Source organism: Ovis aries, chromosome 12, assembly GCF_016772045.2.
Source record: "Ovis aries strain OAR_USU_Benz2616 breed Rambouillet chromosome 12, ARS-UI_Ramb_v3.0, whole genome shotgun sequence".
Taxonomy (NCBI): Eukaryota; Metazoa; Chordata; class Mammalia; order Artiodactyla; family Bovidae; genus Ovis; species Ovis aries.
This window is the reverse complement of record NC_056065.1, coordinates 53,604,567-53,748,745: the sequence shown is the minus strand read 5'-3', so window position 1 is coordinate 53,748,745 and position 144,179 is coordinate 53,604,567. Positions and strand designations below refer to the sequence as shown.

Here is a 144,179-nt window from a genome sequence, read left to right as displayed (position 1 = left end):
TCATGGCTTTCCAGCCCAAGGAGAACAAACTTCTCCCAATTCCCTGGTTCATTTGATCCTTGTTCCCCAGGGTCCTGTGAGTTTCTGCTGACAAACAGAAACCAGCTTCCATCAGCTACACCCCATTAAAGCTGGTAGGAATGTTTCCTGCCTGATGTTCCAGTGACTTTCTGATGAGTGTTCTTTCTCCTTCAGTGAAGCTAGCCTGCATGGGGAGACAACACAGTGAGGCACCTCCTGTGAATAAAGAGTATGTAAATCAGACCCTTTTCCCTCATTTTCCCACGTGTGACTTTGAATCAGTCAAGGGTGACCCTCTCTCCATGGCTTTTGTTCCTCTCAGGCTCACACTCACCTTCTCTCAGAGAGGCAGGAAGGAGGAAATTGCATGAAGAAAAGAATGAATGGAGAGGACATTCCGGTGGTACAGTGGATAAGAATTTGCCTACCAATGCAGAGGACATGGGTTCTGTCCCTGGGCCAGGAGGATTCCACATGCCTGGAAGATACTAAGACCAAGTACCGCAACTACAGCGCCCTCATGCTACAGTTACTGCAAGCTGTACACTCTAGGGCCCCCAAGCCACAAGAGTGAAGCCCCAGGCACCCTAGAGTCTATGCTCTGCAATAAGAGAAGCCATTACATTGGGAAACCCAAGCACTCCAACTAGAGAGTAGCCCTCGAGCTCTGCAAGTAGAGAAAGTCCACGTGCAGCAAAGGTACATCACAGCAAAGAAGGAAATAAATAATTAAACAAAAAAATTTAAAAATGAAGAAGCCCCAGAGGAGGTGATGCTGGGCCAAAACTTCACACTCACCGAGCTTTCAGGGAATTTCATGACACTGGAAGGATGAAGGATCCAATGTGGGAGGCTGATCCAAACTTAGGATGACAATTTACAAAGCATAAAAGAGATGCTCAGATCCTGTTGTCAGCTATGCCATGGGAAGAAAGCAGTCACTGCTCACACTTCTCTAGAGAAGTTTCTCACAAAGAAACAAAACTTTGCATTTCTCTACATTTTAAATTACAGTGTGCTAAGTAAATATTGAAGAAGGCAATGGCACCCCACTCCAGTACTCTTGCCTGGAAAATCCCATGGACAGAGGAGCCTGGTAGGCTGCAGTCCATGGGGCCGCTAAGAGTCGGACACGACTGAGCGACTTCACTTTCACTTTTCACTTTCTTGCATCGGAGAAGTAAATGGCAAGCCACTCCAGTGTTCTTGCCCGGAGAATCCCAGGGACTGGGGAGCCTGGTGGGGTCGCCCAGAGTCAGACACGACTGAAGCGACTTAGCAGCAGCAGCAAGTAAATATTAATTTACTAGTTTTCATTCCTCTGCACATTTATAATCACAGCAAGAAAGTTCTCAATTTTTTTTAAAGATTGGAGAATAATCATAATTTTTTGTACTGATTATTAACATAGTATTGTAGCTTCTGTTTGCATATTCATTTTTATCATTGTGGGGAGGAATAATTCCTTTAACCTCCCTACATTCTTTGATTGGTCTAGTAATGAAGTTGACATAAGACAGATTAAAATGAGAAAATAAAAGAAGTTTAAATGAAAATGTTTGCAAATCTGATAAGCACAGTAAGTCCCCAGCATAAGCCAAGAAATTGAAACTTAGGTATGATCTCAGGACATGAATAGGGAGATGGGCCCTGGGCTTCAAAGAAAAGGGTGATTTTTAGAAGAGCAGGCACTTGATAATTATAAGTTTATCCTGCCATACAGGGGGCTTCTCAGGTGGCTCAGTGGTAAAGAATCTGCCTGCCAATGCAGGAGATGTGGCTTCAATCCCTGGGTTGGGAAGATCCCCTGGAAAAGGAAATGGCAACCCATTCCAGTATTCTTGCCTGGAAAGTCCCATGAATAGAGGAGCCTGGTGATCTACAGTCCTTGGGGGGTCACAAAAGCGTCAGACACAACTTAGTGACTGCTGCTAAGTCGCTTCAGTCGTTCAGACTCTGTGCGACCCCATAGACAGTAGCCCACCAGGCTCCCCCATCCCTGGGATTCTCTAGGCAAGAATACTGGAGTGTGTTGCCATTTCCTTCTCCAATGCATGAAAGTGAAAAGTGAAAGTGAAGTCGCTCAGTCGTGTCAGACTCTTAGCGACCCCATGGACTGCAGCCTACCAGGCTCCTCCATCCATGGGATTTTCCAGGCAAGAGTACTGGAGTGGGGTGCCATTGCCTTCTTCAACTTAGTGACTAAATAACCACAATAGCAATCTGCCATACAGATGTCATTCAGATGAAGTTGTCTCTTGGTAATAGCTCTCTCAGGCTCCCTTTCTAAGTTCTTTCAGGTAGTTCAGAGAAAGAGAGTTCTGTGTTTCAATTGGTAGTGTCTTGATTGCCTACAGCTCAAAAAAAAAGAAAAAATGCATACCAACATGGCACATTTTGGGGGCGGTGTTTTAATACCTCCACCCTCCTTCACTACTATGGTATAGGTACATGTATGCCTGTATTAATTTTGCTTTTCAGTTGATATATTTTTTGTCTATGGGTTCAATAGAATGTAAGAACTGTTCATAGAGGTAACATGAGAGTAGTATCAAGTCACATCGATTGGATGTTTCCCTGACACCCAGAGTATTAGTTGGCACACCCTAGGCACTAAGTAAATACATTTATATACTTTTCTAATTGTGTAATAAATGATAAATGCAATTGTAGGTATTTAAAATACACAATGATGATGATGGGATAGACAAAAACGTTGTGAAATGATTATCAAGATCAGGAGACTTAAGACATCTATCTGAGACTTCCTTGGTGGTCTAGTGAAGAATCCACCTTGCAATGCAGGGGACCCAGGTTTGATTCCTGGTTAGGGAACTAAGATCCCATGTGCCCTGGGGCAACTAATCCTCTGAGCCACAGCTGCTGAAGCCCACAAGCTCCGGAGCCTGTATGCCAAAACTAGGGTGTCCCACAGGCTGCAGTGAAGATCCTGCATGCTGAAACTAAGACCCGAGGGAGCCAAATAAATAAATAGTATATAAAAGAAGAATTAAATAAATGAGAAAACCTTTAAAAAAAGACATCTATTGCTTTATAGTTAACTGTTGTGTGTGTGTGGGTTGTGAGAATGCTTAAAATCTACTTACAGCAAATTTCAACTATACAATATTGTATTATGAACTATAGTCACCATGTGTGTCTTAGATCCTTGAAGAGATGTCTGAATACCCATATTCACTGCAGCATTATTCACAATAGTCAAGATATGGAAACAATCTAAATGTCGTTTGGTGGATGAATGAATAAATAAAAGTATATGTATATGTATGTAACAGTGTATTACTAGGCCATGAAAAGAAGGAAATCCTGCCATTTGTGAAAACATGAATGAACTTGCAAGACATTATGCTAACCAAAGTAAGCCAGAGAGAAAAAGACAAATGTTTTATGGAATCATTTGTATTTAGAATCCAAAAATCAAAACAAAACAAATGAAAAAAATGATTTCACAGAAACAGAGAGTAGGATGGTAGTTGCCAAACACTGGGCCAGGGAGAATGGAGAGAAGAAGTTGAAGGGTATAAAATTTCAGTTATAAAAAAAATAAAGAAGGGTTTTGAAATGAATTAGGTAAAGAGGAGTGAGGGGCAATATCAGATGTTGAGTGTTAGGGGCGTCTACTCTAGGTGTGTACCAGAGACTCAAAGTCTGGAGGCTGTGATGAGTGAGGACACTAGACTGAAAAATTTCCAAAGAATATTTATCCCTTGCCTTGGACTCAACCAAGATAGGAACGCTGCATCATATCTCACACAACTTGATCCTCGTCTTTGCATCCAGAATGGATGCTCTTCACTCTCTCTCTCCAGATTGTCCATTGGTGACTCTGTGCCCTTGGGCTGGGGGTGGAGGCAGACACTGGAGCCTAATGCAGGCCAGGGCAAGCAAATCCAGTCTCCTGGGAATTCACACTTCCAAACTCTGGTCCTCAGTGCCCCCAATGGCCTCAGAAAGAAGTCCTCAGACTTTAAGGGATACAGCCCTGTGAGGGTCAGAAGACATGGTCTCCTGTTCAGCTGTCTCCAATCGCTGTTTTCCAATACCACCAGGAGAGAGTCCCAGACATCCTCCCCAATCACCATGTATCTGTATGCCTATCCCTCAGGATTAATTGCCTGGACCCAGGGTAATGATGTCATCAAGCCTTTTCTGAGGAGAAAGAGCAACAACTCCTTGCTTATAGCAAGATGGTAAAAGTGGAACCAGAGCCTGTTGAGAACTGGAGGGAAAAAGGAAGGCTGATTCAGACATCTGGACTTTTAAAAAAGCACAAAGTGCAAGGCATTTCAAGGCAAGACGAGATCTGAGTCTGGAGAGTAAAAGACTTACTGGACCTGGAAAACTTTGTCAGCTCCAGCACTGGAACAGGAGAGCCACAGAGGAGAGGGCCTCGGCAGGGGACTGGTTCCAAGGGTCTCCCAAGAGTTATCACCTCTAGGAAGAGCAGAAGAGTCAGGGTCCTCCTCTGTAACCCGGGTGGAGTTGCCTCCAGCATTCCTGGGTGCCAAATGGATCCAGAGGAGCGGTGGTGAACTCTGCACCTTGGGGTTAGTCATAAACTTCAAGTAACCCAGAGGAATTTGAGAAGAATCCCTTGATTCCTACTGATCCCAGTGGAAGGGTGCCCCAACATTGTAGCCACGCTTCAGATTCTAGGAGAGGAGATGGTGGTGGGCTGAAGAAAGAGGGCTCTGAGCCCGCTCATGCTAGAAGAAGAAACTGAATGCACAGAAAGAAACATTCTAAACGCCAGAGCAGGGAGCCAGAGGCAGGTTTGGAATCTCACTTGGGATCCTGTGACTGGAACATCAGAACAGGACAATCTCCTGATGGGCTCAAGGGGCTGCCCTGACCAGGGCAGCAAACAAGATCATGAAGAGAGGCAACCAGGACAGGGCAGAATTGCCAAACCCAGGCTCCTCACCAGACTCTGGGAGTCCTACTGGCCCAGAACTGGGGGCAGGGAAGGGAAGAACAGCACCTCTGTACACATGGGCTCTCTTCTCCTTGACACAGAGTGTGTCTCTTGAGCAAGCAGTCTCTGTGTGGAGATGGACAGAGGATGTTACACTCTACTCAGGGGAAAGGGAGAGGGCTGGTCTTTTACAATTTCTAGGATACTTCAACACTTGGAGTGCTCCTACTTTCTTGGCTATCACAGAAGCCAGAATTCCATACAAATATCCTCAGCTTGGACTCTGATATTTCCTCGTTTCCACTGACATCATATTAAGTCTGTCAGTCAGTCCACCTGAACACTTAGGTTGTCTGACAACTTGGGGGTGCGTTCTGAACATTTCACCTGAAGGAATCTACCATGTGGAAGTTGGCAAGTTCCTCTCCCAAGCCCAGTCCTGAATCCACTTGCTTAAAAATGGGAAAAGAGCAATGAGCTTTACATTTCCTGTGAGGTTTACTTGAGGTAGTGGGCAAAAAGTGCTGGCACCTTTGCTCACCCAGTTTGTGTTCAGTAAACAGAGATGTTTACGATTATCCTTGTTACTAATTCACTCTATCGAAGGTCATTAATAAAGGCTTTTGGTGGCCTGGGAGTTAAAATGTCTAATAAGTATAATCCAATTTAACCTTACTTTATGCAAAAACCATTTATATCTGTGGTAGAAATATGGTGAAAGGAATCCTCCTGAAGGATACCAAGGGGAGAACACTCTTCAGCACTCCTAGTCCTGGATTTCTCTGATGCTTCAGTGGACAAGTATCTGTCTGTCAAGGCAGGGGACACAGGTTTGATCCCTGGACTGGGAAGATTCCACATGCTGCCAGATAACTAAGCCTGTGTACCACAACACTGAAAACTTCACACCCTAGAGCCTATGCTCTGAAATAAGAGAAGCTGCTGTAACAAGAGGCCAGAACACAGCAATGAAGAGAATTCCTGTTTGTTGCAACTAGAGAAAGCCTATGCAGCAACGAAGATTCAGCACAGCCAAAAATAAATAAATTAAGTAAGTAGTAAAATAAAACTCTTAGCTTTCTTTGGCTGTTTTATAACTGAATTACTTGGACATCTCAGTGAATGGAGGAAAGAAAGGCATGGAGATTTCTTAGGGGTAGAGGGAGGGTCTTTCTCTGCATTGTGAAACTTAAAAAAAAAAATTTCTAATTTCTGTGGGATGCAGTCCAGGGTGGGAATCATCCCTGAGCATGGCAGAGCCTTAATACACATATGGAGAGAGAGCCTCTGAGTTCTGTAGGGAAAGGTGTTGATATTTGTGAACAATGAATACTGTGAGGAGAACAGAATTTTATTTTGTAATTAATGGCATTACTTTGGCCAGAATTTTTTTAACTTTTCTAATTTTGAGGAAATAGAATTATCAAAACATATTGGAAAGGGGCCAATAGGATTATGGTTTCACTGCCAAGCACCCAGGAAAAAGGCTGGAGCAAACTGCCATCTGGGAGTATCTACTGTGTGTGCTGACCTGTGTGCTAAATCCCATCAGTCATATCTGACCCTTTGTGACTCTGTAGCCTGCCAGGCTCCCCTGTCCATGGGATTTTCCAGGCAACAATACTGGAGTGGATTGTCATGCCTTCCTCCAGAGGATTTTCCCATCCCAGGGATCGAACCCGAGTCTCTTTCGTCTCCTACACTGGCAGGTGGGTTCTTTACCACTTGTGACACCTGGGAAGAACCTAAAAAAATGTATACTGGTAGCAGCAACCATGATGAGGGCAGGGTTAGGTGCAAGTTATCTATGTTCACTTTCTCCACTGGGTCCAAGTTCCCAAAGAACCCACAGTGCCCACCACCAGTGCCTCTCAGTCTTAGAAATGTATGGCTTCCCAGCTCTCCTTCCATTCACATTCTTTCATGCCAATTTACTGTGTTGATCCCATCTTTCTGGAAGGAGACACCCTCAAAGATGATCTTGTTTCCTTTTTAATTTATTTTTTGTGGTCTTCAGTCACTAGTCATATCTGACTCTTTGCGGCCCCATGGACTACAGCATGCCAGGCTTCCCTGTCCCTCACCATTGCCTGGAGTTTGGTCAGACTCATGTCCATTGAATCTGTGATGCCATCCAACCATCTCATCTGCTGTTTCTTTCTTCTCCTTCTGCCTTCAATCTTTCCCAGCATCAGGGTCTTTTCCAATGAGTCAGTTGTTTGTATTAGGTGGCCAAAGTATTGGAGCCTCAGCTTCGGCATCAGTCCTTCCAATGAGTATCCAGGGTTGATTTCTTTAAGATTGACTGGTTTGATCTCTTTGCTGTCAAAGGGACTCTCAAGAGTTTTCTCCAGCACCACAGTTTGAAAGCATCAATTCTTCATCACTCTGCTTTCTTTATGGTCCAGCTCTCACATCTGTACATGACTACTAGAAAGACCAGAGCCTTGACTATACAGATCTTTGTCAGAAAAGTGAGGGAGGTCTTTGCTTTTTAATACACTGTCTTGGTTTGTCATAGCTTTTCTGCCAAGAAGCAATCATCTTCTAATTTCATGGCTACAGTCACCATCTGCAGTGATTTTTAGAACCCAAGAAGAGGAAATTTGTCAATGCTTCCACCTTTTAAATCCCCCTTTTACTTGCCATGAAGTGATAGGATTGAATGCCATGATCTTAGTTTTTTTAATATTGTGTTTTAAGCTGACTTTTTCACTTGCCTCTTTCACCCTTATCAAGAGGCTTTTTAGTCTGTCTTCATGTTCTGCTGTTAGAGTGGTATCATCTGCATACTTGAGGTGGTTGATATTTCTTCCAGTAACCTTGATTTCAGCTTGTAACTCACCCAGCCTGACATTTCAAATCATGTGCTCTGCATATAAGTTAAATAAGCAGGGTAACAATAAACAGCCTTGTGGTACTCCTTTCTCAATTTTAACCATCAGTTGTTCCATATAAGATTCAAACTGTTGCTTCTTGACCTTCATACATGTTTCTCAGGAGACAGGTAAGGTGGTCTGGTATTTCTATCTCTTTAAGAGTTTTCCACAGTTTGTTGTGATCTACAGAGTCAAAGGCTTTAGCATAGTCAATGAAATCGTGGTAGATTTTTTTTTCCTGAAATTCCCTTGCTTTCTCCATGATCCAGGGAATGCTGGAAATTTGATCTTTGGTTCCTCTGCCTTTTCTAAAACCAGCTTGAACATCTGGAAGTTCTCAATTCATGTAATGCTGAAGCCTAGCTTGGAAGACTTTGAGCATAATTTTACTAGCATGGGAGATGAGTGCAATTGTCTGATACTTTGAACATTCTTTAGTACTGCCCTTCTTGGGAATTGGGATTAAGATTGACCTTTTTCAGTCCTGTGATCCCTGCTGGTTTTCCAAATTTACTGGCATATTAAGTGCAACACTTTAATAGCATAATTTTTTAGGCTTTAAAATCACTCTGCTTGAATTACATCACCTCCACTAGCTTTATTGGCAGGAATGCTTCCTAAGTCTCACTTAACTTTACTATACAAGGTCTGGTTCTGAGTGAGTGACCACACCACTGTTATTTTCTAGGTCATTAAGATCTTTCTTGTTCAGTTCTTCTGTGTATTCTTGCCATCTCTTCTTGATCTCTTCTGCTTCTGTTATGTCTTTATCATTTCTGTCCTTTATTGTGATGATCTTTGGATGAAATGTTCCTTTGATATTTCCAACTTTCTTGAAGAGATCTCTAGTCTTTCCCCTTCTGTCTTTTTCCTCTCTTTCTTTGTATTGGTCTTGAAGAAGGCTTTCTTGCCTTTCCTTGGTATTCTCTGGACCTCAGCATTTAGTTGGGTGTACCTTTCCCTTTCTCCCTTACATTTTGCTTCTTTTCTTTCTTCAGCTATTTATAAAGTCTCCTCAGACAACCAACCTGCCTCTTGCAGTTCTTTTTCTTTGGGATGGTTTCCACCACTGCTTCCTGTTCAGTGTTCTTCAAGAACCTCTGTCCATAGTTCTTCAGGCATTCTGTTCACTAGATCTAATCCTTTGAATCTATACGTCATCTCCACTCTATATTCATAGTGAATTTGATTTAAGTCAATACCTGACTGTCCTAGTGGTTTCCCCCACTTTCTTTATTTTAAGCCTGAAGTTTGCAATAGGGAGCTGATGATCGGAGCCACAGTCACTTCTGGGTCTTATTTTTTGCTGACTGATTTCAGCTTCTCCATCTTTGGCTACAAAGAATGTAATAAATCTGAATTTGGTATTGATCACTTGGTGATGTCCATGCATAAAGTTGTCTCTTGTGTTGTTGAAAAAGGGGGTTCGGTATGACTGGTGGATTCTCTGGGCAGAATTCTATTAACCTTTGTCTTGCCTCATTTTGTACTCCAAGGCCAAACTTGCCTTTTACTCCAGGCATCCCTTGACTTCCTATTTTTGCATTCCAAACCCTTATGATGGAAAGGACATCTTTTCTTGTTATTAGTTCTAGAAGGTCTTGTAGGTCTTCATAGAACTGGACAACTTCACCTTATTTGGCACCAGTAGTTGGGGCATAGACTTACTGTGATGTTGAATGGTTTGCCTTTGAAATGAATCAAGAACACTCTGTTGTTTTTGAGGTTGCACCCAAGTACTGCATTTTGGACTCTTGATTGAGGGCTACTCCATTTCTTCTATGGGATTCTTGCCCACAGTAGTAGCTATAATGGCCATTCTGAATTAAATTAAATTCACCCAGTTCCATCCATTTTAGCTCACTGATTCCTAAGATAGTCATCTCCATCTTGACCTTGATTCATGGACTTAACATTCCAGGTTCCTATGCAATACTGTTCTTTAGAGCATCAAATTTTACTTTTTTCACCAAATATCCATAGCTGAGCATCGTTTCCACTTTGGCCCAGATGCTTCATTCTTTCTGAAGCTATTAGTAGTTGTCCTCTGCTCTTTCCCAGTAGCATATTGGACATCTCTGACTTAGGAGGTTCATGTTTCAGTGTCATATATTTTTGCCTTTTTATGCAGTTCATGAGGTTCTCATAGCAAGTATACTGGGGTGGTTTGCCATTCCCTCCTCCAGTGGATCATGTTTAGTCAGAATTCTCCACTATGATCCATCTGTCTTGGGTGGCCCTACAAGGCATGGCTTATAGTTTCATTGAGTTATGCAAGCCTTTTTGCCACGATAAGGCAGTGATTCATAAAAAGGTTTTAATTGCTAAACCCCACCAAAAATATTTTATTCTTCTTGTTCTCCAAGAGGAAAACCACCACCAACAACAAAAACACAGATAAACAATATTTTACACTGTGTCATTCACAGGGACCCTTTAGGAATGCAGCCCCCGCCCCCCACGCAGACCCCTGCCTCATTACCCAGTCCCTACCCTTACTCTTTATTGTGATTTAGAGCCAGCTCTTTCAGAGAAGCCTTGGCTTAAGCCCAGAGAACCAAGCACATGCCCAATTGCATTTCCCTTGCTCGTTTTAATGAGCTTATGATCTGTTATTTCTGATGTAAAGCCAAAGTGACAACTTGACACAGAGAGGAATTTATGTTGTTTCCTTTGGGAATGACACTACCATGTTTTTGAAGCTGCTCTAATAGTAGGGCATTTTGTTTATATCGATCTGTCAAAGCATTCCCAAACAATACAGAGATGCTTTCAAACTTCATTTTCGCTTTCCAATAGCAGGAGCAAATAATGGCTTTCCTGTCTCACACCCATGGCTATAACAGAACCCATTTATTCTTATTGTTTAGTGCTAGGTTGTGTCCAACTCTTTCGCGACCTCATGGGCTATAGCCCACCAGGCTCCTCTGTCCATGGGATTTCCCAGGAAAGAATACTAGAGTGAGTTGCCATTTCCTTCCCCAGGGATCTTCCCAATCCTGGCAGAAACTGAGTCTTCTGCTTGACAGGCAGATTCTTTACCACTCAGACACCTGGGAATCCCCCAGAAGTGACCTACTAGTGAAAATCAATGTTCCAGGAGTGAATCCATGATTGAGTCTTTGATTCCGCCCCCCCCCATTCCCTCCTGAATGAATATCTGATTAAATCAACTCATCTGGTTATATGTGAAGATCTGATCAGGATTTTCCTGGAGGACAGTCCAAAATCTAATCAGGCATCACTTTCTGATTGGATGGTAACAGTTGGACAGGGAAATGATGTAATCAGAAAGGCTTATAAAAACTTGAGGCATCAAAGAAGAGGTGCAGAAGTTTCTTTCTCTGGAGTCACTGCCTGGGATCTATCTGAGCACACTGTCAACCACAGCAGAGCTGGTAAGTTACAGACCTCAGCAAAGGACACCCTCATCTTATCTATGGTCAGCAGGTTTCCACTGGTGGTGTGCAGCTATGGATGTCAAGGAGAGTTTCCTTTTTCTTTCTTTCCAGATGTGTAAATGTAAGGCTTTTGCCTCTAAGTGTAATTTTGCCTTAATCCCAAACATCTGAATTTGTGCTTTGGTTTATGTCATTCAAAAATATCTTAACAAGATTTTATTTTTCAAAGAAAACATCTAAACTTTTGAAATTTTATTTCTCAACATTGAAAATAGTTTGTACAAGTAGCATTCATATAAGGAGTATCTGTTTCATCCCAGCATGTTAACTGTGGGAACTGAGGGTAAAGGCTGTGTTGGGCTACATGAAGCTATTATTCCCATAGTTTTAGGCTATAAGTGATGATTTTGATGATTCTTGCCCATAAAAAGATGGAGCTTAACATTCAGCTCATGGTGCAAGTTTCCCATGAGCAAAGTAGTGGATGGAAATGGAAGGATTAGTGGGTTGTGTTTCTTCCTCCTTGGTCCTTCTGAGATGCTTGTTCTGGTGCCTGTAGGGGCAGAACTATGGTTTTCTGCCCACTGAGCCCAGAGTGAAATTGTACAAAAACTGAGGTTCTTCCATCACTGCCAGAGCAGTGACGTTGACTGTAAGTTCCTCTGAAGGGTGGGGAGACAGATGAAGGGGTTTTTATGCTTACCTGAGAAAAATGCCTTGTTCCCTGCAAGTTCTCACAGGATTCCTTTAGGAGCAGATTCAGGATGAGTGTCCAGAACCCCCTGAGACTCCTGAACCTGGCAGGGAAGAGCCTACTAACCAATGAGGCCTTGGCCATTTCTGCTCTGGAGTATCTGCCCATCGAGCTCTTCCCCCAACTCTTCATGGAAGCATTCTGTGGAAGACACAGAAAGACCTTAAAGGCCTTGGTGCAAGCTTGGCCCTTTGTCCGCTTGCCTCTGGGGGGCCTGATGCAGACACCTCATCTGGGAATCTTACAAGCAGTGCTGGATGGCCTTGATGTCCTGCTCGCACAGAAGGATCAGCCCAAGTGAGTCTGATGCAGGTAACCTTGGTAGGATATGGGCAGTCCTGAAGAGACAGCCGAAGTCAAAAGTGAAGTGGGTGAAAGTCACATGATTGAGTGACTTTCACTCATGTCTGACTCCGTGAACCCCATGGACTGTAGTCCTTGGAATTCTCCAGGCCAGAATACTGGAGTGGGTAGCCTTTTCCTTCTCCAGGGGATCTACCCAACCTAGGGATCAAACCCAGGTCTCCCGCATTGCAAGCAAATTCTTTACCAGCTGATCCACAAAGGAAGTCCAAGAATACTGGAATGGGTAGCCTGTCTCTTCACCAGTGGATCTTCCTGACCCAGGAATAGAACTAGGGTCTCCTACATTTCAGGTAGACTCTTTACCAACTGAGTTATCAGGGAAGTCAGGAGAGTAGATAGCAAATCAATGGGCCAGTGGCCTCTGATGATGCCAATGAAGAAATACAGAGATTTGGCCATTGCTGAGCTCACTTTGAGAAATACCAGGTAACACTAGTGGTAAAGAACTTGCTTGCCAATGCAGGAGACATAGGAGACATGGGTTCAATCCCTGTGTCAGGAAGATCCCCTGGAGGAGGGCACAGCAACCCACTTCAGTATTCTTGCCTGGAAAATTCCATGAATAAAGGACTACCTGGGTTACAACCCACGGGATCACAAAAGAGTTAGACATGACTGAAAGGACTAAGCACATGTCTTTCAGCAGTGCATCAGTGTCCAAAATGCAAGGGAATCTGAAAGTATGTCCCAGCCCCCTCCCAGGGATGCATAAGGGCACTAGAAGTACAAAGCTAGGAGAAATGAAAGGGGAAAAGGAGATGAAGGAAGGTGAGGCAGAGACAGAAAAAGAGGGCAAGGCAGCAGGTGATGTCAGGAATATGAAGTAAAAGATCAGGTGGGAAGTCAGAGTGTTGCCTAAATTTTGTGTGGATCTTAAACCATCCTTGCCAATCTGCTGTTTCCCCACAGGAGGTGCAAATTGCAGGTGCTGGATTTAAGGAATTCTGGCCAGGACTTCTGGAGAATGTGGTCTGGATCCAAGATCCATGTGTCTTCAAGCTCATCAATGGCACTAGGGGCTGTGGACAGTTTGAGGGCCGAGAAGCCCTTGGCTCCTTTCGAGGTGTTCATAGAACTTCACCTCAAGGAAAGGAGCATGGATGGATTCCTCGCCTACCTCCTAAAGTGGGTAGAGGAGAGAAAAGCTTCCATACACCTGTGCTGTAAGAAACTAAGCATTCTTTCATTTCCCATGGAAAATATTATGAAGGTCCTGAGCATGGTGCAACTGGACTGTATCCAGGAGGTACATGTGAATTGCACCTGGTATTTGCCCACCCTGGCCATGTTTGCTCCTCTCCTGGGCCAGATAAACAAAGTGCAGAGACTCTTCATCTCCCACATCCACCTGCCATCTCCCAAGGAGCAGGTCAAGCAGCACGTTGTGAAAATTACATCTCAGTTCCTGAGGCTGCACCACCTCCGGGATCTTCATCTGGAATCCCCCTTCTACCTTGAAGGCTGCCTGGACCAGATGCTCAGGTGAGAGTGCATGGCTGGCAAAGTAACAGTAAACAACACTAGGATATCAAAAGCACTATCCTCTTTGCTGTTCTATCCTGAACTGTGGTATTACACAATCATCCAAATCAAGGTAGGGGTCCAAACTGGGGCAGAAGTCCTGGAAAGGGACATCTTGTGAGGAAGCTATAGACTAGGGGTTAGAATATAGTGGAGTGGGTATTCGATTTCCTTTTTAGTTAGTGTTATCTTTCCTAGATGACTTAGGAAAATAGGTAAGGGAATGTGGCATAAAAGATGGACAACTCAACCAGGCCTGAGCATTTATAAACCGAAGCTGTATGCCCTCCAGTTCTGTGACCACTATAAGCCTATTTTAAATACCCTATCAACACACAGAAATCCCTTGCATTCCTATACACTAAAATGAGAAAATAGAAAGAGAAATTAAGGAAATAATCCCATTCACCATTGCAATGAAAAGAATAAAATACTTAGGAATATATCTACTTAAAGAAACAAAAGACGTCCTCCTCCTGCCCCCAATCCCTCCCAGCATCAGAGTCTTTTCCAATGAGTCAACTCTTCCCTCAAGGTGGCCAAAGTATTAGAGTTTCAGCGTTAGCATCATTCCTTCCAAAGAAATCCCAGGGCTGATCTCCTTTAGAATGGACTGGTTGGATCTCCTTGCAATCCAAGGGACTCTCAAGAGTCTTCTCCAACACCACAGTCCAAAAGCATCGATTCTTCAGCGCACAGCTTTCTTTATAATCCAGCTCTCACATCCATACATGACCACTGGGAAAACCATAGCCTTGACTAGATAGACCTTTGTTGGCAAAGTAATGTCTTTGCTTTTCAACATACTATCTAGGTTGGTCATAACTTTTCTTCCAAGGAGTAATTGTCTTTTAATTTCATGTCTTCCTCATAAGGAAGCAAAGTAAGCTTTACTCTGCTTGAGTAATGAGGAGAGAGAGCTTTTAAGATTCTATGTACTTTAAGGGATGGGATGGGGAGGGAGGTGGGAGGGAGGGTCAGGATGGGAATACATGTACACCTATGGCTGATTCTTGTGAATGTATGGCAAAAACCACCACAATATTGTAAAGTAGCCTCCAATTAAAATAAATTTAAAAAATAAAAGAAAATTCCTTAAAATGTCAACCTATAAAAAATTAATAGCTTGATCTTTTTCATGAATAAAAATATCTGCTAATAAGGAAAAAAAAAAAAAGATTCTATGTACTTGACCCAGTCACAAAGAGAAGGTGAAATGACTGACTGCAATGAGATTGGTCATTCTGGGTATTAATCCTTATTGGATAATTTGACCAAACTTGGGCTTGGGCAGATCACTTGTCTCTCAACTTGCAGTCAAATTCCACCTCTAAGACCTAATTCCTCTCTTTCTCCCCAGGTGCCTGATGACCCCCTTGGACACCCTTACGATAACTCGCTGCCTCCTTACAGATTCAGACCTGACCCATCTGTCCCAGAGCCCGAAAGTTAGTCAACTAAAAGGCCTGAATCTGAGTGGTGTCACGATGACCTACTCTAGTCCTGAGCTCCTCCCAGCTCTGCTGGAGAAAGTTTCAGCCACCCTCCAGGAGCTGTACCTAGAGCAATGTGGGATCAGTGACTTCCACCTGGAATTCCTTCTGCCAGCCCTGAGCCTCTGCATCCAGCTCACATCCTTTAGTCTGTGTGGAAACTTCCTCTCCATGGCCACAATGGAGAAGATGCTGCGACACACTTCCGGACTGCCCAGTTTAAGTGGAGAGCTGTACACTGTCCCTCAGGAGAGTTTCAGCTCTCAGGGGATCATCCAAACAAGTAGACTTGCCCAGTGTCGGACTGAACTGCTGGAAATTCTGAAGGACTTGGGACGTCCCAGGACCATCTGGATTTGCTTCACCCCCTGTCCACACTGTGGAGATAACACATTCTGTCATCCTGAGCCCATCATATACAGCAATAACACTCTTGCCTAGTTGGGTGCATCGATGAAAAGCTTTCTTCTGAGTACTTGGGAACTGAAATCTAGGACAAAGTACATTGTGAAGGGAAAACAGACCCTTGATGTCAGACATCTTCTCAATGTGAATGTGAAAAGAAAATGTGATCTTGAAGGCAGCAAGATTGCAGGGGGAAATGTAGTCTCTGTGGTAATGGTATATTTGTGGATATGTGTCCTGTAGAGTCAGAAATAGGAACCTGAATTTCTTTAGGTGGACTTGAGGTTGAGACTCACATGTTGAAGCTATCCCTGGGTAGATGGTTATAAAGAAATTGTCAGAAATAAAGAGACTCTCATTGTAAGGCTACTGCTGCTGCTCTACATGATGTCTTAATTTTTCAGTTCATATCACGGGAATTTCCAAACACTGATTTTTTTTTTCAAGCCACTGAGTTGTCTATGATCTAAAACCTTAACACTCCCACCAGTTCTTTACTCTATATGGGCCATCTCTGATCTTCTTTCTTACTTCTGGGGCTGTTCAGTGAGTTTATACACACTGAGAGGAACGTGTTGTGTACAGTGAGCCACTCGAGTGCAGACCCCAGAAGGACCCTCACTACTGACTCAGGCCATGACCTTGGACATGAGCAGTCCTTGTGATTGCCTTGGTCCCTCCATAAGGCAAGAATATAGGAGTGGGTTGCCATTTCCTCCTCCAGGGGATTGTCCAGACCGAGGTATCAAACCCCAGTCTCCTGTGTCTCCTGCATCATACACTGGTTCTTTATAAAACTGAGTCACTTGGGAAGTCACTTTTCTGTAAATGCTAGTTTACTAAATAATTGTGTGACTAAATAATATTCATTTAAATACCTAAGATATAAATACTCTTCAAAAAGTTATAAAGGATATAACTGTTTTGTTTGGGGTTTTAATTAATTTTTAACATTTTAGTTTTATTTTAATGTGACTTTTAAAAATATTTAACTTGGTTAGGCATCTCAAAAACATAGGACTTAGAAACTAATTTTGACAATCAATGAGCATAAGTTTTTCTTCTACTTTAGAAAATATTTAGTATAATAAAATTTTAGAGCAGGAAGGGTTACAGTTATATTTGTAAAAGTAGATTTTCTTTTTTAGAGCAATTTTTGGTTCAAAGTAAAACTGAGAAGAAAGTACACTGAGGGCTCATTAACACATGACCCCGCAACATGCACAGCCACTCTACCCATCAAAATCTTCACTGGTTCCTACTGTCCTCAGCTCTGGACAGTAAAGAAGTTTTCCCACAAAGGGGAGGCCAGGCCAGGGCCCTGAAGCCACTGAAGATCCCTATGTTCCTCCTTGATTTGTGTCAGGCAACCAATGGGATGTGGTTTGACTTTCATCTCCCATGACATTTCTATGGATCAAAGCAGACAACCTGGCATCACTTGGATGACAACAACACAGTACCAGGCCTCATATTTTCTCATTTCCTTCTGTGAAGCACAATTCTCAAAGTCTGAAGGCTGTAATGTGTGAGAAGACTAAAATTCAAAATTTCCAAAGAACATTCATCCCTTTCCTTAGCCTCAGCCAAGATGGGTGATCCTTCACTTCCCACTCAAATTGCATCTCATCTTTGCATCCAGAATGGACATTAATTACCAAGTGAAACAAGTCAGATGGAGAAGGATAAATATGGTATGACATCCCTTATATGTGGAATCTAAAAAGAAATGATAAAAATGAACTTACTTTCAAAACAGAAAGAGACTCACAGACTTAGAGAATAGTTGATAAAAATGAACTTACTTTCAAAACAGAAAGAGACTCACAGACTTAGAGAATAGTTACCCTTGGGGAAGGATAGGAGAAAGAGGTAGTTAGAGAGTTTGGGATGGATATGTACACACTGCAGTATTTAAAATGGAGAGCCAGCAAGGAACTTCTATATAGCACATGGAGTTCTGCTCAATGTAAGATGGCAGCCTAGGTGGGAGAAACGTATGGGGGAGAATGAATACATGTACATGTATGGCTGAATTCCTTCACTGTTTACCTGAAACTGTCACAACATTGTTTGTAAATCTGCTATGTGTGGGTTAGTCACTCAGTTGTTAGTCACACATTGTTAATCGCTCAATAGTGTCTGACTGTTTGTGACCCCATGGACGGTAGCCTGCTAGGTTCCTCTGTCCATGAAATTTTCCAGGCAAGACAAGAATACTCAGATTGGATTGGCAATGGAATGGATTCTCATTTCCTTCTCCAGGAGATCTTCCTGACCCAGAGATCAAACCTGGGTCTCCTACATTGCAAGCAGATTCTTTACCATCTGAGCCATCAGGGAAGCCCCAAATCAACTTTACCCCAATTCAAAATAAAATTACTCCATTGTATATTCTTGCCTCCTTTGTCAAAGATAAGGTGTCCAAAGGAGGCAAGAATATACAATGGAGTAAAGACAATCTCTTTAACAAGTGGTGCTGGGAAAACTGGTCAACCACTTGTAAAAGAATGAAACTAGATCACTTTCTAACACCACACACAAAAATAAACTCAAAATGGATTAAAGATCTAAATGTAAGATCAGAAACGATAAAACTCCTAGAGGAGAACATAGGCAAAACACTCTCAGACATAAATCACAGCAGGATCCTCTATGATCCACCTCCCAGAATTCTGGAAATAAAAGCAAAAATAAACAAATGGGATCTAATTAAAATTAAAACACTCTCAGACATAAATCACAGCAGGATCGTCTATGATCCACTTCCCAGAATTCTGGAAATAAAAGCAAAAATAAACAAATGGGATCTAATTAAAATTAAAAGCTTCTGCACAACAAAGGAAAATATAAGCAAGGTGAAAAGACAGCCTTCTGAATGGGAGAAAATAATAGCAAATGAAGCAACTGACAAACAACTAATCTCAAAAATATACAAGCAACTTGTGCAGCTCAATTCCAGAAAAATAAACGACCCAATCAAAAAATGGGCCAAAGAACTAAATAGACATTTCTCCAAAGAAGACATACGGATGGCTAACAAACACATGAAAAGATGCTCAACATCACTCATTATTAGAGAAATGCAAATCAAAACCACAATGAGGTACCACTTCACACCAGTCAGAATGGCTGCCATCCAAAAATCTGCAAGCAATAAATACTGGAGAGGGTGTGGAGAAAAGGGAACCCTCCTACACTGTTGGTGGGAATGCAAACTAGTACAGCCACTATGGAGAACAGTGTGGAGATTCCTCAAAAAATTGCAAATTAGAACTACGTTATGACCCAGCAATCCCACTGCTGGGCATACACACCGAAGAAACCAGAATTGAAAGAGACACATGTACCCCAATGTTCATCGCAGCACTGTTTATAATAGCCAGGACATGGAAACAACCTAGATGTCCATCAGCAGATGAATGGATAAGAAAGCTGTGGTACATATACACAATGGAGTATTACTCAGCCATTAAAAAGAATTCATTTGAATCAGTTCTGATGAGATGGATGAAACTGGAGCCAATTATACAGAGTGAAGTAAGCCAGAAAGAAAAACACCAATACAGTATACTAACACATATATATGGAAGTTAGGAAGATGGCAATGACGACCCTGTATGCAAGACAGGAAAAAAGACACAGATGTGTATAACGGACTTTTTGGACTCAGAGGGAGAGGGGGAGGGTGGGATGATTTGGGAGAATGGCATTCTAACATGTATACTATCATGTAAGAATTGAATCGCCAGTCTATGTCTGACGCAGGGTGCAGCATGCTTGGGGCTGGTGCATGGGGATGACCCAGAGAGATGTTGTGGGGAGGGAGGTGGGAGGGGGGTTCATGTTTGGGAATGCATGTAAGAATTAAAGATTTTAAAATAAAAAAAAAAAAACTAAAAAAAAAAAACCCTAAAAAAAAAAAAAAACCACCACAACAACAAAATAAAATTAAAAATAACAAAACAGAATGGATGCTATTCACTCTCTCTCCAGACTTCCACTGGCCACTCTGTACTCTTCGAGTGGAGGTGGGTCAGTCAGTGTAGCCTAATGCAGGTTAGAGTAAGAAAGTTCCAGATTTTTAGGAATTCACAAGCACAAATCCAGGCCTGCACTGACCCTCAGCGATCTAGACATAAGTCCCCAGACTTGAAAGGACACGGCCCTGTGACAGCCAAAGTACATGATCTCCAGCTTATCTGCAGTTTCCCTCTGCTGCCTTCATTTTTGGCCCTACATTAGCTCTTCTTATCCCTCTGTTAAAAGGTAGAAGATTTGTATAGGGAAAGATATATCCAACTAAATGCAGCATTCCAGAGAAAAACAAGAGAAAAGCTCTTCTTAAGAGAACAATGTTTATAATAGCCAGGACATGGAAGCAACCTAGATGTCCATCAGCAGATGAATGGATAAGAAAGCTGTGGTACATATACACAATGGAGTATTACTCAGCCGTTAAAAAGAATACATTTGAATCAGTTCTGATGAGATGGATGAAACTGGAGCCGATTATACAGAGTGAAGTAAGCCAGAAAGAACAGCAATACAGTAGTATACCAATGCATATATATATGGAATTGAGAAAGATGGTAACAATAGCCCTGTATGTGAGAGAACAAAAGAGACACAGATGTATAGAACAGTCTTTTGGACTCTGTGGGAGAGGGAGAGGGTGGGATGATTAGGGAGAATGGCATTGAAACATGTACAATATCATATAAGAAACGAATCACCAGTCCAGGTTTGATGCAGGATACAGGATGCTTGGGGCTGGTGCATGGGGTTGACCCAGAAGGATGGTACAGGAAGGGAGGTGGGAGGGGGGTTCAGGATGGGGAACACGTGTACACCCGTGGTGGATTCATGTTGATGTATGGCAAAACCAATGCAATATTGTAAAGTAATTAGCCTCCAATTAAAACAAATAAATTTAAATTTTAAAAAAAGAGAACAATGCAAAGAAATAGAGAAAAACAATAGAATGGGATACACTAGAGATCTCTTCAAGAAAATTGGAGAGATCAAGGGAACATTTCATGCAAGGATGGGCAAGATCAAGGACAGAAATGGGATGTAATAAAAACAGAATCGAGGAATAAGAGGTGGTAAAAATATACAGAAAAACTATATTAAAAAGGTCTTAATGACCAAGATAACCACACTGTTGCGAACACTCACTTAGAGCCATACATCCTTGAGTGAAGAATCTTTAGGAAAAATTACTAGGAACAAAATTAGTGGAGGTGATGGAATTTCAGCTGAGCTATTTCAAATCCTAAAAGATGATGCTGTTAAAATGATGCACTCAATATATCAGCAAATTTGGAAAACTTAGCACTGTTCAGAGGACTGGAAAAAGTCAGTTTTTATTTCAATCCCCAAAAAGGGTAATGCCAAAGAATGTTCAAACTACTGTACAATTGCACTCATTTCACATGTTAGTAAGTTTATGCTCAAAATCCTTCAAGCTAGTCTTCAGCGGTAGACAAACATGTCCATGTTTTAAGGACATCAGGATAGCAATAGTTTGACAGTGAGGGGTTAATTTTGTAGAAGCAGATGAGCTTTATCTACACATATCATAATCTTTACAGATCATTGTGAAACAATATTTATTTATTTTACTAAAATAACAAAAGATTTTAAAAACAAATATAAATCGTGTAAAGGCAAAGAAATTCACAATCTGTTATCAAAAGCCACATTCTAAGAAAACTTTGTTCTCTTAACAGAGACAGAAAACTAAATTCCTGTGTGTATCAGCTTACAGTTAATAACAAAATTTGTTTATCTGGTTAGTGTTAAAACGTCTTTTCCATAAATTTGTAAGAAGTAGCAGTATTCTTCCAAAGGCATCAGAGTGAAATCATAGAATGCATGTTTAAAATGTGATTGTATTGAAATTGACAAAGCAACCTGGTCATTGCTGTGACACCTAACTCTTTAACGTGATAACTAGAACTATAATTGACTATAGTATTTTATATATAATACCATATTATAATATTTTATCAGGACATATCAAATCTTCAAGAATTCCACCTAATTTTTACAATACCTATATTAGCAACATGAATCATACAGTACAACCTAAGAAAACTTATCAGTCCTCCAAGAATACTTTGCATGTAATTTAACATGTCAAATAAACACAGGCAGTTTACTATCTCTCTTTGGGATGTCTCATGGGCCTTTTGAAGTCAGCTAAAAGTACCCAAAAGTCAGCTAGAGGTCAAAAGAACTTCATTAGAATTTAATTTTAGGAAGTTCTACCAAAAAATATCAAAAAGGTTTATAACACTCATTCAGATAGGATAATATAAGGTCACTGTGAAACAACAGTTATTCATTTAGCCAAAGTAACAGAAGCTTTCAAAGGTAAACATAGAACAGATCACTTTAGAGGTAAAGAAATTTAAAGTCCATTATCAAGGGCAGTTCAACATCTCAAGAAAATACAAAATTCTTTTCTTGGGATCCACTTTTCTTAGACTTCTTTTTTAAAACAAAACAAAACAATTTGTTCAATTAGAAACAGCCAGCTTTAAGTCAGGGCTACTTTCTTTTTCCTTAATAAAATGTAATTTCAGTTTTTATACCTTTTTTTTTACTAAAAACATACATGCTACTTTCCTTAAGTAACCATAAACTGTCCTTCATATTAGCATTCTGTAGACTGGTGAACATAAATACCAGTGATAGTTTCTAAAAACATTTACTTTGTTATAGAGAACATCTCAGGATGGCACCAAGCATAATTATTAATAATCCAAAATCTCTTTAGTTTCTCTGTAAGAGTGAGTTAATGCTTAATGATTAATGTTTCAAAATCTTATTTTATTTGGAAATGACCTAGCTATTCAATACATTTTCATCATTTAGTTTAGCACAACCCTAGAAATTCAAGTTACCTTACCCTGGTCTGGAGAGACTCTTTTAGACAGACACAGAAGTATAATTCTTTTTTTTTGATGTATGATGATTCATACTTTTGAAAATATTTTCACATTCATTCTTTTATCTGATCTTCACCAAATGTTATAAGATAAGTAAGACAAACATTACCCCCATTTTATAGATAACAAAAAAATAACAAATCTGAGAGACTGAAATGACCAGTTCTATTTTCACTGGAAGGTCATAAAGTAGTTTAGAGAAGAGAATCCAGGCTACCTGGATCATAATGAGGTCCCCTAACACACTTTGCAAAATTATTTCAGAAAACATGAAAGTTCTTGATCTTTTTGGGCTTCAGAAGTTTTCATCCTTTGGTGTTTCTGTTCAGTTTCTTTTGATAGGGCCTTCCTTACCCTTTAATGTCCTTCCTCTGCTTCATACCTCTGGAAAACACACTGGTTAGATCTCTCTTCTTCCAGGAAGCCTTATGAATCTGCCAAGAACTTCCTTCCACTGCTATCTACAGAGATCTGACTATAACAGTTTAACTATAATTATTCTTAATAGAGTTTATCTAAAAGCTTTTGTCTCATTTATATATTTTTCTGTTTTAAAAGTTTCTTTACTTGAGTTACTTTCCTTGTTGGCAAATTTAGCTTAAATTAAATATAGGCACAATAAAAGTATTACACATTGCTGATAACTCAAGACATGATTAGATTAGCAAACAAACATTAATACCTGACATTTAATATTGAATATTTCCCAGTACATGTGAACTGAAATTCATTTAGGCTAGTTTCTCTTGTAACTGTTTGGTTTGTTAAGAGCTTACTTTTCTTTAAGCCAACTGAATTAGAATTCATTTACAAATTAAACTCAGCAATATTATCCAAAAACAAAGACACACATGGAGACATAGATAAATCCAGAGAGACAGCCAGAGATCTAGTAGCTTTCCACTTGAGACTTAAAATGTCTCTTGACACTACCCTCATCTCCCCCCTTGTCTTGCAATTCTAATTTGCCCAAGGCTGAGGTCTCAGGCAAAGTATTTCAAGGACATGGCAAAGGTTGCGTGCTGTGCTAAGTTGCTTTATTTATCTCCAGCTCTTTGTGACCCCAAGGACTACAGCCCACTAGGGTCCATGGCATCCTCTGGCAAGAGTATTGGAGTGGGCCACCATGCCCTCCTCCAAGGGATCTTCCCAACCCAGGGATTAAACCCATATCTGTTGTATCTCTTGTGTCTCGTGCACTGGCAGAAAGATTCTCTCCCTTTAGCCCCATCTAGAAAGCCCAGGCAAAGTTTAACTTGAAGTTTTTTTTTTCTAGACAGGCCTTTTTAATGAGCTAGCTGTTTCAAACTGCATATGCTAGAAGAACTGATTTTGTAGTTTCAAAGGAAATAAGAATCATTTTAACCAGTTTTCTCCAGAGTCTAAAGACTATCATGGCCATCCTCTGTCAAAAAAAGTTATTTTTCCTTTCTGTAGTCATAGTTTTACAGCTGCAATATAGACCCAATAGTGCTCAAATTGACTGTGATAATAGGGGCAGATAGAAACTTGCTAGAGTGGGGGAAGGAATGGGGGAAACTAAGCTCCCATCTCCCCAGAGAGATAGGGGAAGTTAGAAAGGGATTAGCTGATGGAGAGAGAGACAGGGAGAGATGGGGGGATAAGGTGGCAACTGGACAAAGAAAGGAGAGAGAAAGGGGAGTTAGGGCTGTGGGCCAGCTCAAGGGAGAGTAGACTTCAAAAAATGAAGACTTGATCACCTGAAATATAATTTTGCCATTGTAACATGGACAATGGTCCTTACAAATTGCATAATTCTTTTTCCAATTTTAACTTGTCTTCAGACAATTTTAAGTTAGATTCATGTACCCTAAAGTAGGCAGAGAGGAGGACATAGCCTCTCATCCAGCGCAGTACACTCCCAACCAACGGACAAGAGTTTGCGCAAGCTCTGGAAGATGGTGAAGGACAGGGAAGCCTGGTGTGCTGCAGTCTATGTGATTGCAAAGGGCAATACACAACTCAGCAACTGAATAACAACAACATCTTATCTGTAGTGCTAGAAGACTTGCACTCACAGGAGGCAGTCACTCACAGTCAGGGAAGTGTCTAGGCAGGTTAGAAGCAAGGTCAGAGGCCTGCTCTGCTCTGTCTCTGAAAGCCAAACAAGGCTAATTATTTAATTTCCTAACACATGCATGCAAAGGTTATTTATATCCATGGGAGAATATGGTGAAAAGAATCTTCCCCAAAGTGACCAAGAGAGAGAACACCCTTCACTGAGTCTTCACCTTGGTGGCCAGTGGTATACAAGAATAGCTTGTGCACCAAATAAATGTGGTAGAAGAGAGGCATGGATAATTCTTGAAGATGGAGAAAGAGTCTCCCTTTATCCGTGACCTTAAACGTGAATCAAATCTTTGTGTGATGCAGCTCAAAGTGGAAGTCATTCTAAACGTGGTTGAACATTCAACATCAATAAAGGCTTCTGTATTTAGTGCAGGAAATGTGTTGGTGTTTATGAAGAGAAAAACAGAATTTTATTTCTGTGCCTAATGGTGTCACCTTGATCAGACTCTGTGTTGAACATAGCTAAGTTTGAGGAAACAGTAGTGATCTAAATACACTTGGAAATGGGGCAGTGAAAATAAGATGTGGCTTCTATCACCCCTGAAAAATGACTAGGGAAATTTACTATCTGTAAAATGTCATCAGTGAGATAAATAAATAAATAAACAAATCTCACCTGGAAGCAGCTTTCTCTGGATGGCAAGGTTATTTGGGACTGCCCCAAGTTTATTTCTTCTCTGGCTCCAAGTTCCCAAAGAGCCTACAGTGCTGACCCTTAGTACCTCTCAGGTTTGGAAAGGTCTGATAGAAGGACTCATCCTCCCTCTCCCCTCACATTATTAGGCTTACTTTCTTCATGCAGTGTGTTGTGCTGATGCCAAGATTCTAGGAAAAAAGCGCCATCTAAAGTGACAGTGTTTCCAGAATCGGTCTGACTCACTCCTTCACTTTATCAATATCACCAGGAATAACATTTTAATTTCTCTCTTTCCAAAGGGAAAAAAAAAAAAAAGGAACAGAAAGAAAGAAACCTTTATTTTAGATTGTCATCATTAGCGCGTCCCTTAGGAATTCCCAGCTTCAAACTGTCTACTCACACTTTTATTTTTCAGGGTGATTTTGACCTGTCAACCCTGAGAGAATGCTTGGCTTAAGGCTGGAAAACCAATCACATCCCTAAAGCTCTTCCCTTGCTGCCGGAAGAGGTTCACAACCTCCTATGTTTTCTATATAACACCTGAGTGACAAGTTGATACAGGAATAGGTATTTTTTTTTCCTTTGGGAACAACATCATTGTGTTCATGAAGCTGTTTTAATTCAGGGATTTTTTTGATAATTTTGATTTGACCAAAGATCCCAAACAATGATATTTTCAACTTTTGCTTTTTCTTGTCCAATGGCAGGACCAATAATCATTTTCTCATTTGACTCCTAAGAATATAACTGTCTGTATTGGTAGAATTGGTATTAGTATTGGGGAAGTGAATCCTTGAATCAGTCCTTGATTACAGTCCTTGATCCAGTCATCCCATCATTCTTTGCCACCTTAATGTATCCAATCTGTTCCAGTCTGATCCAATCAACTAACCTAGAGAAAAATGAAGATCCACTGGGACCTCAGTAATCTAATCAGGTGCCCTTACTGATTGGCTTAGCAGTGGGATGGAGGGATGATGGAAATAGAAAGGCCTATTAGAAGTTTCAAGCTCTGGAGAAGAGGAGCAGACTTTCCTAGCTCTAGAGACACCAGCTGGGTTCGCCACAGAGTCTGAGGTCTGAGCATCCCACCAGCCACATCAGAGCAGTAAGTTATCACCCACAGATAAGGACACTCTTTTTTTTTTTTACTTATGGTTAGCTAAACTTGAAGGGAGGCATGTATCTCTGGATGGTAAGGAGGGTTTTCAAAAGATTGTTTCTTTCCAATTAATATATTTCAGGTTTTGGTTTTGCCTCTCATAGTTTTGCCTGAATCTGAAACATTTTAATTTGCGTTTTAGTTGATAACATTTTACAGCCAAAGCTCCTCTAAAAAATAAAGCTTAAGAAAATAAAATTGGGGAAAAGCCATGCAAGAATGCTTCCTTATGAAAGATTTGAGTTCCCTAAGGTCAGGGTTCCTAAACTGTGAAGTAAACCTGGTATAAGAACACCATCACCTGGGGGTCTCTGTAGTTCCCAAGAAAGAATCATAGCTAAAATGAGGTTCATTCTGTTTACTGAGCTATAATAATAAAGTTTTTTTTTTTTTAAAGCCATGCTGTGGGGCATGAGGGATCTTAGTTTCCTGACCCTTCATAGATCATAGCCTTGTCATGGCAAAGGGGCTTCAGTAACTCAGTGAAGGTAGGAGACAGTCTGTGCAGGACCACCCAAGACAGGTGGGTCATGGTGAAGAATTCTGTGAAACCATGGACCACTGGAAAAGGAAATGGAAAACCACTTCAGTATTCTTGCCTAGAGAACACCATGGACAGTATGAAAAGGCAAAAAGATATGACACTGTAAGATAGGCCCCCCAGGTGAGAAGGTGTCCAATATGCTGCTGGTTAAGAGTAGAGGGCCATTACTAATTCATCGACAAAGAATGAAGCGGCAGGGCAAAAGTAGAAATGACCCTCAGCTGTGGATAAGTCTGGTAGTGAAAGTAAAGTCCAATGCTGAAAAAAACCAATATTGCATAGGAATCTTGAATGTTAGGTCCATGAATTAAGGTAAATTTGATGTGGTAAAGCAGGAGATGGCAAGATTAAACATGGACATTTTAGGAATCAGTGAACTGAAATGGATGGGAATGGGTGAATTTAATTCAGATGACCATTGTATCTACTACCATAGGCAGGAATCCCTTAAAAGAAGTGGAATAGCCCTCATCATCAACAAGAGTCTGAAATGCAGTGCTTGGGTGTAATCTCAAAAACAAAATAAACTTGATATGATTCTTAGGCAAATCATTCAATAGCACAGTAACTCAAGTCTGTGTTCCAACCACAATGCCAAAGAAGCTGATGTTGATCAGTTCTATGAAGACATACAACACCTTCTAGAACTAACATCAAAAAAGTTGTCCTCTTCATCATAGGGGATTAAAATGAAAAGTAGGAAGTCAAGAGATACCTGGAACAATAGACAAGTTCGACCTTGGAGTATGAAATGAAAGACAAAGGCTAATATAGTTTTAAGAGAACACGCTGGTCATAGCAAACACCCTAATCAAACATTCCAAGACATGACTCTACACATGGAAACCACCAGAGAATCAATACCAAAATCAGACTGATTATGCTATTTGGAGTCAGAGATGGAGTAGCTCTATACAGTCAGTAAAAAAAAAAAAAAAAAAAAAAAAAGGCCTGGAGCTGACAGTGGCTCAGATCAGGAATTCCATGTTATTAAATTCAGGATTAAATGGAAGAAAGTAGGAAAATCCACTAAACCATTCAGGTATGACCTAAATCAAATCCCTTATGATTATACAGTGGAGGTGAAGAATAGATTCAAAGGATTAGATCTGGTAGACAGAGTGCCTGAAGAACTATGGACAGAGGTTATAACTAACCTCTGTTAGTTATGGACAGAGGTTATAACTAATTTCCTCTGTACAGAAGGGAACTAAAATCATCCCCAAGAAAAAGAAATGCAAGAAAGCAAAGTAATTGTCTGAAGAGCCTTTATAAAATAGCTGAAGAAAGAAGAGAAGTGAAAGGTAAGGGAGAAAGGGAAAGATATACTCAACTGAATACAGAGTTACAGAGAAGAGCAAGGAGAGATAAGAAGACTTTCTTAAAGGGAAATGCAAAGAAATAGAGGAAAACAATAGAATAGGAGAGACTAGATATCTCTTCAAGAAAATTGGAGATATCAAGAAAACATTTCATTCAAAGGTGGCCACAAGAAATGACAGAAACAGTATGGACCTAAGAGAAGCTGGAGAAATTAAAAACAGATGGCAAGAATACATGGAAGAAGTATACATTAAAAAGTCTTAATGACCTGGATAATCATGATGGTATGATCACTCACCTAGAGCCAGACATCCTGGAGTGTGAAATCAAGTGAGTGGGCCTTAGAAAGCATTACTATGGACAAAGCTAGTGGAGGTGAATGGATTTTAAATAGCTCAGTTGGAGTTATTTAATATCCTAAAATATGATGCTGTTAAAGTGCTGCACTCAATATGTCAGTGAACTTGAAAAAACTCAACAGTGACTATAGGGCTGGAAAAGATCAGTTCATTCCAGTCCCAAATAAGGCAATGCCATGGAATGCTCAAACTAACACACATTGTATTCACTTCACATACTAGCAACGTTATGCTCAACATCTTTCAATCTAGCCTTCAGCAGTACTGAGCCAAGAAGTGGCAGATATTCCAGCTGGGTTTCAAACAGGCAGAGGAACCAGAGATTAAATTGAAAACATTCCTTGGATCAGGTAGAAAGCAAGGGAATTCCAAAAGAACATTTACTTTTTCTTGACCACACTAAAACCTTTGACTGTGTGGATCACAAAAAATTGTGGAAAAATCCTAAAGGGATGGAAGTACCAGAAACTCTACCTGTCTCTTGAGATATCTGTATAGGGGTAAAGAACTAGAAATGGAAAAACTGACTGGTTCCAAACTAGGAAAGAATTAAGATAAGACCATATACGGTCACTCTGCTTATTTATCTTCTATGCAGAGTACATCACAGGAAAAGCTGGACTGGATGAGTCACAAGCTAGAATCAAGATTGTCAGGAGAAGTAGCAAGAAACTGAGACATGGAGATGATACAGAAAGTGAAGAGGAACTAAAGAAACTCCAGATGGTGGTGAAAGAGAAGAGTGAAAAAGGTGACTTGAATCTCAACATTAAAAAAAAAAAAACTAGTTCATGGAATCCAATCCCATCACTTCATGACAAACAGAATGGGAAAAAGTAGAAGCAGTGACGGATTTTATTTTCTTGCACTTCCAAATCCTTATAGATGCTGACTGCAGCCATGAAATTAAAAGGTGTTTGCTCCTTGGAAGTAATGCTTTGACAAATCTAGACATCATATTAAAAAGCAGAGATACCACTTTACTGACAAAGGTGCACATAGTCAGAGCTATGGTTTTTCCCATAGTCATGTATTGATGTGAGAGTTGGACCTTATGGAAGGCTCATTGCTGAAGAATTGATGCTTTTGAACTGTGGTGTTGGAGAAGACTCCTGAGAGTCCCTTGGACTGCAAGGGAGATCCAACCAGTCAATCCTAAAGGAAATCAGTCCTGAATATTCGTTGGAAGGACTGATGTTGAAGCTGAAATTCCAATACTTTGGACACCTGATGAGAAGAGCTGACTTGTTTAAAAAGACCCTGATGCTGGGAAAGATTGAAGGCGGGAGGAGAAGGGGATGACTGAGGATGAGATGGTTGGATGGTATCACCGACTCAATGGACATGAGTTGAGAAAGCTCAGGGAGTTGGTGATGGACAGGGAGGCCTGGCATGCTGCAGTCCATGGGGTCACAAAGTGTCAGACACGACTGAGCAACTGAACTGAATTGGACTGAAGTTGAGAGTGACTCCTCTGAACCACTCTCCTTTTTTTTAAAAAAAAAATTATTTTCCTGAGTTTTGGTTGCCTTGTTCTTCATTGCTGTGCAGGCCTTTCTCTAGTTGTGGTGAGTGGGAGCTACTCTTCCTTGCGGTGCACAAGCTTCTCATTTAGGCTTCTCTTGTTGTAGAGTGCAGGCTCAGTAGTTGTGACTCCTGGGCTTAGTTGCCCTGGAGCATGTAGTATCCTCCTGGATCAAAGATCAAGCCAGTGTCTCCTGCATCTGCAGGGGGATTCTTTACTCTGAGTCACTAGGGGAGCCTTCTTTTACTATCTTAATATCACCTTGAATAACATCTTTATATTTCCCGGTTTCCAAAAAGTAAAAGAAACTTTAATTTTACATTGTTGTTTATCATTCCCATGGTCCCTTTAGAAATACCCAACTCCAACCTGTCCAGACCTACTCTTACTTCTGAGAAGTAAGTATCATGACCTGTCCACCTTCAGAGAAGATGTGGCTTAAGGCTGGAAAACCAACCATATCCTGGACAGCTCTTCCCTTGCTGCCTGAACACACTGACAGTCTCCTGTGTTACCTACATAACACCTGAGTGACAAGCTGATACATGGATGAGTGCATTTTGTTTTCTTTGGGAACAACATCACCGTTTTCATGAAGCTATTTTAATTCAGGGATATTTTGCTAATTTTGACTTCACCAAAATTTCCCCAATAATGATACTTTGAACTTTTGTTTCTTTTTGTATTCAGTGTTAGCAACCAACAATCCTTTCTTGTCTGACTCCCAAGAGTTTAACTTTTCATATTGGTAAAATTCAGTCAATGTTTGGGAAGTGACTAGGTCCTTTATTACCCAGATACCTGATCATTTTCTCCTTCCTGAATGTATATAAGATGCAATGAACTAGCCTACAGAAAAAAAGAAGATCCAATCAAGACCAATACAGTGGGACCTCTATAATCTAATCAGATGTCCCTCTCTGATTGGGTTAGTAGTAGGACAGAGAGATAATGGGAATAGAACGGCCCTTAAAAGCCTCATGCACTGGAGAAGAGGTGTAGACTTTTCTGGTTCTGGAGACACCAGCTAGGCTCTCCACAGGGTCTGAGGTCTGAGTGCTCCACCAGCCAGCCACAGCAGAGCAGTAATTTACCACCCTCAGATAAGGATGTCCTTTTCTTACTTATGGCTAGCTAATGTTGAAGGGAGGCATGTGTCTCTGGATGGTAGGCAGGGTTTTCAAAAATAATCATTTCTCTCCTATGAACACATTTCAGGTTTTGGTTTTGCCTCTCAGGGTAGTTTTGCCTGAATCTCAAACACTGTGAGTTGTGATTTAGCTGGTATCACTTTAAATGTCTATACCAAGCAGATATTTTTAGTGAAATATATCAGTTTGGAATTTCATTTCATGAAATTTAAAATACTTATTAGTATAAAAATGGCATTCATCGTAGGATGAATAACTGACAGTGGAGGCTGTGTGGATCCACGTGACTCTCCTCTTCCCATAGAGAAAGAGCTCTAAGTGATGGTCAGAATATTTTCCCCAAATAAAGATGGAGTCAGTTTTCATGCACTCTAGTGTGCATTCATTTCTAGGTGCAAATGAATAAGAAAAGCAGTAGATGGACCCCAATGGGCTAGTGGTTGCCTTTGCCTCCTCAGTACTAGTAAAATGCATATTCAAAATACAGAAAGAGTCATCACTTTGTCTCCACTGAGCCCTGCCTAGTGTAATATGGCTAAGTGCCTCTCTTGTACTACTGCTAGATAAATGACCTTGGCCCTGAGTGGATTCCTTGGAAGAGTAGGGAGACATTCTAATGCGTGCTTCTGCATTGTCTAAAATGGATCCCTTGCTCCCTGGCAGCTTCAACGGAAGTCATTTTGGAGCAGAGTCAGGGTGAGTGTCCAGACCCCACCCAGACTTGTTGGCCTGGTGGGAAGGCACCTGCTGAGGGCCAGTGACTTGGACTTTTCTACTCTGGAGAGTCTGCCCATGGAGCTCTTCCCACCACTCTTCCTGGAAGCCTTCCACGGAAGACATGTTGAGACCTGAAAGCCATAGTGCAAACCTGGCCCTTTGTCTGCTTGCCTCTAGGGGCCCTGATTGATCTGCCTCATGTGGGGCCCCTACAAGCAGTGCTGGAAGCACTTGATGTTCTGCTTGCCCCAAAGGTTCGATCCAGGTGAGTCTGATTCTGGGTAATCTGGTAAAATCCTGGGTGTCTCAGGGGAGACACCTGGGGTGAAGTAATGACATCTTCAGAGGGTTCTGAAGATAGCAATGAAGAAGCCTTGGCTCACTAAGGGAAATATTTTCTGAAAGCATAAGAGTGCCTTTAAAGAAGGGGATCCTGAAAGAATATTCCGCAACTCCTCCCAGTCATGGTTAGAGTTACTAGAAGTGAAGAATCAGAAAGGATAAGAGGGGAAAGGGAGACAGAGAAAAGTAAGGCAGAGAGGGAAGAAGGCAAGGCAGCTGGTGACGTCAGGAATGTGACAGCACAGGTGGGCAGTCTTCTGTCAATTTGTGAGGCTTTTTTTTTTTCCTACTCTGTGTACCTTTTAATGCATCCTCATCAATCTCCTTCTCCCAGGAGTTGGAAACTGCAGGTGCTAGATTTATGAAATACTGGCCAGAACTTCTGGAGCATGTGGTCTGGAGCCAGCAGTTATGGGTGCTCAAGTTCACCAATGGCAGCAGTGGCTGAGCCCAGGTCAACAACAAAGTTGCACTTGGCTCCACTGAAGGTTTTTGTAGACCTGTGCCTGAAGGAAAAGACCCTGGACAACTTCCTCACCTACTTCCTTAGGTGGGTGGAGCAGAGAGAATCTTCCGTCCACCTGTGTTGTAAGAAGCTGAAGATCATCTCAATGCCAATGGACAATATGGTGAAGGTCCTGAGCATGGTGCAGCTGGACTGTATCCAGGAGGTGCAAGTGAGTTGCACCTGGAATCTGTCCACCCTGGCCACATTTGCTCCTTTCCTGGGTGAGATGTGTAATTTGCAGAGACTCGTTCTCTTCCCCGTCCACATGTCTGCCTTCAAGAAGCAGGAAGAGCACCACGTTGTGCAAATTACCTCTCAGTTTCTGAGGCTGGACCACCTCCGAGATCTCCATCTGGAGTCTCCTTCCTTCCTTGAAGGCTGCCTGGACCAGATGCTCAGGTGAGTGTGCACCACTGGCTGGGTTACATTGAACATAACATTAGACGTCAAAAGCAGTCTCCTCTGTTGCTCTCTCCTAGAGTGTGGTGATCCTGAACCACACAAATCAAGGTAGTAGGTTAAAGTGGTCTACTGGCTCTTGTGAGACACCCTGCTTGGAAGGTATGGAGTAATGACTGGGTTGCTTGCATCCCAGAGTTTGCAATTTCCTCCTACCTTGAAGGTGTCTATGTCAAAATGGTAAAAATAGGATAATTAGAAATGACATTAAAGTTGGAAAACTACATCAGATCAGAGCATTCCTGAAGAAAATCTCCATGCTCCCAAGGTTTGTGTACACAGTGAATCTGTTCTAAATTCCCTCTGTGTAAAAGGTTGTATTGTGCTCTGGATAAGTTAATCCATATATAGGAGAAGAATGGTTCTGGAGATTATGTTAATTGAGCTGAGAGAAAAGGATCATAAACACTGATAGAAAGCTTGCATACCATGCAGAAATGTCAGTGAGCCCTTTAGACAGGCATCACTGGGATCTTGTGTAAGTTGGTTCCTTATGTATGTCTCCCTACAGCCTCACCTGGCCAGAGATAGGATCTGGAGCTCCACCCTGGCCTGAACAAAGCCTTATCTTAAACCATTTTGAGATCTCATTTCCCCACACTAATATTCAGTGATGTCCACACTTGATGGAGACACTCTCTGGATCTCTTCATAGCATGTTCTAGTGATTCCATGATCTTCATTTATCTTCAGAGGGAAGTGGAATATGTCGTAATCTACTTGATAGATGAGGAATAGAGAGTCTTTCTGGTACTATGAAGTGACTCAGTACAACAGTAAGGTTGACAAGGCTCAGACTAGAATGAGACTGGCACATCAGTGTATTCATCCTCAAAATAGATGATCAGACAAAGCTTAGCCCTATGGAAGCCATTTGTCTATCACCTGTATGCAACTGGCACCCCAGTTCTCAAGAACTAATTGCTTGGTTTCTCCCCAGGTGCCTGAAGTCCCCCTTGGACAGTCTGTCAATAACCAAGTGCTGGCTTAGAGACTCAGACTTAACCAACCTATCCCAGAACCCAAACATCAGCCAACTAAAGAGCCTGGATCTGAGTTGTGTCACCATGACTGACTTTTGGCCTGAGCTCCTCCAAGTTCTGCTGGAGAAAGTCGCAGCCACCCTCCAGGACCTGGACTTAGATGTGTGTGGGATCACGGACTCCCAGCTGGAGGCCTGCCTGCCTGCCCTGAGCCGCTGCTCCCAGCTCAGGTCCGTCAGCCTGTGTGGGAACCTCCTGTCCACGGCCGGCATGGAGAAGCTGCTGCGACACACCGCTGTGCTGCCCTGTTTAAGGCAAGAGCGTTATCCTGCCCCTCAGGAGAGTTACAGACCTCGGGGTGTTCTCCTGGAAGCGAGACTCGCCCAGCTTCGGGCTCAGCTGTGGGAGATTCTGAGAGACCTGGGACACCCCAGGATCATCTGGATAAGCCTCAGCCCCTGTCCTCGCTGTGGTGAGGATGTATGCCATCACATGGAGCCCATTGTATACAGCTGTTTCCCCCGCCCCACCCCCCCTCCCTGCCCTGGCTAGGGGGTTGCCTCTATCAGAAGCTTTCTTCTGTACACCTTGCAACTGAAATCTAGAACTTGGGGACATCATGAAGGGAACACAGACCTAGGGTTTCAGACATCTGTTCAATGCGAATGGGAAAAGGAAAGGCAATAGTGGGGGTGGTGCAGGATTGCTAGGGGATCTGTAGGCTCTGGGAGGCCATGGGACTTTCATGGACATGTGCCTCTAGAATCTGATATGACCTGGGTGGTTACACACTGGAGACCCACGTATTGGAGTTATCCCTGGGGAAAGTGTTGTAAAGAAATGGTCAGGAAATATTATGACACCCCTTATATATGGAATCTACAAAGAAATAATACAAATGAATTTACTTGCAAAACAGAGACTCACAGACTTAGAAAACAAACTCATGGTTGCCGAGGGGAAGGGATGGCTGGGGACTTTAGGAAGGTCATGTACATACAGCTATGTAGAGTGATAACCAATAGGAACATATTGTATAGTACATGGAGCTCTGCTCAATGTTATGTGCCAGCCTGGATTGGAGGGGGTTTGAGGGATACATGTATATATATGGCTGAGTCCTTTTACTGTTCATCTGAAACTATCACAACATTGTTAATAGGCTATACCCCAATACAAAATGTTTTTGGTACTAAAAACATAAAAATTCAATTCAAACAAATTAATAAAAAAGAAATTGTCGGGAATAAAGAGATCCTCCTGGTGAGCTAAACAGGAAAGAAATTTAAAATGAGACTGGATAAATGTATAGATGTGACATTTATTTTGTTGTAAAAGGAGAGCATAATGTGACATTGTCCAATAAATAATAACAGAAATAAATAAAGAGACAATCATGCAAAATCAACTGCTGTCCTCTATGATGTATTATTCTGTGTTCAATTTATGCTTCCATTATCTCCAGCTACTGATAAAATTAGACACAGTGTTATCCATGATTCAAAACCTTACCATTCCTATAATTTCTTTATTCTGTCTGGGGCATCTCCTGTGTTGTGTGTGTGTGTGTCTGTGTGTGTGCTTAGTCACCTAGTCATGTTTGACTCTCTGGAATCCCATGGACTGTAGCCACAGGCTCTTCTATGCATGGGATTCTCCAGGCAAGAATACTGGAGTGGGTAGCCATTCCCTTCTCCAGGGTATCTTCCTGACTCAGGGATCAAACCTTGGACTCCTGCATTGCAGGCAGATTCTATACTGTCTGAGCCACCATGTAAGCCCTGTGGGGCAATTCTCACTTCTGTGCTTATTTCTTTGGCTGTTCAGTGCATTAATAACACAAAGGGGAACACAAAGTGTATCCAATGACCTACTGGAACGAAGAGCCCTTGGCAGGGCTCTCACCGATGACTCAGGCCATGACCTGGGGCATGGGTATTCTTCATGTCTGTACCAGTGGATGTATAAGTTGCAGTCGCTTGCCTTTCTGTATGTTTCACTGCCAAAGGCAATCTCCTCAGTTCTGCAAGATGTTTTCCACACTGCCAATAAGGTTGAACCTGGTTTCCACCATTCCATGCTTGTCATGGGTGAGTAGTGGTCCTCATGGATATAATCTAGTTGTGGCCAGGCATCCAAATTCCTTTTAGTAAATTGCTAAAAGAGCAAAAGCATTTAATGTGCATTTACTATTTCCATACCAAATTCCAGATATATATAATTTTGGGTGGTTGGTCATATTGGAATAAATTGATAATTCCCATTGCAATTCCAGTTCCTCCCTAACAGAAAGGTCAAAGATAGCTTGTCTGGATATCAGAATGTTCAAATATACATAAAAAATGTTATGTATTACATGTATCCTCAGCTCATCATCCTCAGATTCAACCAACTACATATGATGCAGACTAAATTCACTTAAAAATATTCTCGTCTAAGTGACCCTGAGCAGTTCAACTATGCATTGCTCAAGATTCACCAGTTATACAGACTGGCGAAGAGAGGCTGATATGATTACAGAGGCTGAACAGTCTCAGTGTCTGCTGTCCGTTGCTTAGAGAACTAGGATAGACTATGGTATAATTCAGACATTAAGATTGAAAATCAGGGGAAATGATGGCTTAGCTCTAAGTTAAGGCTAAAGACCAGAGATTTAGGGCACCACTTGTGTATGTCCTGGAGTTTCAAGGTTCAGGAACCAGTAACTCCAGTATTCATGGCCAAGGAGAGAGAGAGGGAGAGCAATTGCCCTTGTTCCATTCAGGCCCCCAGAGGATAAGACAATGTCCTCCCACCCTGGTGAGGGCTGATCTCCTGACTCAGTCTGCCGATTTAAATGCTAATCTTCTCTAGGAATTTCCTTGCAGATTCCCCCAGAATGAATGTTTGACCCGAGATCTGGGCATCTCATCTCACAGTGAAGTTGACACATAAATTTTTATGAAGCCAAATAAAGTTTCATTGTGAAGCATTCAGAGGCTGCAATTGCTTATTCTATGGAGGAAGGGGATATAGGGCTGAAATATAGCTCTTAGGCAGATCTTTGTTTCCCCCACAATGAATAGAATGATGCACACACAGTTTATGAGATTTTTAGTGGGATCCAGTGAGATATTGCTTGTTGAGGGATTGGCTCTAGAGTTATTTAGAAAGATCTCCTTATCATGAAAGAACTCCATGACGCTTTCCCCTCCCCCACTCATCTTCTCCTTCCTAGTGAATAGCATAAGTCTTTATCCCTCTATTGCTCACAACAGGGAGGAAAGCAAAACCTAGGGACAGAAATTGGACTCACATATTTCAGGGGTCACTAATGAATCAGGGTTCACCTAGGCTGTTCCAGTAGCCAGTGCAGAGAGACTGGGTGTGGGAGGAAATAAGAGAGACTGGATCCATCTTCCGTGATAGACATTCTGAGCCTTAGATCTCCTAGGCCACATGCTGGTAGATCAGGTCAGAGCATAGAAAACAATTTCCTAATCAGGACTGAATACTTTAGAATTTTTAATAACTATTGCTATCCTGGAGCTTCCCTGGTGGGCCCTCCATGCTCCCAATGCAGGAGGCCCAAGTTCAATCACTGGTCAAGGAACTATATCCCATATCCTGCAACTAAGCATTTACCTGCTACAACTAAATGATCCCTCAGGGGTGCAAGGGAGATCAAAGATCCTTTGTGCATGATTAAGACCCAGTGCAGTCAAATAATCAAAATAATAAATATTAAAAAAAATTTGCTGTCCCATAAATGCCACTTGAGTACAAATACTTGCACAGTGATGTAATCCTCCAATCCAGCAGATGTCGCCATTCCCTGCGGTGATTGCTGAGGAGCTGAGAATGAAAGAAGCAGCCATCTGTCATGTCTGTCACTGCCTAAGGTGAACAAGGAGACAGGATTTGGCCCCAGAGAGCTGAGGTGCACATGAAAAGAATGAATTTAGTGAGCCCAGAGGCTTGCATCTTCCCATACATACAAAACTAAATTTAACTTGATATCTGACTTTTCTTACCTCACAGTAATCTTTGATGTTCAGACTGCCTGCTCCCTTTGTTACAAACTTGTATATAGCCTGACTCTCCTTCCTGCCTCCTTGGAGCAGTTTTCTCAGAGTTTCTGAGATGCTGTCTCACCTGCTTGGGTCCTAAACATTTCCACCAAATAAAATAACTCTCTTCTTTCAGGTGGTGACTAATGTTTTAGCCGACTGCCGAGGTCCAGCCTCAGCAGAGTCCAGGGATATCCTCAGGATGGACGACGATGTTGGCGAATGAAGAAAGATAGATAAAGAGATAAAGAAAGAGACACGGGGTGACCAAGCTTCTTTGAGCAAGGCCCCTTACTTTATTTTTCTTGGGGCTTTTTATACCCTGAGTTATACATACAGCAAGGTGAAAAATGCAGAGTCAACTCAACATTCCATCAGTAATAACTTTTATCGATATCAGGTTCCTTTCTGCAAAAGTCTTATTTTTTGTACATCATCTTCTATTCCGGAGGCCTGTTGATATTCCATGACCTCCTTTTGATAAAGGTTTGCCAGCCAGAACACCAGAACAATGATTTTTCCCTTAAAGTGTTTCTTCTTAAATTCTTAGCCTGTGTCACCCTTAAAGTACAGAGTTGCATTCTTACGGAGCAAAGATTCAGCGGGTTACAGCAAAGAAAGAACTTATTAACTCAAAGTCTAATGTTGCTAACGCTAAGGCTATTGCTTCTTCTACATCCTGACTATATGCACTCCCAGGAACACAATGGATAAGGGATGTGAGAACTTGGCAGCAAGCATTGCATAGGCTCAACAATGTTGCAAGAGTCTGGATAAAGTCGCCAAGTAAGCTAGAATGCTAACAGGGGGGTTGAAACACTCCTTTCATGCCCAGGAAATTTATCAACTAGAGCCCTAAGTTAGCTCTTTTGGTCAGGGACAGACCCCTGCTAATGTCAGAAGAGCTGGTGAAAGACATAAAATAATAAGACAGACAGATTCTGGTTCGGGGGTAGATGCTTGAGCGAGTTCAGGGGGTCCCTTGAGTCCTGATCTCGCCTTTGCCCATCAGGCCTCTTCCTCATGACCTTTGCCATGGGTGGGATTCTCCACGCTGGCTCCCAGCAGCTGACCATTTCCATGTATCACCTGGAACTTGGGTGAGTGGGAACAGGACACTGTGGATTGGGAAAATGTCTTGGAAGAGCATGTAAAATGATAAGAAATACATAACCTAAAATAGATCAAATGTTTTATTTGGTGACTTTACAGAAGATTTTAGCCAGAAAGGTGGCTTCTCAGACAGATCTGAAGAACTATTCAAAAGTTAGAAGGGGGGCCAGAGTATATAAGGTCACTTGCTGAAAAAAAATTTAGAAAATATCAAAAGATTACTGCATATTATAAAAATCATACATCTCAAATGAATGATTTTCATGCTTTTTAAAATTTTTGTAATTTTATTTTACCTTTTTTTTTTTTTTGGCTCTGCTGGGTCTTCCTTGCTGAGCACAGCCTTTCTCTTGTTCTGGTGAGCAGGGGTTACTCTCTAGTTGAAGCGCATTGGTTTCTCATTTTCCTGGCTTCTCTCATTGCAGAGCATGGGCTCCAGTGCATGTGGGCTTCAGTAGTGATGGGTTCCAGTCTCTAGTCGAGTGCTCAGTGTTTGTGGGGCATGGGTTTAGTTGCTACACAGCATGTGGGATCTTCCTGGACCAAAGATCCAACCTGTATCCCTTGCACTAACAGGTGGATTCTTAGCCACTGAACTTCCAGGGAAGTTCCTTCTCTTGCTTTTTTATGCATGGAAAGAGTCTGGACTTATTGAAGTCATCCATATGATATGCATCTTAACTACTTCAGGAAAACATCCTGTCTTTTCCTTCTTGAATTACCCTCAGGGCAGACTATCTTGAGGGAAGGGGAACTGCAGTCGATAATGGCCTTTTGGCTGCAACATCCTTTGTTTACTAAAATGGCAAGTGACATACTTGTCCCCAAGGAAAAGCTTAAGAGAAGATTGGAAGTGGAACTGAGTTGTTGTTCAGTCAATCAGTTGTGACTGACTCTTTGTGACCCCATGGACTGCAGGGCACCAGCCTTCCCTGTCCTTCACTATCTCCCAGAGTGTGCTCAAACTCATGTCCATTGGGTTGGTGATGTCATCCAACCATCTCATCTTCTGTCACCCCCTTCTCCTCCTGCCCTCAATCCTTCCCAACATCAGGGTCTTTTCTCATGAGTTGGCTCTTCCCATCAGGTGGTCAAAATATTGGAGCTTCCATTTCAGCATCAGTCATGCCAATGAATATTCAGGACTGATTTCCTTTGGATTGACTGGTTTGATCTCTTTGCCATTGAAGGGACTCTCAAGGGTCTTCTCCAACACTACAGTTCCAAAGCATCAATTCTTTGGCACTCAGCCTTCTTTTATGGTCCAACTCTCACATCTGTACATAACTACTGGAAAACCATAGCTTGACTATATGGAACTTTGTCAGCAAGTTGTGCTTTTTGATATGCTGTCTAGGTTCTTCATAGCTTTTCTTCCAAGGAACAAGCCTCTTTTAATTTCATGACTGCAGTCACCATCCACAATGATTTTGGAGCCCAAGAAAATAAAATCTGTCACTATTTCCATTTTTTCCCCATCTATTTGCCATGAAGTGATGGGACATAATGTCACAATTGCAGTTTTTAAAGTGTGTTTTATGCCAGCCTTGCCACTCTCTTCTTTCACCTTCATCTAGAGGCTCTTAAGTTCTTATACACTTTCTGCCATTAAGGTTGTATAATCTGCATATCTGAAGTTATTGCTATTTCTCCCAGCAATCTTGATTCCATCTTGACCTTCAACAAGCCTGAAATTTCCCATGATGTACTCTGCGTGTAGATTAAATAAGTAGGATGTCAATATATAGCCTTGATGTTTTCCTTTCCCAATTTTGAACCACTCTTGTTCCATGTCCAGTTCTAAATGTTGCTTCTTGACCTGCATACAGATTTCTGAGGAGGCAGGGTAGGTGGTCTGGTATTCCCATTTCTTTAAGAACTTTCCACACAGTTTGCTGTGATCCACACAATCAAAGTCTTCCTGGTAGTCAATGAAGCATAGGAGATTTTTTTTTTTTAAATTCCCTTGATTTTTCTATGATCCACCATTTGTTGGAAATTTTATGTCTGGTTCCTCTGCCTTTTCTAAATCCAGCTTATATAACTGCAAGTTCTTGGTATATGTACTGTTGAAGCCTAGCTTGAAGGACATTGAGAACTCTCTTTCTAACACGTGAAATGAGTGTGCTTGAGTGATAGTCTGAACATTCTTTGGCATTGCCTTTTTTGGGGATTGGAATGAAAACGAACATTTTCCAATCCTGTGGCTGCTGCTGAGTTTTCCAAATTTGCTGGCATATTGAATGCAGCACTTTAATAGCATCATCTTTTTGGATTTTAAATAGCTCAGCTGGAATTCCATCACTGCCAGTAGCTTTGTTTTAGTAACACTTCCTAAAGGCCACTTGACTTTACACTCCAGGATGTCTGGCTCTAGATGAGCCATCGCACCATCATGGTTATGGGTCACTAAGACCTTTTTGTACAGTTCCTCTGTGTATTCTTGCCACCTCTTTTTAATATTTTCTGCGTCTGTTAGATCCATACCATTTCTTTCCTTCACTGTGCCTATCTTTGTATAAAATGTTTCTCTAATTTTCTTATAGAGATTTCTAGTCTTTCCCATTTTATCGTTTTCCTCTATTTCTTGCATTGTTCACTTAAGAAGGCTTTCTTTTCTCTCCTTGCTATTCTTTGGACCTCTGCATTCAGATGGGTTTATCTTTTCCTTTCTTCTTTGCCTTTCACTTTTTTTCTTTTCTCAGCTTCCTCAGACAACCATTTTGCCTTTTTGTATTTCTTTTTCTTGGGAATGGTTTTGATCACTGCCTCCTGGTCAATGTTAGGACCACTGAATGGAGTTCTCTGGGCTCAGTACACATTCCAATCCTTAGCTTTAAATCCATCTATTCCTTTCAAGGCAGTTGACGAGGTGGAGGGACAGTGGTTGGAGGTGGAGGTGAGATAAGTGGTTGTCAGAACCTTTGACTGTCTGCATATCCTCCAGATGTGGTAGGGGATGGGGAAGGTTTTCATTAAACATCGATCTTGGTCCTTCTGAGTTTCTGAATGAGTAGATCTGGGGAGAAGCTGAGAATCGCTTTTTTAAAAGTTCTTAAGTGATGCTGATGCTGCTGGTCATGGGACCAGTCATTGGGAACCACTGCAGTAAGTAGAGCTACTACACTTTTATTTTATCTGCCTAGCTTTTGGAATAACAGATTATGAAGAGAAAGCAACATGGTAAATACCTGAACCTCATGCTTGTTCCTCCTCCCTTTTATAAGAGATGAAATTATGACTCCAATATTTTATTACAAAGCTCACAGTGGTCAATCAACACACTGGAGGGTGCTGGGACAGCACAGTTTAATATTTAGAAGCACCGACAAACAGAACTTCAAGTTCTACCATCAGTAGGCTGTGTGCCTTGGAAGAAGTTACTGCTCTCCACTGAGTCTATCTCTCACTGTATTGAATGAGTACCATATAATCCCTAACTCATAAAAAAGCACTGAGCCAAGTGCATGGAGCAGAATAAATTCTCCATAGATGGCAGGGCTGTTGTTTGACCTAAAGGCTGCAGGCATAATCAAGACCACAACCAAGGCCACAGTGACTATCAGAACCTGAGGCAGAATCTCACAGGTCAGTCATTCCCTCTGTCAAGGTGTGATGCTTTGATTACAGAAGCCAGCACTTTAAGGGTCACCTTCTGTGTCTCTGCCTGGAGTTCAGCCTATTGGCTGGGACAAGCCTGTTCTCTGGTAGTCAAATTGACGATTCTCTCCATTGGCTATGGCTTCATACTCAGGATTTCTTTGATTGGGACTAACTCCATGGAGCAGAGGAGAAAGAAAATCTTGATCAGATTTTCCCATCCAATGACTTTCTATTTTTTTCCTGAAAAATTTCTTGGGCCTTTAGTTGATCATAGGTGTAGGGATGCTCAGAGAATGCTAAACTCTGTTGACTTACAAACCCTTTGGAGCTCCCTGGGAGTTTCCAGTAACTTTCTGGCAGCTCATTTCATGTCCTGGGTCTCTGGTTCTTTATTGGAAAAATAAATCATTTTTGAGGTTCTTGTGACACTGTAGGTGCCCTGGGTGGCTCCTGAATCTGCCTTTAATGCTTTTTTTTTTTTCTTTTTAAATCCTTCATTTGAACTCCCATAGATACTGGACAAGAATCTTGGGTAAATGTGGTTTGTGAAACCCAAGATCTCAACTCACACCAGAGGGTCATCCCCTCCACTGCCCACTGAAGTTATGGGGAGAACAATATTATTCTCTTCCTGTTAGAACACCCCAGCCTCAGGTCAAATTGTCTGGCATTTTCCTCCATGAGAAAGGAGCCCCACATTCCCCAGGATCAGGTTGGGTGAGTGAAGGGTGACAGTGGAGCAGGGAGATCTGGGGGCATGGGACCCCACATCAGCGAGCTGCTTTTTAATTAATGCCAAGTGATGCCTTTTAGGAAATTGGGACCAGTGTTGCTACATTTTTCTTTAAATATTTTTCCACCAAGGGACAGTGGAGAGGAAATTGTAGTATAAAACTTATTTTTTCTTTGTCTCTGACAACAAACTTTCTTTGTTAAAACATTGTATGTGGGGTATATTTGGGAACCCTATAGCCTCTGATATAAGAAAAGTGTTCAGCAAAGAACTCTAATATGACCCACTATGACCCTCACAAAATCAGAAGGGAAAATGCATGTCTTTGTTGTTCTAGACCTGAGACCTACATTGGTTTGTGTAGGTCTTGGTTTTGATGATGTTGGGGTTGAAATTGCCTTTGCACCTCCACAATCCTGCTATGCCAGGTATAAAATTGAAATTTTTTGTGAGAAGAATTTACCATTAGCTCTTGAATGAGTATGTATATAATTTTACACCAATAATATTTTGTTGCAAGTGTTATTTGGTACTTGATATTTCTTTTTACTTAATGTAACCATATCAAGTCTAATATGACCTAACAGACTTGTGTCTGTCTCTCCCATCAGAAAGCTTCCATAAGCCTCTTATCCTTATCCATCAGAGGGCAGAAGGATTGAAAACCACAATCACAGAAAACTAATCAAACTGATCACAAGGACCTCAGCCTTCTCTAACTCAATGAAATTATGAGTCATGCTGTGTGGGGCCACCCAAGGCAGATGGGTCATAGTGGAGAGTTTTGATAAAACGTGGTCCACTGGAAAAGGGAATGGCAAACCACTTCAGTATTCCTGCATTGAGAACCCCATTAACAGTATGAAAAGACAAAAAGAAATGACAATGAAAGATGAACTCTCCAGGTCAGTAGGTGCCCAAAATGCTACTGGAGAAGAGTGGAGAAATAACTCCAGAAAGAAAGACAGAGCCAAAGCGAAAATAATGCCCACTTGTGGATGTGACTGGTGATGGAAGTAAAGTCCAGTTCTGTAAGGAACAATATTGCATAGGAAAATGGAATGTTAGGTCCATGAATCAAGGTAAATTGGAAGTGGTAAAATAGGAGATGACAAGAGTGAACATTGACATTTTAGTGAGCTAAAATGTACTGGAATGGGCGAATTTAATGCAGATGACCATTACAGCTACTACTGAGGGCAAGAATCCCTTACAAGAAATGGAGTAGTTCTCATAGTCCACAAAAGAATTGAAATCCTATACTTGAGTGCAATCTCAAAAATGACAGAATAAACTCTATTAGTTTCCAAGGTAAACCATCTAACATCACAGTAATTAAAGTCTATGCCCCAACCACTAATGTCAAAGAAGTTGAGATTGGAAAGTTATATGAAGACCTACAACCTTCTAGAGCTAACATTAAAAAAAAAAAAAAAGATGTCCTTTTCATCACAGAGGACTAGAAATCAAAAGTAGGAAGTCAAGAGATACCTGGAGTAACAGGCAAATTTTGCCTTGGAGTACAGAATGAAGCAAGGCAAAGACAATTGAGTTTTGCCAAGATAATGCACTGGTCATAGCAAACACCCTCTTCCAACAACACAAGAGAAGACTCTACACATGGACATCACCAGATGGTCAATATCGAAATTAGATTGATTATATTCTTTGCAGCTGAAGATGGAGAAGCTCTATACAGTCAGTGAAAACAAGACTGGGAGCTGACTATGGCTCAGATCATGAACTTCTTATTGGCAAATTCAGACTTAAATGGAAGAAAGTAGGGAAAACCACTAGACCATTCATGTACGATCTAAATCAAATCCCTTACGATTATACAGTGGAAGTGACAAATAGATTCAAGGGATTATCTGATAGAGTCCCTGAAGAACTATTGATGGAGGCTTGTACAGGAGGCAGGGATCAAGACCACTCCCAAGAAAAAGAAATGCAAAAAAGCAAAATAGTTGTCTGAGATGGCCTTAAAAATAGCTGAGAAAAGAAGAGAAGTGAAAGACAAAGGAGAAAAGGAAAGATATAAGCATCTGAATTCAGAGTTCCCAAAGAATAGCAAGGAGAGATAAGAAAGTCTTCCTCAGTGATCAGAGCAAAGAAATAGAGGAAAACAACAGAATGGGAAAGACTAGAGATCTCTTCAATAAAATTAGAGATACCAAGGAAACGTTTCATGTAAATATGGGCACAATAAAGGACAGAAATGGTATGGACCTAACAGAAGCAGAAGATATTAAGAAGAGGTGGCAAGGATACACAGAAAAACTATACAAAGAATATCTTCAGGATCCAGATAACCACAATGGTATGATCACTCACCTAGAGACAGATATCCTTGAATGCAAACTCAAGTGGGCCTTAGGAAGCATCACGATGAACAAAGCTAGTGGAGGTGATGGAATTCCAGTTAACTTATTTCAAATTCTGAAAGATGATGCTGTGAAGGGCTGCACTCAACATGCCAGCAAATTTGGAAAACTCAGCAGTGGCCACAGGACTGGAAAATTTCAGTTTTCATTCCAATCCTAAAGAAAGGCAATGCCAAAGGGTGGTCAAACTGCTGCACAATTGTACTGATTTCACACACTAGCAAAATAATTCTCAAAATTCTCAAGCCAGGCTTCAACAGTATGTGAACCGTGAACTTCCAGATGTTCAAGCTGGATTTAGAAAAGGCAGAGGAACAAAAGCTCAAATTGCCAATATCCGTTGGATCATAGAAAAAGTGAGAGAGTCCCAGAAAAACTACTTCTACTTTACTGACTATGCCAAAGCCTTTGACTGCGTGGATCACAATAAACTGTGGAAAATTCTGAAAGAGATGGGAATAGCAGACCACCTGACCTGCCTCCTGAGAAATCTGTATGCATGTTAAGAAGCAATAGTTAGAACTGGACATGGAACAACAGACTGGTTCCAAATCAGGAAAGGAGTACATCAAGGATGTATATTGTCACCCTGCTAATTTCACTTCTATGCAGAGTACGTCATGCAAAATACCAGGCTGGATGAAGCACAAGCTGGAATCAAGATTGCCAGGAGAAATATCAATAACCTCTGATACTGAGATGACACCACCCTTATGGTAGAAAGTGAAGAAAAACTAAAGATCTCTTGATGAAAGTGAAAGAGGAGAGTGAAAAACTGGCTTAAAATTCAGCATTCAGAAAACAAAGATCATGGCATCGGTCCCACCACTGCTTGGCAAATAGATGGGGAAACAATGTGAACAGTGAGAGACTTTATTTTCTTAGGCTCCAAATTCACTGCAGATGGTAACTGCAGCCATGAAGTGAAAAGATGCTTGCTCCATGGAAGAAAAGCTGCGACCAACCTATACAGCATATTAAAAAGCAGAGACATTACTTTGCCAACAAAGGTCTGTTTAGTCAAAGCTATGGCTTTTCCGGTAGCCATGTATGGATGTAAGAGTTGGACTATAAGAAAGCTGAGCACCAAAGAACTGATGCTTTTGAACTGTGGTGTTGGAGAAGACTCTTGAGAGTCCCTTAGACTGCAAGGAGATCTAATAAGTCAATCCTAAAGGCAATCAGTCCTGAGTATTAATTGGAAGGACTGCTGCTGAAGCTGAAGCTCCAATACTTTGACCATCTGACTTGAAGAACTGACTTCCTTGGAAAAGACCCTGATGCTGGGAAAGACTGAAGGCAGGAGCAAAAGGGGACAACAGAGGATGAGATGGTTGGATGGCATCACTGACTCAATGGACATGAGTTTGAGCAAGCTCCTGGAGTTGGTGATGGACAGGAAGCCTGGTGTGCTCCAGTGAAAGTGAAAGTGAAAACCACTCAGTCGTGTCTGACTCTGGGATCCCATGGACTATGTCCATCGAATTCTCTAGGCCAGAATACTGCAGTGGGTAGCCTTTCCCTTCTCCAGGTGATCTTCCCAACCCAGGATCTAACCCAGGTCTCCCACATTGCAGGCAGATTCTTTACCAGTTGAGCCAGAAGGGAAGCCCAAGAATACTGGGAGCAGGTAGCCTATCACTTCTCCAGTGAATATTCCTGACCCAGGAATCCAACCGGGGTCTCCTGCTTGCAGGCAGATTGTTTACCAACTGAGCTATGTATTCTTTACCTATATATGTATGTAAAACTCATCTTTATTTTCATTCTTCTGTAGATAAATATTTAGGCTGTTTCCATTCTTGGCTATTGTAAATAATACTATGAACATAAGGGTGTGTGTATCTTTTTGAATAGTAGATTTTTCTGGATATTTGCATAAAAGTGGGATGCTAGACCATATAGCGACTTTATTTTTAGTTTTGGAAGAACCTACATATTGTTTTCCATAATGGCTGTACCAATTTACATCCCACCAGCAGTGTAAGAGGCTACCCTTTTCATCACATATTCACTAGCATTATTAAGCAGATTTAAATTTCTTTTGATTTATTACTTTATTTACTGATTTATTTCTTTTGATTTATTACTTGATTTACTGATTTATTATTTGACTGGAGATACTGACTACAAGGGGATGAAAGGTGAGCCTTTAGAACAATGCTCCTTTTGGATCTCACAGAAGCTGTGATCCCATAGAAACATTCCCAGCTTAGACTTCTCAATTTCCAAATTTCCACAAATATCACATGAAATCTCTCTGATTGTCATTTCCAACATTTAGGTTTCCTGGCAACTTGATGGGGGGAGGGGGGGTGATGTTCTTCTGATCCTGTCAACTACTTATTCTCTTTACAGAAATGGGCAGTTTCTTCTACTTGGCAGTGACCTTGAATCAACAGCTTACACATAGGGACAATATGAGTGAATTTCAGATTTCCTCTTAAGGTTATCTGAAGGAATGAATTAAAAGTGCCTGCATGATTGTTCACCCAGTTTCTGTTCAATAACAGAGATGTTCATGCTTATTGTTGTTACTAATCTCAATCTAATTGCAAGTTATTAATAAAAGGGTTTGATGGCCTGGGATTTAAATGTCACTTGTGTAGAATCCAGTTTAATCTTATTTTATGTAAAGGCCATTTATATACATGAGAGAAATATGGTGGAAGCCATCTTCCTGAAAGTGACCAAGACTGAGAACTACCTGCAGAGTGCCTTCACCTTGGTGGCCACAGGTGTATAAGAATAATTTTGGCATCAAATAATTAGGTGAGTGAGAGGCACGGAAAATTCTTAAAGATAAACAAAGGGTTTCCCTTTACGTGTGGCCATAGACTTCAAAGAATCCTTATATGATGCAGCCCAAAGTGGGAATCATCCATGACTGTGGTAGAACATTAAACACCAATAAGTGTTTCCATATTTAGTGCAGAAAAGGTGTTGGCATTTATGACAAGAAAAGCAGTATTTTACTTCTGTGCCTAATGGTGTCACTTTGATCAGAATCTGTGCTGAGCATGGCTAGTTATGAGTAAAACAGTAATGATCTAAATGCACTAGGGAAAATGCTAATGAAATTATGGTTCGTTTGGCTTCTACTCCAGTATTCTTGCCTGGAGAATTCATGGATAGAGGAGCCTGGTGGGCTACAGTCCGTGGGGTTGCAAAGAGTCGGACATGGCTGAAGTGACTTAGCACACAAACACACGCACTCCTGAAAAATGGCTGGGGAATTTGCCATCTGAAGATTGTCCTCAGTGAGAAAAATAAATAAACAAATAAGTAAACAAACCTCAGCTGGTAGCACTTGCCCCTGGATGACAGGGTTATTTGGAGCTGAGGTTTATTTCTTCTCTGGCTCCAAGTTCCTGAAGAACCCAGAGTGCCCACTTTCACTGCCTCTGAGTCTGGGAAATATCTGATTCCAGTATTCACAGCCCTTCCTCTTCTCACATCTTAGATTTCATCTTTTCTTGCAGTTGGTTGTTCTGATCTCAGCTTTTTGGGAAAAAATGCCATTTGTGATGACAGTGTCTCCTCTGAGCCACTCTCTTTTACTGTATTTCTTCAGTTTATTTTATTTATTTATTTTTATTGCCCTGGGCCATCACTGCTGTGGGGGGCTTTTCTCTACTTGTATCGAGAGGGGGCTACTTTCTAGTTGCTGTGCATGGGCTTCTCATTGCGGTAGCTTCTCTTTTGTGGAGCACAGGCTTAACAGTTGCGGCGAACGGACTTAGTTACCCTGTGTCATATGATATCTTCCCCAAACAGGGATCAAACCTGTGTCTCCTGCATTGGCAGTCAGATTCTTCACTACTGAACCACAGGGAAGCCCTATTTTACTATCTTACTATCACCCAGAACAATGTCTTTAAATTTCCCTGTTTCTAAAAAAGAAAAAAAAAAGAAGTAAAAAATAAACGTCTATTTTACATTGCTGCTATCATTCACATTGTCCCTTTAGGAATGCCAAGCTCCAAACTGTCCAGAATCCCTTATATTCTCACTGAAATTCCAGCCTGTCCACCTTCAGAGAAGGCTTGGCTTAAGGCTGGAAAAACCACTATATCCCCAAAGCTCTTCCCTGGCTGCCTGAAAAGGCACACACCCTTCTGTGTTTCCTACATAACTCCTCAGTGAAAAGCTGATATAGGGATGAGAGTATTTTGTTTTCTTTCATAACACACCACTGTTTTCATGAAACTGTTTTAATCATGGACATATTGCTAATGTTGATTTGACTGACGTTTCCCCCAACAGTGATTCTGTCAACTTTTTTTCTTGTCCAGTGGCAGGGACCAATAATCCCTTTCCTGTCTGACCCTCACAAATATAACTGTCCGTATTGGTAGAATTCAGTCAGTTTTAGGGAAGTGAATCTGTGAATAGGTCCTAGATCACCCAGCCACACCATCATTCTTTTTGTTTCCTGACTGTGTATATATTTCAATCAACTACTCTAGATAAATACGATAATCCAATCAGGATCAATCCAATAGGTCTTCTATAGTTAAATCAGATGTCCCTTTCTGATTGGATAAGCAGTGGGACAGAGGGATCATGGGACAAGAAACGTGTATAAATGTCTGAAGCACTGGAGAAGAGATACAGAATCTTCCTGCTCTGGAGACACCAGCTGAGCTCTTCACAGCGTCTGAGGTCTGAGCACCCCACCAGCGACATCAGACCAGTAAGTTACCTCTGCCATATAAGAATAACCATTCCTTCCCCATGGTTAGCTAATCTTGAACAGTGACTTGTAGTTCTGGATGGCAGGGAGAGTTTTCAAAAAATCATTTCTTTATGATGAATCCATTTCAGGTTTTAGTTTTGCCTTTCAGTGTAGCTTTGCCTGAATCTCAAAACATTTTGATTAGTGCTTTAGCTGGTATCATTTTTTAATGTCTTTACCCAGCAGATATTTAAACTCTGTTTGGAGTTTTGTTTCATGAAATTTCAAACACACATTTTTTACACAAATGGCATTTGTGTTAAGGGTAACTGAGGATGGAGGCTGTGTGGGTACACATGACCTTCCTCTTCCCATAGACTAAGGGCTACAAGTGATGGTCTGACATATTCCACTCATAAAGACTGGAGTGAGCTTTCAGGCTCCTGGCTTCACACTTCTAGCTGGGACATGAATTAAGCAAAGCACTGGATTGAATTGAAATGGCTAGTGGTTGCCTTTCCTCCTTATTGGTCTTGTGAGAAGGTTCTTCTGAATCGAATAGGGAAAGAGTTACAACTTGGTGCCCATTGAGGCCTGAATGTCATATGGTCTAATTGAGGCACTCCCACCCCTGCCAGAGCTGGGTAGGTATCAGTCCTGAGTAGATATCTCTGAAGGGTTGAGAGATTGTCTTAGCTGTGTTCCTCTTTGGCTTGACATGGATGCTTTGTTTGTTGGCAGTTTCCACAGGATTCTTTTTGAAGCAGAGCCAGGATGAGTGTCCTGACCCCACCCAGACTCTTGGACCTGGCTGGAATGCACCTGATCAGGGAAGATGCCTTGGTCAGTTCTGCTCTGGAGTTTTTGCCCACAGAGCTCTTCCCATCCCTCTTCATGGACGCCTTCCATGGGAGACACATCAAGACCCTAAAGGCCATGGTGCAAGCCTGGCCCTTTGTCTGCCTGCCTCTGGGGGGCCTCATTGACCTGCCTCATGTGGGGCCCCTACAAGCAGTCCTGGAAGCACTTGATGTCCTGCTTGCCCAGAAGGTTCGTTCCAGGTAAGTCAGATCCAGGTAGCTTGATAGGGTTCTGGGAATCCTGGAAGAGACATCTGGGGTGGGCTAAGTGGATGGCCAATGGCTGGGCCAGAGGGTTCTGAGGATGGCAGTGAAGAAGCTCAGAGGCCTTGGCTCACTATGGGAAATACTTTACTAATGTGTAAATGAGCCTACATTTACACATTAGCAAAAAAAAAGAGGGATTGAAGGAACATGCCCTATCTCCTTCCTATGATGCTTAATCCCACTAGAAGTGGAGAACTAGAAAGGAGAAAGGAAGTTGGAGGAAAGAGGCAGAAGAGGGCAAGGCAGCAGGTGATGAGTTATGTGAAATAAAAGCACAGGTGGGAAGTCATTTGTCAAATTCTGAGACTGTGGTTGTGTTCTGTGTGGATTTTAATATATCCCTGTTAATCTCCTGTCCTTATAGGAGGTGTAAACTACGGGTGCTAGATCTGCGGAATACTGGCCAGAGCTTCTGGAACATGTGGTCTGGAGCCAGCACCCATGGGTTCTCAAGCTTCGGAATGGCACCAGTGGCTGAGCAGAGCTCAAAGACCCATCAGCCCTTGGCTCCCCTGAAGATATACATAGATCTTTGCCTGAAGAAAAGGACCCTGGATAACTTCCTTACCTACCTCCTCAGGTGGATGGATCAGAGAAAAGCTTCCATTCACCTCTGCTGTAAGAAGCTGACCATCTTTGCAATGCCTGTGGAAAATGTCATGAAGGTCCTGAATATGGTGCAGCTGGACTGCATCCAGGAGGTGCAAGTGAATTGGATTTGGCATCTGTCCACCCTGGCCAAATTTGCTCCTCTCCTGGGTCAGATGAGCAACGTGCGGAGACTCTTTCTCTCCCGCATTCACATGTCTGCCCTTGAGAAGCAGGAGCAGCAGGAGCAAGTTGTCCAATTTACCTCTCAGTTTCTCAAGCTGCACCATCTCCAGGATCTCTATCTAGACTCTCCCTCCTTCCTTGAAGGCTGCCTGGACCAGATGCTCAGGTGAGTGAGGAACATTGCCTAGGTAACAGTGAACACATCACTGGCATGTGAAGCACACAGGGTCCCTAGCTGCTCTATCCTGAGCTGTGGTATCACTTCACCACTGAAATCAAGGTAGAAAAACAAATACAGACATCATACTAGAAAGCTGTGTATGGTGTGGCTGGGACCCAGTGAGGGCAGATTCTTTCTTAAGAAGGGAAATCTATGTAACATGACTTAGGAAAATAGGTAAGTGAAAGGAGATCAAAGAAGGGAAGCCACCTATAATCAAAGCAATTTTAAAGAGATGGTGTGGGGAATTACCTGCCAGTCCAATGGTTAGAATTCTGCTCTTTCAGGGCTGAATGTCCAAGTTTGATCCCTGGTGGGAAAAGTAAGATTGCACAAGCCACACATGTGATATGGCCAGGAAAAAAAAAAAAAAAAGGAAAAGAATGTGAGGGATAGAGAGAGACAGAGACAGAAAGAAAAACTTTGTGCTCTCCAAGTTTCTGAACTTGTCTCAAATTACCAGTCCCTAAACGTTGCCTTTTCCAGATAAGTTAGTGAATATTTAAGAAATGCATGATTCTGAGATGATAGTAGTGAAGTATGAGCAGAGAACATACAAACCGCAGGTGGTTTTCAGGTGATGCAGAGATGAAATGTCAGGTTAAAAAGGAGACTGATCATTCTGAGTACTGACATTCAGGAGACAGTTAGTAGGACCTTGTCTTTGGGTCAATCACCTTCCCAAAACAGCTGCCCCCTGGGTTTCTCAGACTTCATCACTTTTTTTCTCCCCAGATGCCTGATGACCCCCTTGGACCACCTGGCAATAACTAACTGCCGGCTTACAGAATCAGACCTGACCCACCTGTCCCAGTGCCCGAACATCCATCAGCTCAAAGGCCTGGATCTGAGTGGGGTCACCATGACTGACTTTAGTCCTAAGATCCTCTGCATTCTTCTGGAGCAAGTTGCAGCCACCCTCCAGGAACTGAACTTAGAGCAGTGTGGGATCACAGAGTCCCAGCTTGAGTCCATCCTGCCTGTCCTGAGCTGCTGTTCCCAGCTCAGGACCTTCAGTCTGTGTGGGAATGTCCTTTCTATGGCCATCATGGAGAAGCTGCTGAGGCACACCACTGGGCTGATCAACTTAAGTGATGAGTTTTACCCTGCCCCTCAGGAGAGTTACAGCCCTCATGGAGCCCTCCACCTGGGCCGACTGGCCCAGCTTCGGGATAAACTCATCAAGATTATGCAGGATTTAGGACGTCCAAGGGCCATCTGGCTTAGCTCCAGCCCATGTCCTCGCTGGAGCAATAAGACATTCTATCCTGAGGAGCCCTTTCTGTGCCACTGTTATATGTCTGCCTAGTTGGATGCACCTATCAGAGATTTCTTCTGGGCCCTTAGAAACTAAAATATGGGGAATAGATGCATCATAAAAGGAAAACTGATCCATGGTTTCAGATATCAGCTCAGTATGAATGGGAAAAGGAAAGATGATTCAGTGGAGATGCAGGACTGCAAGGAGAAATGTAGACTCTGAGAGATGTTGGGACTTTCAGAGACTTGGGTTTATAGCATCACAAAGATGAATCTAATTTTCTGGATGGAAATCTTGTATGCATATGTGGCATTATCTTTGAGTGGAGATTGTAAATAAACGGTCACAAATAAAGAAACCTTTGTACTTGTACCTGGTGCCCTTCCTGATATATTATTGTGTTTTGTCTGTTTTCACCTCAGGAATCTCCAGTTTCTCATGAAAGAAAACACACAGAATTTGTATGATCAGAAACCCCACTATCCTCACTAGCTCTCTATTCTGTTGAGAACATGTTACCTTCTTACTTATTTCTGTGGCTGTTCACTCGGTTACTTCACACAACAAGGGCAACACACTCAGTGGCCACTGAATCACTGGAGTGAAAAACTCTAGACAGGGTACTCAGTGCTGACTCAGGCCATGACCCTCAATGTGAGCTGTCCTCATGGTTCTCCTGGTGGGTCCATAGGTCTCAGTTCCTGGCCTTTCTGTGCTGGGAAAGGGCTTCATTACACAAGTCAAGATCCTCCATTCTGGAAGACGTCATCCACATTGCAGATGAACCAGAGGCCCTGTCCTCACCAATTCATGCTTGTCATGCATGTATAGTTGTCCTCCTTGAATTAAAGTAGTTGTGACCAGCAAAGATACACAGTTTTCTTTGCTGTTGTTCAGTCGCTAAGTCGCATCCGACTGTTTGTGACCCCATGGACCGTAGTCCACCAGGCTCCACTGGGATTCCCGAGGCAAGAATATGGAGTGAGTTGCCATGTCCTTCTCCAGGGGATCTTCCTGACCCAGGGATTGAACCCACATCTCCTGCACTAGGAGGAGGATTCTTTACCACTGAGTCATCAATACTGAAATCATACAGGCATACAACATGGTTTTACTATTTCTAAATCACATTAAGAGATTGCATTCTTTTGTGGGAGTAGGTCATGTCATCGAGAGATTGACATTCCTGTAACACCTACTATCTCTTCCTATCTGGGAAGACTAGTAACATGTTTTATCAACATATCAGCCTGCTCTCCAAAATAATTCTTATATACATCTTATAACTCATAGTCAATTCTCTCTGTCCTCAGTTCCACATCCTCAGATTTAATCACCTGCAGGTGGGGTAGTATTACATTTACTGTAGAAAAATGTCCACGAGGAAGAGGATCTGTGCAGTTCAAAGGCATGTTGGTCACGAGTGATCTGTGTATGTAGTATGTATTAGAAGTATGGATTATTGTGGGAATGGGTTCAAAGGGGCTATAGAGATGGAGAAGCCCCATGGTCTATTCTAAGTGAGGAAACCAGCAAATCCAGTTTTATATCTCAGGCCAGTGCTTAGGGCTGAAAACTGGGGGAGCTGGTGATGTAACTCCAGGTGTGAAGCTAAAGGCCTGAGAACCAGGGAAACACTTATGTAAGTCCTGGAGTTTCAAGTCTCAAGATCCAGAAGCTGCCATGTTCATGGACAAGAAGAGGGAGAGAAGATAGTATCTTGTTCCATTTAGGCCCTCAGGAATTGAATGAAGCCCAGCCACATTGGTGAGGGCACATTTCGTCACTCACTTGATAGGTTTAAATGCTGCTCTCTTCCTGAAACACCATCTCAGAAACACCCACCCTTAAAGTCACATAAATGTAACCAACACAAAGACCATAAAAAAAGGGCACCCAAATGAAGGCCTCTGCTGAGGATTCAAGGGCTTGTATTGTTGGCTCTGGGGATGGTGTGGATATTGGACTGAGGGATCTTAGGCAAGAGGCTCTGATTTCCATAAAATGGAAGTAATGATGCACCCACAGTGTATGGAGTTCCTGTAAATCAATGAGATGAAACATGTTGAGGCCTTGGTAGTGGAGCTCACATACAGTAGGAGCTCAACAAATGAGTCATTTCCTTCTTTTCCCTTTCTAGCAGACACCCCCAGGATTCTTCATTCCTCAAGCTTACTCAATATTTCTGTGCCAGAAAGGAATGAAGGAGGGCTTAGCATTTACATGAGGCCTTGACTGAATCAAAATTCCCCCAAGCTGCCCTAGTAGCCAGCACAGGGAGGGTCAGGAGGAGGTCATAGGAAAGAGTCCATTCCTCTCTAGTGATACACATTCTGAGCTTCAGGACTCCTAGGCCACCTGCTGGGCGATCAGACCAGGTGATATGAACTAATGTTGCAAGCAGGTCTGTCGGGTTCAGCATCCTAGAAACATCTGCTGCAATGTAAATGCTCATTTAATATAAATATTTTTGCTGTGATTGATATAAATATAGAAAATAAACATTCTTTTAAAATTATGAAGAAAAATTAGTACTTTGAAAGAATGCATGTGGATATTTTTAAAAAGTGCTTGATTTGGAATCTCAAAGGAAAAATACCTTTAAAACTAATTTTGAAGATCATTCAAACTAACAATGTCTTCTTAAAATATTTAGAATAAAGTAAATAAATTTAAATTAAAAAAAAGAACATTTCAGAACTGGATTACAAATGTAAAGTTTAAAGTAAATTTTGTACTGAAGAGCAGTTTTGTGTTCAGAGTAAATAGAGGACACGGTACAGAGCACTTCCACTTAAATCCTTCTCCCTCCACATGCACTGATCTCCAGCTATCAACATTCCCCATTTGATTTGATTAGAATATTTGTTATAACTGATGAGGCTACATTGACATAACATCGTCACCCCAAGTAGAGTTTACATGGAGGTTTGCCCTTAATGTTGTGTGTTTTATGACTTCTATCAAGTATATAATAACACTGCAGAATCACACAAAGTATTTGCTTTGCCTATTTATCCCTCCTCCATCTCAATCTCTGGGAAAAAATCTGATTATTTCACTCTTCTGTGATTTTGCCTTTTGCAAAAATGTCTTGTAGTTGGACTCACTTTATGTAGGCTTCTCAGACTGATTCTTTCACTTAGTAATAGACATTGTGATTTCCTCCATGATTTTTCATGGTTTGACACCATTTCGCTGTCAGTATACATCACAGTTCATTGGTTTTTTCACCTACTAAAGGACATCTTGGTTCCTTTCAAGTTCTGGCAAAGATGAATAAAGCTGCTATAAGCTTCCATGTGCATGTGTTTGCCTGGGAAGAATGTTTCAACTCATCTGAATGGAGCAAAATTGCTGGATTGGAAGATACTAATATATATTAAAATAATGTTTTTTCTTAACAAACGCCCAAGTTAGACAGATATTGTCTAATAAATGGTAGGGAACCATGTTCCTGTGGCCCATAACTGATCACAGAGAAAGGCAAGGCAGTAAATGGTTATAAATGCATGGTCCCTGGAAAATTTTACAGCATCAGACTTTACCTCCATCACCAGTCACATCCACAACTGTGTGTTGTTTTTGCTTTGGCTCCATCTCTTCTTTCTTTCTGGAGTTATTTCTCCACTCTTCTCCAGTAGCATATTGAGCACCTACCGACCTCAGGATTTCAGCTTTCAGTGTCCTATCTTGCTGCCTTTTCATACTGTTCTTGGGGTTCTCAAGGCAAGAATACTGAAGTGGTTTGCCATTCCCTTGTCCATTGGACCACGTTTTGTCAGAACTCTCCACTATGACCCATCTGTCTTGGGTGGCCCTACATGGCATGGTTCATAGTTTCACTGAGTTAGACAAAGCTGTGATCCTTGTGATCAGTTTAATTAGTTTTCTGTGATTGTGGTTTTCATCCTATCTGCCCTCTGATAAGGATAACAGCCTTATGGAAGCTCAGTGCCCCCGACCCTGTAACAGGCCACAGCTGACCCACGCCTCCGCGGGAGATTCCTGGACACTCACAGGCAAGTCTGGGTCAGCCAACTTGGGGAAAATCAATGCTAGTCAGCTGCTGATAACAGAAATATAAACATACAGAAGAAATAACTTTTCTGGTCAATATATATGTCCATGAAAAAGGCTTATGAACAAAAACCCCATTTGTTTTCCATATCTTTCTTAATTTTCCCAAACAATAAGAAAAAACTTTTTTTTAATACTATGGATAGAATAAGCAACTCCCCTGAACTTTCTCTTCATAAGTGTGTGTGTACAAATACATATATGTATATATGCATATATATATATATACACACACAATTATGCCATGAAAAGAAGGATATCCTACCATATTCCACAAACAGGGTGGGTTTTGAGGGCTTTATTCTCCGTGAAATATGTCAAAGATAAACACTGTATATTCTCATTTACTTGTGAAATCTAAATAACTGAACTTCTCTATTTCTTTCTTCATGTAAGCTTCTTAAACTCTCTTTAATTCTCCAATTCACTATATGTTTAATTTTTTTAACATTTTAGTGTCTTTTTAAAAATATAAATTTATTTATTTCAATTGGAGGCTAATTACTTTACAATATTATATTGGTTTTGCCATACATTGACATGAATCTGCCATGGGTATACATGTGTTCCCCATCCTGAACGCCCCTCCCACCTCCCACCTCCCTCCCCATCCCATCCCTCTGGGTCATCCCAGTGCACCAACCTCGAGCATCCTGTATCATGCATCAAACCTGGACTGGTGATGAGTTTCACATATAATAATTTACATGTTTCAGTGCCATTCTCCCAAATCATCCCACCCTCTCCCTCTGCCACAGAGTCCAAAAGACTGTTCAATACATCTGTGTCTCTTTGGCCATCTCGCATACAGGGTCATCATTACCATCTTTCTAAATTCCATATATATGTGTTAGTATACTGTATTGGTGTTTTTCTTTCTGGCTTACTTCACTCTGTATAATAGGCTCCAGTTTCATCCATCTCATCAGAACTGATTCAAATGTATTCTTTTTAACAGCTGAGTAGTACTTCATTGTGTATATGTACCACAGCTTTCTTATCCATTCATCTGCGGATGGGCATCTAGGTTATTTCCATGTCCTGGCTATTATAAACAGTGCTGCGATGAACATTAGGGTACATGTGTCTCTTTCAATTCTGGTTTCCTCGGTGGGTATGCCCAGAAGTGGGATTGCTGGGTCATAGGGCAGTTCTATTTGCAATTTTTTGAGGAATCTCCACACTGTTCTCCATAGTGGCTGTACTAGTTTGCATTCCCACCAACAGTGTAGGAGGGTTCCCTTTTCTCCACACCCTCTCCAGCATTTATTGCTTGCAGATTTTTGGATCGCAGCCATTCTGACTGGTGTGAAGTGGTACCTCATTCTGGTTTTGATTTGCATTTCTCTAATAATGAGTGATGTTAAGCATCTTTTCATGTGTTTGTTAGCCATCCGTATGTCTTCTTTGGAGAAATGTCTATTTAGTTCTTTGGCCCATTTTTTGATTGGGTCGTTTATTTTTCTGGAATTGAGCTGCACAAGTTGCTTGTATATTTTTGAGATTAGTTGTTTGTCAGTTGTTTCATTTGCTATTATTTTCTCCCATTCAGAAGGCTGTCTTTTCACCTTGCTTATATTTTCCTTTGTTGTGCAGCAGCTTTTAATTTTAATTAGATCCCATTTGTTTATTTTTGCTTTTATTTCCAGAATTCTGGGAGGTGGATCATAGAGGATCCTGCTGTGATTTATGTCTGAGAGTGTTTTGCCTATGTTCTCCTCTGAAGTTTTATATAGAGATAGATATTCTGAGCCTCAGGTCTCCTAGGCCACCTGCTGGTAGATCAGACCATGGGATATAAAGCAATTTTGTAAGCAGTTCTGTATATTTCAGTTTTGGTTTATTTTTAATGCTGCTCTTATGTAAGTGCTAGTTGAGTAAATAATTGCTCTGTGATTTACCTAAATATTAAAGATATAAATGTCATTTGAAAATTACAAAATAATTATTTTTAAAGAATGAATGTGGATTTTAAAAAATGCATTACTTGGTTTCTAATAGGATTTTAAAACTGATTTTATTTTTTAATTTTTATTTATTTTTATTTTTAAAAAGATAAATTTATTTATTTTAATTGGAGGTGAATTACTTTACAATATTGTATTGGTTTTGCCATACATCAACATGAATCCACCACAGGTATACACGTGTTCCCCATCCTTAACGCCCCTCCATCCTCCCACCCCATACCATCCCTCTGGGTCGTCTCAGTGCACCAGCCCCAAGCATCCAGTATCATGCATCGAACCTGGACTGGCGATTCATTTCATATACGATATTGCACATGTTTCAATGCCCTTCTCCCAAATCATCCCACCCTTGCCCTCTCCCACAGAGTCCAAAAGACTGTTCTTTACATCTGTGTCTCTTTTGCTGTCTCGCAATCAATGAACAAAGTTCTTTTTCTTCCTTAAAAACAATCAAATTTTAGAGTTGGAAGGACTGAAATCATGTTTTTTTAAAGCAGACTTATTTGTAAGAACAGTTTGACGTTTACAGTATAACTATTCCCTTGTAGCTCAGTCCATAAAGAATCTGCATGCTATGCAGGAGTCCAGGATTCAATTCCTAGGTTGGGAAGATCTCCTGGAGAAGGAAATGACAACCCACCCCAGTATTCTGGCCTGGGAAATACTACAGACAGAGGAGCCTGGCAGGTTACAGTCTATGGGGTCCCAGAGTCGGACACAACTTAGCGACTAAACCATCGAGCAGAAAATACAGAGAATTTCTCCATCTAGCTCCTCATCCCACATACGCACAACCATTCTACCAGCATCATGGTCAGAGTAATACATTTGTTGTAATTCTTGAACCTACAGTGAGACAGACATCATTATCACCCACATGTCATAGTTCACACTAAGATTCACTCTTGGAGTTGTAGAGTCTATGAGTTTGGGGAAATATGTACTTGTATATCCTACAGACTGATGCTTTTGAACTGTGGTGTTGGAGAAGACTCTTGAGAGTCCCTTGGACTGCAAGCAGATCCAACCAGTGCATCCTAAAGTCCTGAATATTCATTGGAAGGACTGGTGCTGAAGCTGAAAGTCCAATACTTTGGCCACCTGATGCCAAGAAATAACTCATTTGAAAAGACCCTGATGCTGGGAAAGATTGAAGGCAGGAAGAGAAGGGGACAACAGAGGATGAGATGGTTGGATGGCATCACCGACTCAATGGACATGTGTTTGAGTAAGCTCTGGGAGTTGATGATGGATAGGGAAGCCTAGTGTGCTGCAATCTGTGGGGTTGCAAAGAGTTGGATACTACTGAGCGACTGAACTGATACCCTACTGAGTAATTGTACTGCCCTAAAAATCCTCTTTATTCTGCTTTGCTGCGCTTAGTCGCTCAGTCATGCCTGACTCTTTCGGACCCCATGGACTTTAGCTCGCCAGCTTTACTTTACTTTTTATCTTTCTGTCCCTACAACCCTGGAGACCACTAGTCTTTTTTGCTTTCCCCACAGTTATTCCAAAATGTCGTATAATTGGAATCATACAGTATATAGTGTTTTTTATTGACTTCTCATTTAGTAATATACATGTAAGTTTCCTCTATGACTTTTCATGTTTTGACAATATTCCACTGCCCGATTACACTACAATTTATTTATTCATTCATTTACAGAAGCGTATCTTGGTTACTTACTTAGTTTGCTGCTATAAGTATCTATGTTCATATTTGATGGAGACATAAGTTTTAAATTCATTTGGGTAGATACCAAGGAGTGAGATTGGTGGATCATATAAAAAGGGATGAACATGTACACACTGCTTTATTTAAAATGGATAACCAATAAGGACCTATTGTAGAGCGAATAGAACTTTGCTCAGCATTACGTGGCAGTCTGAGTGGGAGGGGAGTTTAGGGGAGAATGGATCCATGTATATGTATGGTTGAGTCCCTTCACTGTTCACCTGAAACTGTCACAACACCTCAAAACAAAATTAAAAGTTAAAGAAAATTTTTAAAATGAAAAGGGAATGCATTACAATTTTTTTTTTCCTTTTTTGTCCATCTTTCCTGTTAGAGATGGTCCCACAAAAGGCAGAGACTTTGTCTCTATCATCCTGTGATTCTCACAACTGAACAAAAAGCCTGGTGTGACACTAAATGCATCTAACTTGGGTCATAAAAATAATTAACATTAGATTATATCCAAATGTTATTTCATACTGTGAAGCTAATTGGAGGAAATTCAACATTAGTTGTCTGCCAGTAACATAAATAAAGTGAATAGGGAAGAAATAGCACTGTGCTCAATACATTTGTACAGTAAACTGTACATCAACGTATAACTAACCAGGAACCTATGGGTACTTCCCAGGCCAGATACCCCACATTCTCCTTTTGCCTCTTAATTACAGAAAACACTTAGCCTCCTAGGCCTTCCCTGAGTCCCAGTGAGTGAATTTAGTCAGAAAGTAAGAGAGGGAAGAGGTGGCTTGCAGAAGGTGTTCTTCTACTCCAGCTGGTCTGCCATGGAGTTGGCGAGGAGGCGATGGGCATGAGGGGCTGGCTCGGGTGGCAGCGGAGGCTGCTGTGGAAGCAGCGGCTCTGCTGGCGCCAGGGCAGGACCGCCACCACGTCCGCCTCGTTGCCCGGGAGCCGGTGTCCGGGGCCCCAGTGGGCTGCACAGGGCGAGCAGCGCGTCGGCTCCTGTCACCCGGGCCTCGGTCTGGGCCTCCCCTTCGTGTAGGACGTAAGCGGGGACAGGACCAGCTCTTCCAACGGGGCTGCCTCCGTCTCCACTCAGGCCCTCAAAAGCCTCAGGAAGAAGCGGCCACTTTTTCCTTGGTTTGGCGTGGATATTGGTAGGACCCTGGTCAAACTTATTTATTTAGAATCCAAAGACATCATTGCTGAAGAGGAAGAAGTGGAAAGTCCTAAAAGCATTGGGAAGTACCTGACCTCCATTGTGGCTTCTGGGTCCAAAGGGATTCGGGACATGCACCTGGAGCTGAAGGACCTGACTCTGTCCTTCAGCAAAGGACGCAAAGGCGATCTGCACTTCATATGGTTTCCCACTCTTAACATACCCACTTTTATTCAAATAGGCAGAGATAAAAATGTCTGCAGTCTCCGCACTGTCTTTTGTACCCAGGATAGAGGTGGAGCCTACACATTGGAGAAGGATTTTCTCACAGTATGCCTTTTTAGCTTGTATACGATTTATGATAATTTGTTAAAAACAGTACCAATAGAAAGTGGTGGAATCATTTCCATCTCTAATGGAATTTGAATTTTCTTAAGTCAAATTAAGATTAAATAGTGATAGGAGTTGCCATCTATAGATTGTTGTGTAGTTTACTTGTTGCCCAATTCAGATGAGTTAATGAGAATCAGAACCGTTAAAAGCATAGCATTCTGTTGTTCTTATAGTATGAAAAAATGATAAAACTGCAATAGGTAGAGTAAGGAACTACCAGTGAGGAGCGGTACCACTGTTTTGAACAATTAAATTGAAAAATAGTTTTAAAAAATTAATGCCATTTCATGTTATAAAATTGTTTCTAATATTATCTATCACATAATTTTCTTATCCTCTTCATTTATTTCTTGGTGGTTTTACTATTTAAAAATATGAGAAACTCTGGTCCAAAGCAGTGTTTTTAGGCCTCAGGGCTAGTCTAAGATCATTGACAGTCGACTCTCCTTTCCCCAAATGCCTTTTGATGTGTCCTGTGCTGAACATTTATTAACAGGAGTCTGGACACTAGTGGGAGTGCCAAAGGGCACTTGATTTTGTTTTCATTCAATAAATATGTGTGAAGCCTTCAGGCTAGGTCCTTTGAGAGTGAACGTGGAGGTAGATGGGAGAGTTGATAAGTGGATTTGCCAAGACTCCGATCTTCAGGGTGCAATGTAGATTTAAAAAATATTCTGTGACCATGGCTTTAATGCCACCAATGAGAATGTTATTGCAGAGATTCTGCCTTTACCTATCTTATTTTTCACCCCACTGCAGTTGAGTGTCATTGTACTGTTTGTGACTTTGTCTTCTTTCTTTGTCTTCTATCTTTCTTCTCTCATAACTGACTATAACCATCATATAGAATTGACATGAATTTTAAAAGGAGGTATTGTTTGAATTTTTCTTGGTTTTTAGTTTTCAGTGGTTTCTTTTCTATGAGTGGGTAAATGGGAAGATAGCAGGAGGAGAGGACGTCCCCATTTTTGTGGTCATAGTGGACTCTGGAGGATAACTGATATGTAAAGGAGAAAACGTACCTATTTCTGGAACCCTATAGAGATGCTTTTGGAACATATTTGAATACAATTCAGGCTGCTACCAGAGGTTGTGTGGTAATCCAAGGAGAGGTGCAGAATATATTTGAGACCTCAGGAACTTCCTCCTAGGCTGTTGATATTTCTCATCTGTATGCACCAGCACTGTCCTTGAAAACTGTATGAAAATGAAATGTCTAATAAATCCTGTTTGTGCCTTGGGAGTGATTATTATTTAATAAACCATAGTGAAACAATTCTAATTTAAAAAAGCAAAAGAAAATAAGAGAAAGTGGGGAAATAGTCAAGCGAGACAAATAATAATAGTTCAGCCATTAATGAAATGAAAAGACCTCTAAAACCTTTTGATGTGGAGTCAAATTGGCAGAATAGGAGTATGTGAAGCTCACCTCTCCCCACAAGTACATCAAGAATACATCTGCAAATGGAACAATTATCACAGAGCACCTGCTAACACTACTAGAATACCTTGGGCCCCTAAAAGGACTAGAAAAATACCCTGGCAACCAGGTAGGGTGAAAGAAAGATAAAAGAAAAGAGAAAACAGAATGGTACCTACATCCATGGGGTGAAGGAGTGGAAGGAGAGGAGAGGGTCCCACACCTGGAAAAGCCCCCTTGCTGGTTGGGAGATCAGTTAAGACAGGAGGAGAGCTTTAGGGGCTCAGAGGATACTGCAGTAACATGTCTGTGGCAGACAGGACAGAATAAGATGTCTGCTGAAGGTCCATGCTACTATCCTGCGTGCCCCAGCCTGAGATGTGTGTCTGCTATTGCGGATGGGGGCTGAACACTGGAACATGGGATTTGGAGAGCAGACCCTGTGAGGGGTCTGCTGTCAGGTGCAGAGACAGACTGAAGGGATGGGAGTAAGGAGCTCCACAAGCAGGGATGTTTGTGGAAGAAGCTCAGGCTACCATAGAACCACAGTGACACTGCTGAGTTACACACCAGGGGCAGGGCCACCATGGCAGTCTTCCACACATGCTGGTCCCAGGCTCCATGGGTATAAGGAGCAGCACCCACCTCAACAGGCTTGCATACCCCACCCACCACAGCCTCCCAGACTCTTGAGAGCCCCAGGGGACTCAGTTACCTGGCCCATCACCACTTATGCACCTTCTCACCTGAGTGAGGGAATGTGCTCCAGGTCAGCCCTGGAGCAGATACTGGTGGGAGGATGACACAAAGAGGTGGGGCTGAAGCCACAGCTGAGCCCCAGGAGTTGTGCAACTAAGGGAGAAGAGCTGAAATCTCTCCTTGAGACTGTGAACCATGGATTTACACCCCAGCTGCTAGCTTTGTGAATTCAGTGCCTCTGGAACATCTAAATGGATGAACATTCACACAGTGGAGACAGGTCTGCCTTTAACAGCTGTAGGCTTTGGGCACATACCCACAGGGATTGGTTCAGGACAGAATCAGAGCTACCACTTTAGCCCCTACAGTGGGTTCCGGTGCATGATTCTTGAAGTCCTGGGACCCGACTTCAAGCAGGTGGCTTGGTGAAAACAATACCTGAGATACACCAGGACCTGTATTACCTGTATTACCATAATTAATGCAGAGTGCATCATGAGAAATGCTGGGCTGGAAGAGGCACAAGCTGGAATCAAGATTGCTGGGAGAAATATCAATAACCTCAGATATGCAGATGATACCACCCTTATGGCAGAAAGTGAACAGGAACTAAAGATTCTCTTGATGAAAGTGAAAGAGGAGAGTGAAAAAGTTGGCTTAAAGTTCAACATTCAAAAAACGAAGATCATGGCGTCCGGTCCCATCACTTCGTGGGAAATAGATGGGGAAACAATGGAAACAGTGTCAGACTTTATTTTGGGGAGCTCCAAAATCACTGCAGATGGTGATTGCAGCCAGGAAATTAAAAGACGCTTACTCCTTGGAAGGAAAGTTATGACCAACCTAGAGAGTATATTCAAAAGCAGAGACATTATTTTGCCAACAAAGGTCTGTCTAGTCAAGGCTATGGTTTTTCCGGTGGTCATGTATGGATGTGAGGGTTGGACTGTAAAGAAAGCTGAGAGCCGAAGAACTGATGCTTTTGAACTGTGGTGTTCGAGAAGACTCTTAAGAGTCCCTTGGACTGCAAGGAGATCCAACTAGTCCATTCCAAAGGAGATCAGTCCTGGGTGTTCATTGGAAGGACTGATGCTAAAGCTGAAACTCTAATACTTTGGCCACCTCATGCGAAGAGTTAACTTATTGGAAAAGACTGGTGCTGGAAGGGATTGGGGGCAGGAGGAGAAGGGGATGACAAAGAATGAGATGCCTGGATGGCATCACCAACTTGATGGACATGAGTTTGAGTGAACTCCAGGAGTTGGTGATGGACAGGGAAGCCTGACATGCTGTGATTCATGGGGCCACAAAGAGTCGGATATGACTGAGAGACTGAACTGACTGACTGAACTGACCATAGTTAAGTTGGGGCTGAGAGCTCTTCCAATAGCAGTGTAGTTTCTGAGTCAGCCCAATGGATAAAAAGTGACATAAGAAGAGTACACTCAAAGATGAACAGCTCCAGATGAGCAAAACTCAGTGACCCCTCTTCCAGTGGGAATGTTTCAATCAGATCACAAACACAGCTCAGGAAAAGATATGAAGGTCTCTACTCCAACAACTAGGGAGCAAATCTGGCTTCTGACAGGGCAGTGACAACCACAGACCAAAGAGGCAGTGCTGCTTAATATCCATCGCAGGCTCAGGTAATCACGAGCTCAGTCACACCTCCTTTCAATAGGATAATGGCCTTCATACACAGAGGAAAGAGGAGGCAGATATGCACATTAAAAACAGCTTTTGCACCAGAAAAATATTAAACTCACACAGGCTACACAGTGACATTCCCACATAAAAAATAGCCCTCCAAGACAAGAGGAAGAACTCACAGAGCATTTGGCTTTGAAGGCCAGTGGGGCCTCAGTGCATGAGTGCCACAGGACTGGGAAAAACTGAATTTTCACTCTTGGAACATACACATAAGAACTCACAAGCACTGTGACACAGCATATAGCTATACCTCCATAGGAATCAGGGTAGACCTAACTCTTGAAGAGTCTCCTGGGGTAGTGGGGTTGTTAGTGACTCACTGTGTGGGCAAGGACACAAGCAGTAGAGGCCCCAGGGAATATCAGTCAACATGAGCTATCCCAGAGGTCTTCATTTCGGCATCAAGCCTTGGTCCCACCCAGTAGTCTATAACAACAGACTGGTTCAAAATTGGGAAAGGAGTACATCAAGACTACATATGACCACCCTGTTTATTTAACCTATATGTAGAGTACATTATACAAAATGCCAGGCTGGAAGAATCACGAGCTGGAATCATGACTGCTGGGAGAAATATCAACAACTTCAGATATGCAAATGATGCCACCTTAGTGGCAGAAAATGAAAAGGAACTAAAGAGCATCTTGATAAAGGTAAAAGAGGAAAATGAAAAAGCTGACTTAAAATTGAACATTCAAAAAACTAACATCATTGCATCTTGTCCCATCACTTCATGGCAAATAGATGGTTAAAAAGTGGAAACAGTGACAGATTTTCTCTTCTTGGACTCCAAAATTACCTTGAATATGTACCTGAAGCCACAAAATTAAACTCTTACTCCTTGGAAGAAAAGTTATGACAAAACTGGATAACCTACTAAAAAGCAGAGACATTACTTTGACAACAAAAGTTTATCTAGTGTCTAGTCAAGGCTATGGTTTTTCCAGTAGTCATGAATGAATGTGGCAGTTGGACCATAAAGAAGGCTAAGCATGGAAGAACTGATGCTTTCAAACTGTGGTGCTGGAGAAGACTCTTGAGAGCAGCACGGAGACCAAACCAGTCAATCCTAAAGGAAATCAACCCTGAATATGCATTGGTTGGATTGATGCTGAAGCTGAAGCCTCAGTACTTCGGTACCTGATGTGATGAGTCAACTCATTGGAAAAGATGCCAATGCTGGGAAAGACTGAGGACAGGAGGAGAAGGGGCAACAGAGGATGAGATGGTTGGATGGCATCACAGACTCAGTGGACATGTGTTTGAATGAACTCTTGGAGACAGTGGAGGACAGAGAAATCTGGCATGCTGTAGCATGGAGTAGTGAAAAGTCGGACAGGACTTAGTGACTGAACAACAACAAGGAGAGATGGAATATCTCAAACCAAACAACCAGCAAGACAGGAACTGATGCTCAGCAAACAAGCTGTCTAAAGTCATACTGAACTAACAGCTACCTCAAAACACACTCCTTGACATAGACCTTCACATCAGAGGAACAAGGTCCAACTTGACCCATCAGAGGGCAAGCATCAGTTCTCCCCCACAAGAAAGCCTGCAGCCCTGGAACCAACCTCACCTCCAGGGGGCAGACACCCACCGGGGGGCAGAGCAAGAGGAACTACAATCCTGCAGCCTGCAGAAAGGAGACCATGAACACAAAAAGTTAAACAAAATGAAACAACGAGAAACACGTTGCAAATGAAGGAAAAAAATAAAACCCACGAAAACTAAATGAAGAGGAGATAAACAGTCAACCTGAAAAAATACTGTAGAATAATGATCATAAAGATGATCTCAAATCTCAGAAAAAGAATGGAGGCACAGATCAAGAAGATACAAGAAATGTTTAACAAGGAGCCAGAAGATTTAAAGAGCAAACAGATAAAAAATGTAATAAGTGAAGTGAAAAAATACACCAGAAGAAATCTATAGCAGAAACTTAGGCAGAAGTTTGAATAAGTAAGCTAGAAGACAGAAAGGCAGAAATCACTGCCACAGAACTAGATAAAGAATATAAGAATAAAAATAAAGGAGAATACACTCAGAGATGTCTGGGACAACATTAAATACACCAACATTCCCATTACTGGGGTCTCAGAAGAAGGAAAAAAGAAAGTTCCTGAGAAACTATCTGAAGAGATTTTAAAGCTCAACATTCAGAAAATGAAGAGCATGTCATCCGGTCCCATTGCTTCATGGCAGATAGATGGGGAAACAGTGGAAACAGTGGCTGACTTTATTTTGGGGGGCTCTAAAATCACTGCAGATGGTGATTGGAGCCATGAAATTAAAAGACGCTTACTCCTTGGAAGGAAAGTTATGAGCAACCTAGATAGCCTATTCAGAAGCAGAGACATCACTTTGTCAACAAAGGTCCATTTAGTTAAGGCTATGGTTTTTCCGGTGGTCATGTATGGATGTGAGAGTTGGACTATAAAGAAAGCTGATCACTGAAGAATTGATGCTTTTGAACTGTGGTGTTGGAAAAGACTCTTGAGAGTCTCTTGGATTGCAAGGAGATCCAACCGGTCCATTCTAAAGGAGATCAGTCCTGGGTGTTCATTGGAAGTGCTGATGTTGAAGCTGAAATTCCAATACTTTCACCACCTGATGTGAAGAGCTGACTCATTGGAAAAGACACTGATGCTGGGAAAGATTGATGGCAGGAGGAGAAGGGGACGATGGAGGATGAGATGGTTGGATGGCATCATCGGCTTGATGGACATGGGTTTGGGTCAACTCCAGGAGTTGGTGATGGACAGGGAAGACTGGAGTGCTGCAGTTCATGGGGTCACAAAGAGTCGGACAAGACTGAGCGACTGAACTGAACTGATAGCTGAAAACTTCACTAACATGATAAATGAAACACTCACTCAAGTCCAGGAAGCATAGAGTACCATAGAGGATGAAGCCAAGGAAGAATATGTCAGCATATATTAATCAAACTGAAAAAAATTAAAGACAAAGAAAAGATATTAAAAGCAACAAACAGCATACTAAGAAATAGCCATAAGGTTATTAGCTAATTTTTCAGCAGAAACTCTGCAGGTCAGAAGGGAGTAACATGATATATTTCAAGTGATGACAGGGAAAAACATACAACCAAGAATGCTCTACTTAGCCAGGCTTTCATACAGATTTGATCGAGAAACCAAAAACTTTACAGAGAAGCAAAAGCTAAAAGAATTCAGAACCATCAAAACCCGCTTTACAAAACAAATGCTAAGGACTTCTAAATTAGAATTTCATGAGAACTGGAAATAAAAAAAACTACAAAAGATACACAAACAAACAAAAAAAGAAAAATAAAAAGCAATCCCAACATAACACTAAAGATAGGCATCAAATCACAACGTCAGAAAATAGAAGAGGAAGGGAAGAAAAAATTTCAACAAAAACAAATTGAAAACAAAAAACTGTTAATAGGAACACACATAGCAATAAATACCTTAAATATAAATGGATTAAATTCTCCAACCAAAAGACATAGACTGGCTGAATGGATACAAAAACAGGATCCATATATATGCTGTCTACAAGAGACCCACTTCAGACCTAGAGACAAATACAGACTGAAAGTGAGGAGATAGAAATAGATAGCCTATTCAACAGACTTTTCTTTTTTCCTGTTTTTTTTTTTTAAGAAAAGCTGCAGTAATGATACTAATATCAGAAAATAAAAACTGTTACAAGACACAAGGAAGGACACTATATAATGATCAAGGGATCAACCTAAGAAGAAGATATAGCAATTGTAAATATATATGCAACCCCAAATAGGGGCACCTCAATAAATAAGGCAAAGACTAAGAGCCATGCTGCTGCTGCTGCTGCTGCTAAGTCACTTCAGTCGTGTCCGACCTTGTGTGACCCCATAGACAGCAGCCCAACGGCTCCTCTGTCCCTGGGATTCTTCAGGCAAGAATACTGGAGTGGGTTGCCATTTCCTTTTCCAATGCATGAAAGTAAAAAGTGAAAGTGAAGTTGCTCAGTCATGTCCAACTCTTAGCGACCCCATGGACTGTAGCCTACCAGGCTCCTCCGTCCATGGGATTTTCCAGGAAAGAATACTGGAGTGGGTTGCCATCTGCCTTTATGCCAGAGCCATAAAAGAGGATATAAATAGCAACATAATAATAGTGGGAGACTGTGACACCTGATATATATCAATGGACAGATCATCCAGGGAGAAAATCAATAAGGAAACACATGCCTTAAATGGCACATTAGACTAGATGAACTTGATATTTGTAGAACATTCCACTCAAAAGCAGCAGAATACACCTTCTTTTCAAGTTCACATGGAACATTCTTTAGGATAGATAACATCTGGGGCCACAAATCAAACCTTGGTTAACTTGAGAAAATTGAAATCTTATTAAGCTTCTTTTCAGATCATAGTCTGAGTTGCTGAGTTTCTACCATTTTCCACCCATTCTTTACCCTGGAGGCAGCTCATTGTTGATTCTCCAGCAAGAAATGTTATGTAAAATACATGGGACCTCAAAAAAAAGACCCGACAAACTTGTTTTTCTGTGAGACTAAACAATATGTTACTAAACAAGAGTTTGCTCAGATTCTTGGAAAATTGTTCAAAAATGCTAGACAAATCTCAAGAACAGTTCCAGCATCTGAGTCTTTTCCCAATAAGTCAAGTCTTCAAGAAAAATCTCAAATAAATAACCCACTAACAATGAATAGTCAGGGTTGTTAGATTGAAATAAATGATCTCCTTGAAGTCTAAGGGACTTGAAACAGTCTTTTCAGCACCACAGTTTGAACTCATCAATTCAAAGCATTCAGCCTTCTAATAATAAAAATGAAAAAGTAGAAGTTACAACTGACACCACAGAAATACATAGAATTAAGAGACTCCTGAAAGCAACTATATGCCAATGAAGTGAACAACCCAGAAGAAATACAATACTTAGACATGTACTTTTCTTCCAAAGAGAAGAGTGGAAAATTTCATCAGTTGTAAGTCTATGATTGAAACAGTGATTTTGAAGTTCAAAAATAAAACCTGACCAGATGTCTTTACAGGCAAGTTCTATCAGATATTTAGTGAAGAGTTAATACTTATCTTCTGAAACTAGGAGAAGACTGAGTATAACTGGAAGGGAAAGCCTACTTTAGTCCTGTGAGATAACTTAGCTCAGAAAGAGATTGCTGAGTCATCTAATTGGTTAGTATACAGAAGGGTGAACATACTCAGTGTCCAGTGAGCCATTGGAGTGAAGAGTTCTTGGCAGGGCCCTCATTGCTGACTCAGGCCTTGATCTTGGACATGAGTAGTCCCCATATTTCTCTTGATAGGTCTATAAGTCTCAGTTCTCGGCCCTTCTGTGTGTTGGGAAAGGGCTTTTCTCCACTAGGCATTGTTCACAGTTCTGGAAGTGGTCATCTGCACTGTAGATAAGCTGAGCCTCTGTACCACACCAACCAATTACCCCAGTGAGTAATAGTCCTTGAATTATTCTAGTTGTACCAGTGAAGTTATACAAATTTCTCTGAACAAAAGACTAAAACTATACAGGCATGTAACATGGTTTTTGTATATCTCATTAAAAATTACATCTTTGGGGGCTAGATTATATTAAAGGAAGACTTAAATCCCATGAAACCTTCAGTATCTCCCCGTTAAGGAAGATGAGAATAGTATGTTTTGACCCCAGATATCAGTCAAAACACTGAAAGGATTGCTTCCTTGTCTGTGGTAAGACACTGTAGTTGTTAGGGTTCTTCTGAGTAACAAATACTGTACAACTGATTGTTAAACAATGTGTCAGTGAGGGGTGCTACCCATGCTCAGATGAAAATCTTCATATAATTTATTGTCTACCCTCCATTTCCTCATTTCCACATCCTTGAATTCCACCAACTATATTCTGTGTAATGACATTTACTCTTGATACATGGTTGTGTATAAGTCAATCTGAGCATTTCACACCAGTGTTTCCTAGGGTCACCTGTATATACAGATATATATATAGGAAGACTTTTGTTATGCTAATGGACTTGCTTGGTTACACAGTCTGAAAAGTCCCACAATCCGCTATCTGTAACCTAGACAACCTGCAATGCCAGTGCTATAACTCAGACTGAGGATTAAGGCTCAAAATCAGGTAAACTGATCGTGTTACTCCAAATCTGAGACCAAAGACCTAAGAAGCAGGGAACCACTGCTTAAGTTTCACAGCATAGAGACTTGAGAGCCAGAAGCTTCAATGTTTGTGGGTAAGAAGAGAGAAAGGAGAGAATTTTCCCTCCTCGTTTCATTTAGAACCCAAGGACTGCATGATGCCCATTCACATTGGTAAGGGCAGATCTCTTCATTCAGTTGTTTCCAATGTTAATTTCTTCCAGAAACATCTTCAACCAGAACTCATGTTTTATCGGCACTATTTTTTTTTAAACATAGGAACATTTACACAAGAAAATTAACCATCACATTGACCCTAAACAGAGGGCATTCACAGAAAAACAGTCTGCTGAGGTTTCATGGACTGGTGTTGCTGATTCAAGGAGGGAGGGGATTTAGGAAAGAAGGTGTTTCAGGCAAGAGCTCAGTTTTTCTGTTCTCTCTCTCTCTCTCTCTCTCTCTCTCTCTCTCTCTCTGTGTGTGTGTGTGTGTGTGAAGGAAGATGATGATACAAACCTAGGTTCTGGAATTTTCTAGGAATCAATGAGATGATGCACTTGAGAGTTTGGCACCCAACTTGGCATATAGCAAGACACTATTAAATGGGTCTTTGCCTACTTTTTCCCTCCTAGCAGAAATCCCAGGATACTTTATTCCTCTAGCTTACCCTGTATTCCTTACAATAGGAAGGAGAACAAACCCAGGACCTAAAGTGGGACTTACCTTTGACATATGGCCACCAATTCATGGGCACAGTCCATGGAATTCCCCAGGCCAGAATACTGGAGTGGGGAGCCTTTCCCTTCTCCAGGTGATCTCCCCAACCCAGGGATCGAACCCAGGCCTCCCACTTTACAGGCAGATTCTTTACCAGCTGAGCCACCAGGGAAGCCCAAGAATACTGGAGTGTGTAGCCCATCCCTTCTCCAGCAAATCTTCCCAAACCAGGAATTGAACTGGGGTCTCCTGCATTGTGGATGAATTCTTTACCAACGAAGCTATCAAGGAAGTTTTTTCCAAAATGTTATATAATTGGAATTGTCCAGTAGGCAGGCTTCTCAGTTAGTAATGCAAGTTACTTCTGTGTCTTTTCCTGTTTCATGTTGAATTTTTTGAATGTACCAGACATTATTTATTCATTTATCTACTGAAAGACATCTTAGTTGCTTCCTTGGTTTGCCACTACAAACATCTGTATGCACGTTTTATGTGGACATGTTTTCAGTTCAGTTCAGTCGTGTCTGACTCTTTGTGACCCCATGAATCGCAGCACGCCAGGCCTCCCTGTCCATCACCAACTCCCGAGTTCACTCAGACTCACGTCCATTGAGTCAGTGATGCCATTAAATTCATTAAATATCAAGGAAAAAGATAACTGGATTATATGAAAAAGGTATGTATTGCAATTATTTTTCTCCCTTGACAATCTTACCTGATAGAGATTATCCCATAAAAGGCAGGGACTCTATCACCCTGTGGTCCCACAGATGAACAAGAAGCCTGATAAGCAGTAAAGGCATATAACATTCTGAAAACCTTTAAAGTCAGTTTATAACCAAATGTTATTTTGCACTGAAATGCAAATCTTGGGAAATTCAGCATTGGTTGGTTATCAATAGCACAAATAAGTTGGCTATGGAAGAAATAACACTTGTGTTCAATGTAGTGCACAATGTAAATTGTATATGAAAGTGTGACAAACAAGACCCTACGGGGCATTCCTGGAGCTGATCCTCCACCAAGTTCTCCTCCTCCCTCTTGTTTGTAGAGAACCTTTAGGCTTCTAGGCCTTCCTCAAGTTCCAAAGAACAAGTATAAACAGAAAATATGAGGAAACGGGGAAACAATCAAGCAACAGACAATAATAATAGTTTATCCATTAATCAAATTCGAGGATCTTTAAAACCACTTCAGGGGCTATAGATAATATTCTGAGCCATATCCTTGAGCCATTTGTATATACTGAAACTCCCACCATGTGGAAGAAGTTAACTGCATGCTGACCAGAAGCGAGTAGACCACAGAGCAGTTGGAAGAAGGCTGATGAAGTTGGCTTCTAATTACATCACCACCAACCAATCAGAAGAATGTTCAGGAGCTGCTCTCCACAACACTCTCCTTCACCTTGTCTTCAAAAGTCTTTTCCCGAAAGTCATCTGGAAATTTTGTCCTTTTGAGTAACTGGTTGTCCCTGTTCTTTGCTTAGTTCCTGTAGTAAATCCTGCACTTTTCTCTGCCATTCCCAGTTAGTATATTAGTTTCCCTGCTTTATGGTAAGCAAGCAGGTTTGATTCAGTAATTAAAGAAAACTTCTTTTGTTTTCCATGCTTTCGTTGGTTATGCTCAAGGAGTACAGGGCAATATTCTCATTGTCAAAATCCCAGTAATACAGACAGAATGAGCATTTCCACTTACTTCCTCCTCATCCAAGGCCCTTCTCCAGTTTGCATCTCCTGTGGAGAAATAGCAGATTGGGTGTGATGGTTTAAGATTCGCATAGAATGAAATCACAGTCTCAGAATTTTAGGCAACACTCAGACTTCCCAAGTGTGCTTTTACTTCACATTCCTAACATCACCTTCTGCCTTGCCCTCTTCTTCCTTCTCCATCTGACCTTTTTCCATCTCCTTTTCCCCTTCCATTTTCTCTAGCTTTCTACTGCTAGTACCCTTAAGGAGGCTGGGACATGTACTTTCAGGTTCCCTTGCATCTTAAGCACTCCTGCACTGCTGGAAAGCATTTCTCAAAGTGAACTGAGCAATAGCCAAAGCCTCTGAGCTTCTTCATCAGCCTCATCAGAAGCCTCTGGTCCATCCCTTGGCCATACACTCTTATGACACCAGCTGTCTCTTCAGGATGTCTAGGACCTTACCAAGATACTTAGATCAGACTTACCTGGGGTGATCCTTCTGGGCAAGCAGGTCATCAAGCCCATCCAACACTGCTTGTAGGTTCCCTCTGTGAAACAACGACATCAGACTACTCCCCAGAGGCAGGCAGACGTAGGGCCAGGCTTGCACCATGGCCTTCAGGGTCTCACTGTGTCTCCCAAAGGAGGCTGAAATAAACAGTGGTGGGAAGAGCTCGGTGGGCAGGTACTCAAAAGTGGAGATAGCTGAGGCCTTGCCCCTCCACAGGCTCATTGCTGCCAGGTCCAGGAGTCTGAGAGGGTTCAAGACACTCGTGCTGACTCTACTCCAAAAGGAATCCCATGAGTATTTTCAGGGAATAAATCATCCTTCTCAGGCTGAGCGTGACCTTCATGTGTCTCCTCACACTGCAGAAGAACCAAATCATGGCCATAGTTACTTCTCTGGCAGTAGTGGAAGAGCCTTAATCTACACAAATTATACTCTGGGCTCTGTTGACAAAATTGTTGCACAAAAGGGGACACCTTCCAGGGCCTAAAACTGGGCTCTTGTCTAACACTTGGAAATGAATTGTCAGAGGAGACACATATGCTGACAAAGCAAGAGATTTTAGTGGGAAAGGGCGCCCGGGAGGAGAGCAGTAGGGTAAGGGAACCCAGGAGAACTGCTCTGCCATGTGGCTCGTGGTCTCGGGTTTTATGGTGATGGGATTAATTTCCTGCTTGTCTTTAGCCAATCATTCTGACTCAGAGTCCTTCCTGGTGGTACACGCCTGGTTCAGCCAAGGTGGATGCCAGAGAGAAGGATTCTGGGAAGTGGTCGGACATGTGGCATCTCCTTTTGACCTTTCCTGAACACTTCGGTTGGCGGTGGCTTATTAGTTCCACGTTCCTTACCAGGACCTCCTGTCATAAAACAACTCATGCAAATGGTTACTATGGTGCATGGCCAGAGTGAGCAGTTTCAATCAGTGTGCTTCCCCTAACAAAATGACATAGGTCTACCCTTTCTGGAACCACAAGTAGTGTCTCACAAGTACCATGGAGATGGAAACATCAGTCACTACCTTATCATTTTTTTCCACATCTTTGTTTAATCATGTCTTACTGGGAGGTGGGTACTATGAGCCTGAAACCTGATTACAATCTGTTTTTGGGGAACACTCTCAGACCATCACTTACAGCCCTAACCTATGGGAATAGGGGAATCACATGGGCCAAAAGAGCCTCCATCCTCAATTCCCACAGTAAACTGGCTGGGAAAGATTAAGGAGATACGGCTAAAATGAATGTTATTTGTGCACAAACTAAATATTTTAAATGTCAAGAAATAAAGTTCCAAATAGTTAGAGATTTTTCATTAAAAAGTAAATCTAGTTGGTGTAGGTATTTAAAAATGATATACATCAAATTGCAGATGAAAGTGTTTATTATTAAAGGTACAGTTACCCTTAGAGGCAAAACCAAAACCTGAAATATATTCATTGAAAAGGAAGAAAGAGGAAAATATCCCTGAAATCTCTAACTGTATGTCATCATTCAAGACCAGATTACCATAGGGGAGATCTGGGTGTCCTTAACTTAGACTGTTATTCTACCAGCTCTACTGTGACTGGCAGGGTATTCAGACTTCAATTTTGTGGAGAACCCAGGTAGTGACTACAGAGCAAGGAAATTCTGCATCTTTTCCTGGGTAACTAAGGCTTTGTAGATCTTTCTAATCACATCTTCTGTCTTTTCAACTACTACCTTCCAATCAAGAAGTTGTACCTAATTATATTCTATCAGATTGGGCTTCCCTGGAGACTCATATGGTAAAGAATCCACCTGCAGTGCGGGAGACCTGGGTTCAGTCTTTGAGTTGGGGAGATTCCCTGGAGGACATGGCAACCCACTCCAGTATTCTTGCCTGGAGAATCCCCATGGACAGAGGAGTCTGGAGTGCTACAGTCCATGGGCTGTAGCTCACAAAGAGTCAGACACAACTGAGAGACTAAGCACACACACAGCCCATCAGGTTAATCCTGACTGTATATTTGTCTTTATTCAGATGAATTGATAGAACCACATATTCATTCAAAAAAAGAGAAAAAGTGGGGGGTGGGGGCCCATGGCAATCAAGGAATCATTTTTGGATTTGGTACACAAACATTGATTGAGTTTTACTAATAGGTACCCTTGTAGTCCTAGGTGTGAAACAAAGAGAGTTTAATGTCTTCCTGAATGAGACTAATAATAAAAATATTAATAAACAATTACCAAAAACAATAATCAAAATGTCCCAGAATTATAACTCTTCCTAAAGACAATGGTTCCTTAAGAATGGCAGCTGAGTGTATCTACAAGTGAACACTCCTGACAATGCAGGAGACATAAGAGATGTGGGTTCAATCACTGGAATCAGGAAGATCCTTTGGAAAAGGAAATGACAATCCACTCCAATATTCTTGCATGGAGAATCCCATGGGCAGAGGAGCCTGGCAGCATTGCAATGAGTTGGACATGACTGAAGTGACTTAGCAGGCACTCACATATCTAAAAGTACCCAGTGAATGACCCAAACAGTGTAAAATATTTTATTCCTATTTGGTAAGATCAAGATTAAATTTTTTTTTCCTCTGGATGGAGTCTAGAAATTTGAAGGGAGTAACTATGACGAGACAATGTTAATTTTGAGCTCTTTACTTGCCAGAAGGATGGGATCAACTCAGCAAATTTACTTAAAAACACTAACTATGAGAGTGTGAGTGGAGAGTGAGGCACCCAGTCCTGGGAACTCAGACATTTCCAAGCCTGAGAGCCACTGAGGATGGATAGTGTGGGCTCTTTGGGAACTTGGAGCCAGGGGAGACATAAACAAGAGTCAGTTGCAAATAGCCCTGTCCTCATCATGGCAGCTGTTACCATGACATATTTTCTTCTAGATTTTTCCTACAGAAGATGCTTTCTAATTGGCAGTTAGCAGCAGCCATTTTCCAGGGGCCCTGGGAACCCAGCCATAATCCCATTGGCCCTTTCCAAGTACATACATTTAAAAAATGTTTATTTATTTGACTGCATTGAGTCTTAGTGGTGGAATGCAGAATATTACATGTGAAGTCTTACATGTGCAGGCCCATCATTTTGGCACACAGACTTAGTTGCCCCACAGCAGGTGGGATCTTAGTCCCTGACCAGGGATTGAACCTATGACCCCTGCATTAGAAGGTGGATTCTTAACCACTAGACAACCTGGGAGTTCCCCCAGGTATATTTTAATAATGACTGCTTCTTCACATTTAGCTAAGTTTAATGGAATTTCTGATTGAGGCAATGCCATTAAGGATAGAAATAAAATTCTGTTTTTTTCTTCATATTTAGCACTGCTCACAAATTTCACCACCTTTCCTTTAAGAATTCAGAAGCTATATTTGGTGTTTGTCTGCTATTTTCAGTGGTGACTGCCACACTGGGTTCCACACAGAGATCCTTTTGAAATTTCAAGACATAACGTGAGAGCCTCCCTCAACTCCAGTGAATTCTCCATACCTTTCTTTCCCTCATTCAGAGTGATGCCCAAGTATTTCTGCACCACTGGCTGCCAAAGCTGAGATTCTCTTAAGAGAATCTTCTTAAGATTCTCTTCTTAAGAACACTTCTCAGTATTCTCCATCTTGGTATCCTTTGAAAAGATTTCATTCACTACATTTCTACCCTAGGAATCAAGGTCTTTGAATTAAAATGAGTTCAGCAGGATTGTACTAAATAGACCTTATAATAACCAGTTCTTCAATTCTTTATTCATGAGGTACAGTAGAGTGAGATTAGCATCAATGATAATCATAAACATCTCTGTTGGTTGAACATCCACTGAATGGGCACTTATCACCCACTTCTTCAAAAAACCTTCATAGAAAATATAAATGCCACTGCCCTTTCCCCTCTTTTTAAGCTGGTAAACTGATCTGAGCCAGGGAGTAGAGACTGCCCTCTTCCATGAAGTGAGTGATTGATAGATTCCCTCAAGCAGGAGATTCAGAAGGATCCCCTCCACTGAGCTGTCGGACATCCTAATTGTTGGAAAAGAACTGACTGACAGACCATCACGTGAATGTCAGTGGAAGTGGGGAAATTCATGAAGTCAGAAGGTACATCAGAGGTTGTCAGGACCTGAGACATTTGTGAGAAAATGGGGCATTGCTCTTAATGGGTATGGAGTTTCTTTGGGGGTGATGAAAATGTTCTAAGATTTTGGTGACAGCTATGCAGTTCTGTAAATGTATTGAAAAGCATTGAATTGCATACTTTAAGTGTATATTTTGTAAAATATATAAAATTTATCTCTGTGTGTGTTAGTCTTTATGTGACCAGCTTTACATGTCTAACTCTTTATAACCCCATGGACTGTAGCCCACCACACTCCTCTGTTCATGAAATTCTCCAGGCAAGAATACTGGAGTGGGTTCCCATTGCCTTATCCAGAGGATCTTTAAAACTCAGGGATTGACCTGTGTATCTTGCATTGCAAGTGGACTCTTTACCATCTGAGCCACCAGGTAAGATTAACTGGATGTTTTATAAAATATGTAAATTATATCCCAATAAAATTGTTAGTTTTTAAGGTATGACTCTTTATATTATGCTCCTTTTTTTTGTAAAACATAACCACTTTTGGTAAAAATGTGAAATACGTTTGAACTGTTATGCTTAATTGAGTTAATAAATGAGTTTTCAGCATTCTTCCACTTTAACTAATATGGTTAATATTGATAGACATAACCTACATAGACAAAGCTCTTTAGGATCCTCAATACATTTTAAGAATATAAAGGAGTCTTGAGACCAAAACTTTGAATACTGCTAATCTAGGAAGAAAGTTTACCGAAAAGAAGAGGTTCAGTTCAATCGCTCAATCATGTCCGATTCTTTGTGACCCCATGAATCACAGCACGCCAGGCCTCCCTGTCCATCACCAACTCCCGGAGTTCACTCAAACTCACATCCATTGAGTCAGTGATGCCATCCAGCCATCTCATCCTCGGTCCGTCCCCTTCTCCTCCTGCCCCCAATCTCTCCCAGCATCAGAGTCTTTTCCAATGAGTCAACTCTTCACATGAGGTGGCCAAAGTACTGGAGTTTCAGCATTAGCATCATTCCCTCCAAAGAAATCCCAGGGTTGATCTCCTTCCAAATGGACTGGTTGGATCTCCTTGCAGTCCAAGGGACTCTCAAGTCTTCTCTAACACCACAGTTCAAAAGCACCAATTCTTCGGCACTCAGCTTTCTTCACAGTCCAACTCTCACATCCATACTTGACCACTGGAAAAACCATAGCCTTGACAAGACAGACCTTTGTTGGCAAAGTAATGTCTCTGCTTTTCTATATTCTATCTAGGTTGGTCATAACTTTCCTTCCAAGGAGTAAGCGTCTTCTAATTTCCTGGCTGCCGTCACCATCTGCAGTGATTTTGCGGCCCCCAAAAATAAAGTCTGACACTATTTCCACTGTTTCCTCATCTATTTCCCATGAAGTGATGGGACAAGATGCCATGATCTTAGTTTTCTGAATGTTGAGCTTGAAGCCAACTTTTTCACTCTCCTCTTTCACTTTCATCAAGAGGCTTTTAGCTCCTCTTCACTTTCTGCCATAAGGGTGATGTCATCTGCATATCTGAGGTTATTGATATTTCTCCCGACAATCTTGATTCCAGCTTGTGCTTCTTCCAGCCCAGCATTTCTCATGATGTCCTCTGCATATAAGTTAAATAAGCATGGTGACAACATACAGCCTTGATGTACTCCTTTTCCTATTTGGAACCAGTCTGTTGTTCCATGTCCAGTTCTTACTGTTACTACCTGACCTGCATATAAGTTTCTCAAGAGGCCGGTCAGGTGGTCTGGTATTCCCATCTCTTTCAGAATTTTCCACAGTTTATTGTAATCCACACGGTCAAAGGCTTTGGCATAGTCAATAAAGTAGAAATAGATGTTTTTCTGAAACTCTCTTGCTTTTTCCATGATCCAGCGGATGTTGGCAATTTGATCTCTGGTTCCTCTGCCTTTAAAACCAGCTTGGACATCTGGAAGTTCATGGTTCACATATTGCTGAAGCCTGGCTTGGAGAATTTTGAGCATTACTTTACTAGCATGTGAGATAAGTGCAATTGTGTGGTAGTTTGAGCATTCTTTGGCATTGACTTTCTTTGGGATTGGAATGAAAACTGAATTTTTCCAGTCCTGTGGCCACTGCTGAGTTTTCCAAATTTGCTGGCATATTGAGTGCAGCACTTTCACAGCATCACCTTTCAGGATTTGAAACAGCTCAACTAGAATTTCATCACCTCCACTAAATAAGAGGTAGCTTTCCCCTATTGATGAGAAATTTAGGTGACAGATCTTTCCTCCTTAAATTGGTATTTAACCATGTCCATGCCACACAGTCACACTTCGTTTTATCTGAGAGTTGAAGATTAGTACAGGATCATGCAGCAACACCTTCTCCGCTCCATCTCAGCTAGCAATTTCAGTTTATGCAGCTGAATCAATCAGAAGTACAAACATTTGTTACTGTTTTCATAGTAAAACCTTTGTCTCTTTTTTCTATTTTCTCTTTTAGCATATTTTCTCAGATAACATTTTTTTCCAGGTTTATCAAAATATAATTGACATATAGCATTGGTTTGTTTTCTGTGTATATGTAAATAGTTTGGTATATATATATATTTCAAAATGATCATCACGATAAATACTTAACAACCGCCATGTCACATAGTTATAATTTTTTGTTGTGGTGAGAACTTTAGTGACCTACTCTTTAGGCAGTATTCAAATGCAAGATATAGTATTATTAATTTTTATCCTCACACTGTATATTACATCCTTATGACATTATTTTATAACTGGGAGCATGGAAAACACATGGAGATTTGTTTTACAGGTAATTTACATGGACATATATATTAATTGCTGTTCAGTTCAGTTCAGTTCAGTCACTTAGTCGTGTCCGATTCTTTGTGACCCCATGAATTGCAGCATGCCAGGCTTCCCTGTCCATCACCAACTCCCGGAGTTCACCCAAATTCCTGTCCAATGAGTTGGCGATGCCACCCAGCCATCTCATCCTTTGTTGTCCCCCTCTCCTCCTGCCCTCAATCCCTCCCAGCATCAGAGTCTTTTCCAATGAGTCAACTCTTCACATGAGGTGGCCAAAGTACTGGAGTTTCAGCTTTAACATCATTCCTTCCAATGAACACCCAGAACTGATCTCCTTTAGAAGGGACTAGCTGGATCCCCTTGCAGTCCAAGGGACTCTCAAGAGTCTTCTCCAACACCACAGTTCAAAAGCATCAATTCTTCGGCACTCAGCTTTCTTCACAGTCCAACTCTCACATCCATACTTGACCACTGGAAAAACCATAGCCTTGACTAGACGGACCTTTGTTGGCAAAGTAATGTCTCTGCTTTCCAATATGCTATCTAGGTTGGTCATAACTTTCCTTCCAAAGAGTAAATGTCTTTTAATTCCTGGCTGCAATCACCATCTGAAGTGATTTTGGAGCCCCCCAAAATAAAGTCTGACACTGTTTCCACTGTTTCCCCATCTATTTCCCATGAAGTGATGGGACAAGATGCCATGATCTTAGTTTTCTGAATGTTGAGCTTTAGGCCAACTTTTTCACTCTCCACTTTCACTTTCATCAAGAGGCTTTTTAGTTCCTCTTCACTTTCTGCCATAAGGGTGGTGTCATCTGCATATCTGAGGTTATTGATATTTGTCCCGACAATCTTGATTCCACCTTGTGTTTCTTCCACTCCAGCGTTTCTCATGATGTACTCTGCATATAAGTTAAATAAGCATGGTGACAATATACAGCCTTGATGTACTCCTTTTCCTATTTGGAACCAGTCTGTTGTTCCATGTCCAGTTCTAATTGCTGCTTCCTGACCTGCATATAAGTTTCTCAAGAGGCAGGTCAGGTGATCTGGTATTCCCACCTCTCAGAATTTTCCACAGTTTATTGTGACCCACAGAGTCAAAGGCTGGCATTCAATAATATGACATTGATTTTCTCCAAAGTGACTTTTCAATAAAAAATAACATTTGACCATATACTGATGATAAAGCTTTCCAGGGATTATGCAGTTGTAATTATTTACTACCTTAACAGCCTTGTGGTCTGATATAGATCATAGGGTGGTAGAGAAACTGTTCCTACTCTCCATGGAAAGGTATCTGTCTAACAGGGGAGATTGTCAATAAAAAAACAATTTTAATATGTACCTTTATCCTACAATCCAACAGTTTCACTCCTTGGTTTTAGTCTATTCTGTCCATACAAAAAGCATACATATAGAAGCTTATAGCAGCTTTATTCATTGTTGCCAAAACTTGAAAGAAGCCAAGTTGTCTTTCAAAAGGTGAAAGAACTAGTGAACTGTGATACATTCAGGCAATGAAATGGTATCAAACCATGAAAAGACATGGAGAAACCCTCAATGTCTATTATTAAGTGAAAGAACCAATCTGAAAAGGCTACATAATTGAGTCCAACTACATGACAATTTGCAAAAGGCAAACTCTGAGAATGGTGACATAATCAGATTTTTCTAGGGGTTGAGGTGGAGGAGGGATAAATAGGTAGAGCAAATACTCTGTGTGATTCTACAATGTCATTATGTACTTGACAAAACTCAGAGAATGCACAAAACCAAGAATGAACCTCAATTTAAACTATATATGTAGGGGGATAATGATACATCAATGTAGGTTCATCATTGATAACAAATATACCAATCCAGTGGGGAATGTTGATGGCTCAGGAGGCTATGCATGTGCTGAGGGCAGGATTTACATAGAAAGTCTCTTACTTTCTGCTCAGTTTTAGTTAGAAGACAAAAATTCTCTCAAATATAAAACACATTTTTAAAAACACAGCTGTAATTCTTCCAGCTCTGAAATTTTGCTATTCTAAATATTTTTCAAATTTATTGGAATCATGTGGCTCAGATTTTTATTTATTTAATTAAAAAAACCATTTATTTATTCATTTATTTATTTGGCTGCTCCAGGTCTGGTTGTGGCGTTCGGGACAGTCCATCCAACTCCATTGTGGCTTGCAGGATCCGTCTTTAGTTGCAGCACAGGAAACCTTAGTTGCAGCATGTGAGATCTAATTGCCTGCCCAGGGATCCAATTGGGACCCCTTCATTGGGAACATGGAATCTTAGCCGCTGGACCAACATGGAGGTCCTTATTCTAATTAGTTTTTAAAGAAGAAACTGTTCTTTTTGAATGATCATTAAAATTATTATTATTTTTTTTTTTTTGGTGGCTCCAAATGAACTTAAGCATTTAAATAAATTATCCACAGGCATTAGTCAGAGAACTACCTACTATTATAACTTATTTTTTAGAACAATTTTCTCACTTATTCCCTCATGTTAATCGCTCAGTCGTGTCCATCTCTATGGGACCCCAGAGGACCCACCAGGCTCCTCTGTCTGGGGCTTCCCTGGTACCTCAGGCAGTAAAGAATCTGCCTGCAGTGCAGGAGACCAGTGTTTGATCCCTGGGTGGGGACCATCCCCTGAAGAAGGGAATGGCTACACACTCTAGTATTCTTGCATGGAGAATTCCATGGGCAGAGGAGCCTGGTAGATTACAATCCATGGGCCTTTCATGCATTTTTTTAAGTACTCAAATTTTTTTTATAATTTCAAAAGATAGATCTTCTTTATATAAATCACAGCACAAGTATTTGTACTAAATGAACATGTACATTACAGCAGATGTTTATAGCATGCTAAAACCTACAGTCCTGCTTGCCACGTTAGTTCATGTCATCTGATCTCATGTACCAGCAGGTAACCTAGGAGTCTGGAGGCTCAGAATGTCTATCTCTAGAGAGAGGACTCTTTCCTTTGAGTTCTCCCTGCCCCTCCCTGTGCTGGCTGCTAAAGCAGCTTGCTGCTGCTGCTACTAAGTCACTTCAGTTGTGTCTGACTCTGTGCGACCCCAGAGAAGGCAGCCCACCAGGCTCCCCCATCCCTGGGATTCTCCAGGCAAGAACACTGGAGTGGGTTGTCATTGCCTTCACCAATGCATGAAAGTGAAAAGTGAAAGTAATTCGCTCAGTTGTGTCTGACTCCTAGTGACCCCATGGACTACAGCCTTCCAGGCTCTGCTGTCCATGGACTTGCCAGGCAAGAGTACTGGAGTGGGTTGCCATTGCCTTCTCCAGGTGAACTATAATTCATTGGTAGCTTTGTATAAATGCTGTTCTCCAAGACAGAATGGAGAACTAGTGGGAATAGTAAGGTTTCAGGTCATGGATAATTTAGTGCATTTTCTTTCATCAGTAACTAAAGATCTTGAGGTGAAAACAGAGAAAATGATTCTGTATCATGGAGGGCACCAGTCCATATATACTGAAGATTTCTTTATTTCTGACCATTTCTTTACAATCATGCACCCAAGGATAACATCAACATGTACATCACAAGTATATTCGGAAAATTACATTCAGTATTCTTATGCTATTTAACCCATGTCATTGAAAGTCCCATCATTTTCCAGAGTCTACATTTCCCCCTACAATCTTGAACTTCCACTGGATCATCTTTTCTTTGCCCATTCACATTGAGCTGATGTCTGAAACTGTAGATTTTCATGTTATGAAGTACACAGGTCCTAGATTTCTAAGTGCCCAGAAGAAAGCTTTTCATACAGGGAACCACCTAGGCAGGGGTACTATAGCTGTATATAATGGGCTCCACATGATGACATAAGTCATCACCATTGTGAGGACAGGGACTTAGGAAAATCCTGATGATCCTGGGCTGGCCTAAGTCTCTCAGAATCTCTAACAGCTGAGTCCGAAGGTGAGCAAGTCTGCCTTCCAGGGGGACACCCTGAGGGCTGTAACTCTCCTGAGGGGCAGGATACCACTCCTGACTTAAACAGGACAGCCCAGCGGTGTGTCGCAGCATCTTCTCCATGACAGCCATGGAGAGAAGATTCCCACATAGACTGAAGGAACTGAGCTGGGAGCAGCGGCTCAGGGATGGCAGGATGGCCTCAAACTGGGAGTCCATGATCCCACACTGGTCTAAGTACAGTTCCTGGATGGTGACTGAAACTTTCTCCAGCAGAACTTGGAGCAGTTCAGGACTAAAATCAGTCATGGTGACACCAATCATTTCCAGGCTTTTTAGCTGACAGATGTTCGGGCACTGGGACAAGTGGATCAAGTCTGATTCCGTAAGTCGGCATTTAGTTATTGAGAGGTTGTGCAAGGTGGTCTTCAGGCACCTAGGGAGACACCAAACAGTTAGTTCTTGGAAACTGGGTGCCAGGTGGCTACATGGTGGTGTGATATTCAGTTGCTAAGCTGAGTCTGACCCTTGGTGACACCATGGACTGTAGCCCACAAGGCTCTTCTGTCCATGGCATTTCCCAGGCAAGAATACTGGAGTGGGTTGCTGTTTCCTTCTCCAGGGTACCTTCCTGACCCAGGAATCCAATCCGAGTCTCTTGTGTCTCCTGCACTGGAAGGTGGGTTCTTTACTACTAGTGCCACCTGGGAAGCCCCATGGTGGCTATATGTGAGAGGCAAATGGTTTCTTCAGGGCAAGAGTTAAGTCTGACCATCTGATGGGGGTCAATACACTGATTGCCCAGTCTCAATCTAGGCTCAGTCCTGTCACCTGCACTATGTGACTGAGTCAATTCATAGAATCTTGAAAGTTCTCTCCCTCATCCATCAAGCAGAATACAACATACTCCACTTCCTTATGAGGATGAATGAGTATAATGGAATGCACTAGAACATGCTCAGAGGAGAGCCTGACACAGAGCCTCAATCAAAGGTGGTCGTCACTGAATTTTATTTCTAGGTGAATGAAATAAAAAATTATTTCACCTAGGGATTCCTTCAGTCCAACTTTGGGCTCCAGATGCCTATATCTTTGACCAGGTGTGGATCTAGAGAGAAATTCATAAAGAATAAACTTACCCAAGATTCTACAACATAAAATGTGATGCCAGGCTAATGGGCTGACTTACATTCTCGGATCATCTACAAATTTTCCATCACTTTTTATTATCTATTTTGCTTAGCTGGATTAACATAATCTCTAGAATCATAATTTTCCCTTATATTAATTACCTTGTCTGGAGCACAAAAAAACAAGATATACAGACAGATAGTTTAAGACAAGCTCATTGTGGCCACAATCCTGGTGAGCATAGAGCTTCTCTTCAGAAATGCTCTGCTCTGATGTGATTCCCCCACAGAGTCCCCTTTATTTCCTCTATTTTGAAGTCATTTGAACATAAACACCTTTGCTGAACGAAGAAATTACAAACCCTCCAGGGCCAGATCCAAACATCCCAGTCAATAATCTGTACCTTCACAGCAAGGTGTCCCTTTCAAGAGCCACTATAACAGTTTAGCATGCAATCTTTATTTCCGTGGTCATGGGACACCACCCTTCAGGTGACAGTGACTTTGACATTCTAATGTTATGTTCAGTGTTACCCAGACAGTGGTGCACACTCACCTGAGCATCTGGTCCAGGCAGCCTTCAAGAAAGGAGGGAGAGTCCAGATGAAGATCCCGGAGGTGGCCCAGCCTCAGGAACTGGGAGGTAATTTGCACAATGTGATCCTGCTCGTGCTTCCTAAAGGCAGATACATGGATAGGGAAGAGAACGAGTCTTTGCAGATTACTCATGCGGCCCAGGAAAGGAGCAAATGTGGCCAGGGTGGACAGATGCCAGGTGCAATTCACCTGCACCTCCTGGATACAGTCCAGCTGCACCAAGCTCAGGACCTTCACAATATTTTCCATTGACATCGAAAAGATCTTCAGCTTCTTACAGCACAGATGTATGGAAGCTTTTCTCTGCTCCACCCACTGGAGAAGGTAGGTAAGGAAGTTATTCAGGGTCCTTTTTTTCAGGGAAAGTTCTGTGAAAACCCTCAATGGCGCCAAGTGCTGCTTTGTTATCGAGCTGGGTTCAATCACTGGTGCTCTTCCTGAGCTTGTGCCTCCACGATTGTTGGCTCCAGACCACATGCTCCAGAATTTATGATCAGTGTCCCGCAAATCTAGCACCCGCAGTTTGCACCTCCTATAGAGAAAAAGGAGATTGGTAGAGATGCATTAAAATCCACCCAGAAAGAAAAAATAGCCACAAAAATTAAGCTCACACTGCTCTCTTCTGCTGTAACTTCAGATTACTGATGTCACCTGCTGTCTTGCCCTCTTCACTTTCTGACTCACTTTCTTCCATCTTGCTTCATTTCTTGTCCTTTCTGAATCTTCACTTCTAGTAACTTTAAGGATCACTAGCAGAAGTACATGATATTTCAGGCTCCTGTTCATTACAAGCACCCTTATGCTTCCAGAGGAATTTCCTTTAGTGAGACAAGCCTTCTTCATTTCCATCTTCAGAACCCTCTGGTCCATCCCTTGCCACCCACATTCCCTCACCCCAGCTGTCTTCTCTGGGACACCCAGGATTTTACCAGGTTCCCCAAGTCAGGCTCACCTTGAGGGAACCTTCTGGGCAAGGAGGATGTCAAGTGCTTCCAGCACTGCTTGTAGGGGCCCCACATGAGGCAGGTCAATTAGGGCCCCCAGAGGCAGGTGGACAAAGGGCCAGGCTTGCACCATGGCCTTCAGGGTCTCAATGTGTCTCCTTTGGAATGCTTCCACGAAGAGGGATGGGAAGAGCTCCATGGGTAGAAACTCCAGAGCAGAAATGACTGAGTCCTCATCCCTGAGCAGGCTTGTTCTTGCAAGGTCCAGGAGTCTGGGTGGGGTTGGGACATTCATCCTGACTCTTCGCCAAAAGGAATCCTGTGGAAAATGCCAATCAACAAAGCACCCATTTCAGGGCAAATGTGAGCACACCATAGACTGTCTCCCAACCCTTTAGAAGAACCTAGTCAGGGCCAAGATCTATGCACTGCCAAGGGTGGAAGCCTTTCAGTTGTTCCTTTTGATCCTGTGGGTTCATTGGGCACAAAGCTGTAGCTTTTTCCCTACTGATTTCAGTAACAAGCATCTCAACCACTAGCACATTCAGATACATCCACTTCTCTCATGTCTCACTGAGAAGTGGTTACCAAGAGCCTGAAAGTTGACTCCAAACTTTATTTGGGGAAGACTTCCAGATGATCATTTAGTCTAAGGGAAGAAGACTGTCATGTGGAGCAACACAGCCTCCATCTTGTTACTGCAGTTACAGCGAATAGTAAATTTGAAAAAATGCTCCTACATGAATGTCAGGTGTACACACAAAAAAGTATTTTGCATTTCAAAAAATAAATTTACAGATATTTTCATTAGAAATATCATCATGGTAAAGCTATCTGAAAATGGTATCGCTACAGCATGAATCAAAATATTTGGGATCCAGGGTAAATACAATTAGAGGCACAATGAAAACCTGAAATATTATCATCTAAAGAGAAATAATTTAAAAAAAAAAACATAAAACCTCTCTGTGTCATTTTGAGTTCCATGCCACCCTCAAGGTCAGCTAAAGATGTCAGAACAGTCCTGACAGTAACTTACCACTGTGATGTGGTTGGTGTGGTGCTCAGACCATAGGCCCTGGGAGGACTCAGCCAGTGACTCAGGAGTCAGAAGATTCTGCATCCTTTCTTCAGAGGCTGAGACTTTTACAGGTCTTTCTAATCTCATCATCCCTCTGTCCAACTACTAACAAAATCAGAAAAGGTGCGCCTGATTAGATTATAGAATGTCCATTGTATTGGTTTTGATTGGATCTTCATTTTTCTCCACATTAGGTGACTGAATCAGATATACATTCAGAAAACAGAATAATGATCAGAGAATCAAGAACTCACACATGGATTCACTCCACAAACATTGGTTGATATGCACCAATATGGACAGTTATATCCCTGGGTTTGGTCATGGAACAATTTATTGGTTCCTAACATTGAACAAGAAAGAAAATAACTTGAAACCAACTTTGTTGGGGGAACTATGGCCCAGTCAAAATTATCAGAATGTCCTAGAATTAACACAGCTTCATGAAAACAGTCCAGATATTCCCCAAAGATACAAAAATAATAAAAAAGTGTCCCTGTATCAATTTGTCACTCAGGCGTTATGTGGGAAACATAGAAGATTATGAGCCTTTACAGGCAAAAAAGGAAGAGCTTTGGGGAATGTGTTTAGTTTTAGCCTTAAGCCAAGCCTTCTCTCAAGGTGCACAGGTCAAAATCTCAGTGAGATGTAAGAGTGGATCAGAAGAGTTTGGAACTGGGTATTCCTAAAGGGACCTTGTGAATGATCCCAATAGTGTAAAATACATGGCTTTTTCTCCTTTATTTTAAGAAAAAGGAAGATTTAAAGATGCTATTCTGGGTGATATTTTGAAATGAAAATATGGTGGTTCCCAGGAGACAGTGCCATCTTGGAGGGTGTTTCCTCCCAGAAATTTAGGATCAGTCCAGCAAACAACATTAAAAGATGTAATCTAATTACTTGATGATAAATTTAAATTAAAAAATAAAAAATAAAAGATGTACTCTAATATGTGAGAAGAGGGAGAGGTGGAGTCCTGGGATCAGACACTTCCAAGACTGACAGTTACTAATGGTGGGCACTGTGGACTCTTCGGGAGCATGGCACCAGAGGAAAATAAATGTGGGTCACTGGAAAATAACACTGTCACCCAGGGGCAGGTGCTATCAGAAGAGGTTAAGATTTTTTTTTTCACCGAGGACAGCTTCCAGATGGCTAGCAGCTTGAACCATTTTCCAGCGGTCATGGAAGCCAAGCTATAATCTTATTGGCCCCCCTTTTTTAAAATTTAAATTTATTTATTTTAATTGGAGGCTAATTACTTTACAGTATTGTATTGGTTCTGCCACACATCAACATGAATCTGCACTTTTTATAAGTGTATTTAGACAGTTACTATTTCTTCAAACTTAGCTAAGTTCAATACAGATTCTGGTCAAGGTGACTCCATTAGGTACTGAAAGAAAATTGTGTTTATGTGCTCATTAAGATCAATACTTTTCTGGGAACTTCCCTGGTGGTCCCAAGGTCAAGAATCTGGTGTTTCAAGTTGTGCCACAATCAGGGATGACTCCCACCCAAGGCTGCATCACACAGAGTTTATTTTGAATATAACAGCACCCATAAAAGGAAAACCCAGCTTAAAAAATTTTCCTTGCCTCTCTCCCACCCCATTTATTTGATGCCCAAACTATTCTTGTACACCTCTGGCCACATTAGTGATGACTGAAAGTTGTTCACTCCTTCGGTCACTTTCCTGAAGAGTCCATTCACCATGTTTCTTCTATGGGTTTGAATGCCCTTTGCATAAAACATGGTTAAATTGGATTCTACTCCATAGACATATTAAATCCCAGGCCATCAATAAATACTTACAATCGAGTGAGATTACTAACAATGATAATCATAAACATCTCTGATTTTGAACACAAACTGGGGAGCAACCGTGTGGGCACTTTATATTCATCACTTAAGATAACCTTCAGAGAAAACCTAAACCTAACTCATATTTTCCCCATTTGTAGGCAGCTGAACCAAGGTCACTGTCAAGTAGGGGAATCTTCCCATCTCCCTGCAGAGAATACTTAGCTGACAGTATCAAAAGGACCACTGTCTCCTCCAGAGCTGACAGGAAACCTGAATGTTAGAAAGAACTGTCTGAGAGACTTCATGTAATGTTAGTAGAAATTTTGAAATTTCAAAGTCTAAGGTTGGGATGATTCTATGGGATCAAAGCTTCTATGAGATCTAAAAAGAACATTGTTTTAAAGGCTCACCTTTCATCCCCTTGCAGTCTAGCACCTTCAGTTCAATGATAGATAAAAGGGACTTTAAATCTAATTAATAAATGCCCGTGAGCCTCTGAAGAATAGGGAATTCTCTTATACTGTTGGTGGGAATGCAAATTGTGCAGCCACCAGGGAAAACAGTATGGAAGCTCCTCATAAAACTAAAAATGGAATTCTCATATGATCCATCAACCCCACTCCTGGGCATATACCCAGAAGAAAAAATTGTAATTCAAAAACATAGGTGCTCTCCTGTGTTCATATCAGCATCATTTAAAATATCCAAGACATAGAAACAACCTAAATGTCCATTGACAGAAGAATGGATAATGAAGATGTGATATTACTGAGCCATTAAAAAGAATAAACTATTGCTGGTTGCAGTAATGAAGATGAACTTAGAGATTATCATACTAATGAAGTAAGTAAAAAAATGAAAGACAAATACCCTATGTTATCACATATATATGGAGTCAAAAATATGACACAAATGAACCCACCTATGAAAATGAAACAGAGTAAAATGCACAGAGAGCAGACTTGTGGTGGCCAGTGGGGACGGGTATGGGGAAGAGAAGGTTTGGATTGGCAGATTCAAACTGTCATATATAGTTGTTGTTGTTCAGTCACTCAGTTGTGTCCAAATCTTTGCAACCTCATGGACTGCAGCCCTCCAGGCCTCCCTGTCCTTCACCATCTCCCAGAGCTTGCTCAAACTCATGTCCATTGAGTCAGTAATGCTACCCAACCATCTAATCCTGTGTCGTCCCCTTCTCCTCCTGACTTCAATCTTTCCCAGCATCAGGCTCTTTATCAATGAGTCAGCTCTTCACATCAGGTGGCCAAAGTATTGGAGCTTTATCTTCAGCATCAGTTTTTCCAATGAATATTTAGGGCTGATTTCCTTTAGGATTGACTGATTTGATCTTCTTTCTGCCCAAGGGACTCTCAAGAGTCTTCCCCAGCACCACAGTTTGATGGCATCAGTTCTTCAGCACTCAACTTTTTATGGTCCAACTCTCACATCCATACACGACTACTGAAAAAACCATAGCTTTGACTATACAGATCTTTGTAGGCAAAGTAATGTCTCTGCTTTTAATATGCTATCTAGGTTTATCATAGATTCTTCCAAGGAACGTGGGTGCTAAGTTGCTACAGTTGTATCTGACTCTTTGCAACCCCATGAACTCTAGCCTGGCAGGCTCCTCTGTCAATGGGATTCTAAAGGCAAGAATACTGGAGTGGGTTGCCATGCCCTCCTCCTGGGCTTCCAAGGAACAAGCATCTTTTAATTTAATGGCTGCAGTCACCACCTTCAGGATACATAAGCAACAAGATTCTACTGTGCAGCAAAAGAAACTATATTCAGTATCCTGTTATAAAGCATAATGGAAAAGAATATGCAAAATAATGTGTGTATATATATATATGTAAAACTGAGTCAGTTTGCTATACAGTAGAAATTAAACACAACACTGTAAATCAACTTTATTTAAATTAAATCTTTAAAAAAGAAACTAATTATATAAAGAAGCATCTTGAGCTGATATAGAAATCTACAACAATGGACAAACTCCAAGTTGGTCATTCTCAGATATGTAGGAATCTCAGGGATATTTAGAAGAACCTTTGCTCTTGAGCAGTAAGCTGCTAGGAAATTTTGCCAAAAATGAAAATCAGTGATTGACACAGGTGTAAGTGGTAAAGGCACATTTAATTCAGAACTATGACAATAGAGGAAAATATTTCTCATCGTGTAAATGGACTTCATCCACAATTCAGCAGATACAGGTAGCAATTTAAGCCAAGAAGCACTATGCTTGCTGCCTCATAAGTTGCTGAGAGGAAGCATTAAACCTGGGTGGTATTCTGGTTGTGAAAGTGAAAGTCACTTAGTCATGTCCGACTCTCTGAGACCACATGGACTATACAGTCCATGGAATTTTCTAGGCCAGAATACTGGAGTGGGTAGCCTATCCCTTCTCCAGTGGATCTTCCCAGCCCAGGAATCGAACCAGGGTCTCCCACATTGCACGCGAATTCTTTACCAACTGAGCTATGAGGGAAGCCCATTCTGGTTGTACCAGTCTAATAGATTTCTTGTTGCAGACAGCTCAGCATGATCAGATACCAAGAGTGGGCAGTGAGGAATTTCGACCAGATTTTGTTTGTTTGTTTGTTTGTTTAGCAACACTGAGTCTTGGTTACTGCAAAGGCTTTTCTTTTAGCTGTGGTGAGTGGGGGCTACTATTCAGCTGCAGGACGCAGATTTCTGATTGCAGAGACTTTTCTTGTTAAGTTCGGGCTCTAGGGCATGCTGGCTTCAGTAGTTGCAGCATGAGGGCTTAGTAATTGCCTCTCCTGGAAAAGGCTCAACAGTTGTCGCTTAGTTGCCCCATGGCATGGGGTACCTTTATGGACCAGGGATTAAACTCATGTTTCCTGCATTGCCAGACAGAGTCACCAAGGAAGCCTCTAGATCACATTTTTGAGGTGATCAGATATCAAGGGTAAATATTCTCCCTGAACTGCCTTAGAATTCTAGTTCAAACTTGATTTTAGAGCAAAGTTCACAGACACTTGTAGAGGAAGTTTCAGGAATCTGAATAAGTTTTGGTGAAACAGAATATTTTCAGTTGAGGAGCCCATGCTAGGCGGATGATGCAAACACTAATGTAGTGAAGCATGTGGCCAACTTGGGAATAGGTGAAGGTCACTGATGCTGGGCAGAGAAGGCACAGGCAGGTCACACGGGATGTGGAATGAAGAGAGGAGCCTTTGAAAGATTTCCATGATCTGATTAATGCTCTCTCACTCTCTGCAGTTGTAGCATGGAGATGATATTTTCTATGGACAAAGGAGCAGGAAAACAGAGAAGGAAGAGAATGCAACCTGCACCCTGGCTTGGAAAGAACAGTCTTATTGGGCACTCACAGAAGTGGACAGTCACAGGAGTCTCCATAGCAGTGGTAGTTTACAGGAGCCTTGGGTGTAGGTGTAGGGGAAACAAAGAGAAGAGGATGCTCGTTGAAGTGTCGATTGGTCCTTTATGGTAATGGGTTGCTATGAACTAAATGTGTGTTCTCCATGTCCTACTTCCTATACATGCCCCTCCACACCCCACAAACTCATATCTGGAAGCCTTAACCCCAAAGGTAATGGATAATGGGATTTGGACATTGGCCTTTAGGCTGTAACTAGTTTTGAATTAGATGGTGAAGGTGAAGCCCGAAGATAGGTTTGGTGCCCTTCAAAGTAAATGAAGTGACCTGTGCCCCCCTTATTCTACCACCATGTGGCAAAACTAGGAACCTGGATCCCTCCACAACCAGACTGTGCTACCTCCTTGATCTTAGGCTTCCAGCCTCCAGAACTATAAGAAATAAACTTTCCTAATTGAAGCCACCCAGTCTATGATATTCTGTTTTGTTTTCATAGATTAAGTCAACTAAGGTGTAATGTATGGGGCAGAAACACTGTACAGAAGGCATAAAGTATTTGGAGTCTCATGCTTTTGTGTGTGTTTTTTTGTTTGTTTTTGGACAACTCACAAAACACAATAAGAAGTGATGCTATCCATAGCAGCTCAAAGGAAAACACTTTATAATGTAATCTATTCTTGTAATCAATCTATGAATGACTTTATAATATAATCTATTCTTACATAAAATTTCCTATGAATAAAAGAATCATTCTTTCATTCATTATTTCAACTTATGTCTTACAAATTCTTCATTATATTCCAGAGGTTTCACTGGATCTATATGGGGTTTGGGAAGTGAAGATTACATGAGCTCCACTCTTGCTGAATTGAAATCTGTCTCATGGAGTTAATGGAAACTGGTAACTAACAGAAATCCTTGAGTTTGTTTCACAGAGAAGCAGAGAATGAAACAGCTTGGTTAAAGACTTCCGCTTTGTGCAAGAGCCAGTGACCAAAACCACCCCAAAGAAAAACAAATGCAGGAAGGAAAAGCGGTTGTCTGAGGAGGTTTGGCAGTTAGTTGAGGAAAGAAGAGAAGAAAAAGGCAAGGGAGAAAGGGAAAGGTATGCACAACTGAATGCAGAGTTCCAGTGAACAGAAAAGAGATAAGAAAGCCTTCTTAAACCAGAAAGAAAAACACCAATACAGTATACTAACACATATATATGGAATTTAGGAAGAGGGCAATGACGACCCTGTATGCAAGACAGGGAAAGAGACACAGATGTGTATAACGGACTTTTGGACTCAGAGGGAGAGGGAGAGGGTGGGATGATTTGGGAGAATGACATTCTAACATGTATACTATCATGTGAATTGAATCGCTAGTCTATGTCTGACGCAGGATGCAGCATGCTTGGGGCTGGTGCATGGGGATGACCCAGAAAGTTGTTATGGGGAGGGAGGTGGGAGGGGGGTTCATGTTTGGGAATGCATGTAAGAATTAAAGATTTTAAAATTAAAAAAAAAAAGAAATATGCAAAGAAATAGAGGGAAACAATAGAATGGGAAAGACTAGAGCTCTTTTCAAGAAAATTGGAGGTGTCAAGGGAATATTTCATGCAAGGATGAGCATGATAAAAGACAGAATGGTAAGGACCTAACAGAAGTAGAAGAGATTAAGAAGAGATGGCAAGAATGCACACAAGAACTACGCAAAAAAAGGTCTTAATGACCCAGGTTACCACAAATGGTATGGTCACTTAGACCTGGAAATCCTGGAGTGTGAAGTCAAGTGGGCCATATGAAGAATAACCACAAACAATGCAGGTGGAGGTGATGGAGTTACAGCTGAGATATCTAAAGTCCTAAAAGGTTATGCTGTTAAAGGGCTGCACTCAATATGCCAGCAAATGTGGAAAACTCAGCAGAGGCCATAGGATGGGAAAAGGTCAGGTTTAATTCCAGTCCTAATGAAGGGCAATGCCAAAGAATGTTCAAACTACCTCATTAATACAATCACACTCTTTTCACATGCTAGCAAGGTAATGTTCAAAATCCTTCAAGTTATGCTTCAACAGTACTTGAACTTCCAGATGTATATATAAGCTGGATTTTGAAGAATCAGAGGAATCAGAGATCAAATTGCCAACATTCATTGGATCATGGAGAAAGCAAGAGAGTTTCAGGAAAAAAGTCTTCTGCTGGTTCCAAATTGGGAGACGAGTATATCAAGGCTGTTTATTGCCACCCTGCTTATTTAACTTATATACAGAATACATCATGTGAAATGCCAGGCTGGATGAAGCACAAGTTGGAATCAAGATTGCCAGGGGAAATATCAATAACCTCAAATATGCAGGTAACACCACTATTATGGCAGAAAGTGAAGAAGAACTATAGAGCCTCTTGATGAAAGTGAAAAGGGGAGAGTGAAAAAGATGGCTTAAAACTCAACATTCAAAAAACAAAGATCATGGCATCTGGTCCCATCCCTTCATGGCAAATAGATGGGTAAATAATGGAAACAGTGAGAGACTTTAATTTCTTGGGCTCCAAAATCATTGCAGATGGTGACTGCAGCCATGAAATTAAAAGATGTTTGCTCCTTGGAGGAAAAGCTATGACAAACATAGACAGCATATTAAAAAGCAGACACATTATTTTGCCAACAAAGGCCTGTCTAGTCAAAGCTATGGTTTTTCCAGTAGTAATCTATGGATGTGAGATTTGGACCATAAAGAAAGCTGAGTGCCAAAGAATTGGTGCTTTTGAACTGTGGTGTTGGAGAAGACTCTTGAGAGTCCCTTGGACTGCAAGGAGATAAAACTAGTCAATCCTAAAGGATATCAGTCCTGAATATTCATTTGAAGGACTGATGCTGAAGCTGAAACTCCAGTACTTTGGCCATCTGATTCAAAAAACTGACTCATTTGAAAATACCCTGATGTGGGAAAGATTGAAGACAGGAGAAGGTGACAACAGAGGATGAGATGGTTGGATGGCATAAGCCTGGTGTGCTGCAGTCCATGGGTTCACAAACAGTCAGACACTACTGAGTGACTGACTGAACCGAACTGAACTCTGCTTCATTGTCTGTACTAAAGCTTTTGATTGTGTGGATCACAACAAATTATGGAAAATTCTGAAAGAGATAGTACCAGACTACCTTACCTGTCTTCTGAGAAATCTGTATGTGGGTTTAGAACCAACAGCTAGAATCTAACATGGAAAAACTAACTGGTTGAAAATTGGGAAAGGAGCTTGGTAAGTCTGCATATTGTCACCCTGCCTATTTAACTGCTTTGATGAGTTTAATCATGTGAAACGTCAGGCTGGATGAGTCACAAGCTAGAATCAGGATTTCCAGGAGAAATATCAACAACCTCAGTTATACAGATGATACCACTCTAATAACAGAAATTGAGGAGGAAAAACAGATTCTCTTGATGAAGGTGAAAGAGGAGAGTGAAGAAACTGGCTTGAAACTCAACATTAAAAAACATAAGATTATTCCATCTTGTCCCATCACTTCATGGTGAATAGAAGAGCAAAAAGTGGAAGAGGTGACAGATTTTATTTTCTTGGACTTCAAAATCACTGTGGACGTTGGCTGCAGCCATGAAGACATTTGCTCCTTAAAAGGAAAGCTATGACAAACCTAGACAGAGTATTAAAAAGCAAATATATCACTTTGCTGACAGTGATTCATACAAAGCTATGGTTGATCAGCCCAGTGATGTGACTCAGCAGCTTCTCCATGATGGCCATAGAGAGGACATTCCCACACAGACTGAAGGTCCTGAGCTGGGAATAGCAGCTCAGGACAGGCAGGATGGACTCAAGCTGGGACTCTGTGATCCCACACTGCTCTAAGTTCAGTTCCTGGAGGGTGGCTGCAACTTGCTCCAGAAGAATGCGGAGGATCTCAGGACTAAAGTCAGTCATGGTGACCCCACTCAGATCCAGGCCTTTGAGCTGACGGATGTTCAGGCACTGGGACAGGTGGGTCAGGTCTGATCCTGTAAGCTGGCAGTTAGTTATTGCCAGGTGATCCAAGAGGGTCCTCAGAAATCTGGGGGAAAAAAGAAGCAATTATGTCTGAGAAAGCAGGGTAGCAGCTGAGCTAAAGTTGTCAGATAGCTGATTTACACAAAGACAAGGTCCTACTAACTGCATCAGTACCCAGAATGACTATTCTCCTTTTAGCTGACGTTTCATCTCTGCATCACCAGCAAACCACCTGCAGCTTTGTATGATCTCTGGTCATGCTTCACTACCATCCTCTCAGAATCATGCCTATCTTAAATATTAACTAACTTAACTGGAGCAAAAGATAACATTTTAGGGGCTAGTCATTTGAGACAAGCTCATTGTGTTCAGACCTCTTCTTTCTGTCTCTCTCCCTCACTTTCTTTTTTTCTGGCTGTACCACATATGCCACTTATGCAACCTTACTTCCCCTACCAGGGATCAAACCTGAGTATTCAACACTGAAAGAGCAGAGTCCTAACCACTGGACCATCAGGGAAATCCCAGACCATCTTTTTGAAACTGCTCAAGTCTGAGGTGGTTTTCCTTCCTTAATGCCCTCTTCACCTACCTATTTTTAATAAGTTATCTGACATAGTTTTCCCTTTCTAAGGAGGAACACATGCCCACCCTCATTGGATCCAAACAACCATATCCATAGCTTTCTAGTGTGATGTCCCTGTTCCTTTACCTTGATTTCTGTGTTGATGATAGCGCAGCTCAGTATAGAGCAGCAAAGAACCCAGTGTGTTTGACTTGCCAATGTTGTGTTCACTGCTAACAGCCAGTGGTACACACTTACCTGAGCATCTGGTCCAGGCAGCCTTCAAGGAAGGAGGGAGAATCTAGATAGAGATCCTGGAGATGGTACAGCTTGAGAAACTGAGAGGTGAATTGGACAACTTGCTCCTGCTGCTCCTGCTTCTCAAGGGCAGACATGTGAATGCGGGAGAGAAGGAGTCTCTGCACATTGCTCATCTGACCCAGGAGAGGAGCAAATTTGGCCAGGGTGGACAGATGCCAAATCCAATTCACTTGCACCTCCTGGATGCAGTCCAGCTGCACCATATTCAGGACCTTCATGACATTTTCCACAGGCATTGCAAAGATGGTCAGCTTCTTACAGCAGAGGTGAATGGAAGCTTTTCTCTGACCCATCCACCTGAGGAGGTAGGTAAGGAAGTTATCCAGGGTCATATTTTTCAGGCAAAGCTCTATGTATATCTTCAGGGGAGCCAAGGGCTGATGGGTCTTTGAGCTCTGCTCAGCCACTGGTGCCATTCCGAAGCTTGAGAACCCATGGGTGCTGGCTCCAGACCACATATTCCAGAAGCTCTGGCCAGTATTCCGCAGATCTAGCACCCGTAGTTTGCACCTCCTATAAGGACAGGAGATTAACAGGGATGCGTTAAAATCCACACAGAATGAAACCACAGTCTCAGAATTTCACATATGATTGCCCACCCATGCTTTTATTTCACATATCTCATCACCTGGTGCCTTGCCCTCTTCTGCCTCTCTTTCCTCCAACTCCCTTTCTCCTCTTCTCCTTTCTAATTCTCCACTTCTAGTGGGATTAAGCATCATAGGAAGGAGATGGGGCATGCTGTTTCAATCCCTCTTGCATTGTAGGCACATTTACACATCAGTAAAGTATTTTCCATAGTGAGCCAAGGCCTCTGAGCTTCTTCACTGCCATCCTCAGAACCCTCTGGCCCAGCCATTGGCCATCCACTTGGCCCACCGCAGATGTCTCTTCCAGGATGCCCAGAACCCTATCAAGCTACCTGGATCCGACTCACCTGGAACAATCCTTCTGGACAAGTAGGACATCAAGTGCTTCCAGGACTGCTTGTAGTGGCCACACATGAGGCAGGTCAATGAGGCCCCCCAGAGGCAGGCAGACAAAGGGTCAGGCTTGCACCATGGCCTTTAGGGTCTTGATGTGTCTCCCATGGAAGGCGTCCATGAAGAGAGATGGGAAGAGCTCCGTGGGCAGAAACTCCAGAGCAGAACTGACCAAGGCATCTTCCCTGATCAGGTGCATTCCAGCCAGGTCTAGGAGTCTGGGTGGGGTCGGGACACTCATCCTGACTCTGCTTCAAAAGGAATCCTGTGGAAACTGCTAAGGAACAAAGAATCCATGTCAAGCCAAAGAGGAACACGTCTAAGACAATCTCCCAACCCTTCAGAGAAATCTACTCAGGACTGAGGTTCAGCTCTGGCAGGGGTGGGAGTGCCTCAATTAAACCATATAACATTCAGGCCTCAATGGGCACAAAGTTATGACTCTTTCCCTACTGGATTCAGAACAAGCCTCTCACAAGTATCAGTGAGGAGGAAAGGCAACCACTAGCCATTTCAGTTCCATCCACTGCTTTGCTTAATTCATGTCCCACCTGGATTTGAGTAGCAAGAATTCTGCAAGCTCACTCCAATCTTTATGAGGGGAAGACATCAGACCACCACTGGGAGCCCTCAGTCTATGAGAAGAGGAAGGTCATGGGGACCCACACAGCCTCCATCCTTAGTTTCCCCTGACATGAATGCCATTTGTGTAAAAAATGTGTATTTGAAATCTTATGAAACAAAACTCCAAACAGATATTTTAAATATCTGCGGGGTAAAGATGTTAAAAAATGATACCAGCTAAAACACTAATGAAAATGTTCCAGATTCAGGCAAAACTACGCTGAAAGGCAAAACTAACACCTGAAATGGGTTTATCATAAAGAAACAAATGTTTGAAAACTCTCCCTGCCATCCAAAACTACAAGTCACTCTTCAAGAGCAGCTAACTGTGGGGGAAGGAAAGGGTATTCTTTTACAACAGTGGTAACTTACTGGTCTGAAGTGGCTGGCCGGGTGCTCAGACCCCAGACTCTGTGGAGAACTCAGCTTGTGTCTCCAGAGCAGGAAGATTCTGCATCTCTTCTCTGGTGCTTCAGACTTTTATATACATTCCCCCCCCCCCCCATAACCCCTTTATCCCATTTTTTTAATCCAATCATACAGGAACACCTGATTAGATTATAGAGGACCCATTGGATTTATCCTGATTAGATCATCATATTTCTCTGGAGTAGTTGATTGAAATAGATACACATTTAGGAAACAAAAAGAATGATGGTGTGGCTGGGTGATCCAGGACCTATTCACAGACTCACTTACCTAATACTGACTGAATTCTACCAATATGGACAGTTATATTCTTGGATGTCAGACAGGAAAGGGATTCTTGGTTCCCGCCACTGAACAAGGAAAAAAGTTGACAGAAACATTGTTCAGGGAACTTCGGCCAAATCAAAATTAGCAATATGTTCATGATTAAAACCGTTGCATGAAAACAGTGGTATGTTATAAAAGAAAACAAAATACACTCATTCCTGTATCAGCTTTTCACTCAGGAGTTATGTGGGAAACCCAAGAGATTATGGGCCTATTCAGGCAGCCAGGGAAGAGCTTTGGGGATGTGATGGTTTTTCCAGCCTTAAGTCAAGCCTTCTCTGAAGGTGGACAGGTCAAAAATCTCAGCAAGAATAAGAGGGGTTTGGACAGTTTGCAGCTGGTCATTCCTAAAGAGACAACGTGAGTGATAACAGCAATGTTTCTTTTTCAAAGTTTTCTTTTTTATTTCTTTTCTTTTTTTTGGAAACAGAGAAATTTAAAGACATTGCTATAGATGGTGTTAAGATAGTAAAAGAGGGCTTCCCTGTGACTCATTGGTGAAGAATCTGACCACCAATGCAGGATACACAGGTTTGATCCTTGACTGGGGAAGATCTCATGACACAGGGCAGTTCAGTCCATGTGCCACAACTGTTGAGCCTGTGCTCCACAACAAGAGAAGCTATCGCAGTGAGAAGCTACTGCAATGAGAAGCCCATGCACAGCAACTAGAATGTAGACCCCTCTCAACACAAGTAGAGAAAAGCCCCCACTCATGATGACTCAGGGCAACAAAAATAAAATAAAATAAAGAAATATAGTAAAAGAGAATGGTTTAGAGGAGACACTGTCATCTTAGATGGCATTTTTTCCCAAAAAGTTGAGATCAGAATAACCAACTGCAAGAAAAGATGAAATCTAAGATGTGAGAAGAGGAAGGGGTGTGAATACTGGAATCAGATATTTCCAAGACTGAGAGGCACTAAAGGTGGGCACTGTGGGTTCTTTGGGAACTTGGAGCCAGAGCAGAAATAAGCGTTGTTCAGCTCCAGATAACCCTGTCATCCAGGGGCAAGTGCTACCAGCTGAGGTTTGTTTATTTATGTATTTTTTTACTGAGGACAATTTTCAAATAGCAAATTTCCCAGCAATTTTTTAAGGGGTGTGTGTGTTTGCACGCTAAGTCACTTCAGTCATGTCCAACTCTTTAGGACCCCATGAACTGTAGCCCGCCAGGCTCCTCTAGCCATGGGATTCTGCAGGCAAGAATACTGGAGTAGAAGCCAAACAAACCATAATTTCATTAGCCCCTTCCCTAGTGCATTTAGATCATTACAGTTTCCTCCTAACTAGCTATGTTCAATACAGATTCTGATCAAAGTGACACCATTGGGCACAGAAATAAGTTTCTGTTTTTCTCTTCATAAATACCAACCTTTTCTGCACTAATTATGGAAACACTTATTGGTGTTTAATGTTCTACCACATTCAGGTATGACTTCCACTTTCGGCTGCATCATACAAGGATTTCTTTGAAGTCTATGGCCACACGTAAAGGGAGCCCGTTTGTCCACCTTTAATAATTTTCCATGCCTAACACCCACCCTGGACTTCCCTGGTGCCTCAGACGGTAAAGCGTCTGTCTACAATGCAGGAGACCCAGGTTCGAGCCCTGGGTTGGGAAGATCCCCTGGAGAAGGAAATGGCAATCCACTCCAGTACTACTGCCTGGACAATCCCATGGACAGAGGAGCCTGGTAGGCTACAGTCTATGGGGTCGCAAAGAGTCGGACACGACTGAGCGACTTAAGTTTTAGTTTAAGTCAGTTTAACACCCACCCCAGTTATTTGATGCCCAAATTATTCTTAACATCAGTGGCCACCAAGATGAAGACACTCTGAGGAGTATTCTGTCTTGGTCACTTTCCGGGAAGATCAATTTCACCATATTTCTCTTATTTATATTAATGGCCTTTACATAAAATAGGTTTAAACTGGATTCCACTTGTGACATTTTAAATCTTAGGCCATCAATACCTTTCATTAATGCCCTGCAATTAGATTGAGATTAGTAACAACAATAAGCATAGACATCTCTGTTATTGAACAGAAACTGGGTGAGCAACCACGTAGACACTTTTTATTCATTCCTTCAGATAACCTTAAGAGAAAACCTAAACTTCATTCATATTTTCCCTATGTGTAAGCTGTTGAACCAACATCACTGCCAAGTAGAGGAAACTGCCTATTTCTGTGCAGAGAATAATTAGCTGACAGGATTGGAAGGACTCCCCCAAGTTTCCAGGAAACCTAAATGTTGGAAACAATGGTCAGAGAGACTTAGTGTGATGTTAGTGGAAATTTGGAAAATTAGAAGTCTAAGTTAGGAATGTCTCTATGGGATCACAGCTTCTGTGAAATTCCAAAGAGGCACTTTTCTAAAGACTCACTTTTCATCCCATTGTAGTTAGCATCTCCAGTCAAGTAATGAATAAAAGGGAATTTTAAACTACTTAATAATGCTAGTGAGTGTGTGATGAAAAGGGAAGCCTCTTACACTGTGGGTGGGGATGTAAATTGGTGCAACCACTATGGAAAATAGTGTGGAGACACCTCCAAAAACTAAAAATAGAGTTGTTACATGGTCTAACAATCTCACTTCTGGGCAAATATCCATAAAAACCTATTATTCAAAAAGATACACTCATAGTTATATTCATAGTATTATTTACAATAGCCAAGAATGGAAACAGCCTAGACATTCATCAACGGAAAAGTGGAAAAAGAAGATGAGTTGTGGGTGAGTGTGTATAATGGAATATTATCCAGCCATTAAAAAGAACAAGAAAAGCCATCACAATGAGGAAAGCAAGCACTGCCATAAATAGTTGCCCCCATTCACCACAACTAGAGAAAGCCCACGCAGCAACAGACAAAAGTTTTGTTTTTTTTTGTTTTTTTTTTAAATAGAAATAATTCTCTGAAGAAAACCCGCCAGCTGATAATGGAAGTCTACAACAGTGACCAGACTCCAAGTTTGTCATTCTTGAGTATGTGAGAATCTGGGGATATTGAGAAGAACTTTTCCTGTCTGAGCAGTCATCAGCTGAGGGAATTGTGCCAAAGAAAATCAGAGACAGCCATAAGTTTAAGTGTTGGAGATAAATTTTATTCGGGAGTATGGCAACAGAGGACCAAATGGGGTTCTTTTGACATTCCAGATTTGATAGTTTTGCACATACTTAGGAAAAGCCAGCTTGATAAAATATATTTTCAGAATTCTAATCTTACAGAAACAAAAGAAAAACAAACAAACAAACAAAAAAACACAAATGCAAGTTACTTTGAGGAGTAACTTGCATTTATTATCCTGTTTCTTTGAGATATAATTGTTCTACCTAATCTTAGGTATTTTTTCCCCCTGAGTATTGATATCTTGGTTACTGCCTTTAGGAAGGTACACATATGTTGCACATCTGACAACCAGTCTAATAAACTGGGATTCTATGCCAACTTTCAGAGACCTTTGTTAACTTAACCTTTGTTTCATCAGCTGTATAAAAGAGACTTTACTTTCTTAGTCTATTTATTGGGACTAACGTTTCTAGAGGTTATGAAAGCCACATCATTTGCACTATCATGTGTGGATGCCCCTTGCATCTCTATTGGTATAAATTGCTATTAAAATACTACTCCTCAGTAAATCCTTAAACTGGAGAAACTTCTCAATTGGAAAACTTTAGAGAACTCTTAAAATTCTTATTTAATTTTGAAAATAAAAATTTTATTTTTCTAAAAATAATACTGTGCTTCAAGACTCCATAAGTTGCAAAAGAATATGTTATCAACTTTTAAAAATTGAGTTTTAATTTGAAGGGTAATTTCTTTACAATGTTGTGTTGGTTTCTGCCACACGACAGCACGAATAAGCCATCAGCATACATTTATCCTCTCTCTCTTGAATTTTCCTCTCATCCCTAGAGAATTTTTATGAAGAGCTACTTTATTGGTATCTATTAAAAAAAAAATCTCAAAAGTGGATAAAAATACAGACATATAATAACTAACCTAAGATGTCCCTTGGTTTAAAATGAATGAAACAAGCAAACAAAAATCGCTTTGGACATTTTATTTCTGGTCTCAACTTCAGCTCTATGGTTTTTGTACAGGTTTTAATATTAATCTTTGTTTTCCACAAAACCTTTCCTTTTACAATGACTTTCAAAGAGCTGATAATTTATACCCTTGTAAACAAAGATGAAGCATTTATCTTTTTTTTTTTCTCTAACTGACTCCTCCAGAATGGCTTTTCCAGCTGGCTACCCTGGGAACCTGATGGATTACTGACATCAGATGATGATAAGTTCTACTAATCATTGCTTAATTTGTTCTCACTTGTTTTCAAATTATTTATGTCTTGTGCCTCTCTTTGTTTTATTGTGAATTTATAAACGTAACTACTTATATATCTTAGCTCTCATCTACTTCATAAAATCAGTGTCTCTTGCACTACCCAATGTGAACTCAGGCTTCTGACATAGTTAAGCATCTTGAGGCCATCAAGCATATCTATAACCCTACAGAGAATATTTGTAATAGTACAACTCTAGATATGAGAAGACAGAACAAGGGAAAATATTTTCTGCATCTTAATAAACTAGTAGACAGGAGATCCAGAGAATTATACTAAATACAGTGCATTAGGCTTTCAGTTCAATATGGCAGAGTAGAACATGTGCTCCTCTCATCCTGCAAGAACACCAAAAGTGCAACCAGCTGTCAAACAACCATGGACAGGAGAATGCCGAAACCTGCTAAAAAAATGAAAGTAAAAAAAGTCAATACCCCACATCCAAAGACAAAGAAGCCCCACCAAGACTGTAGAAAGGGCATAATCATGAAAAATCAAATCCTGTACCTGGGAGTTTGGCCCACAAACTAGAGAACAATAATACCAAAGAAGTTCTTGAGCTCTTTTAAAGTTTCTGAACCCCACATCAGGCTTCCCAGCCTGGGAATCTGAAAAGTGACTGGGAATTCCCGGGGAATCTGCCATTGAAAGCCAATGGGAGTTGATTACAGGTCTTTCAGAGGACGGAGACAAACAGAGACTCCAGTCTTGGAGAGCACAAGCAAAATTTTGCACACATTAAGATCCAGAGGACAGGAGCAGCGACCCCACAGGAGCCTGAATCAAAGCTACCTGCCAGTGTTTGAGGGTCTCCTGTGGAGGGATGGGTCTGCAAGGGCTCACCACAGGGACCTATGCACTGGAAGGTCTCTATTGGCATAAACTCTCTTGGAGTTCACCATTAACCCTACCATAGAGCACATAGACCCTGGTTTGTGTTCCCTCAGGCCAAACAACTATCAGGGAGGGAATGCAACCCAAACCCTCAGCAGATAATTGGATTAAAGCTTTACTGAGCAAGGCCCTGCCCACTAGAGCAAGAGCCAGGTTTTCCCATTGCTATTCCCTCCCATCAAGAAGCTTGCACAAGCCTCTTAGCCTCATTCCCCAGGGGCCAGAGATAAGAAGCAAGAAGAAGCATAGTCTCACAGCAGCTGAAACAAACTATATTACAGAAAGTTAATCATGATGAAAAAAGCAGAAAGTCATGTCCCAGATGAAAGGACAAGATAAAATACCATAAAAATGGAACTGGAGGAATCAACCTTCCTGACTTCAGATTATACTACAAAGTTACAGTCATTAAGACAGTATGGTACTGGCACAAAGACAGAAATATAGATCAGTGGAACAAAATAGAAAGCGCAGAGATAAATCCACACACCTATGGACACCTTATCTTTGACAAAGAAGGCAAAAAGATACAATGGAGAAAAGACAATTCTTTAACAAGTGATGCTGCAAAACTGGTCAACCACCTGTAAAAGAATCAAACTAGAACACTCTCTGACACCATACATAAAAATAAACTCAAAATGGATTAAAGATCTAAAATGTAAGAGCAGAAACTATAAAACTCTTAGAGGAAAACATAGGCAGAACACTCTCTGACAATAAATCACAGCAAGATCTTCTATGACACACCTCACAGAATAATGGAAATAAAAGCAAACATAAACAAATAAGACCTAATTAATCTTAAAAGCTTTGGCACAATGAAGGAAACTATAAACAAGGTGAAAAGACAGCCTTCAGAATGGGAGAAAATAATAGCAAATGAAGCAACTGACAAATAATTAATCTCCAAAATATACAAGCAGCTCATGCAGCTCAGTATCAGAAAAATAAATGACCCAATCAAAAAGTGGACCAAAGAACTAAATGCACATTTCTCCAAAGAAGACATACAGATGGCTAATAAACACATGAAAAGATGCTCAACATCACTCATTATCAGAGAAATGCAAATCAAAACCACTATGAGGTACCATCATACACTCATCAGAATGGCTGGCATCAAAAGGTCTACAAACAATAAATATTGGAAGGGCTGTGGAAAAAAAGGGAACCCTCTTACACTCTTGATGTGAATGCAAACTAGTACAGCACTACGGAGAACAGTGTGGAGATTCCTTGCAAAACTGGATATAGAACTACCATATGACCCCGCAATTGCACTGCTGGACATACATATGGAGGAAACCAGAACTGAAAGAGACAAATGTACCTGAATGTTCACTGCATCACTATTTACAATAGCTAGGACATGGAAGCAACCTAGATGTCCACTGGCAGACAGATGGATAAGGAAATTGTTGTGCATATACACAATGGAATATTACTCAGCTATGGAAAAGAATATAGGAGACCCTGGTGGCTCAGATGATAAAGAATCTGCCTGCAGTGTGGGAGACCCAGTTTGATCCCTGAGTCAGGAAGATAACCTGGAGAAAGAAATGGCAACACACTCTAGTATTCTTGCCTAGAGAATCCCATGGGCTGAGGAGCCTGGCAGGCTACAGTCCATGGGGTCACAAAGAGTTGGACATGACTGAGCGAGTTCATTTTCACTTTTGATGAAAAAGAATGCGTTTGAGTCAGTTCTAATGAGGTGGATGAAATTGGAGCTGATTATACAGGGTGAAGTAAGTCAGAAAGAGAAACACCAATACAGTATATTAATGCATATATATGGAGTTCAGAAAGATGGTAATGACAACCTTATATGCAAAACAGTAAAAGAGACACAGATGTAAAGAACAGACTTTTGGATGATTTGGGAGAAAGCAAGGGTGGGATGATTTGAGAGAATAGCCCTGAAACATGCATATTACCATATGTAAAACATACAACCAGTGCAAGTTTGATGCATGAAGCAAGACACTCAAAGTTGGTGCTCTGGAACAACCCAGAGGGATGGAGTGGGGATGGAGGTGGGAAAGGTTTCAGGATGGGCAGACACATGTACACCCAAGGCTGATTTGTGTCGATGTATGGCAAAAACCACCACAATATTGTAATTAGCCTCCAATCCTCAGATATGCAGATGACACCACCCTTATGGCAGAAAGTGAAGAGGAACTAAACAGCCTCTTGAAAGTGAAAGAGGAGAGTGAAAAAGTTGGCTTAAAGCTCAACATCCAGAAAACGAAGATCATGGCATCTGGTCCCATCACTTCATGGGAAATAGATGAGGAAACAGTGGAAACTGTCAGACTTTATTTTTGGGGGCTCCAAAATCACTGCAGATGGTGACTGCAGCCATGAAATTAGAAGACGCTTACTCCTCGGAAGAAAAGTTATGACCAACCTAGATAGCATATTCAAAAGAAGAGACATTACTTTGCCAACAAAGGCCTGTCTAGTCAAGGGTATGGTTTTTCCACTGGTCATGTATGGATGTGAGTGTTGGACTCTGAAGAAAGCTGAGTGCCGGAGAATTGGTGCTTTTGAACTGTGGTGTTGGAGAAGACTCTTGAGAGTCCCTTGGACTCCAAGGAGATCCAACCAGTCCATTCTGAAGGAGATCAGCTCTGGGATTTCTTTGGAGGGAATGATGCTGAAGCTGAAAATCTAGTACTTTGGCCACCTCATGTGAAGAGTTGACTCACTGGAAAAGACTCTGATGCTGGGAGGGATTGGGGGCAGGAGGAGAAGGGGATGACAGAGGATGAAATGGCTGGATGGCATCACTGACTCAATGGCCGTGAGTCTGAGTGAACTCTGAGAGTTGGTGATGGACAGGGAGGCCTGGCATGCTGTGATTCATGGAGTCGCAGAGTCAGACACGACTGAGTGACTGAACTGAACTGAACAGGCTGTACATTCATTTAGGCTGTGCTGTACAATATAGGCAGGGCTATATTGTAGGTTCTTGGTACTGCTAAGTCACTTCAGTCGTGTCCGACTCTGTGTGACCCCATAGATGGTAGCCCACCAGGCTCCCCCGTCCCTGGGATTCTCCAGGCAAGAACACTGGAGTGGGTTGCCATTTTCTTCTCCAATGCATGAAAGTGAAAAGTGAAAGTGAAGTTGCTCAGTCCTATCTGACTCTTAGTGACCCCACGGACTGCAGCCTACCAGGCTTCTCCATCCATGGGATATTCCAGGCAGGAGTACTGGAGTGGGGTGCCATTGCCTTCCCCGATATTGTAGGTTCTTATTAATTATCTATTTTATACATAGCAGTATGCATATATCAACCCAAGTCTCCCAATGTATCCCTCCCCTTTCCTTTCTTGATGTCCATATGTTTGTTTTCTATGTCTATGTCTCTATTTCTGCTTTAAAAGTAGATTCAGTTGTTCTATTTTTTTTTTTTCCCCTAGCATCCATGTATCTTTGCTCCTGGACAAATACCCAGAGAAAACCATAATTCCAAAAGATACATGTATCCCAATGTTCATTGCAGCACCCTTACTCTTTACAGTAGCCAGGACATGGAAGCAACATAAATGTCTATCAATAGAGGAGTGGTTAAAGACAATGTGACATATATACATAAGGGAATATTATTCAGCCTTAAAAAGGAACAAAATTATAGCACTCGCATACACACGGATGAAAATTCAAGTTTTGTTTCACAATTTACTCCCAATATCCTTGGGAAAAACAGTAAAAGAAGCATGTAGCAGCACTGATGCACATACCTAAAGGGCATCACTCAGCATTAACTCAGAAGCAGCTTCCCTGATGTGGGGTCCAGTGTCCTCCAGGTCTCCCTGGCCCCCACCTACAGTCCTTCACCCATCCCCCAACTTGGCCCTTTACAGTCTCACATAGGAAGATGCCAGACAGTTTGACCTGAGACTGGGGATTTGAGTGAATGAAACTGCTCTCCTTCAACTGCAGTGGACAGTGAATGAGAAGAGCCCCAGGTGGCAGTTGGGGGCTTGGGTTTCAGAAACCACCTGCAGCCAACCTTCTTCTCCAGTGACTGTGGGAGTCAGATTCCAGGATAAACATGACCCAGCAGGAAAGTCAGACTCAGAGGTAAGCCTGGGTACCTCAAATGTCACAGGAACATCAGAAACAATTTCTTTCTCAAACAAGGAACCTGAGATCCAGGGTGTGAAGTGAGCTGGGAGTAAGATAATGTCTGGCTCGAAACTGGGACCTTGGAATCAGTTCCACATTGTTTGTAGGGCAACAAGGCTTAGTCTTTCAATTTAAGCATCATTCCTCCTAGCATCTGTACATCTAAAAACACTAATAGGCCTCAGATGGTTGTCAAGAAAAAAACAAAACAAAACAAAACAGAAAGTCACTGGATGGAGAAATATGATTTTCTTTCACATCTGCTCCCTGGATTAGTCCAATCAGAGAAACCCTGAACCTAAGCCTTATAGGTGTCTGCATGCTCAGTTGAGTCTGACTCTTTGCCACTTGAAGGACTCTAGCCCAACACACTCCTCTGTCCATGGAAATTCCCAGGCAAGAATACTGGAGTGAGTTGCTGTTTCATACTTCAGGAGGTGTTCACAACCCAGGGATCTAACCCCTACCTTTTGAGTCTCCTGTATTGCAGGCAGGTTCTTTACCACTGAGACACCTGGGAGCCTAAGCCATAGCCAACTATAAATAATTGTCTAGTGGGCTACCAGAGGACAGCCTTGTTCCAGCCAGCAGGCTGAATTTGGCTCCCAGGGTTTTCTCTTAAGTTACTGGCTTCCAGAATCAAAGGACCACAATTTGTAAGAGGGGATGGCTGACATGTGAGACTCTGCCTCAGGTTCTGTTTGTCACCATGGCTGTTTCACCCTGTGGTCTTTGAGTGTCAAGCAACAGCCCTGCCATTTATGGAAGATTTATTCTGCACTAAGCTCTGGACTCTATGTTTTTATCTGAGTTAGAGAGCATATAGTACCCATTCCATAGAAAGAGAGATAGATTCAGAGAGGAGCAGTAACTTCTTTGAAGGCACACAGCCTTCAAAGTCATGGAACCGGAAGTTCTGTTGGTTGATGTTCTTAAACACTGCTCTATGCCAGCTATGTTCAGCCCACTTTGAGCTTTGTAATTAAGTACTGGAGTCATGGGCTCTTCTCTTCCGGGAGGAAGTATGAAAGAGAATAAGATTAAGATTCTTCCACATTGCTTTCTATGAAGAATCTGCTATTTAAAAACTGCACTGATAAAATAAAACTGGAGTGGCTCCATCTACTACAGTGGTTCCCAATGTCTGGTCCTCCAACTAGTAGCATCAGCATCACTTGAGAACTTATTTAAAATTTATCTTTAAAGATTTTATTTATTTTATCCATTTATTTCATTTTTGGCCATGGTGGGTCTTCACTGCTGCTCTCAGGCTTTCTCTGGCTGCAGAGAGAGAGGCCACACACTTTTCATGTGGTGGTTTCTCTTGTGGAGCACAGGCTCTAGACGATCTGGCTTCCATAGTTGTGGATCGCAGGCTCTAGAGTGCTGGCTCAGTAGTTGTGGTGCAGCGGCCCACAGCTCCTTGGCATGTGTGACTCTCACAGACCAGGGGTCAAATCAGTGTTCCCTGTATTGCAAGGAGGATTCTTAAGTACTGGATCATCAGAGAAACCCTGAGAACTTTTCAAAAAGTGACTTCCCAGCCCTACCCCAGCCCCACTGTCCAGAAATTCAAAGGGTGAGACCAACATCAGTGTTTTAACAAGCACCCCCCTCCAATACCTACCACATCTGCCAGAGATGCTAAGCCTCTTCACTTTGAGACACCAGGTGAAGAAGAAAGGAAGAATAAAGGTCCTGTCTGGCTCAATTCCACCCTCATTTCCACTCTTTTAGAGAGAGTTAGGGAAATCCTCCACCAACCACGTTAGTGCTTGCTATTGGTCAAGGAGCCCAATTATTAACCTATGTAGCAAAGTTTTTCACTTACATTGGAACCCTTTATAATCTGATTCAAGTACTTCTGGTCAATTCAGTGTTAAGAGACAATTTTAGACTCTCTCTCTCTCTCTCTCTCTTTCTCTCTCTCTCTGTGTATAAGGTCATGGAACACTAGGATTCATCAGTCCCAGTTCCACTCTCAACCTTTGTCCTCCACCTTCTCAATGCCCAGAAAGGACTACATAGATCGAGGGCTAAGTGATGGAACATGTACTGAGCCAGAGGACTCCTGCCTGCTTCCAGCATACAGATGAATCATACCCTCCCCAATCAAAATATCCACATCCTCAGCCCTGGAATGTGTGAATAAGATTGTTTATATTCAAAGAGGAATTTTGCAGTTGTGATGAAGGATTTTGAGATGTGCAGATGATGCTCCAAGTGATTCATACTGTGCTGTGGTGGTGTGGCAGTTTTCAGAAGTGTGGGACATCCAGGGAGCAAGAGATAAGGAGCAAGGAGCTCTAAATGTGGCCAGATTCCAAACGGGCCATTCCAGGATGTGGGAACATGGAGGATATTCAGGAGATCTTCCTTGCCTGAGCAGTAATCAGCTGTAAAGTTGTGACAGAGCAAAATCAGAGACAGACACAGGTGTCAGTGGTAAAGTCACATGTTATTCAAAACTATGCAATATAGGAAAATATACTCCATTATGAAAATGGACTTTATTTGCAATTTAACAGGCACAAGTATGGATTCAGTGCCAAGAAGCAGGATTTTGCCAGGTGTAAAATTTCTAAGAGGAGACATCAGATCTGGGAGGGATTCTGGATGAACCAATCTAGAAGATTTCTTGCTGAAGGGAACCCAACATTATCAGATAACAAGAATGGGTGGTGAGGAATTTTGATCAGATTTTGGAGGTGATCTGATGTCAAGAGTGTAGTTTCTTCCTGAACAGAGTTACAATTCTTATTCAAAATAAATTTTACATGAAAACCCACAGACCCTCTTGAGAGAAGTTCAGGAACCTAAATAATTGTTGATCAAACAAAGAATGCTTTTATTTATTTAATTAATTAATTTATTTATTTTAATTGGAGGCTAATTACTTTACAATATTGTAGTGGTTTTTGCCATACATTGACATGAATCAGCCATGGGTTTATATATGTTCCCCATCCTGAAATACATTTGAATCAGTTCTAATGAGGTAGATGAAACTGGAGCCTATTCACTATAGAGTGAAGTAAGCCAGAAAGAAAAACACCAATACAGTATACTAACGCATATATATGGAATTTAGAAAGATGGTAACGATAACCCTATATGCGAAATAGCAAAAGAGACATAGATGTATAGAACAGTGTTTTGGACTCTGTGGGAGAAGGCAAGGGTGGGATGATCTGAGAGAATGACATTGAAACATGTATATTATCATATGTGAAACAAATAATGCTTTAATTAAAGGGATTTTGTTGGGTCACTGGATGGACTGGTGTTAACTTGGGAAAAAGTGAAGGTCACTAATGCTGTGCAGGGAGGGTTCAGGCAGGTCATGGGGGGCTTGGAATAAACTGGAAATACTTTGTAAGATTTCCATGATCTGAGTAATATTCTCTCTCTCTCTCCAGTGGTTGCAGGGAAATGATTTTGCCAGCCAACAAAGGAGCAGGAATGGAGTGGGGAGAGAGCACAGCCTTCAACCTGGCTTGATCAGAGCAGTTGTATTGGACACACAGGAGGTACCACAGCCTTGGCTGTTTGCAGGCAGCTTGGCTATGGTTTTTCCAGTGGTCATGTATGGATGTGAGAGTTGGACTGTGAAGAAGGCTGAGCGCCGAAGAATTGATGCTTTTGAACTGTGGTGTTGGAGAAGACTCTTGAGAGTCCCTTGGACTGCAAGGAGATCCAACCAGTCCATTCTAAAGGAGATCAGCCCTGGGATTTCTTTGGAGGGAAGATGCTGAAGCTGAAACTCCAGTACTTTGGCCACCTCACGCGAAGAGTTGACTCATTGGAAAAGACTGATGCTGGGAGGGATTGGGGGCAGGAGAAGGGGACGACAGAGGATGAAATGGCTGGATGGCATCACTGACTCGATGGACAAGAGTTTGGATGAACTCTGGGAGTTGGTGATGGACAGGGAGGCCTGGCGTGCTGTGATTCATGGGGTTGCAAAGAGTCAGACACGACTGAGCGACTGAACTGAACTGAACTGAACTGGGTGTGGATATGGCAAAAACATAGAGGGAAGGATGACCACTGGAATATTGATGAGTTCACTGTAATCTCGCTTTCTCTTCATGGTGATGGGTTTCTATGAACTGAATGTTTGTTCCCCATCTCCTACCCCACCTCCCATACCCACCACACCCCACAAATTCATATCTTGAAGCCTTAGTCCCCAGGGTGATGGGATTTGGAGTTATGGCTCAGATGGTCAAGCATCTGTCTACAGTGCAAGAGACCCGGGTTTGAGCCCTCAGTAGGGAAGATCCCCTGGAGAAGGAAATGACAATCCACTCCAGGACTATTGCCTGGAAAATCCCATGGACAGAGGAGCCTGGTAGACTACAGTCCATGGGGTCGCAAAGAGTCGGACACGACTGAGTGACTTCACTTCCACTTTCTTAGGAGGTAACTAGGTTTGGCTGAGATCATGGAGCTGAAGATCCTTGAGCCATTTAGTGCCCTTAGGATCAAATGAAGAGACTTGAGCTCCCCTCCCCCGACGAAGTGAGGAAACTAGGAAGCTTGTTCCCTCCATAACCCAACCTCACTGCATCTCTGATCTCAGTCTTGCAGCCTCCAGAACTGGAAGATGTAAATTTTTGTTTGTTTGTTTAAGCCCCTCAGTCCATTGGATTGTTATAATTGCCTGAACTGCCTCAGACACACATGAATAAGATAGAAAGATTGTACAGGAAGGTGGAAGATATTTGTGGGCTCACAATTTTCTTTGTCTTGAAAAATCACACAGCACATAATAAGAAGTTGGTGCTTTCTATAGTAGGTTAAAGTAACATATTGGTGGGTATGATTGACTTTATAATGTAATCCACTCTTGCACAAAATTCCTTATGACTATAACAATCGTTCATTATTTTGGGTCATAGGCAATTCATGTGAAAATGTATACTGCCCGCAAGTGTTATTTGTTTTATAGCCTACGCATTTATATTTGTTGTTCAGTCCCTCAGTTGTGTGTCCTACTCTTTGGACAGGTTTCCCTGTCATTGAAAGAATATAATTTTAATAGAAACACTAAAACCATGTTATATGCCTCTATGATTTGTGTGTTTTGCTAAAACATACATAATAACTTCCCTAGCCCAGCAGATTAATTAAGACAGGTCATTATCCACCTGGGTAATGAGTTGGCAAAGTCCAGAGGTTCAGCTTATCTGAAGTCCAGAAGTCCCCTTCTAGAATTGGTACCCATGCCTTTTGCAGTTAAACCCTTTCCTCCCGCAAAAAAAAGGTCAAAAACGGAAACTTATGGAGGGACCAAAAAATGATGAGGACTGCTCATGACCAGGGTCATGGCCTGAGTCAGCCATAAAGGTCCTGCCTAGGCTTTCACGCAAGTGGCTCATTGGACACTAACTATGCTCCTCTCTGTGTGTATTAACCCACTGAACAGCCCCAGAAGTAAAAAATGGAGGTCAGAGATGCCCCCAAAGAATAAAGAACTGTTGGGAATGGTAAGGTTTTGAATCATAGACGACACAGTGCCTTAAAAAAAAAAATCAGTTTCCAGAGATTCCTGTGGTACAAACTGAAAAATTAAGATAATACATCATGGATGACAGCAATCCATTTACAATGAGGGTCTCTTATTTCTGACCATTTCTTTACAACTATATACGCAAGGATAACTCCAACAGGTGAGTCTCAAGCTTGAATCCACCTAAAGAAATTTAGGTTCCTAGTTCTGATACTACAGGATGAACACATGTCCACAAGCATTCCTTTACCAGGGAGACTACATTTCCCCGTCCTGCTTCCCCTGCAGGATCACCTTTCCTTTCCACATTCACATTGAGCAGATGTCTGAAACCGGCTCTATTTTCCCTTCATGATGTATCTTGTCCTAGATCTCAGTTTCCAAGTGCTCAGAAGAAAGCTTTGATCGATGCACCAAACTAGGCACAGGTGTTACCACCGTATATGATGGGCTCAGGACGGTAGAATGTGTTATCTCCACAGTGTGGGCAGGGTGTCAAGCTAATCCAGATGGTCCGGGGATGTCTCAAGTGCTTCAGAATCTCAAGCAGTTCAGTCCGACACTGGGCAAGTCTCCCAGGTTGGAGGATCCTGTCAGAGCTGAAACCTTCCTGAGGGACAGGGTACAGCTCTTGACTTAAACTGGGCAGCCCAGAGGTGTGTTGCAGCAGCTTCTCCATGATGGCCATGGAAAGGAGGTTACCACAGAGACTGAAGCATGTGAGCTGGATGCAGTGGCTCAGGGCTGGCAGGATGGCTTCAAGGTGGGAGTCCCTGATTCCACATTGCTCTAAGTACAGTTCCTGGAGGGTAGATGCAATTTTCTCCAGCAGAGCTGGGAGGAGCTCTGTACTAGAGTAGGTCATGGTAACCCCACTCAGATCCAGGCCCCTTAGGTGACTGATATTCGGGCTCTGGGATAGATGGGTCAGGTCTGAATCTGTAAGCAGGCAGTGAGTTATCTCAAGGTTGTCCAACGGGGTCATCAGGCACCTGGGGAGAAAGAGAGGAACTAGGTATTGGAAACTGAGGTGGCAGTTGATCACAAGTTGAGAGACAAGTGATCTGCCCAAGCCCAAGTCTGGTCTGATCATCTAATAAGATTAATACTCAGAATGGCTAATCTCATTGTAGACAGACATTTCACCTTCTCTGTGGGACTGGGTCAAGTACACATGTTTTAAAAGCTCTTTCTCCTCAGTACTCAAGCAGAGAAAAATGTACTCTGCTTCCTTACAAAGAGGAATGAAGATAATGGAATGTACCAGGCAAACTTAGAGGAGAGCCTGACATCTTATCTCAATAAAGAGTGGACATCTCTGAATGTTAATAGTAAGATATCTACTTACTAGGCAGGCTACCTAGGCAGGCTACCTTCCGAACATGCTTGGGCCCCAGACATCCATCTCTGGCAGGTGAGGCTTCTGGGTGACATGCATAGAGGACCAACCTGGGCAAAATCCCACAGCATCCACAGAGGATGCCAGTCTGCAAGGGCTCATTTACATCCCTGCTTTATCTGCAAGTCATCTACCAATTTTTATGATCCCTTTGACACCTGCCCCATTACCATCATCTCCAGAATCATGCATTTCCCATATATTATTTACCATATCTGGAGCAAAAAACAATCTTTTACAGACAAGGAATTTGAGATAGGCTCATTGTAGTCACAAAACTGGAGAACACAGAGCATCAGTTCAGAAATGCTCAGGACTAGAGGAGTTCTCTGTGTTCAATGCCCCCTTTCCTTACCTATTTTCCTAAGTCATCTAGGAAAGATATCTCTTCCTAAGAAATCAAATACCCACCCCCCTAGATTCTAACCCCTAGTCTAGAGCTTCCTATCATAGTTCCCCTTTCAAGAGCCTCTCTCCCAGTTTGGACCCCTACCTTGATTTGTGTGGTTATGTGATACCACAGTTCACAATGGAGCAGCAAAGGGGACAGTACATTTGATATTCTCTTGTTGGGTTCACTGTTACCTGGTCAGTGGTGCACACTCACCTGAGCATCTGGTCCAGGCAGCCTTCGAGGTAGAAGGGAGATTCCAGATGGAGATTCCGGAGGCAGTGCAGCCTCAGGAACTGAGAAGTAATTTTGACAACGTGCTCTTCCTCCTGCTCCTCGGAATCAGGCATGTGGATGTGGGAGATGAGGAGTCTCTGCAAATTGGTCATCTGGCCCAGGAGAGGAGCAAACATGGCCAGGGTGGACAGATGCCAGGTGCGATCCACATATACCTCCTGGATACAGTCCAGCTGCACCATGCTCAGGACCTTCATAATATTATCCATGGAAAATGAAATAATCCTCAGCTTCTTACAACATAGGTGTATGGAAGCTTTCCTTTCTTCCACCCATCTCATAAGGTAGGTAAGGAATCCACCCATGCTCCTTTCCTTGAGGTGAAGTTCTATGAACACCTCGAAGGGAGCCAAGGGCTGCTGAGTCCTTAACGTGTCCTCAGCCCCTAGTGCCATTGAAGAGCTTGAGGACACATGGACACTGGATCCAGACCACATTCTCCAGAAGTCCTGGCCAGTATTCCTTAAATCCAGCACACGAAGTTTGCACCTCCTGTGGGGAAACAACAAATTGGCAGTGATGGTTCTAAGATCCACAGAAAATTTAGGCAACACTCTGACTTCCCACCTTAGCTTTTATTTCACATTCCCAATGTCACAAGCTGCCTTGCCCTCTTCTTCCCTCTTTGCCTCACCTTCCTCCATCTCCTTTTCCATTTCAATTTTCCCTAACATTCTACCCTAGTGCCCTTAAGCATCCCTGTGAGGAGGCTGGCACATGTACTTTCACGTTTCTTTGAATCTTAGGGGCTCCAACACTGCTAGAAGGCATTTTCCAGAGTGAGCTTAGCAATGGCCAAGTCTCAGTGTTTCTTCATTGGCATCACCAGAAGTGACTGATCCATACATGTGCCATCTACCCTCCTGATGTCAGCTGTTTCTTCTTGACTGCTCATAACCTATCAGATTACCTGCATCAGACTCACCTGGGCTGATCCTTCTGTGTGAGCAGGATATCAAGGCCATCCAGCACTGCTTGTAAGGTTCCCAGATGAGGTGTCTGCATCAGGCCCCCCAGAGGCAGGCGGACAAAGGGCCAGGCTTGCACCAAGGCCTTTAGGGTCTTTCTGCGTCTTCCACAGAATGCTTCCATGAAGAGTGGGGGGAAGAGCTCGATCGGCAGATGTTCCACAGCAGAAACGGACAAGGTCTCATCAGTTAGTAGGCTCTTTCCTGCCAGGGTCAGGAGTCTCAGGGGGTTCTGGACACTCATTCTGAATCTACTCCTAAAGGAATCCTGTGAGAACTTGCAGGAAAGAAAGCATCATTCTCAGGTAAGCATGAACACCCCTTCATCTCTTTCCCCATCCTTCAGAGGAACCATCTCTGAGCAAAAGTCTCTGCTCTGATAGTTGTGGAATAGCCTCAGTTTTGAACAATTTCACTCCAGTCCAGTCTAAGTGAGGGAAAAGTGATAGTTATGCCCCACAGACACCAAAACAAGCATTTCACAAGGACTAAGCATCAGACTTTATTTTGGGGGGCTCCAAAATCACTGCAGATGGTGATTGCAGCCATGAAATTAAAAGACATTTACTCCTTGGAAGGAAAGTTATGACCAACCTAGATAGCATATTCAAAAGCAGAGATATTACTTTGCCAACAAATATTCATCTATTCAAGGCTATATTTTTTCCCAGTGGTCACGTATAGATGTGGGAGTTGGACTGGGAAGAAAGCTGAGCGCCGAAGAATTGATGCTTTTGAACTGTGGTGTTGGAGAAGACTCTTGAGAACCCCTTGGACTGCAAGGAGATCCAACCAGTCCATTCGGAAGGAGATCGGCCCTGGGTTTTCATTGGAAGGACTGATTAGCTGAAACTCCAATGCTTTAGCCACCTCATGCGGAGTTGACTCATTGGAAAAGACTCTGATGCTGGGAGGGATTGGGGGCAGGAGGAGAAGGGGACAGCAGAGGATGAGATGGTTGGATGGCATCACCAACTCGATGGACATGAGTCTGAGTGAACTCTGGGAGTTGGTGATGGACAGGGAGGCCTGGCATGCTGCTATTCTTGGAGTCGCAAAGTGTTGGACATGACTGAGCGACTGAACTGAACTGAACTGAAGGAGGAAGAAACCCAACCCACTATTCCATTTATATACATTCACTGCTTTGCTTAATCAGGTTTCAGTGGGAAGTATGTACCATGAGCTGAAGTTAAGTTCCATCTTTTTTGGGGGAAAATATTCAAATCATCACTTAGAGCCTTAAAACTATGGGAATAAAAGCATCATGTAGCCCAACACAGCCTCCATCCTCAGTTCCCACAGTTACTGAACTGAGAAACATGAAACAGATACTCCTTAAATATCATTTGCACAAACTGGACATTTTTAATGTCAAGAAATAAAATGTCAAAAATTTAGATGTTTTCATTAAAAAATAAAATCTTATTGGTTAAGATATTTTAAAACAATATAAAGGAAAGCACATAACAAAATGTTTGGGATTAAGGCAAAATTACACTTAGAGGTCAAACCAAAATCTTACATGTATACATCTGAAAAGAAACCTCCCTGACATCCACTGCTGCATGCCAGCAGCAGAAACCCACTGACCATAGGAAGGAGGAGGGGTCCTTTGCTGAGATCTATAACTTACCTGCTCTGCTGGGGTTGACAGGGTGCTCAGAGGTCAGATCTGGTGGAGAAGCCAGGCAATGACTCAAGAAGTTTCTACACCTCTTCCTGATGCCTCAGGTTTTTATTGGCCTTTCTGATCACATCTTTCCTCTGTCCATCCAATCAGAAAGTGAAGCTTGATTAGATTTCCAAATGTCCATCAGGTAAATCCTGATTGGATATTTGCTTATAATCAGATGATTTTGACTGAATCAGATATTCATTCAGGAAGGAATACATGGCAGGAAGGGAGACAAGTATTCAACCACGGATTCACTCTATGAACGCTGAGTTCTACTAATAGGGTCACTTATGGGGGCTCCCCAGGTGGCTCAGTGGCAAAGAATCCACCTGCCAATCTTTTGATTTCCCTTTCAATTTCATCAGTAACCTGTTCATTATTTAGAAAAATACTGGTTAAGCTCCATGTATTTGTGCTTTTCAGAGTTTTTTTTTTTTTTTTTTTGTAATTGATACCTAGTCTCATTGCACTGTGGTCAGAAAAGATGCTTGATAAGATTTCAATTTTCTTAAATTTACTGAGGTTTCCTGCATCGAACCTAGACTGGTGATTCGTTTTTTATGATATTATACATGTTTCAGTGCCATTCTCCCAAATCATCCCACCCTCTCCCACTCCCACAGAGTCTATGTTGATGTATGGCAAAACCAATACAATATTGTAAAGTTAAAATAATAATAATAAAATAAAATAAACACACACACACACAAACAGTTAATATCAAATGAAAAAAAAATTTATTCAGGTTTGGTTTGGGACCAAATCCTGGAGAATGTTCCATTCCATGTGCACCTGAGAAGAAGGTGTATTCTGCATTTGGATGGAATGTCCTGAAGATATCAATGAGAGCTATCTCGTGTAACGTATCACTTAAGACTTGTGTTTCCTTATTAATTTTCTGTTTTGATGATCTGTCCCTTGGTGTAAATCGAGTGTTAAAATCTCCTACTATTATTATGTTACTGTCAAATTCTCCTTTTATGTCTGTTAGTATTTGTCTTATATATTGAGATGTTCCTATGTTGGGTACATAGATATTTACAATTGTTATGTCTTCCTGTTGGATTAATTCCTTGATCATTATGTAGTGTCCTTCCTTATCTCTTGCAATATTCTTTATTTTAAGGTCTTTTTTGTCTGATATGAGGATTGCTTCTCCAGCTTTCTTTTGCTTCCCATTTGCATGCAATATATTTTTCCATCCTCTCACTTTCGGTCTATATGCGTCTTTAGATCTGAGGTGGGTTTCTTGTAGACAGCGTAGATATGGGTCATGCTCTTTTATCCATTCAGCCAGTCTGTGTCTTTTGGTTGGAGTGTTTAGTCCATTTGCATTTAAAGTAATTATTGATGTATATCTATTTATTTACTGCTGGCAGAGTAGAAGGACATGTGCTCATCTTCTCTTTTGAGAGATTTCACATACTAGCAAAGTAATGCTCAAAATTCTCCAAGCCCTGCTTCAACAGTATGTGAACCATGAGCTTCCAGATGTTCAAGCTGGATTTTAAAAAAGCAGAGGAAACAGAGATCAAATTGCCAACATCTATTGGATCATAAAAAAAGCAAGAGAGTTCCAGAAAAACATCTACCTCTGCTTTATTGATTACACCAAAGCCTTTGACTGTGTGGATAAGAACAACTATGGAAAGTTCTTAAAGAGATGTGAGTACTAGATCACCTTACCTGCCTTCTGAGAAATCTGTATGCAGGTCAAGAAGCAACAGAATCGGACATAGAACAACAGACTAATTCCAGTTTGGGAAAGAAGTATGTCAAGGCTGTATATTGTTACCCTGCTTATTTAACTTATATGCAGAGTACATCATGAAAAATGTCAGGCTGGATGAAACACAAGCTGGAATCAAGATTGCCAGGAGAAATATCAATAACCTCTGATATGCAGATGACACCACCCTTATGGCAGAAAGCAAAGAAGAACTGAAGAGCCTCTTGATAAAAATGAAGAAGGAGAGTGAAAAAGTTGGCTCAACATTCAAAAAATGATCATGGCATCCCATCCCATCACTTCATGGCAAATAGATGGGGAAACAATGGAAGCAGTGACAGACTTTTATTTTTTGGGGGGGGGGGGGGGGTGTCCAAAATAACTGAAGATGGCGAATGCAGCCATGAAATTAAAAGACACTCTTTGGAAGAAAAGCTATGACCAACCTAGACAGCATGTACACCTGTGGTGGATTCATGTCAATGTATGGCAAAACCAATACAGTATTGTAAAAGTAAAATAAAGTAAAATTAAATTAAAAAAAAAAAAAAGCAGAGACATTACTTTGCCAACAAAGGTCCATCTAGTCAAAGCTATGGTTTTTCCAGTAGTCATGTTGGGATGTGAGAATTGGACTATAAAGAAAACTGAGCACTGAAGAATTCATGTTTTTGAACTGTGGTGTTATAGAAGACTCTTGAGAGTTCCTTGGACTGCAAGGAGATCCAACCAGTCAATCCTGAAGGAAATCAGTCCGGGATGTTCATTAGAAGGACTGATGCTGAAGCTAAAATTCCAATCCTTTGGCCACCTGATGTGAAGAACTGACTCACTGGAAAAGACCCTGATACTGGGAAAGATTGAAGGCAGAAGGAGAAGGGGACGACCAAGGAAGAGATGGTTGACTTCAGGAGTTGGTGATGGACAGGGAAGCCTGGCATGCTACAGTCCATAGGGTTGCAAAGAGTCGGATACGACTGAGTGACTAAACTGACTGACTGTGTGAGATATATATATATATATATATATATATATATATATATATATATATATATATATATATATATCTGTGTTCCTATTGCCATTTTCTTAATTGTTTGGGGTTTGTTTTTGTAGATCTTTTTCCTCTCTTGTATTTCCTGACTATATAAGTCCCTTTAATACTTGTTGTAAAGCTGATTTGGTGGAACTGAATTCTATTAATTTTTGCTTCTCTGTAAAGCTTTTGGTTTCTCCATCAGTTATGAATGAGATCCTTGCCAGGTAGAGTTATCTTCATTGTACATTTTTCCCTTTCAGTACTTTATTTTTAAAATTTTAATATAAATTTATTTATCTTAATTGGAGGTTAGTTACCTTACAATATTGTATTGGTTTTGCCATGCATCAAATATATCCTGCCATTCCCTTCTGGCCTGCTGAGTTTCTGCTGAAAGATAAGCTGGTAAACATATGGGGTTTCCCTTGCTGCTTTTAATAGTCTTTTTTTGGTGTTTAATCTTTGTTAGTTTGATTAGTATTTGTCTTGGTGTGTTTCTCTTTGGGTTTATCCTGTATGGGACTCTTTTCACCTCTTAGACTTGATTGACTATTTCCTTTCCCATGTTGGGAAAATATTCAAGTATCAGTTCAGTTCAGTCACTCATTCATGTCCGACTCTTTGTGACCCAATGGACTGCAGCACACCAGGCTTCCCTGTCCATCACCAACTCCCAGAGCTTACTCAAACTCAACTAACCTCTTCAAACATTCTCTCATATGCTTTCTTTTTCTCTTCTTCTTCTGGGACCCCTATAATCCGAATGTTGGTGCATTTAAGATTGTTTCAGAGATCTCTGAGACTATCCTCAGTTCTATTCATTCTTTTTACTTTATTCTGCTCTTCAGCAGTTATTTCCACACCATTTTATCTTCCAGCTCACTAATCCATTCTTCTGCTTCAGATATTCTGCTATTGATTCCTTCTAGTGTATTTTTAATTTCAGTAATTGTGTTGTTTGTTTCTGCATGTTTATCCTTTAATTCTTCTAGGTCTTTGTTAATTGATTCTTGCATTTTCTTCATTTTATTTTCAAGATTTTGGATCATTTTTCTATCATTATTCTGAATTCTCTCGAAGGTAGTTTGCCTATTTCATCTTCATTTATTTGGACTTGTGTGTTTCTACTTTGTTCCTTCATTCATGCAGTATTTCTTTGTCTCTTCAATTTTTTTTTAAACTTATTGTCTTTGAGATCTCCTTTTCCCAGTTTTCAAGGCTGAACTCTTTCTTTCTTTTGGTTTATGCCCTCTTAAGATTGGTCCAATAGTTTGTGTAAGCTGCATGTAGGGTATAACTTTGTGCTTACATTCTAGTGGGAGGAGGTGAGTTTTATTTTTCCCTCTGATGGGCAGAGCTGAGTGAGCTGATAATCCTGTCTGCTGATGATTGGGTTTGTATTTTTGTCTTGTTTGTTGTTTGGATGAGGTGGCCTGTACAGGGTGCTGCTGGTAATTGGGTGATACTTGGTCTTATATACAAGTGTTTGCTTTTGTGGGAGTTCTCACTATTTGATACTACCTAGGGTTAGTGTTTCTCTGTTACTCTAGGGTCTTGGAGTCAGCACTCCCACACCAAAGGCTTGGGGCTTGATCTCTGGCCAGGAATGGAAATTTCACAGGTGGTCTGTTATGACATTAACTGGGTTTAAAACAAATACCCCAAAATGAGAAACCAAAGGCAAATCAAAGACAAATAACAATTACAAAATCAGGCAAATAATAATTAAAATAATATACACAAAACATATATACCCATAAGCAAAATCAAATAGTCCAACAAATATAAAGTACAATAGATTGACCCAGTGAACAAAGAAAACCAAAAATGATATCCATCAATTAAGAACAAAGCTAACTAAAACACAAGCTGGAAAACAAAACTAAAGCAAGATACCAAATTGGAAATAAAAAAGCAATGAAAGCAAAATGAACAAATATGGTGAGAAAAAGAAAGAAAGAAAAGAATAGAAATGTAAAGTTAAACAGAGGTATGATTAACTGCAAGAGAAAAGAACAGTAGGAAAAGCAAACGAAAGAATAAATGTAGAAAAATAATAAGCTTAAAATTTTAAATTAAAAAAAGGAAAAAAGTACAAAAGGAAAACTTTATAGAACTACAAAAGGGCAGCATAGAGGCAGAAGTTTATAACAGAAACAAAAAGTGTGATTTAAAAAGTCTCAAAAGCTTAAATAGATTTCATAGTGCTAATAAAATCAACAACAACAGGGGGAGGAAAAAGGGGAAAAATTTCAGAAGAAACTAAAGTCAAAATATAAGATTAATAAATGTTTTTCTTGAGCTTTTGCTGTCAGTGTCCTGTCCCTCGCTGGGAGTCACAGTCCACCTTGCCTCCCTAGGATGCCCTGCAACACTGTGCTGGACTCTGAACATGCTGTGGGGCCAGCTCAGACTCTAATCTGGTCCTACTCCTGTGTGTTCATGCCCCCACTGTCCACAGCTGCCAGAACTAGTGTGTTTCCTTTTGTGGGAGCTCTCAATGTCCTTTTATATTTTCCATAGACAGAGTCTGCCTAGTTGATCGCGTGGATTTAACCTTGTACAGCTGGTGGGAAGGTTTTGGGTCCTCTTCCTTAGCCATACTGCCCCTGGGTTTCAACTGTGGTTTTATCTTCACCTCTGTATGTGGGTCGTCCACTGGGGTTTGCTCCTGGGGCTCTCCTGGAGGACTTGGGTCTGCCCCAGTGAGTGTTAAGTGTGGGAGTGGAGCAGGTGTTTGGGTCGCAGGGGCCCTGGCAGCACCAGGTACTCAGGGGAGGTGGTGGCTAGAGAAGCAGGAAAAATAGTGCTCTAGAAGGGTAAGGCAACCCACTCCAGTATTCTTGCCTGGAGAACCCCACTGACCAAGAAGCCTGGCAAGCCACATTCCACAGGATTGCGAAGAGTTGGACACGACTGAAGCAACCCCACATATATAGAAGAAAGGCTTTTCTTACTCATGGCAGCTCTGCCCCAGTGAGGGCTGAGCTTGAAGGTGGCAGAGCTGCTTGCGTCATGGGAACCCTGACAGCGCCAAGTGTGTAGGGACATGGACTGCCTCAGCTGCAGGATTTATGGCCCTAACAGAGTCTTTTGGAGCCTCTGGCAGCTGGCGATCAGGCCTCTTAGGCTAGTCTTTCTCTATTTCTCCACTGGTTCAGGCACTTACAAGGTTCTCTTGCCTGGGGTCCTTCTCTGTTGTTCAGCACCTCAGGCACATAAAGTGGCCACCCTGGCTAGAGTCCTACTCTGTTGTTCCATGCATCAGGCGCTTGATGGGCAGCCTCTCTATTGTCCAGCTGCCAATGCTGACAGGTGGGGAGAGAGAGGCTTTGATGATGGCCCCACTCTCTATGCATGACTCAGCAGTATTTTCTTGTTTCCTTGGTTGCCTGGCTTTCCTCCACAGCCATTTCTCACCACAATCTCCTCCCTCACATCCCCTTGGTCAGTCTCCCAGCAGTCAACAGCAGCCCTTGCCCTGGGATTGTTCCACAATCCCTAAGCTCCAGCTCCTAGCTATTTCACCTTCTAGATGACCTGCATCCCTGTCTGGGGTAAATAGGGCTGTGGCAAGGATTATTTGATTCTCATTCCATTTAGGCTGTCAAAGATCAGCTTATTCACTCTTGGCCTCAAATGTTTCTCCTCTGATCAAGCCAATTGCCCCAGTGTGGGGATCAGACCCCTGCTTCAGTTCCCCCACCCATTGAAGGCAGGTCCAGTCCTACTAACACTCCAGTTTTTCACCCTAGTTCCTTCATCCTACTGAGTTTTGCGTGGTTCTATATATTCTTTTCCAGTGGTCAGGTACTCCTGCCTTCTCTCAGCTGGAGTTCTGCAAGCACTTCTGTGTCTGAAAGTGTATTTTTGATGTACCCATAGAGAGAGATGTACTCTACATCCATCTACTCCTCTGCCATCTTGTTCCCAACTGGGATGTGTTGTTGAGGACACTGAGTATGTTTCCTTTGTTGCTTGTATTAACCAATAAAAGAAAGTAAGAAAATCAAAAGGAAAAAAATAAGGGAATGATGGTGTTTCAGATCATAGTCTATGGAGTGCTTTTCACTCGCATCAGTAACTGGAGATGCCGGAGATGTAAACACAGAAAGCATGATGATATCATGGACAACATTTTTTCATTTACAATGAAGGTCTCTTTATTTCTGATCATTTGTACAATGGTGCATACAGAAATAACTCAAACTGAATCATCCAGAAGTTCAAGTTCATATTTGACTTTATAAATATGTCTCTAAAAGTCCCCAGCAACTACCCAAATCAACACATCCTTCTAGAATCATGCATACCTGCTGGATACATTTGCTTCTCTTAATCACACTGAGCAGATATCAGAGACCAGGGGTGCATTTTCCCTTCATAATGGACCTATGTTCTAGATTTCAGTTTCCAAGTATCCAGAAGAAAGTTTTTGATAGAAGGAACCACCTAGGTAGGGTATTTGGAGAAAGAAATAAATGGCCACACACTCCAGGTATTCTTTCCTGGAGAATCCCAGGGACAGAGGAGCCAGGTGAGCTGCTGTCTATAGGGTCACACAGAGTCAGACATGACTGAAGCGACAGCAGCAAAGCAGCAGGCAGGGTATTACAGTTTTATGCATTGGGACTCAGGTGATAACACATGTCCTCTCCACAGTGAGGACAGGGGCTGGGGCTAACCCAAATTTTCCTGGGACATCCTAAGTCTGTAAGGATCTCCCAAAGCTCAGCTTTTAGCTGGGCAAGTCTCTCCTGGTGAAGAATACCCAGAGAGCTGTAACTCTCCCGAGGGGCAGGATAAAGCTCTAGACTTAGAGCCGACAACCCATCAGTATGACGCAGGAGACTCTCCAGGACAGTCATGGAGATGAGGTTTCCACACAAGCTGAGGACCCTGAGCTGGGAGCAGCTGCTCAGGACAGGAAGGATGGCCATGAGGTGGAAGTCCACGATCCCACACAGGTTTAAGTCCAGCTCTTCAAGAGTGCCTGCAACTTTCTCCAGCAGAACTTGAAGGAGCTCGGCACGAAAGTTGGTCAAGGTAACACCATTTAGATTCAGGCCCTTTAGCTGACAGATGTTCCAACACTGGGACAGATGAGTCAAGTCTGATTCTGTAAGCAGGCAGTTGGTTATTGAGATGTTGTACAAGGAGGTCTTCAGGCATCTGGAGGGGAAAAAAAAGAAAAACAAGTAATGAGATCTGGAAAACCAGAGTGATAAGCGATCTCCACTTGAGAGATAAATGTTTGGCTTGAAGCCAAGCTTGTTATTACCATCTGATAAAACTCAATACCCAGAATGTCCAGTCTGATTTTACCTAAGTCCTGCCATTTTCATTTTGTGACTGGATCAAGCTCAAAAAACCTTGAAAACTCCTTTTCCTCATATGTCAAGCAGAATACAACATACTCCGCTTCCTTAGGAGCATGAATGAAGATAATGGAATGCACTAGAAATGCTCAAAGGAGAGCCTGGGACAGTCACCATCAAGTGTGAACACCACTGAATTTTAGTGCTGGGAGATGAGGTAAATATGCTTTTAATTCAGATCCCTTCGGTCGATGCTTGGGCTCCAGATGCCTGTATCTCTGGCCAGGCCAAGCACTTGGAAGACATGTAGAAACAATAAAACCCCATACATTGCCCTGGGGCTGCCAAACTTCAGCAACTTCCAACTGGGCATCATCTACAAACCTTCTATCATTGTTCACTCTCCTTTTGCTTCTGCTTCATTACCATTAGCTTTAGAATCATGCACTTCCAGAATATTATCTTATGTGCAACACAAGACCACCTTTAAGGGCTGGGACTTTAAGACAAGCTCATTGTGATCACAGATTAGTGATGACAGAGTTTGTTTTTAGAAATGCTAAGGTCTGATGTGGTTTTTCCTTGTCAATGCCACCTTCACTAACCTGTTTGCTTAAGTCATCTGAACAGAGATAGCTTTTCCCAAAGAAGAAATCACATACATGTCTGCACTACATTTATGCCCCCCTTATTCGTAGATTCCTAACCTGATGTCCCTTTCCAGATGTCCCTTTGCTAACCTTTCTATCCTGGTTTTCTCACACCTTGATTGCTCTGCATATATGTTACCACAGGTCACAGCAGAGCAGCAAATGAGACAATGCATTTGATATTTTACTATTTTGTTCACTGTTAGTCAACCAGTGCTGGTCCCCTACCTGAGTATCTGATTCAGGCGGCCTTCGAGGAAAGATGGACCTGCCATACGGAGATCCCGGAGGTTCTGCAGCCTGAGGATCTGAGAGGTAAATTGCAGAAGAGCCTGATGGTCCTGTTCCTCAGTAACAGACCCATGAATCTGGGAGAGAAGGAGTCTCTGAACATTTCTCATCTTGCCCAGGAGAGAAGCAAACTTGGCCAGGGTGGACACCTTCTGGGTGAGACTCAATTCTACCTCCTGTACACAGTTCAGCTTCACCATACTGAGAATTTTCTTAATATTTTCCCTGGACCTTGAAATAATTTTTATCTTCTTACAGCACAGGTGCATGGAGGCTTTCCGTTGCTCCACCCACCTGAGGAGGTAGGTGAGGAATTTAATCGAGGTCTTTGTCTTGAGACAAAGTTCTATGTATATCACCAAGGGAGTCAATGGGTGCTTTGTCCTTGACATGTCCTCAGCCACTGGTGCCATCAGTGAGCTTGAGGGCACATGGTCCATGTCTCCAGACCACATGTTCCAGAAGTCCTGGCCAGTATTTCTCAAGTCCAGCACCCGCAGTTTGCATCTCCTGTGGGGAAACAGATTAGGTGGGACTCTTTAAAATACACACTGAATGAAACTGCAGCTTCAGAATTTAGGCAACATTCTAACCTCCCATCTGTGCTTTTACATCACATTCCTGATATCACCTTCTGTTTTTTCTCTTTCCTCTCTTGCTCACTTTCCTCCAGCTCCTTTTCCTCTTCCATCCTTCTCATTATACTTTTGTAAGGTATTTCCCAATGTGATCTCAGCAATACTCAAAGCTTCGGAGCATTTTCAGAAGTCTCTGGTCCACCTCTTGGTCATTCACTCTCCCTGACACCAGCAGTGTCTTCCAGGACACCCAAGATCCTACCAAGCTACCTGGTTTGGACTCACCTGGGGTGAACTTTCTGGGCCAACAGGACATCAAGACCATCCAGCACTGCCTGTATGGTTCCTTGGTGAGGCTTCTGCATCAGGCCTCCTAGAGGCAGGCGGGCAAAGGGCCAGGCTTGCACCATGGCCTTCAGGGTCTCACTGTGTCTTCCAGAAAAGGCGGCCATGATTCAGTGGTGGGTAGAGCTCCATGGGCAGATACTCCAAAGAACAGGTGGCCAAGGCCTCATCTCTCACTAGGCTCATTGCTGCCAAATTCACAAGTCTGAGTGGGTCATAAGCACTCATCATGACTCTTCTCGGAATAGAATCCTGTGAAAATGCAAGGGAACAAAGCATTCTTCTCAGGTCAATCATACCCATAAGGGTGGTCTCTCTCCCCATCCTTCAGGAAAATCAAATCAGAGCCAAAGTCATTGCCTTGGAAATGATGAACCAGAATGGAAGAAACTCAGTTTGTCTGGCTTCCAGTCTGGATTTGATAGGCATTAAGGCATAGATCTGCCCCTTCTGGCACTTGAGCAAGAATCTCTCCAGTATGAAGAATGAAGAAAAGCAACCAGTAGCTCATTCATTTCTTTCCACTGCTTTGCTTAATGTATTTCTCTGTTGTGCACTTGTATCAGGAGATTGAACAAGCTGACTCCTTTTTTCAAAGGAGAAAACATGTAAAGTATCACATAGGGCCCAAATTATGGAGTTAGAAGTTCATGTGGAAGTTAAGCTCCCATCCTCAGTTCCCAAAGTTAACTTTGATTGGAAGGATTACAGAGATACCTTAAAAGAAATGCCATTTGTGCATAGATTAAAACTTTAAATGTCAAGAAATAGCATTTCAAACAATTAAGTGTCTTTTATTATCCAGAAAAACTGCTTGATAAGACATTTAAATGATATAAACCGAAGCCAAAATCAAATGTTTAGGATGAAGGCAAAGCTACACTTTGAGCCAAAAAGAAAGCCTAAAATTTGTTTAGCCAAAAGAAAAGAAAGAGGAAAACTCTTCCTGTCATGTCAGACTACATTCCATCTTTCATACATGCTGGCATTGGCAGACTTTCTCCCCTGAAGTTGGTAACTTACCAGATCTGATGTGGTTGCAGGCTGCTCAGACCAAACTTGGTGGAGAACACAGGCATTGACTCTAGAGTGAAAAGCTTCTGTGTCTCTTCTTTGGTGCTTCAGGCTTTTATAGAACTTTTTAACAACATCTGCCCTCCTTCTAACTGTTAACTTCCAATTTACAAGGCACTACCTGATTAGATTCCAGAGTGCCCATCAGGTTAATCCTGACTGGGTTACTGCCAATCTCCTGGTGAATTGATTGAGTAAGACTCCATTCTTGAAAAAGAAAGAATGGGGTTTAGTGGGGGGCAAGGAATCCAGGACTTATTCCTTGATTCACACCATACAATTGGATTGAATTTTGCTAAAATGGACAGTTGTGTTTCTGAGTAGGAGAAAGGTTATGAGTTTCTGACATCATACAAAAAACAAAACCAAAAGCAGTGTCCTGAATACATCATTGTTGGGAGATCTTTGGCCAAATAAATTAATTAAATATCAAAATTAAGAAGCTTCATAAAGGAAGGGGTGTCATTTCCAAAGGAAACGAAATTAACTCCTTTTGCTTCCAAGTTATCTTTTAGGGATTATATGGGAAAGACAGCAGATTGAGAGTGTAATCAGAGAGCAAGGAATGTGCAATTGGAGATGCAGTTGACTGTTCAGGCTTAAGTCCTGACTTTTCTAAAGGATATCTGGTCAAGATCCTAGTGAGAACTAAGGGTGCTTGCTGGGCAGTGTGGTAGTGGCCATCCCTAAAGGGACCCTGTGAATGACTCAAACAGCCTCATGGATGTTTTTTTTTATTTTTTTTAATCTGAGGAATACAGACATTAAAGGATTTTCTTTGGGTAATATTTAGAAAATAAACAGGTGTGGCTGAGGAGACAGTCTTCTTTGAGGGTTTTCCTCCTTGAATGTTGAGATCAGGACAGCAAACTGACTTGCAAAGACTAAATCTGAAAATGTGAGCATAGGGAGATGTGACTAATTAGTTCTATGAAGGAGTACATTTTCACATCTGAGAGCCAGTGAATGTGGTCAGTGTTGACTCTTTGCAAACTTAGGGTGAGGAGTGAAATAAGCATGGATCAGTCCCATCTAACCTTGTCCCCAATGTAGCAGCTGCTACCGGTAAAGATTGTCTTTGCAGTTCTTCCCATAGAGGATGCACCTGAGATGGCAATTCACCCCAGGCATATTCTCTGGACTCTTGGAGCAGAACTATAACCACATTGGCCCCTTTTCTAAGTAATTATTGATATTACATTGATAATACTTGACTCACTTTGATACTTACTTTGTGAGTAAAGACATGACTTGCTGCCCATTTTCCAGTTCACCTGGTTGCTGCTGGACCATGTTGGGAGGGTTAACAAGGAAACAGAACACCAGCAGGAGACCCTTTGCTGCTCCAGGCAGGAGGTGAGGGACAGCACTTGAGTGGTCCTCGGGACAGCTATGAGAATGTTCTGGGGGCAGAATCAGAAGCACCTTGCTCTTACAAGGATGTTGTGGGTTCCTGAGACTGGGAAGGATGAGGCAGGAGCAGGTATGGGGAAATAAAATAAGTAATCTATTAGGTCACATTAGATTTGAAATAGTGACAGCCTTAAGTAAAAAGAAATATCAAGTACCGAATAGCACCTGAAACAAAATCCTATTCATATAAAATCATACACATACTCACTCAAGTGCTAATGTTAAATGTCTCTTATGAAATTTAAATTTTTTATTTGTTGTGGCAGAATCATGGGGGTGCAAAGGCAATTCCAGCCCCAGCAACATCCCAACCAAGCCCACAGACCAAGGGAGGTCTCAGGTCTAGAACAACAAAGACATGCATTTTCTCCTCTGATATTGTAAGGGTCATTGCGGGACAGGTTACAGTTTCAGGCTTTACAGTTTTCTCAAACCAGAGACTATAGGGGGGCCACATATATGTCACACACAAGATTTTAAATAAAATTTGTGACCAGAGACTGAACACCATATTTTACACCACAGTTTACTCTCCAGTGTCCCTTGGGGGAAAAATATTTAAAGAAAAATGGAGTTGGAGTTGGAGTTGGAGTCCTAGGTCTCAGGAACCAAATATACCCAAGCTTTTTCTCCAGTGGCTATGGGAGTTCATATTAAGAATAAACAAATTCCAACATTAAAAGCCAGATTCTTGAGCAATCAGGGCACCTACAGTGTCACAAAACTCCCCCAAAAAACTATTTTTCAAAAAAAGAACTCACTCAAGGCCCAGAGCATGAAATGAGCTGCCAGAAATTTAATGGGACCTGGCAGTGAGCCTCACAGTGTTTGCAGGTCAACAGGGCTTAGCCTTCCAATTCAGCCATGAATTCTCTGAGCATCCCTAAACCTACAATCACCAACAGGACTCAGAAGATTTCCAAGAATAAAGAGAAAGTCATCAGATGGGGAAATCTAATTTAGATTTTCTTTCACTCCTGCTCCCTGGAGTTAGTGCCAATCAGAAAAACCCTGATCCTGAAGCCAAAGCCAATGTTAAAGAATTGTCAAATTGGCCATCAGAGGACAGGCTTTTCCCAGCCAATAGATTGAACTCCAGGCAGAGACACCCGGGCTTGCTTTTAAAGTGTTGACATTCAGTTTCCGTGCTTGTGATGGGTCTGTTAAGATTTTCTATTTCTTCCTGGTTCAGTTTTGGAAAATTGTACTTTTCTAAGAATTTGTCCATTTCTTCCACGTTGTCCATTTTATTGGCATATAATTGCTGATAGTAGTGTTTTATGATCCTAACAAAGGAAAATATAGGCAAGGTGAAAAGACAGCCTTCTAAATGGGAGAAAATAATAGCAAATGAAACAACTGACAAACAACTAATCTCAAAAATATACAAGCAACTTGTGCAGCTCAATTCCAGAAAAATAAACGACCCAATCAAAAAATGGGCCAAAGAACTAAATAGACATTTCTCCAAAGAAGACATACGGATGGCTAACAAACACATGAAAAGATGCTCAACATCACTAATTATTAGAGAAATGCAAATCAAAACCACAATGAGGTACCACTTCACACCAGTCAGAATGGCTTCGATCCAAAAATCTGCAAGCAATAAATGCTGGAGAGGGTGTGGAGAAAAGGGAACCCTCTTACACTGTTGGTGGGAATGCAAACTAGTACAACCACTATGGAAAACAGTGTGGAGATTCCTTAAAAAATTGCAAATAGAACTACCTTATGACCCAGCAATCCCACTTCTGGGCATACACACCGAGGAAACCAGAATTGAAAGAGACACATGTACCCCAATGTTCATCGCAGCACTGTTTATAATAGCCAGGACATGGAAACAACCTAGATGTCCATCAGCAGATGAATGGATAAGAAAGCTGTGGTACATATACACAATGGAGTATTACTCAGCCGTTAAAAAGAATTCATTTGAATCAGTTCTGATGAGATGGATGAAACTGGAGCCGATTATACAGAGTGAAGTAAGCCAGAAAGAAAAACACCAATACAGTATACTAACACATATATATGGAATTTAGGAAGAGGGCAATGACGACCCTGTATGCAAGACAGGGAAAGAGACACAGATGTGTATAACGGACTTTTGGACTCTGAGGGAGAGGGAGAGGGTGGGATGATTTGGGAGAATGACATTCTAACATGTATACTATCATGTGAATTGAATCGCCAGTCCTTGTCTGACGCAGGATGCAGCATGCTTGGGGCTGGTGCATGGGGATGACCCAGAAAGATGTTATGGGGAGGGAGGTGGGAGGGGGGTTCATGTTTGGGAATGCATGTAAGAATTAAAGATTTTAAAATTTAAAAAATAAAAAACTAAAAAAAAAAAAAAAAACAAAGGGAGAAAAATCAAATCAATAAAATTAGAAATGAAAATGGAAAGATCACAACAGACAACCCAGAAATGCAAAGGTTCATAAGAGACTACTAAAAGCAATTATATGCCAAGAAAATGGACAACCTGGAACAAATTCTTAGAAAAGTACAACTTTCCAAAACTGAATCAGGAAGAAATAGAAAATCTTAACAGACCCATCATAAGCATGGAAATTGAAACTGTAATCAGAAATCTTCCAGCAAACAAAAGCCCAGGTCCAGATGGCATCACAGCTGAATTCTACCAAAAATTTAGAGAAGAGCTAACACCTATCCTACTCAAACTCTTCTAGAATATTGCAGAGGAAGGTAAACTTCCAAACTCATTCTATGAGGCCACCATTACCCTAATACCAAAACCTGACAAAGATGTCAAAAAAAAAAAAAAAAAAAGAAAGAAAAGAAAAGAAAATTACAGGCCAATATCACTGATGAACATAGATGCAAAAATCCTTAACAAAACTCTAGCAATCAGAATACAATAACATATTAAAAAGATCATACACCATGACCAAGTGGGCTTTATCACAGGAATGCAAGGATTCTTCAATATCTTCAAATCAATCAATGTAATACACCATATTAAATTGAAAAATAAAAGCCATATGATTATCTCAATACACGCAGAGAAAGACTTTGGCAAAATTCAACATCCATTTATGATAAAAAAAAAAAAACTCTCCAGAAAGCAGGAATAGTATGACAAACCCACAGCAAACATTATCCTCAATGGTGAAAAATTAAAAGCATTTCCCCTAAAGTCAGGAACAAGACAAGGGTGCCCACTTTTACCAGTACTATTCAACATAGTTCTGGAAGTTTTGGCCACAACAATCAGAGCAGAAAAAGAAATAAAAGCAATCCAAATTGGAAAAGAAGTAAAGCTCTCACTGTTTGCAGATGACATGATTCTCTACATAGAAAACCCTAAAGACTCCACCAGAAAATTACTAGAGCTAATCAATGAATATAGTAAATTTGCAGGATATAAAATCAACACACAGAAATCCCTTGCACTCCTATACACGAATAATGAGAAAACAGAAAGAAAAAGTAAGGAAACAATTCCATTCACCATTGCAGTGAAAAGAAAAAAAATACTTAGGCATATATCTACCTAACAAACTAAAGACCTATATATTGAAAACTATAAAACACTGGTGAAAGAAATCAAAGAGGACACTAATAGATGGAGAAATATACCGTGTTCATGGATTGGAAGAATCAATATAGTGAAAATGAGTATACTACCCAAAGCAATCTACAGATTCAATGCAATCCCTATCAAGCTACCAGCGGTATTTTTCACAGAGCTAGAACAAATAATTTCACAATTTGTATGGAAATACAAAAACCTCGAATAGCCAAAAGCAATCTTGAGAAAGAAGAATGGAACTGGAGGAATCAACCTGCCTGACTTCAGGCTCTACTACAAAGCCACAGTCATCAAGACAGTATGTTACTACCACAAAGACAGAAATATAGATCAATGGAACAAAATAGAAAGTCCAGAGATAAATCCACACACCTATGGACACCTTATCTTTGACAAAGGAGGCAAGAATATACAATGGAGTAAAGACAATCTCTTTAACAAGCAGTGCTGGGAAAACTGGTCAACCACTTGTAAAAGAATTAAACTAGAACACTTTCTAACACCATACACAAAACTAAACTAAAAGTGGATTAAAGATCTAAACGTAAGGCCAGAAACTATAAAACTCCTAGAGGAGAACATAGGCAAAACACTCTCCAACATAAATCACAGCAGGATCCTCTATGACCCACCTCCCAGAATATTGGAAATAAAAGCAAAAATAAACAAATGGGACCTAGTTAAACTTAAAAGCTTCTGCACAACAAAGGAAACTATAAACAAGGTGAAAAGACAGCTTTCAGAATGGGAGAAAACAATAGCAAATGAAGCAACTGACAAACAACTAATCTCAAAAATATACAAGCAACTCCTGAAGCTCAATTCCAGAAAAATACCAAAAAAAAAAAAAATGGGCCAAGGAACTAAACAGACATTTCTCCAAAGAAGACATACAAATGGATAACAAACATATGAAAAGATGCTCAACATCACTCATTATCAGAGAAATGCAAATAAAAACCACAAAGAGGTACCATTTCATGCCAGTCAGAATGGCTGCTATCCAAAAGTCTACAAGCAATAAATGCTGGAGAAGGTGTGAAGAAAAGGGAACCCTCTTGCTGTTGGTGGGAATGCAAACTAGTACAGCCACTATGGAGAACAGTGTGGAGATTCATTAAAACAACTGGAAATAGAACTGCCTTATGACCCAGCAATCCCACTGCTGGGCATACACACTGAGGAAACCAGAATTGAAAGAGACACATGTAACCCAATGTTCATCGCATCACTATTTATAATAGCCAGGACATGGAAGCAACCTAGATGTCCATCAGCAGATGAGCGGATAAGAAAGCTGTGGTACATATACACAATGGAGTATTACTCAGCCATTAAAAAGAATACATTTGAATCAGTTCTAATGAGGTGGATGAAACTGGAGCCTATTATACAGAGTGAAGTAAGCCAGAAAGAAAACACCAATACAGTATACTAACACATATATATGGAATTTAGAAAGATGGTAACTATAACCCTGTATGCAAGACAGCAAAAGAGACACAGATATATAGAACAGTCTTTTGGACTCTGTGGGAAAGGGAGAGGGTGGGATGATTTGGGAGGATGGCATTGAAACATGTATAATATCATATAAGAAATGAATCACTAGTCCAGGTTCGATGCAGGATACAGGATGCTTGAGGCTGGTGCACTGGGATGACCCACAGGGATGGTACGGGGAGGGAGGTCGGAGGGGGTTCAGGATGGGGAACACGTGTACACCCATGCCGGATTCATGTTGATGTAAGGCAAAACCAATACAATATTGTAAAGTAATTAGCCTCCAATTAAAATAAATTTAAATTAAAAATAAAAGAAAATATCTAATTAGTCAGGTCATTTAAAAACAGCATCAGCTTTTTCACAATGAAGGAAACTATAAGCAAGGTGAAAAGGCAGCCTTCAGAATGGGAGTAGATAATAGCAAATGAAACAACTGACAAAGAATTAATCCCAAAATTAAACAGGCAGCTCCTGCAGCTCAATTCCAGAAAAATAAACGACCCAATCAAAAAATGGGCCAAAGAACTAAATAGACATTTCTGCAAAGAAGACATACAGATGGCTAACAAACACATGAAAAGATGCTCAACATCACTCATTATCAGAGAAATGCAAATCAAAACCACATTGAGGTACCATTTCACATCAGTCAAAATGGCTGCGATCAAAAAGTCTACAAGCAATAGACACTGGAGAGGGTGTGAAGAAAAGGGAACCCTCTTACTGTTGGTGGGAATGCAAACTAGTACAGCCACTATGGAGAACAGTGTGGAGATTCCTTAAAAAAAATGGAAATAGAACTGCCATAGGACACAGCAATCCCTCTGCTGTACATACACACTGAAGAAACAAGAATTGAAAGAGCCATATTTACCGCAATGTTCATCGCAGCACTGTTTATAATAGCCAGGACATGGAAGCAACCTAGATGTCCATCAGTAGATGAATGGGTAAGAAAGCTGTTGTATATATACACAATGGAATATTACTCAACTATTAAAAAAAATACATTTGAATCAGTTCTAATGAGGTGGATGAAACTGGAAGCTACTATATAGATTGAAGTAAGCCAGAAAGAAAAATACCAATACAGTATACTAACACATATATATGGAATTTAGAAAGATGGTAATGATGACACTTTATGCAAGACAGAAAAAGACACAGATGTAAAGAGCAGATTTTTGGACTTTGTAGGAAAAGGTGAGGGTGGGATGATTTGAGAGAATAGCGTTGAAACATGTATATTACCATATGTGACATAGATTGTCAGTCCAGGTTCCATGCATGAGACAGGGCACTCAGGGTCAGTGCATTGGGATGACCCTAAGGGATGGGATGGTGGGGGAGGTGGGAGGGTGGTTCAGGTTGGGGAAAACATTTACATCCATGGTTTATTCATGTAAATGTATGGCAAAACCCACTACAATATTGTAAAGAAATTAGCCTCCAGTTAAAGGAAATAAATTAACTGGAGGCTAATTAAAGGGCAGAGGACCTGAGTTCCATCCCTGGGTCAGGAATATCCCCTAGAGAGGGAAAGCTCAACACACTCCTGTACACACGACAGGAAAATCCCATGGAAAGAGGACCGTAGTAGGCTACAGTTCATGGGGGGCAAAGAGTCAGACGGAATCAGTGATTTCACATAATATAAAGTAAATAAATTAATTTAAACACACACAAACACACAAAAGGAGATGTTCCACACAGAATAAAGAAACTCTGAGAATAGACATATTTGGTAGCATGGACAACATGGTGCCATGTTCTTCTTTTTTAATAAGTGATTTGAGATCATTGAGGCCTGAACTGAACCCTGGATATTATGCCAGGGAGGACAGAGGTAGACTTTCCATGTTTATTTCTTTTCTAGTCTGGCACAAACCATTGAGCAGAGCTCCATGAGCTATACGATAGGTGCCCAGTGGTTACGAACTCTAAACATACTGGTGTGTCCATGACTTCCCTCGAGGCCCAACCTTTCCTCCCACACACCCACGGCCCCCGGACCCCGAACCCCCACCCACAAACACACACACAAACCATGAGTTCATATTCTAAGTCGTGAGTCTTCCCGTTTCTGCAAGTAAGTTCATTTGTGTCATTTCCTTTAGGATTCCACAGACGAGGGATGTCTTACGATATTCCCTGACGATTTCTTTACCGCCCTCTCCGCAGGAGTAACTCGTCCACGTGGGTCTCCCACGTGGACGCACACAGGTTCATATCAGATTCTAAAAGCACCTGTACATGAAAGTCCCATCCCCTCCCCTCCCAGAGTCTATCGCTCCCCCCTGCAAGCTTGCACCACCACCACGACCCTCTGCCGCCCTCCTGCCCCGTTGCCTTTTCCCATTGGCGCTGAACAGATATCTGGAACGCTGGGTCTCTGTTCCCTTCATCATGTCCCCAAGTTCTAGATTCCAGTTGCAAGGTGCACACAAGAGAGCAAACCCCTAGGCAGGGGCAGGACAGCTGTATACAATGGGCTCCATGTGATGGCATACATCCTCACCACAGCGAGGACAGGGGCTGAGGCTTATCCAGATGATCCTGGGATGTCCCAAGTCTCTCAGAATCTCCCACAGCTGAGCCCGAAGCTGGGCGAGTCTCGCTTCCAGGAGAACACCCCGAGGTCTGTAACTCTCCTGAGGGGCAGGATAACGCTCTTGCCTTAAACAGGGCAGCACAGCGGTGTGTCGCAGCAGCTTCTCCAACTGGCCGTGGACAGGAGGTTCCCACACAGGCTGACGGACCTGAGCTGGGAGCAGCGGCTCAGGGCAGGCAGGCAGGCCTCCAGCTGGGAGTCCGTGATCCCACACAAATCTAAGTCCAGGTCCTGGAGGGTGGCTGCGACTTTCTCCAGCAGAATTGGAGGAGCTCAGGCCGAAAGTCAGTCATGGTGACACTGCTGAGATCCAGGCTCTTGAGCTGACTGATGTCTGGGCTCTGGGAAAGGTGGGTCAAGTCTGAGTCTCTAAGCTAGCACTTGGTTATTGACACACTGTCCAAGGGCGACTTCAGGCACCTGGGGGAGAAACCGAGCAATTAGTTCTTGGGAATCGAGTGCCACGTTGCATACAGCTGATAGACCAAAGGTTTCTACAAAGGCTAATATTAGTCTGACCACCCACTGAGGGGCCACACGCTGACTTGCCCCGTCTCATTCTAGTCTGAGGGCTGTCAGCCTCACTGTGGCACCGAATCCCTTCAGAGTATCTCAAAGACACTCTCTCCTCATCTGTCAAGCGGAGTACAACGTACTCCACTTCCTTCTGAGGCTGAGTGAAGATCATGGGGTCGCAAGAACATGCTGTGAGGAGAGCCACAGAGCATCTCCATCGAGTGTGGACATCACTGAGTGTTAGCCTGGGGACGTGGGATCTAAACACGGTT

At 41.7% G+C, this 144,179-nt stretch overlaps 5 protein-coding genes across 5 annotated transcripts in view; 3 read left to right on the top strand and 2 right to left on the bottom strand.

The window, feature by feature from the left end:
• Nucleotides 1-12,001: 12,001 nt before the first annotated feature.
• Nucleotides 12,002-15,812, top strand: LOC101113257 (melanoma antigen preferentially expressed in tumors-like). Its single transcript, XM_012187976.4, has 3 exons — nucleotides 12,002-12,288; nucleotides 13,267-13,839; nucleotides 15,239-15,812. The coding sequence occupies exons 1-3, from the start codon at nucleotides 12,002-12,004 to the stop codon at nucleotides 15,810-15,812; spliced, it is 1,434 nt and encodes a 477-aa protein (XP_012043366.4).
• A 17,163-nt stretch (nucleotides 15,813-32,975) lies between these two features.
• LOC132657448 (PRAME family member 12-like) lies at nucleotides 32,976-38,811 on the top strand. Its single transcript, XM_060395962.1, has 3 exons — nucleotides 32,976-33,493; nucleotides 34,494-35,016; nucleotides 38,722-38,811. Exons 1-3 carry the CDS (start codon nucleotides 32,976-32,978, stop codon nucleotides 38,809-38,811), a joined length of 1,131 nt encoding a protein of 376 aa, XP_060251945.1.
• A 13,059-nt stretch (nucleotides 38,812-51,870) lies between these two features.
• Nucleotides 51,871-54,526, top strand: LOC101112749 (PRAME family member 8-like). Its single transcript, XM_027976085.2, has 3 exons — nucleotides 51,871-52,157; nucleotides 52,588-53,163; nucleotides 53,953-54,526. The coding sequence occupies exons 1-3, from the start codon at nucleotides 51,871-51,873 to the stop codon at nucleotides 54,524-54,526; spliced, it is 1,437 nt and encodes a 478-aa protein (XP_027831886.2).
• An 8,503-nt stretch (nucleotides 54,527-63,029) lies between these two features.
• LOC121816073 (PRAME family member 12-like) lies at nucleotides 63,030-90,439 on the bottom strand. Its single transcript, XM_042229332.1, has 5 exons — nucleotides 90,153-90,439; nucleotides 89,160-89,732; nucleotides 87,509-87,909; nucleotides 76,646-76,895; nucleotides 63,030-63,360 (listed from the first exon to the last, which is right to left on the bottom strand). The coding sequence occupies exons 1-5, from the start codon at nucleotides 90,437-90,439 to the stop codon at nucleotides 63,030-63,032; spliced, it is 1,842 nt and encodes a 613-aa protein (XP_042085266.1).
• A 52,916-nt stretch (nucleotides 90,440-143,355) lies between these two features.
• The window catches only part of LOC114117276 (PRAME family member 15-like), a 2,650-nt gene continuing 1,826 nt past the window's right edge, over nucleotides 143,356-144,179 (bottom strand). Inside the window, exons 3-5 of the mRNA XM_027976082.1 lie at nucleotides 143,789-143,811; nucleotides 143,540-143,663; nucleotides 143,356-143,431 (exon numbers count right to left, since the gene is read on the bottom strand). Coding sequence (XP_027831883.1) covers nucleotides 143,356-143,431; nucleotides 143,540-143,663; nucleotides 143,789-143,811 — 223 coding nt within the window. The remainder of the gene's footprint in view (nucleotides 143,432-143,539; nucleotides 143,664-143,788; nucleotides 143,812-144,179) is intronic.

Coding starts and splice junctions, on each gene's coding strand:
- LOC101112749 (XM_027976085.2), top strand. CDS start 51,871: ATGAGTGTCCTGACCCCACCCAGACTCTTGGACCTGGCTGGAATGCAC. Junction 52,158..52,587: donor GCCCAGAAGGTTCGTTCCAG/GTAAGTCAGATC, acceptor CTGTCCTTATAG/GAGGTGTAAACTACGGGTGC. Junction 53,164..53,952: donor TGCCTGGACCAGATGCTCAG/GTGAGTGAGGAA, acceptor TTTTCTCCCCAG/ATGCCTGATGACCCCCTTGG.
- LOC132657448 (XM_060395962.1), top strand. CDS start 32,976: ATGTGGTCTGGAGCCAGCAGTTATGGGTGCTCAAGTTCACCAATGGCA. Junction 33,494..34,493: donor TGCCTGGACCAGATGCTCAG/GTGAGTGTGCAC, acceptor GTTTCTCCCCAG/GTGCCTGAAGTCCCCCTTGG. Junction 35,017..38,721: donor GTCCTCGCTGTGGTGAGGAT/GTATGCCATCAC, acceptor CTCTTCTTTCAG/GTGGTGACTAATGTTTTAGC.
- LOC101113257 (XM_012187976.4), top strand. CDS start 12,002: ATGAGTGTCCAGAACCCCCTGAGACTCCTGAACCTGGCAGGGAAGAGC. Junction 12,289..13,266: donor GCACAGAAGGATCAGCCCAA/GTGAGTCTGATG, acceptor GTTTCCCCACAG/GAGGTGCAAATTGCAGGTGC. Junction 13,840..15,238: donor TGCCTGGACCAGATGCTCAG/GTGAGAGTGCAT, acceptor CTTTCTCCCCAG/GTGCCTGATGACCCCCTTGG.
- LOC121816073 (XM_042229332.1), bottom strand. CDS start 90,439: ATGAATGTCCCAACCCCACCCAGACTCCTGGACCTTGCAAGAACAAGC. Junction 89,733..90,152: donor GCCCAGAAGGTTCCCTCAAG/GTGAGCCTGACT, acceptor TTTTCTCTATAG/GAGGTGCAAACTGCGGGTGC. Junction 63,361..76,645: donor GCCCAGAAGGATCACCCCAG/GTAAGTCTGATC, acceptor CGCCAAACCAAG/GAAAAAGTGGCCGCTTCTTC.